The sequence below is a fragment of the Mesoplodon mirus genome, assembly GCF_964341445.2.
Source record: "Mesoplodon mirus genome assembly, chromosome: 7".
NCBI classification, from domain to species: Eukaryota; Metazoa; Chordata; class Mammalia; order Artiodactyla; family Ziphiidae; genus Mesoplodon; species Mesoplodon mirus.
This window is the reverse complement of record NC_138983.1, coordinates 78,739,060-78,883,238: the sequence shown is the minus strand read 5'-3', so window position 1 is coordinate 78,883,238 and position 144,179 is coordinate 78,739,060. Positions and strand designations below refer to the sequence as shown.

At 44.8% G+C, this 144,179-nt stretch overlaps 1 protein-coding gene across 1 annotated transcript; it reads right to left on the bottom strand.

The window, feature by feature from the left end:
• Window positions 1-33,429: 33,429 nt before the first annotated feature.
• LOC309808824 (forkhead-associated domain-containing protein 1-like) lies at window positions 33,430-133,580 on the bottom strand (the record flags this gene model as incomplete). Its single annotated transcript, XM_082629398.1, has 18 exons — window positions 33,430-33,546; window positions 41,667-41,832; window positions 42,370-42,590; window positions 43,014-43,109; window positions 46,031-46,147; window positions 57,411-57,611; window positions 58,464-58,616; window positions 59,655-59,738; window positions 62,474-62,581; window positions 66,317-66,421; window positions 67,436-67,525; window positions 69,806-69,936; window positions 73,600-73,723; window positions 85,832-86,068; window positions 89,172-89,281; window positions 98,115-98,385; window positions 114,017-114,223; window positions 133,488-133,580. The coding sequence occupies 18 exons, from the start codon at window positions 133,578-133,580 to the stop codon at window positions 33,430-33,432; spliced, it is 2,631 nt and encodes an 876-aa protein (XP_082485524.1).
• Window positions 133,581-144,179: the final 10,599 nt, after the last annotated feature.

Genomic DNA, 144,179 nt, shown 5'->3' with positions numbered 1-144,179 from the left:
ATCAGTTATACATATGTTCCCATATCTCTTCCCTCTTGCATCTCCCTCCCTGCCACCCTCCTTTTCCGACGCCTCTAGGTGGTTCCAAAGCACTGAGCTGATCTCCCTGTGCTATGCGGCTGCTTCCCACTAGCTTCTATTTTACGTTTGGTATATATGTCCATGCCACTCTCTCACTTTGTCACAGCTTACCCTTCTCCCTCTCCATATCCTCAAGGCCATTCTCTAGTAGGTCTGTGTCTTTATTCCCGTCTTACCCCTAAGTTCTTCATGACATTTTTTTTTTCTTAGATTCCATATATATGTGTTAGCATATGGTATTTGTCTTTCTCTTTCTGACTTACTGGTTGAGTGTCTTGAACTGCTCAAACTTTAAGGTCCATCACCTCTAATTTGCACCTTACCAAAACCTCAGACAAGAATCAGGAGAAAGGGTAGTGCCATCCATAATTCGTTCCCACCACACCTACAAAAATAGTCACAAGGAACTTGTGTAGAATACCAATTCTTTTGTATTAGGAAGGCAGTTTTCAAAATTAACTGGTATTGGTTCATTTGGTTGTTTAATAAATATCTTGAAAATGCCTATAATAAAGCCAAATACCAAACTGACCATTTAAGTTGCAGGAATTTTTACGGTCTTGATATTTTACTATTTTAAAGTAACAGTTTACATTTGAGTGCTCACCACAATATATAATACCAATGAGCTCCCGAGAAATCTAAACGTTTATAGAATACACCAAATGCTACTGTCTCATGCCTTGCTTTGCAATCCTGGAGTGCTTTCTCCTATGGAGATGACGTAAGAAATATAAGCTAGATATCTCTTCTACGGGATCATCAGCCATGTCTCAACTAACTTTTATCAGTGGAGACTCTCAGTATATACATATTTATTTATTATAAAACTCTTCGGTACTGATCATTAGGTAATTCTGGTAAATGTGGGCACGTAATAATAGTTAAGAATGTCAGCCCCATTTCATTTCAGCTTGATCCACTGCAGAAAAGCACAAATTAGATGAAAGCAATTTCCCCAAGAACAACTCACTTCCTTGAGATGAGAGATAGATAAACTTGGGTGAACAATGATTTGTCACAATTTATTTTTGAGGGTAGTGGTTTAAAAAAAGTGCTAATGTAATCTTTTCAGAATGAATTCTTTTAAAAATGCATTAATTCTCCAGTGAATATAGCTTATAATTAAAAAGCTAAACATATAATTTTACATTTCTAAATGTTTACATATGACCATATATAATAAATATTGAAATCTTAAAATCTTCGTTATCTTTAAAATTTGATGGCCTTTAAATCTGAATTTGGATTTGGTGAGTCTGACGGATTATTCTTAGTGACTCTATTGGGTACCACCAATTCAGATTCGACATATTTCTGCAAGTGTCAGAAGCATTAAGTTGTGTGAGTGGATAGAGGGTATTAGCATCCTGGTGGTCTTTCACTACCCTGAGATGACCAGAGAACCTGAGTGTGAAAGAGCATGGAGAGGAGTGTACGGAGTGGCCTAAAGGTATCACTGGCTTCTCTCTATACTCAGACTCCACAGTGCACAACAGAGGGAACAAAGCGGGTCGTGTTGCTGCCACTGTTGCAATGACCAAGCATCCTCAGTCTCATCGCCATTGCAGTCCGTTGTTTAAGATGTGAGCTTGTTGGTGCTTATTCGGCAAAAGTCAGAATGCTTATTTGTTTTATGTCTGTTTTTTAATGAGGGTTTGATGAGACAGCAATAAAGACAAAAGTAAATAGGAGAAATGTTTATTAATAGGTCCCTCCATCCCTATCAACCAAAGAAAAGGCCTACCTTAAAATATTGTTGTGAAATGTCGAGGGTGTGTCTGTCTGTGTTCTTGCCACCCTTCACCTTTAAGTAGCTTTGCAAAAATATGTTATAAACATGTTGCTTCATCCTTGCCCTTTTAGCCTGTTAATGTCTAATTTAAGTAAAGCAGGATGCAATCCCCAGCAAGTTATCTGTTTCTCCTTTCTTGGACCATGCTAATCAAAACAGTCTTCTTCTATGGAAGGCAGTGAAAAGTTGTGCCAATTGTGTTCATACTTCAGCTATTCCAACATTCTTTAGTTTAGCTTAAATGAGACATTCTCATCTTTGGGCTTTAATTATTCTGTTTAAAAATAAATTTTAAAAGATTCTCTAAAGAGAAACTAAGAAAAAAAAACAACAAGATAAAAGATTTACCATAATGCAGGTACATAAATATGAACTAAAAATAGTTTTAGATTAAAAATTAATCTTTTTTATTTTAAAAATTAATCTAATTAAAATTTCAGATTAGGCTGGATAGAAATGATCCATTGCTGAAGCTTAAAAAAAAACTAGCTATAAATGTTACTAGTTTTCTACACTGTTGTTACAAGACTTGACTGACATCCGTGATGTACTCCGTAATATTTTTGAAATGATGAAATGTGTGATCCAGAGACTGGAAATATTTCAATACTTGTGTATAGGAATTTTCTTCCATGAACTAGAAATGAAAAAAGTGAGAATGTTTCCTTGCTCAAATCACATGAAGTGGATTCCCTTATATTACTTGCATTCATTTTTAAGATGGTCATAAATGGTTACATAAATTACAGGAATATTATCTGTTGAAGAAGTTGATGGTTTTTATAGTAAATGTATGTATTCAAATGATAAATGTTTCTGCATAATCTCTGACCTAACAATACCATTCCATGCCACTCCAAGAATTCTTCCATCAAAAGTAAAAGCTCCAGCACATAAAGACATGAACCTCTCTGTCCATTACCACATTTCTTGAAATCATAAAACTGTTTGGAACTTAATAAATGTTTATCAATGGGTTTTGACTGAATGAAATTATGGCTCACTCATAGTACACATTACTGGGCATCTACTAAAGGTAATATGGTAGTGATATATGCTAGATATCATTAATATAATAGAAACACAATGTACTAAAAGTGTTTTGCAACTAAAAATCACTATACATTGTATGGCTTTAAAAAGGAATGAAATGCTGCTACATGCTATAACATGGATACACTTTGAAAACACTATGTTAAGTGAAAGAAGCCAGACACAAAAGGACAACTATTGTATGATTCCACTTATATGAGGTAGTTAGAATAGGCAAATTATAAACCCAGAAAACAGAATAGAGTTAACCAGAGGCTAAGGGGAGGGGAGAAATAAGGGGTTATTGTTTAGTGAGTACAGTTTCTGTTGGGGATAATAAGAAAGGTCTTAAAATGGATAATGGTCATGGTTGCTCAACATTGTGAATGTACTTAATACCAATAAATGATACACTTAAAAATGGTTAAAATGGTAAATTTTACATTATGGGACATTTTACCAAAATAAAAAATAAAAATATACTATAAAATAAAGTAAAAATTTACCTCCTACTAGGCATACTATGAAGTTTGCATAAAATTGCACTTATTTTAGGAGCTTATATGGTTATTATCATATCTGGGGACATGTAAAGAAAGCAACAGCTTAAGTAGTCCTCTTGAGTTCTTTCTCTCCATCTTTCCAACCCAGTTTCTTCCAGATTAATGGTTTTGTCACGCCTCTCTTTGAATACCAGAATCAGTAGAAATGCTAGCTAGTACTGGTTTCCTTAAGTATCAGCGAAAAATTTTAATGTATTTTTATGCTGGTAATTGTTTTAGAACCTGGGAGGGATGTCATTGTTTTCTTAACTTGGCAAAAGCAAATATATTACTGTAGACAGCATTACTAGAAAGAAATAGTAACTTTGAAGTAGACATATGTCCATCCTAAGAAAACTGAATATATTTCAAAGCAGACCACACCACTCAACTGCTGGCAATGTTCTTCCACGTACTTGGCAGTATACTACTCTAAGTCTGAGAACTGTTTCTTTTTTGTAAAAATGATTTTGATTGGAAAACCCTGAATAAATCCTTTGGAATGTGTAACGTTTAGAGCTCCTTCTGGGATTCCTTTTCCATGAATCAAGGTTCTTTGATTCACTATCCTCCTTGGCACTTGCTTCCTAGTCATCTCAGCAGCCTTTGTGCCAGTGCTAAGGAAGAGCTCCCATTTTAGGTCCTAAAGCAGGGAGAACAATAAAAGGAGAACCTCATTTCAAGTACCAGAAATGTCTGGGCTATAAAGAACACACATATTGTCAAGGTAAGCCCAGAGTGGGGTGACATCACCAAGGTCATTCCTGGCTCCGCGTCCCCGCCCCCAGGAGGAACAACTAACAATTATTTGGAAACAGGACACTATTTGAGAGAATCCTAGAACGTGGAGGTGAGGCTGAAGCACCCCCGTGCACCACAGAGACCAAGACAGACTGCATTCGAAGGGTGAGAGAAGGAGCTACACGTTGACCACGCTGCCCCTCCCCCAGGCCAGTGGAGCACCATGGGTGAGGCCTCCCGTGAACCTCTGGTTCCTCCAGTAGGAGAAGAGAACTGGGGGACGGCAAGCTCCACCACTAGCATCGGGGCTGCTTTGTGGGAGCCGCTGCTCTAACCTGCTCCACTGGGACTGCAGGGGAGTCTGCAGGGCTTGACCACTAAGAGTCGGGCTGTGATGAAGGGGGAAGGGGCATGCAGCAGCCAGCACGTGGATTGTGACCGATGGAATTCATACCTGCAGTGCCCAAGTGGGGATCACAACGGGCATCTTTGCTTATCTACAGAGCCAGGTCGGCGGGGCACTACAACCAGGGAACTCAGGCTACAGATCCACCTGATACGCATCTGGCCCTTGAACCTGGTTTGCCCATAGCCAGGGAAAGAGCAGAGTCACAGCCCACCCACTGTGGACAGTGTCTTCTGGCCATCTGACCAAAAGGGCTGGCAATAAATCCTGGAAGCTATTTGGCCCAGTCGTGCTCCAGCCAAGAGGCAGGCAGCCAGAGCTCATCACTGGCTCTGGTACAAAGCAGAGCCAGTATCAGGTGTGGAGGGATCCGGTACCATGCACAGGCACGGAGATTAATTCATATCCAAGGCTGAGAGGAGCTCCCAGCTCCTCCCAACTGGGGAGCCTGTTTGAGAAATTAAGAGTAGCCTAGAGCGGCCCCTCCTCATCCCACCCAGGCAAAGGAACTGGGACTAGCCCCATCCCATCTGCTGTGGAGAGTGTCTTCCTGGCCCATCTGACTAGAAGGATTGGTGACAACTCCTAGAAACTGTGCAGCCCAGCAGTGCTCAAGCCTAGAGAAGGGCAGGCAGAGCTGATAGTCTGCAAAGCAAAGCCAGTGGCCTTGTTCAGCCACAGAACGTGGAGTGTGGATCAGCTTGAGTTAAGACAACAAAGAGCTTTACTGGCTTTAGAGCTGCTTCTCCTGCTGCACCCAGGCAGGAAATCTAATTCATAGCCCTACTCATCACTGAATACAGCCTTCAGCATGTCCAACTGGGGAACCTAACCAGAGAACATGGGAAGCTGTACAGCCCATTAAACAGCCCTAGATACAGTGGCACTTGAACACACAGCACAGCCTGTGGCCTCCCCCATCTGCAGGGCAAAACCAGTGCCCTCACCTGGGCAGGGAATTAAGTGCACACTCTGGCCTGATTTGGGTTCCCAAACAATGAACTATACAGGCTCTGGGTCCTGTCCAGAGCCCGGTCCTATACAAGCTCTGATTCTCTGCCAGGAAACTACTTCATAGCCCCATCTACTACTACTACTGAATATAATACCCAGTAAAGTCTGGAGGAAGAGCCCAATTACTCAGATATGCAGATACCAAAGTAAGGAATCAAGGATCACAAAAATTAGGCAAATATGACACCACCAAAGGAAACTAATAAAACTCCAATAACTGACCTTAAAAAAATAAAGATCTGGGCTTCCCTGGTGGCGCAGTGGTTGAGAGTCTGCTTGCCGATGCAGGGGACGTGGGTTCGTGCCCCGGTCCGGGAGGATCCCACATGCCACAGAGCGGCTGGACCCGTGAGCCATGGCCGCTGAGCCTGCACGTCCGGAGCCTGTGCTCCGCAACGGGAGAGGCCACAACAGTGAGAGGCCCACACACCGCAAAAAAAAAAAAAAAAAAAAAAAAGAGTATCTATGAACTGTCAAAGAATTCAGAATAATCCTCCTAAGGAAGTTTAGTGAACTACAAGAAAGCACAGACAGCTAAGTGAAATTAGGAAAACAATGCATGAACAAGACAAGAAGTTTGACAAGGAAATAGCAACATCAAAAAAACAGGAGCACCAGATTTTAAAAATACAATAACTGAACTGAAGAATTCAATAGAAAGTTTCAAAGGTAGATTCGACCATGCAGAAGAAAGAATCAGCAAACTGGAGGATAGAACTTTAGAAATTACCCAGTGAAAGGAACAAAAAGGAAAAGAATAAAAAGACTGAAGAAAGCCTATGGAAATTATGGGACACAACAAAGTAAACAATGTTCATGTTATGGGAATTCCAGAAAAAGAAAAGAGACAGAGAAAGGGAAAAAAAGTATATTTAAAGCAATAATGGATGAAACCTTCCCAAACCTAGGATGAGAAATGGACATCCATATCCATGAAGCCCAAACAAGCCCAAACAGGTTGAACTCAAATAGGGCTACTCTGAGACACATTGCAATTAAATCACCAAAAGTCAAAAACAAAGAAAGAATTTTAAGACCAGCAAGAGAAAAGAGAGAAGTTACATACGAGGGAACCCTGGGATAATTGGATATTCACATGTAAAAGAATGAAATTGGACCAATATCTTATACCACTCACAAAACTAACTTGAATTGGATTAAAGACTCAAATGTAAGACCTGAAACTATGCAACTGCCAGAAGAAAACATAGGAATAAAGCTCATTACATGGGTTTGGTAATGACTTTTTGGATATGACACTGAAAACACAAACGACAAAATAAAAAATAAACAAATGGAACTACATCAAACTAAAAAGCTTCTGCACAGCAAGCAAAAACAAAAACAAATCAACAAACTGATTGAAAAGACAACCTATAGAATGGGAAAAACGTATTTGTAAACCATATATCTGATAATGGTTAATATCCAAAATAAATTAAAAATTCATACAAATCAATAGCAAAAAAAAAAAAAATTACCCAATTAAAAAAATGAGCAAAGGACCCGAATAGACATTCCTCCAAAGAAGACACACGAAAAGCCAACAGGTACATGAAAAGATGCTCAATACCACTAGTCATTAGGGAAATGCACATTAAAACCACATTGAGATATTACTTCACACCTGTTAGAACGGTCATCCTCAAAAATGTCAGGAGATAACAAATGCTCGTGAGGATGTGGAGAAAAGGGAAGCCTTGTGCTGTTGGTGGGATTGTAGATTGGGAAAGCCAGTATGGAAAACAGTATGGAGGAGCCTCAAAAATTAACACTAGAACTACATATATCTAGCAACTCCACTTCTAGGAATATATCCAAAGAAAATGAAAACACTAACTCAAAAAGATATCTGCACCCCCATGTTCATAGCAGCATTATTTATAATAGCCAAGACATGGAAACAATCTAAGTGCCCATTGATGGACAAGTGGGTAAAGAGGTTGTTTTATATATTTATAGGTATATACATATTATAGGTATACACACACACACACACACTGAAATATTATTCATCTGTAAGAAAACAAAGAAATGCTACCATTTGAGACAACAGAAATGGACCTTGAAGGCTTTATGCTAAGTTAAATAAGTCAGAGAAAGAAAGGCAAACACTATATGATCTCACTTATGTGTGGAACCTAAAAAAAAAGAAAACAATCATAGAAAAAGAGATCAGACCTGTGGTTACAGGAGACAGAGGGTCAGGGGAGGGGAAGTTGGAGGAAGACGGTCAAAGGTACAAGCTTCCAATTGTAAGATAAATACATACTATGGACATAATGTACAACATGATGACTATAGCTAACACTGACGTGTGATATATAGAAAAATCGTTAAGAATAAATTCTAAGCATTCTCTTCACAGAAAAGTATTATTTGATCTCATTTATATAAATGTGTGTGTTTGTGTGAGAGAGGACAGAATACAAAAATGCAAAAAGAAAAGTTGTAAAGTACGAAGCTGCTTAGGTTTATACCTCAACTATAACAGATAATAATTTGTTTAATTTTAATAGGTACAAAAATAAATGTTAAGCATAGAACAAGCAAAAAGAAAAACTGAGCCCAGCGTAGATGTCCTTAAAGCATTTGCAAAGGAGGGCTTTATTAGGTCCGCAAACACCTGCAATTACAGGCGAAATTCTGTGTATGTGTGTTGTGTATGTACTTGGGGAGTGGATGCATAGCCTTTATTGAATTATTAAAGGGGATGTTAAGACCCAAAAGTTTAAAAAGCACTGGAAAGCCTGATCACAAAACCATTTTAAACTACCCTGATTATGTTTTATAGTTTTCCTTCACTCGTTAACACTTCAAAGAACAGCATGTGAATGTGGAAAGAATCTCTGCCATTTAGGTAAGATCTCTGAGTCTCAGCGTAAAATTAGCATATAGTAGCAGGATGAAATTATACACCATAGATGAAAGTACCTAGCAGAGCGCTTTAAGACTAGTACTTACTTATGCAAGACATCTTCCCCTGCTTACTTGTTTTCAGTAGAATGAAAGCATACTGAAAGCTGGTACAATGTCTTCTTTGAAGTTTTCTTTTGTAATGCTTACTATGCTTTTTGATACGGATGAGCCAATATCCACTTAAGGGCATGTAAGCTCACAATAACTTTTGTTGAATATAACTGTTTGAATGTACTTTCACTATATTATTATATAGGGATTTTAAACTAAAATGTACTTGCACACATTATTTAGAGCCTAACTTGGATATCAGAGTAGGTGGATATACACCCCTGGAAAATAATAGCTAATTTCTTCACTAACATCAAACTGCTGAACATCTACTTTGCATATACATAGCTAGGCACTGTATTATGAGTTGCAGGTAATAAAAAGTCGTTACTCAAAGACTCTGCTCTCTAGGGTTATTTTACAACAGCAAATCATGTTCAAACTAAAGGATAGACCAAAATAGGAAGTGCCATAGGAATTTAGACAAGGGAGAAACACATCTGAAATGAGAAGGAAGGTGGATATGGGGAAGGGTTCATGGAAGAGGCAGTGTATGCTGTGAGCAAGGTTTCAACGTGTAGCAGGGTGAGTGAAAGGAACAAATGAAGACATATAGTCCTGATATCATGAGGCACAAACTAGAAATAAACAGCACTTGTTTTAGGCTGGTCATGAGGTAATTTAAGGGGATTAGTGAGAAACTAGATAAAGAGATATCTCTTTATATATTACTTATTAACAATACTTTTGAACACAAGTATTTAATTTAAAAAAAAGAACAATATAGGGATAGGAGATTAGGAGGTACAAACTATTACTATAAAATGAGCTATAAGGATATATTGCATAGCACAGAAAATATAGCCAATATTTTAGAATAACTATAAATGGAGTATAACCTTTAAACATTGTGAGTCACTATATTTTACACCTGTAACTTATATAATATTACACATCAACTCTACTTCAATTTAAAATGCTATTTTAGTGAATAAAACATTAAGCAGTAAAATTTTTAAAAAAGAACTTAGAAGAGAACTTAAAAATAAAGACATAAAGAGCAGGTTGAAACAGCGCAGAAATCTGGCAATTAAGAGGCCATTGATAACTTTCAAAATAGCACTTTTTCTACCCATTCTCAGTGGAGGCAAAGCCTTATTAATCCTACTATTTCTTTTTCTGTTTTTCAAAATCTCAGGATAAGTCTATTTCAATTGTAGCTAATGGCAGTAATGCAGCACCAGAAAATGCCTTTTGTAAGGAGAAGCAACTTTGAATCCTAAATCGGTACTCAAGTCTTAAATTACTGATAACACTGACCACCCACCAGACTAAATGTTTTTTTTTTTACGTGATTGGAAAGCAACAGATTGATTTCAATTCTATCTTGTCAAATCTACAAAAAAGTTCCCACAGTTCATTTAGCAACTAATAGCGTACATCCTTCTATTTGGTATTACTCCTCCTCCTTAACACCGGGCAATTAATTTTGCCTTTCTCTGGGAAACGTTTTTAACAAAGGAAATAGAGTCATAAATCAGTTTCGGATAGGAAATCATACAACTATTTCTACCTAGGGCTTTGAATTTAGAAACTTTCCTCAGAAATTGTTGAAATATAACAAAGTCCAAACTCAGAAATAACTTAAATTTAATTATCTTAGTTGCACTAAAATAACAAATTCTATTTTCTATCTTGTTTTCTTTCTTCCCCAGAAGGCTTCTCCAACCCTAATCCATAACTTAATGCATTCATCTCACCTATAAAATCACTGGCAGGTATGATGCCGGCTTTGGCGGCTCCAGTCCCCTAATCCTGACCCATTTCTTGCCAAAGAATTCAGTTTCTTCAGAAACCAAGTAACAGACATTTCAATTTCTAACCATCATTAGCATATTTTCATGTACTAATACTCAACATAAAAACACCTTTTAAAATTACAGAAATTTTTACTGTACTTAAGATCAATTGCACTAACCTGTATTTCATAAACCTTGGGCTACTTTCTTAAAAATGAATTATTATTTTAATATGTTTTTCACTTATTATTCAGAATAATTATTCATATAATTAAATATTTTACAATTAGGTAAGAAAGGTGGAAAATAGTTTTGCTATTCTTGTTCTTTGTTCTCTCTTCTACTTGGTGTGCCTGAGTCAAAATTTTAGAATATTGAAAATTTAATCTTTCAAACCCAAACCAAATTTAAAGATAATAATAACAACCAGCCAAAACAATTTCGGTCCAGAGCTTTGCATGGTCCGGGGAACAGTTCTCTGAGTGGGCCATTTGGAGTGGGATTTGCCCACCCGCCTCCACTCCTTCTGCCTCATATACTGAAGATAGAGACAAAGAAACCAACTCAAGTCTTTCCAAAGTGTATTTATAAATAGAGAATTTGTAATCAGAAAAACAATAACGATATATAATAGAAGTAACATGATTCTTCAGAACCAGTATCTTGTTCTAAAGCAATATTTAAAAAAGAAGGTAAGGGGCTTCCCTGGTGGCGTAGTGGTTGAGAGTCTGTCTGCCGATGCAGGGGACACGGGTTCGTGCCCCAGTCCGGGGAAATCCCACATGCCGCGGAGCGACTGGGCCCGTGAGCCATGGCCGCTGAGCCTGCGCGTCCGGAGCCTGTGCTCCGCAACGGGAGAGGCCACAACAGGGAGAGGCCCGCATACCGCAAAACAAAACAAAACAAAAAAACAAAAACAAAAAACCTAAGAAGGTTAGCTATAAACCCTGGCCCTCTTTTTTATTGATCTCCTATTTTAATTTGTTAAAATAAAATCCATGGCCTTTTGAGTCAAACTGTCTCTTTAATTTCAGATTTAAAGATAACAAGCCTCTTTTTAAATGGAATATTGGCACACAGACACCACACAGTCTGGCTTATTACAACTGTTCTCTGTTGGTGAAGTGGCACATTTGCAATCCCCACCATAGCAATCTTCACCATTTCACAGAATATCATTCAATTGTACATCCCTAGGTGAGCAACAAGAATGGGCACTTGAGCTCAGGAGCAAAGCGTTTGTGGGGAAATCCTAGGTCAGAACCCCTAAAAGGGGAGACTAACTTGAGGATGCCCAAATAACCTGAGGTTTACCTTGGCCACCTCCCCTGGCTTTCTGACTGCCTGGGGGAAAAGTCTCTCTGGAAACTCTTTTGAGGTTATTGGGGGAATCCTAGGACAAACACACTGCTTGCTTTTGCAGGAGGACTTGCCCCATACCCTACCCAGCTAGCTGTCTCACAACCTAGCTGGACTAAAAAACCTTCAAGAAAAACGGGATAGACTGACATTTGCATTCCTACTTCCACCTATTCTTATGCACATGGAGCAAAATATGTAGGTAGAGCCCTCTTTCTCACACCCCAATAGATTCTGCTGTCCTTGAAACCCATCTGGTAGCTGCAGTGACTACAATGAAGGGGGTTATCGGAAACCATATTGGTACTGGGCTTAAAGGATTTTTCATGCCATGCATTTTGGGGAAGGACACAGATAACAGTCCAAACGTGGTATAAGGCAATGCCCTTTCTGGGTCCTTGAAAAATCAGTCACGGAACACAGGTGGTGGACAGGAGCTGACAAGAGCTGGTTTGTTAATGAGCACAGCATCCCCGGGGTGTGGGGGGGAATCAATGAAATGATTGACAAGAGAAGATGGTAAATGAAGGGAGAAGTGGGGACAAGTGCTGCTCAACCCAAGCTGAACTCCAGGAGGTAAATTTCTCCTCTAATTTGAGATTCTTTCTAAAGGTTCAGTATTGAAGTGGATGTTTGACGTTGAAATGTGCAGACCCATTCTGATAACTGGAAAGGGAGGAGGCTGAGGAACGCAAAAGGAGAAGGAAGATTTCCGATTACTTCTCCAGGCTGCTGACAAGAACCTGCTGCTCGCAAACCACAAATTAACCAAGCGAAGGTTGAAGGTAGCAACGTAAAAGTGCAACTCAAATTATTTTACATTCGGAATCCTCTTCAATATCTAAGCGAGTGTAGCACAGCAATGGTTGATTATCTTAAGATTACAGAGGCTGACCGCCTTCTTTGTTTGCCCAGTAACACCGCTCCTCCAATAATCTCAAGCACTTGGCTGATTAACATTTCAATTTCAGTTGTTGCTCCTTTTCCCATTGCAGAAGGCGGCAGGGATATTCCCCTTCTTCCCTCTGTATTACAAACCCCATTACTAACCAAGCAGAAAGCACCGCGCAGTGTGGCCGAGGCTAATAATAGCCGGGCTGCTTACCTTCTCCGGAGGGATCGAATCAGCGCATGTCCCCGGCGCCGGCTGCCCCGGGGCCGCAGTGCCGCCGCGCCGGGTCTGTGTGTGGTCAGCTCTGCCGGCCCCCACCCCACCTGCCACCTGCAGCAGCTGCTCCCGGCGCTGAGCTCCGGCCGCCGGAAGTCATCCCCCGCCCCTGGCCGGATCGCCACATTCCGCGCCAGCCGCGGGGGGAGAGGGGCCTCTCCCGGCTGCGGGCACCGGCTCCTGGAAACTGCGCTCAACGATCGCTACCCTTCCCGGTTGTAGGGTTATTTTCTAGGAATGCTTTTACAGAAGAAGCGTCGCCGGCTGGTGGACCGAGAGAGAAGAGCCAGAGTGACTTTCCCTGCAGAGCGCCTTTCCTCTGAGCGCTCCCCTGTCACTCCCGCGGCATGGACGGCTCCATTCCACTGTGTGGGTTTTCCACCCTCTTCATCTTCCTTATCTGTATTGTTCATTTCGCTGAATTTGAGAGTGGGATTAGCTCTTAAGATATCATTCAAACACTCCGAAAATATTTTAAATTGGCGACTAGTTTTTCTAAGCCCCTTGTAGCGAGCTCCACTTCCCCCCACACATACACAGTTACTCGCACGTACACACCCAGCCAAACCACTCACAATTAGGAAAGCTGGGACCTCTCGCCCTCTTGCCTACGTAATGGAACACGAAACTCCCAAAGGAGTGGGGAAGTAGGACCGGCTAGCGAAAGCACTCGAGGAAAGAGAGAGGGGTCGCCCCAAGATTTTGTTGCTGTTTAGTGGTGTCCTTAGTGGACAGATGTTCCCCCTCTAACCCCCTGGCCTCGCCCCAAGTGGAATGGCTGGTCTGGTGACAGCTGTAACATTTGAAAACAAAGAAGCTGAAGCCACATTAAGAGATGGCTGCATCTCTTTCTTTCCCGAAGGATTGATCAGAATTGGCTTTAAGAATCATATTAGCATATACGTATATAATAAGCCCTTTCCTTCTCTCTTTAAATTGGCACCAGCTATTAACAGGTTTCTCTCTCTCTCTCATCTTCCTCCCTCCCTCCTTCCCTCCCTCCCTCTCCTAAGCTGACCAGATCATCAGTTTCCAGATTTAAGGGGGAAAAAAGGCCAAGGATGTGCTCTCTTTACAGCTGAACCAGGGTTTATTTTCCCAGTGTTGAGCCATTCCCAAGTAGAGAGGCTCTTTGACACTAGGGTTCTCTGTGAGTGAACTTCTCACATTCAGCTTGCTTTGGGAATTGCCCATCACTAGGTCCAGGCCAGTTTTATCCTTGGATTTCTCCAGCAACCTAAACAGTATAATTGCACAAGGCCAAGGCAGTACTTTTACTCTAGGAAGCCTTCCCAACTCTCTGTTTAGCAGTTCCAAAATTAGGAGGTAGTGTAGCAAACAGTTTCAACAAGGCTCAGTAAGAATTCTTGACCCTAGAATGCGGGCTTTTTAAAAGCTGGAACAACCTAATTCATCTCTCTGTTTCACTTTCATAAAATTAGACCTCACCAAAGAGCAGGGGATTCTTAATATGTATCAAAGTGTATGTGGAATCTGGATGGGAATATTACATCTTTAATTTCACTAACCTCTAACTGCAATTTAGTATTTAGCATGTCCTTTAAATCTAAATGCAGACAACAAACCACAATAATATTAGGAGTACCTGTGCCTATATCCCCAGCAGATATCACAGACAATTTCCTAAGGCAGTTTTATAGATATCTCAAAGTATCACTACTCTGATGTCACAATCAAATCATCATTACCTTTTTTGTTTTATCTAATAGACTATATCTATTTTAGAATGGTTTTAGATATACAGAAAAATTAAGGGGATAATACAGAGTTCTTATATATCTCATTCCCAATTTCCTCTATTATTGACACCGTACACTAGTGTGGTACCTTTTTTACAATTAATGAGCCAATATTAATACAATAATATTAACCAGAGTCTGTACTTTATTCAGATTCCCTTGGCTTTTGCCTAGTGTCCTTAATTCCATTTCAGGCTTCCATCCAGGACACCACATTACATTTAGTTATCAAGCCCCCTTAGGCTCCTCTGGGCTGTGGTAGTTTCTCAGGCTTTTCTTGGTTTTGATAACCTTGACAGTTTTTATTTATTTATTTATTTATTTATTTATTTTTGGCTGTGTTGGGTGTTCGTTGCTGCGTGCGGGCTTTCTCTAGTTGCGGAGAGCGGGGGTTACTCTTCGTTGCAGTGCGCCGGCCTCTCACTGAAGTGGCCTCTCTCGTTGTGGAGCACGGGCTGTAGGCGCATGGGCCTCCATAGTTGCAGCACATGGGCTCAGTAGTTGTGGCTCACGGGCTTAGTTGCTCCCTGGCATGTGGGATCTTCCCAGGCCAGTGCTCGAACCCGTGTCCCCTGCATTGGCAGGTGGACTCTCAACCACCGCACCACCAGGGAAGCCCCAACCTTGACGGTTTTGAGGAGCAGTGATCAAGTGTTTTGTAGCATACCTCACTAATGTAAACTGTCCAATGCTTTTCTCATGGTAAGATTGGGATTATGGTTTATTGGGAAGACAACCAGATAAAGTGCCTTTCTTATAACATCTTATCAAGGGTACATGCTACCAACGTGATTTGACTGTTGATGTTGACCTTGATAACCTGGCTGAGGTCGTGTCTCAGATTTCTCCACTGGAAAGTCACTCCTCCACCCCTTCCACACTACACTTGTTGGAAGGAAGTCACTATGTGAAGCACAAACCCAAAGAGTGGAGAGTTATGATCCACCTCCTTGAGGACAGAGTATGTACATAAAATATTTGGAATTCTTCCACACAGAGTTGTCTATTTCCCCCCAAATATTAATTTATTCAATTATTGATATTTATTTATATCAGTATAGACTCGTGGATATCTATTTTATCCTTTGGGTTATAATCCAATACTACTTTATTTTGTTGTTTGAATTGTTCCAGCTTTGGCCATTGGGAGCTTTTGCTTTTGGCGCCTGTGCTCCTTTGACATACTCCCTTTGGGGTGTGTGAGTTTGTGTGTGTCTGTGTATCTGTGTGTATATGTGTTTAGCATGCATGTGTGTGTGTGTGTTTAACACTTCCTGACTTTCTGGTACCACAAGGTGCTCCAGGCTCATTTTGTGTATTTCCTGCCCCAGTCCTAGAATCAGTCATTTCTCTGAGGAGCCCTGATTCCTTCTATTGGAGAGTAGTAACAGAAACCAAGAGCTGGGCTCTAGATGTGCTGTTGCTAATGGGGTATTATTTGATTAGGCTCTCTTAACTGAGAGAACAAAGAAATAGATATGTATAGTAACCCATGTATATACACATATCAGTAAACATTTCTATATATAACTATCTATATCTATATTGAGCTGAGTGTATACTGATGTCTGCAACTATAATCCATTAATGCTGAGATTAGTTTAGCTTTCTCCTCTTGTTTATCTGTAAATTCATACTTCAATATTAAGAAATGTGGCTACCACCATCCACCATCTATTTATTTAATTGTTCAATTTCAGTACACATGTATCAGAATTGTTAACCCATCACCCCAACATCACTATTTTTAAGTATAGTAGTTAGTAGAGTCTCTGTTATATCTTGCTATTTAATGAGTTTAAATACCCATTCGTTTCTATATCACAAATTTGGTTTTTAAAATATTCTAATGACTGCATTTAAAACATAGTAACTAGTTTCTTTTGAGATTCTATGTATTATATTTTATGAAGTTAAAAGTGTTATTTTAAGACGATTTAAATGGGCTACTCCATATTGTCAAAGGATCCACAGTAAAAAGAAGGTGAGGATCTCAACCTCACAAAGATTATTGTCAGTTTATAAGGAGATGATGTGAAATTGTCTGGTGCAAATGTTGGGAGCTCATGCGTGATAAGTGTTAGCTTTGTCCACTTGGGTGGGCTTCTTTCTCCTTTAAAGTTCTAAATACCTTGGAAGAGAGAACATGCTAAACCTTATGGTTAATAATTTATAATGTAGTGGAAGGATTTGCTAGGTATCAGTGTTGGAGGTAAAGGTCCATATAAGGTTGACAGAGGATGAGAAGAAGACAAGGATGACCCTGAAGGTCAGGGGTTTTGTAGTTGAACAGACTGAGGATTGGATCCTTCCATTCACAGCCTGACTTTGTCTCATTTTTGAAATAAGGAGAACAATGGCTATTACATAGGCTTGTCCTTAAGAGTGAAAGTAGAGGTTTAATCTTTTCTTTCAATTTGTTTGAGACAGTGGGGATTAAGTGTGGCGATTTGGGACAGTTACATAACATATTGGATTGTCCTTCCTTGTATAGTTTTCACTCTGTGAAGCCAGACTCACTGGAGGTATAGACAGTTTCTCATGATAATTCAGGCTCCTTCATCCATGAAAATACTCTTGCCAGGTGCTTTTTACTCATAGAAGACAATCAATGTTGATGGTGCTTGGGATAAAACAAAAATTAAAGATATTAAATGGCAGGAATTAACTGCTTCAGATGCTATACCATGGCGAGAGACATAGGGGAAAGAGAAAGAAAAAAAATGAAATGAGAAATGTCTTACGTCAACATGTACGGTTTGAATCTATCTGCTTGGAACTTGACATACACCAGTATGCCAGATAATTTAATTGAATGAATAGTGGCTAGGGTGAGGTGAAATAGATCAGTTTTTTAATCTATGACTTTTCATTGAAGAACCCTTTTTTAAAAAACAATCTTCGGATCATGACTTTGAGGTCTGCAGTAATTCCTTTCTGATATTCTGGAATTACAGATCAAATGGCCTCATGATATCATGGGTCTCCGCAAAGGACAATATGAAAACCTGAGCCAGAGGCCCTGGGTGCCTGAAGCTGTCAGCATTAGAACCACTCCTTTGGTTTAAGGAGTCCTTCCAGAAAGGACTCATTTAAATGTAAATATACTATCAAGAGGGGTAACCATGCATCCAGTATCTGATTAGCAGCCATTAACAATTTAGCAGAGATTAGCTTCTCAGATTTATTATGGAGAGGAGTTGTCAGGGTGATTCGGCCCAGGCAACTGTCATCCACTGACTGCCAGGTCTCCTGCCCTCTTCACTACATAGGGATCTGCCTAAAGCTGGGAATTTAGTTTACTAGGAAAGAATTGGGCACTCACTGCATGACAATCAATATTGTTTTACATAATTTTGACTTATGAGAAAGGGTAGGAGGAGAATTTCTATAATAATAGTACCTTTGTGTGTGTGTGTGTGTGCGTGTGTGTGGTAGCTGCTCAGCTTAGGTTGATTAATCATACTCTACAGAAATCTTAAAATTTTATGATAAACATCTACCCTTTCAATGAGGCCAGAAATTATATCATGTAAAATATGCACAAATGTAGTCTAGGGATGGCAAAACTATAGTAATAGAAATAGAATTGCGTTCAAGTAATTATAGCTGGACTAAAAATTTCCTGCATTAATATGAAAGCACGGATACAAGAGTACAAGAAAATGATCATTCATATGAAGATTGATATTTCATATTGAATATCTGTAACAGAAATAGGAAAATGGAAGAAGGGAAATGACTACAAACAGAACAGTAACTGTTTCTTTAGACATCACTAAGAATTCACCTTGTTTTTACTGGTAAGGAGTTCACATATAATACCAGACCTATATAATACAGGTAGTATTCTATAATTGGAAGCCTAGATTTAATTGAGAAATGTATGTGTACTTAAGTGAGATGCTTGGTAAATGGCATATGATACATTCAATAGTGTGGTGTAAGTAATTCTCAAATAAACCCTTTTAAAAATAAATCATCATGTAGAAGTCATGAAATAAAACAATGTACTTAGGCATTGCTCTTTAAATTTTTTAACCTTAAGTTTTTAAAGAATCTAAGAAAACCAAAAAATCCCTTCTGGAGAAAGGTATACTTTGAATAAAACTTTTGCATTGTAATGAATAGATTATTAAATAGTATTTATAAAGAATTATGTCTCTATAATTATTCATTTTTTAATAAAAAGGAATATTCAACTTTTCAAATCAAATTTAAGCTTATAAGAAGAGGAAATTGAAATCTGATTAAAAAGTAAGTTTCAATGAACTGTGTTTGGTCATCAGGCAAGTGGATGTTCATCCATTCAGCAGATATTGATGGAGTGTCTAATATGTGCCGCTGTTCTAGGCACTAGAGCAGTAGGCTCTAGGAGTGAACAAATAAATCTCGTCTTTATGGATCTTATGTTCCAGTGGAAGGAGACCACCATAAATACATAAATATAGCATGTTAGTTAGTGGAAGGACCATGAAGGAGCAGCGTAATGATGCAAGGTTTAAGGCAAGTATATAGGGTGGTCAGGGAACATTTGAGCAGAGATTTGAAAGAAGTATGGGAGCAAACCGTATGAATACACTGAAAGAGAGGCTTGGTGTATGCAGGTGGGTGGGCTTATACTTATGTGTTCCAAAGACTAGGAGGTTAGTTGGTTTGTAGTGAAATGATCAAAGGAGAAATTGTTAGAAGATAAGGTTAGAAAGCTAGGTTAGCGAAAAATCACTTAGGGTCTTTTAGGCGATGGTCAAGAGAGAACTTTAGAGGATTAAGAATTTGTTTTTGGACATACTAAATTTGCGATGGCATGTGTGGACATGTGAAGTAGACAACTGGATATACTAGTCTGAATTTCAGCAGCAAGAGATTATCATGGCTGTAGATGAAAATCGGTAAATCATCGTGGTATTTAAAGTCTCTAGATTTAAAGATGAAATCACTTTATAAGTAGGTGTACGCAGAGAATACATGATGTTGAAGGACTGAGCCAGGAGACACTCCATCCTCTAGAGGATTCGGCAAAGGATATAAGAAGTGAGCAGGGAGATAAGACGAACTGTCTCATGAGCCAACTGGTAGGTGTTAGAAGGAAGAGGGAGTTATTGTTAATCCTGCTGGTAGATGAAGATGAGAACTGATCATTTAATCTAGGACTTGGCAACATATAATAGATATCACGAATAACCTTAAGAAGAATAGTTTCTGTGTAGTGGAGAGGACAAAAATAGGTAAGTGGGAGATAAGGAAATGAAACGTTAAGTAGAGCTGTGTTGTTTGAGTCGTTTTGCTCTAAAGAGGAGCAGAGCAATGGGGCAATGGTTCGAATTGGACATGGGAAGAGAGAAAGAATTTTTTCCCTTTAAGATGAGAGGTATTAGACCTTTGCATGCTAATGAAAGCATCTGGTAGAGAGCAAATAATGGAAGATACAGGGAAGAGGAGACATAGTAGAAGAGAAATCCCTGATTCGGCCAGAAGGGAGGTATCCAGTGCAGAGTAGAGGGTTCGGCCTTAGAACAGAGGACAAACATTTCTTCTGCCAAAGGAAGAAGGAAGGCAGAACACGTGGTTTCAGATAGATCCAGGTAGGATGGTAGACTTGGTGTTTGGCGTTCACGGATATTCTATTTTGATCCCTCCTGTATTCTCAGTGAATTAGGAAGCAGCTGAGAATTTAGAGGAAGACATGTTATAGACGTAAAGAAAGAGGAGTTATGAAATTGTTCTCTAGGACAGAAGAAAAGAGAATTGATTCAGCAATCAGTTTTCCAGTAAGTACTAAGAGTTCACATGGGGTAAAATGATTATGAATTTAAATGAGGCAAATTAGAAAGGTTGCTCGTTTTTTTTTCCAGCCATGTTTAGTGGTTTGGCCCAGATGCTGAATTGGCATAAGTTCTATTTCACTAGGGCTGGCATTTTGCACTGCCAATATGACTAAGAGTGAGGGCCAAGGGACTTCACAGTGTCTCTGCAAAAGAGTGATTCTAATGACAGACCATGGGCTCTAATCAGGGTAAGCAGAGAACTGAGGAATTACGCCTTGAGCGCTACACTTGATTTTAACTGCAGGTTGGAACACAAAACTGAAAATCTTGACTGATAATGGTATGGTAAGGGCAAACACAGCTAGAACCTCCACATTTCACTCTGTTACACAGGAATTCTCCATGTTTCTTTCAGCTGAATTCCTGTCTCTCATTTCTTGATCCTTAATTCAGTGACATTATCTGAGGGGAGGTATGCATTTTTGATAAAGTCTTTCAGAAATGCATTTTACAAGACTACTTTTAATTTTAAAGTTGTTAGACTAGAAATAAGTTTAACAGAGCTTGCAATGTTTTCAAGTGCTTTTCTTTTCTCTAAAGAGACATTTGTTTGACTATTACACCAAGCACCATCCTTCAGGTGTTCTTCCTCTGGCATTGAAAATAGGAGTAAAATGTAACAATTAAACAAACATCTTATCTTCAAACAGATATGGATCACTGTTTTCTTTCTAATATGGGCCAAATCTTGCTATTGACACCATGTCCATTTTTTTCCCAGTGTAACTAGTTGATTACTCGTTTTCCCTTCATTGTGTGTATGAGACATGTTTGCCCCCTCATGGATGAATCTGGAACTGTCACCGTGAACTTTTTCTTGTTTTTATAGGGAAAAATAGACTGGAAGTATAGATATTGTGGTCAATGGGAATTATTTTTGAAGGAAATGTTGAGGCTGACCAAAAGAGGTTGAAATCACTAGATGTTTAACTTTCAATTAGTTTCAGAACTTGGGATTATGTTAAGAACCACACTTTAAGTGAATCTGGAAGAAGATGATAGACAAAAAAGTTTAAATTTTGACATCCTTTTAAAATATGAGAACACAGAATTGTGAAGAAAGCTAGTCTCACTCTTATTTAAATATTAAAATGCTTAATGTTTGTAACTTAACTCAGAAGGATGAGATGGCTTTTCTTAAATTAGTTTAAGATTATATAAATATAAATGAAGGAAAACCTGCCATTGATTAATCTTCACTTGCTACATATAGAATTATACAAGTTATGAGAAAGTCCATTCTTAGGACTGTGGGAACAACAATGAATCTGACTTTCCCTTAAGTGTTTTCCCTAACATTCTAGAAAAAATAACTTCAATGTGCCGATTTAGACATTTATGACTTATTTGCTTGTCACTGTTTCCGTTTCTAGGAATAAGACCCAGTTTCTTTCCTCAAAAGAGTTGCAAGTTGATATAGAGCCAAAAATTGCAATAAAGTGTAATCAATTCCACTGCAGAAGTTTGTACTTGATATAAATTAATAGAAGTGCAAACAATGTATTTTAAGTTCATTCTAGAGGAGGAGTTCAGAATAGCTTCATAGAGGAGAAGACCTGAGCTATCTTGGGAGATGTTTAAACAGATGAGGCGTGGAGCCGGAGTTGGGAAGGCAAAGGCAGTGTAGCCTTAGAATGCAAATGTTCACAGACATGATCTTGTGGCTTATTCACCATTCTTACCGACCTAAGAAGGACACCTGCTGGTAGCTTCATCATCATCATCATCACCATCATGTTAATAAAGAATGGATATTTTTGTCAGGTAGTCAAACAAGCTCTTTACATGTAGCACCTAGATGTTTTCTACGATCCACCTTATGAGTTCAATCATTGTAATTATTCTCATTTTTCACATACAAAAATGAAGACTTAGAGAGATTAAGTAATTTGTTCAAATCTTGGTGTGTGCCCTTTCAACTCCATGCTCTGTACCTCTGTGCTTAACAGGCTAGGATGATTTGCCCATATTAAGGGCTCAGATATTGGTTGATAAGTATAATAATCTCATAAAAGGTAAAGTGAAGTAATCTGCTTTGATGTTTATGATGCAGTTTGGTGAATGCACTTAAGTGCCAATAGATGAATAATAAAAGTTAGAAACACACAAAACATAGAGAATCAAAATTCATATATGTATGTCTGTTGGGAACAAAAAATCCTCCTGAATGTCTAACTTCTTAGTAAATATCAGGATATCACATACACATCATTAGGCAGCATCAATGGAGTATCCTCTGTACCCTGCAAGAGGGCACTGTTACAGATGCACAGAAAGAAAATTCATATTTCCTGCACATTATAAATAAGGACATACTATGATCACTCTTTAAGAATGAAGTAATTTGAATTTTTAACTTTTCCTTATCAATTGGTGTATATGAATCATGCTAGGTGAAGAATTATTGGTTGATTGGACATTTTATGTTTTAATTCTTTTCAGAAAACAGTAAACAAATCCCTTTAGGATCAAAATATCACATTCAGCAAATGAGCTATTATACTGAAGAAAGTGATGAATTCAGTAAAGTGTCTGGAATCTAAAATATTGTTATAGAAGAAGTAATTGAAGGAACTGGGAATAGATGACATGAAGCAAGACCAGGAGAGAAGTAGGTGGTCGCTCTAAACTATTTTAGGAGTTGTCCTATGAAAAAAGGTTTAGACTGTCCCACACTGAAGATTTTAGACCAAGTAGACAGGTTTAGGTTGATAAAAGGATGAATATTTTGACAAGTAGAACCTTTCAACTATAAAATGGACCGACTGCATTTTAAACTCAAGAACTCCCTGTTATTGAAGTGCTTTAACAGAGGATGAAGTTAAGCAGTTGGAAAAGGAAGAGCCTTTACAGTGAGAAAATTCTATGATTCTATGGTTTTCAACTCATAAATTTGTGTAGTTCATCCATTTTATTCATTGTATACACTTAAGTATATTGTTCCTTGAAATGGCCATTCAAAGTTGTTTCCTGTGCCACACACTATGAATGCTAGGGTTGGTCCTGTGTAAATCTTACCCCCATTGAATTAGTATTAACGCTAAACAAGCAGCTTTCTTCCATAAGGAAACAAGAAAAGAGGTTCAGAAATGTCCAAACTAAGTTTCTATAAAACGGTGTTATCAAATCTTATTTATCAAAAAACTTCAAACAGGGGCTTCCCTGGTGGCGCAGTGGTTGAAAGTCCACCTGCCGATGCAGGGGACACGGGTTCGTGCCCTGGTCCGGGAAGATGCCACATGCCGCGTAGCGGCTAGGCCCGTGAGCCATGGCCGCTGAGCCTGCACGTCCGGAGCTTGTGCTCCACAACGGAAGAGGCCACAACAGTGAGAGGCCTGCGTACCGCAAAAAAAAAAAAAAAAAAAAAAGGGAAGATGCAGACCTGTATGCTTCAGGATTTTCTCACCAAAACCCCACACAATTGCTTTACTATTCCAGCCAAGTATGGCCTAGCCCTACCCTCATCCCTGTTTTTCTTGGTTTAGTAATAAAGAAAGAGATGGAAATAAAGAAGAGATATTAGGTAGAAAGATATAAAATAGTGGGGAAAATAATATAAGTGAAGTCATGTACCACCACCATTTACTAGAAGTAAACTTTCAGCACCAACATTAATATATTTTTCCTGTTATATCTGTAAATGATAATAACTAATATGTGCATAACAATTTTCAATTTAATCAAATCTCATTTTTATAACTAACTACTTCGCAACAAGTAACACGCTAAGGCAACATCAATAGATGAAAAAAGGTAGCCCCTGGCCCCAAGGAATGTTGCCCAGGAGAACACAGATATATGTAAAAAATACAATCACAATACAGTGTAGCGAGTGCAACAACCAGGAATGAAGAAGTGCAAGGGTAGCAAAAAGGAGCGTGTGATCACAACACTCAAAAGAAGACTGCACAAAAGACATAATATGTAAACTGAGGTTTGAAAAATGAAGTGGGTTGCCCAGGTACCCCATAGGGAGAAAGGAATTCTTGGAGGAGGGAAAAGCATAAATGAAGACAGTGAATTGTTCATATAATCCAGAAGTGAAGTAGGCAGTGGCAGGAGAAATGATTGGACACAGGCGTCATGAATACTTGCAGGTCTGCATTTTAGCAAGTCCATTCTAAAGGAAACTATGAGGATCAACTCGGGGGTGGGGGGCCGCGGTGGGGACAGAACTAGTCATTCCTGCAAGAAACACTGGAACCAGTTTCTACCAACCCACCAAAATAACGACTTCAAAGGCAACATGGTATCACAGAAAGGGTTTGTTTTTTTGTTTGTTTGTTTTTAGTTCATTAGGCCTCACTTAAAATTCTGATTCCACAATGCGTTTGCTTTGGGATCTTGAACAACACTCATAACCTCTGCAAGTCTCAGTGTAGTAAGTTTATGTGATTACCTTCATCTGTAATATCTCTGCGATGCAATTTTAATGGAAACTCAAGTTCAGGTCAAAGACAAGTTTCTCTGTAACTTCTCCTCCGAATTGATTCAAAAGCCGTCTCTCCCGTCCTCATTTGGCTTCTCTTATGGAATCTCATAAAAACTTATATGACCTCTTTCGGGTTTTTTTTTTTGTTGTTGTCTGTTTGTTTTTTAATTTAAGTATAGTTGATTTACAATGTTGTGTTACTTTCAGGTGTACAGCACAGTGATTCCTTTTTCACATTCTTTTCCCTTATAAGTTATTACAAAATATTGAGTAGAGTTCCCTGTGCCATAGAGGAGATCCTTGTTGTATCTATTCTACGCCTTCTTTGAATGACCACAGCACTTGTTGTCTGTATCAGTTTTATGTCTCTGGTTGCTTTGTGACTGAAAATGAAAAATTTCTATTTGTTCATGTCCTGGCCCTTCCTTAAAAATCTGTTCATTTATGTATTTCATATTTATTGACTACATCTTAGACACCGTGTTAACTGCTCGTTCTAGATGTTAGTAAAATATAGACCTTCCTGCTCAAAAGGTCACAGTATTTGTGGGAAAACAAAAAAATGAACAACCTATGTCTCAAAGAGCTTTGTACTTCCCAAAGAGAACACACCTAGTAGGTACAATAAATACATGTATCATACATAAATGTATAAATAGTTAATGGGATTGAAAACTAGAGATAACTGCTTTTCGATTCTGAGGAAATGATGATTATATTTCACCAGGAGCTCAACACCACTCTGAGAATGAGGGCTTAACCCCCGTCCTGACTCACTGCATCGCTTTTCTGTATAAAAACACACAAGTTTGTACATACGCTCTAGAAAAAGGCTTATCTGGCATGAATTTCAGATAGCAAGAAGAAAACTTCAAGAGGTTCAGAGAAGCATCCGGAAGCTCACGTGATTATCTGGCACTAATACAACTTGCTTGACAGGAAAATAGAGCTGTAAATCTCACAAAATTAGATGATCTTTGAAGAATTTCAAAACCTCCTGCTATTAATTGGAAATCCTAGAAGAACCGCTTCTTTTAAAGCATACTGATAATATGCTTTACAGCTTAATATTCAGAAGCCTATGTTTTGGCTAAGTGAGCTTCAGGAAAGAAGGAAACTTGAGGTTCAGTTCCGTCTACTCTGGAACCTCTGGTCAAGACATCTACTTCTGTGCTCAGCCATCTTATCACCTGTAAAATGGAGGCAACTCTAAGAACACATAGTTACACAGATGCTGCACAGTTTCACGTGTCATTGTCCTCATTTGTTTCAGAAAAACCAGTAACATCTAAGCTACGACTGCAAAGAGTGCAGTGTTCCTTGGGGTCATCTAGTGCAGCTCTGTCAAAGGAAAGAAAAGGAAAGGGGCCTAGAATAACTATAATTTTCCCAAGAGGACACTATTATTTTACGGTAAATCTGAGTCAAGAACGCTGATCTCTTTGATGACATTCCATTGTTCTTTCGTTGGGTTCTGAACAACCCAGAGAAAGAAAGAGAAATAAAACTCCTATGTGCTGTGTCACTGGTACAGGACGTGACAAGATTGGAATTGGAGAACTATATATTAACAGGTATTTGGGAAATTCTTCAAACTAATTAAGATATATACCAGGTCCATAAAAAACAGTATGTTTTCTCAAGATGATTCTGTAGAATGAACAGAACTGGTAACTGAAGGTGTCTGTGTGCTGCAGTTCCAAACAGGATGGGTGAATGCTTGTTTTCTGGCACCTTGAAGACTCCACCCCAACATACACATTAAAATAAAATTAACATTTCAACTGGGTCATATTTAATTCTGCATGTTCTTGTAAGTCAGCAAAATATTTCATATATCATTTAAGTTGTCACTCAGTTTTTTTTTTTGTGGTACGCAGGCCTCTCAGTGTTGTGGCCTCTCCCGCTGTGGAGCACAGGCTCCGGACATGCAGGCTCAGTGGCCATGGCTCACTGGCCTAGCCGCTCCGTGGCATGTGGGATCTTCCCGGACCGGGGCACGAACCCATGTCCCCTGCATCGGCAGGCGGACTGTCAACCACTGCGCCACCAGGGAAGCCCCTATCCATTCATCTCTTGATGACACTTAGGTTGCTTCCATATCTGGGTAATTGTAAATAATGACGCTCTGAACATTGGGGTGCATGTATCTTTTCAAATACATGTTTTTGAAAACACGTGTTTTTGTTTTTTTCGGATTTATACCCAGGAGTTGAGTTTCGAGGTCATATGGTAGTTCTATTTTTAGTTTTCTGAGAACCCTCCATACTGTTTTCCACAGTGGCTGTGCCAGTTTACATTCCTACCAACACTGTACCAGGGTTCCATTTTCTCTAAAAATTGTAAATTTTCTTCCTAGGTGTAATTGAGATGGTAGTTCAATAATAACATAAGATCAGGTGATGTCTAAAGAAATTTTAGAAAACCTGGATAAAGTAAGAAAACATCTGTTCGCTGGCATCTGAATGTTAGAGAGACACCAAGACATGTGGGCCAAGTTCTGGAGAGAAGGGAAACACAGACGCAAGCTTGACATTTGGTGCAGCTTTTCTCCTTGGGGCATTTGCAGATTCAAATCTTACAGCCTAGGAGCTGAAAAGCCAAGGAGTTCAAAAGACTCTAACCACAGAAGCTGCTGGCATCCCTTGACTTGTAGGTGCAGCACTCTAGTCCTGCCTCTGTGGTCACTGCCTCCGCCTCTTCTTTGTATATAATCTCCTCCTGTCTCTCACTTATAAGTACACTTACAGATGGCACTTAGGGCGAGGATAGTCTCAACTCAAAATCCTTATATCCGCAAAACTTTACCTTGTAAGGTAACATTCTCAGGTCCCAGGGATTAGAGCCTGAGATCTTTGGGGCCACCAGTCAGCCCACTGTAAGCCCTAAACGTCTTCTCTCCTGAGGAGGGTCTAGGCTGGGCAGTAACCCCGACAGACATCTACCACAGGCCAGATTGAGAGCCCTTTTAGAAGGTCATTTCTCAGCTCATTTGGAACCTTGCTATTGCCCTTTTTTTTTTTCTTTTCTTTTCGGTACGTGGGTCTCTCACTGTTGCGGCCTCTACCGCTGCGGAGCACAGGCTCTGGACGCACAGGCTCAGCAGCCATGGCTCACGGGCCCAGCCGCTCGGTGGCATGTGGGATCCTCCCGGACTGGAGCACGAACCCGTGTCCCCTGCACTGGCAGGCGGACTCTCAACCACTGCGCCACCAAGGAAGCCCTGCCCTTTCTTTTTTCCTCCTGTTTGTCCTCAACAGGGGGAAGCATTAAGAGTAAATGAGGGGCTTCCCTGGTGGTGCAGTGGTTAAGAATCCGCCTGCCAATGCAGGGGACACAGGCTCGAGCCCTGGTCCAGGAAGATCCCACATGCCGCGGAGCAACTAAGCCCGTGCGCCACAACTACTGAGCCTGCGTTCTTGAGCCTGCGAGCCACAACTACTGAAGCCTCCATGCCTAGAGCCTGTGCTCCGCAACAAGAGAAGGCCATGGAATGAGAAGCCCGCGCAACGCAACAAACAGTAGCCCCTGCTCGACACAACTAGAGAAAGCCCGGGTGCAGCAACGAAGACCCAATGCAGCCATAAATTTAAAAAAAAATAATAATAATAATAAAATAAATGCATTAGCAGATTTTGGGTTTCCTCTCATTGTTAGTGTATTGCTTTCATTCCTAAGACGCTAAAAAATTGGAAACCACTCCACTTACCAGGAACACACTTTGCAACACGGATCCAGGGGAAGCTGTTTTCTTCCGTAGACACTTCATGACCCCGGTTTCCACAACAGCAGGCACTGCTGGCTCTGCCAAGTTGCTGGAGAAGGGCACCTTATCTGCAAAGCCACGAATCCAAATGGGCCCCCATTGGCAAGGGTGGAAGGAAGTTGTTTGGCTTAGCTTCTTGGGGGATCAGAAGATTGGGAGTTCTGGTGGGGGGACTGCAGGTACCCTGCTGTCCCTTGGTACAACGTCAGGGGAAAGAAAGGTCGCTGGTAGCTTCTCAGAGCTACCAGTTGGGGCTGTGCAGAGCGTCTTAGTAAATGCCATTTTGGTTGCAAATAACAGAAACTCAAACCGGCTGAAGCAAAAAAGGGGACATCTACGGGGAAGAAAAGATGGCTCCTGCCTGTCCAGACTCCTCAGCTTTGCTTGCCCGTTGATTCTCTAACCTTCCGCATTTCCTTTCAGTAAACTCCTTTTCTGTTTAAGTTAGCCACAGGAGATTTCTGTTGGTTGCAACCAGAGAATCTTGAGTGATACAAAAAGTCCTAGAGGAACCCAAGGGCAGGCATTAGAATGGGCCTTTCCAAGGAAAGAAACCAAGAACCAGAAAGTCATCAGGAATCAGGGCAACTTTCTGCATCAGTTGGAATGCCTTCAGCTTTTTTTTTTTTTTTTTTCCTTCATGGAGCTCATAATCCATTCATTTATTCAATAAGCAATTATTGAGTGTCTATCCTGTGCCAGGCACCCTGCTAGGTCTTAGAGTTCCATACAGGTGTAAAATATGCCAAGACCCCTGCCCTCAAGTAGCTCACATTCTAGTGAAGATAAGACATGTGAGCACATAGAGTATATTCACAACACAGAATAAGAAGAGCTATGCCATGGACACATATACACCAGCAAACCTAAAATAGATAGCTAGTGGGAAGCAGCCGCACAGCACAGGGAGATCAGCTCGGCGCCCCGCGACCACCTAGAGGTTTGGGACAGGGAGGGCGGGAGGGAGGGAGACGCAAGAGGGAAGAGACATGGGAACACATGCACATGCATAACTGATTCACCCTGCCACAAAGCAGAAACCGACACACCATTGTAAAGCAACTACACTCCAACAAAGATGCAAAAAAAAAAAAAAAAACAAGAGCTATGCCAGAGGGATGAAGCATGACTATCTTCATAGACCTAGAAAGCACAGATGCAATTATCCTGGTAGAGAGGGCCTGGGCAGAGAATCGCAGGTAGGTGAACCTGTGTGCACAGAGAACATGGTGTGTATGAGAAGCTGCAAGTTTGCAACATCCGTGGAGCAAAAGAGTTCTTGCAAAAGTAGTGGGAGACATGGCTGAAGAAATTGGTTGAGGATGAAGCATAAAAAACCCACTGAAGTGTGATCTTTTTTTCCTGAGGAGGCATGGGGGAGCCATGGAAGACTTTTAAGCTGTTTGAGGACATGGTCCATTCTCTGGGTTTCAGAAAAGTCCCTCTGGAGTCTGGAATGTGGTGAAAGCTGGGCTGGACCTTTCACCACCGGTCATGCTCAGTCGCTCAGGAAAGGTTTTCACTCTGCCTTGGGAAATTTTTCACGCCGCTCTGGCAGCGGAGCTCGCCCCGCCCACGGCTTCTCCTCACTGGATTGGTTGAACTCAGGGAGGCTACCAGGAGGCCCAGTTGACCTCCCAACTCCACACCCCCGCCCCCGCCCGTTAACGCTCTGGGCGCGCGCTGCCTTCAGCTTTAAATAACAGAAACCTGGATGTGGGTAGATGGTAAAAATTTGGAGCCCCTCCCAAATGAACTCTAGCCATGTGGCTTGCTTTGTCTGATGAGATGTTGGCAAACACATGGCAGGTGGAGACTTGAAAAGTGTGCTTTGGGGCTTTCTCTCTCCTCTTGCTCTTGGAAACCTGTACCCACCACACGTGGCCTGGTCTGGCCTGCTGGGTGATGAGGGACCACACCAGGCAGAATCCGACGTCCCAGCTGAGGCCTTTCTAGACCAGGGTTTCTCATTCTCGGTACTATTGACATATTGGATCAAATAAGTCTTGGTTGTGGGCAGCTGTTCTGTGCACTGCAGGGTGTTTAGCAGCATCCCTGGCCTCTACCCCGAGATGATAGTATCACCCCCACCCCAGTTTAACAACCAAAGTGTGTCCAGACATTGCCAAATGCCCCCTGGGAGGCAAAATGCCCCCAGTTGAGAACCACTGTCCTAACCCAGCTTGCCTGGCAATGACCAGGCAGGCATGTACGAAGCCACCCTAAACGAGCCCCAGCCAAACCAACCAGACCAGTACAAGTGGCCAGCTTGACGCCTGGAATCATGAGAACTAATAGTCGCCATTTTAAGTCACTAACTTTTGAGTGATTTGCTCCACAGCACAAACAGGTACATCTGACTACAGTGGCTGAAACTGATAGGATTGATTTATTTCTACAACAGGATGTACAGAGGTAGGCAGTTCAGGTACAGTGCAGAGCACAGTGATGCCACTAGGCTCCCACCCAGGCTTTTCATGTCTTTCCACTCCACTGTCCTTTGAGGTGGGCTTTGGTCTCTGGCTTGTTACCTGGTGATCCCCAACATGGCTGCTCCAGCTCCAAGTCCAAGCTCCAGGAGAGGAAAAGGAGACAAGGCAAAGGGACAAAGAGAAAAACTTGCTCCTAGCAAAGCCTTGCCTTTAGTTCCAGAAGGGAAGCCCTGCCCAGGGCCTTCACCTGCATGTCACTGGCCAGAACTGAACAACACAGCCAGGTCTAGCTGCAAGGGAGGCTGGGAAATGAGGGCATTTCGCGTGCTGCTTATACAGTAGAGGGAGGCAATGACTAAGGGGCTTGTAGTGTCTGCTGCACTGTCTCACTGGGGGTCGTCTTGGTTTCTTCTTCTTTTTTTTTTTTTTTTGCCACACGGTGTGGCTTATGGGATCCTAGCTCCCTGACCAGGGATTGAGTCCGGGCTCTTGGCAGTGAAAGCGCAGGGTGGACTGCCAGGGAATTCCCTGGGTCTTGGTTTCTTGTCTCTACCTGTTGCTTATCTATCCTGGCCATCTCTTTCTAAGACTGGCTTTGTTTCTCCAAACACAGTGGGAGAAATGGCCACCCCAGCTGGGAACTGCATCAAGACTTTCAGCTCCGGGCCATTAATGACCTGTGTGGTAACTCCATGTCCCACTTCCAAATATCAAGGGCACAGGTGCTGATTGGCCCAGCTTGGGTTAGAAGAGAAACCTGATTGGTCTGGCTTGGGTAGACTATCTACTGATCAGCCAGTCAGGTGTGGCCAAGAGAGCAGCAGTAGGTAGGGTAAAGCTGGTTGGGGAATGTGCATTCTCAGAGAAAGGGGTGTGTGGCTGAGGAGACACCTAAAGAACCATCTAGTTCAAGGAGTGAAGAAAGGACATTGCCATTGTGGGTTGCAATGTTGATATGATAAAGATTAACACGTCCTTTGAAAGACCTCAAATACAGTGGAGCCACATAGGCATTACATTTAACTTATGCAAATTCAAATATTTGTATTCAACCAAAGTGTTTTTTTCCCACACAATTTGGCTTCCAAACATGAGCCAGCTACTTAACTACTGCCTGACCAAGTGATCTTTTCTGGTGCTGGAGATTGCTGTTTTGGATTTTGGGGATATGGTACAGTATAAGTAATATGTTCTTTATGGAAAACTGCTGGGATCTTCAAGATTATTTTTAAGGTCAGGTATGCTCCCCCTTCTCACTGTGTAAGAAGTACCTTTAGTGGAAGATCATGCCAATCATTTTTCCCATTTCCTTCTAGTTTTAATCAGTATAAAGAATGCATTTGGTTTTAAAATATCAAAATACTTTTATTGTGCCTTTTTAAAAATAAAAAATAAATGATATTCATGGCTTCTGGCTCTTCCTCCTGTTTTGTTTGGTGGTCTCTGGCCGTACAAGAAAGGCAGGGAGAGAACAGATGGCTGGAGAGAAGGCAAAAATGAGGGTCTCTTCAAACACCACGGGAAAGGGGTGTGTCCACCTGGGCAGTGTGTGTTCTTTGATGACTGGGTACTTGGTCTGTCCTGATGGCCTGGGACTTGACCTACTGGGCTGTCTTGGTGCGGCAGAATGGGCAGCGTGAGATGGAGTTAGAAACCTGGGTTCCAGCCCCAATTCTTCAATTTACTAGCTGTGTGACTTTAGACGGGCCATTTAACCTCTCTGGGCCTCAGCTTCCTCATTTGTAAAATGGGGAACATAATGCTATTTACCTCCCAGGGCTTGAGAGAGGATTAGACGAGAAGTGTTTTGAACACCGCAGAGCGCCATATAAACATGACTCACTGTTATGGAAGCGATAAAACTGGTTGCTGTTCACATTTATTATAATCAATTCAGATATAAATGCACTATACCATGGCCCCAACAGCCCTGAGGTTACCATTCTGTCCTGTGGCCCCAGTACACGCCCTGGGTTTTCTCCACTGCGGGCTTCTCAGAGCTCCTTGGAGGTGTGACATTTGGGTTTGTCACTACCCAAACACATAATTGCATCTACCAGGCCTAGGAGTCTGAATTTCAAACTTAGTCTTCATATGCCTGTGTATGTTTACATTCATAATATCTGTGAAAAGAACCCCTCTCCTCACACACTCCAAAATACAGTATTGTGCAAAATACCAGTCTAGGAAGCAACACACTAGGGTAGCAACCTTTAATGTCCTAAAAAAGCATCTTAGTAGTTGGACGCAGAAGAGTTACACTGACTCACGGAGGATCACGCGAGGCCCAGCGGGACGACGTTTCTAGTTCCTTCCACCAGGTTTAGAAAACAGAAGGCTCTGGCTGGATTTGCTGGACATTTCTCTCTTCAGCATCTCCCTTCCTTGGTCCATCTTTGGGGTGCCTTTTCTGGCTCCAACCTACAACAAGCAAGAGCAACAAATGCCCAAACTCTATAATTGTAGGGAGATCCCCAAATATTTCTGAAATGGCATTTTTTTTTACTCAAAATAAAATCTTTGTTGTAAAAAATATTTATATATACACATAGACGTGAGCAAAACGAAGGTAAAATGATCCACCATTATCACACTACCCACAGGTAACCTTATTCACATTTTGGTGTACACTCTTCCAGATACACAGATAACGTTTTCTTCTGACATTTGCATCTTTTTTTGAACCAGGAGTTTCTGATGATAGGCAATTTCATTGGGATGGACTTTCTCTCGAAAAGCTGTTTCTGAACTGAATGCCTTATGTCTCTGATGTCTTAGGAGGGTAAAATGCAGCATACTCTAGGGGGTCTGTCTAACCCTTTTCTGAGCACTACTCCTGGATCCAGGCAGCCATGTGTGTGACTCTGTCCCTGGTCATAGCTGATCGGGCACTTGGCACGGGCTGGGCTTTTAAGATGGTCACTCCCAGGATTTGGGGTTATGGGCTCTAAGATGCCACTTGCTTCCTGGGCTGGTCCTTTGAACTGGGGGACCATGAGGTCATTCCTTCCTGTCACATGACTGGAGAGAGCAGAGATCAGGGGAGCCACACAGAGACACAGAGAGGAGATACGGCCTATGTGTGCGTGTGCGCACGCTTGTGTGTGCATAAAAGAGATGATGCCTGAGATCTGATGGCTTACCAGTTCTATTTCGAGGCCAGTCTCTCTTTCAGCTCCCAGTTTTTATGAGGCACTCACCCCTATATCCTTAAAAAAGCCCCCTCCACCCCCTTTTTTTTTTTTGCGGTACACGGGCCTCTCAGTGTTGTGGCCTCTCCCGTTGCGGAGCACAGGCTCCGGACGCACAGGCTCAGAGGCCATGGCTCACAGGCCCAGCCGCTCCGCGGCATGTGGGATCTTCCCAGACCGGGGCATGAACCCGTGTCCCCTGCATCGGCAGGCGGACTCTCAAACACTGCGCCACCAGGGAAGCCCAAGGCCCACTCTTGGGGATGGAGTCGCCCAAGTTACACTTGGCAAGGAACCTGGAGGAAACCTTTCTGTACTGAGGAGATCCTAGACACCAAACTTCTAAGCTCAGGCTGGAGGGCAGGGAGAATGGGAAGCTGGCTCTTTGCTCTTAGCCGAAGCACTATCTGCCCCGCTTCTGTTAAAGCCAGAGGCAGCGTGAAGTTCCAGGGCGTCTCACATCTCAGAGAAGCACAATGTTCCCACAACATCCGGGGCCCATCCCAATATCTCCTCTGCCATTTCACATCCGCAGGTGGTCCTCAGACAAAACCTAGATGTAGGGCAGTTTCTGCCTCCTCCCAGCTCAGTCATATATGTGAGTGAATAAGTAACAAACTTCCAGTCGTTTCCACTTTGCAGGGTGGCAAACGTCTCAGATCAAGTGGGGCCCTCAGGATGCTCTCTATCCTCTTAACATCCTGCTCTGGGGAGTAACCACCTTCTGGTCTTTGCACAAGGATGCTGGTTGAGAAGCTTCTATTTTTCAAATATATCCCTCACCTAGAATATCTTCGTTTCTTCCCATGATAATTTGGTTGCCTCAGCATGACTGTGGCCTTTTATCAAACTTGAATGTCTCCTCTCTCATATTCAACCAAAATGTGTTTGGCTTTCTAGCTTCCTGAGAGCTCGCCTCTACTGTCTGCAAAGTGGGAACGTGGACTGGCTTAATTCCAGTTCCAGGGCTGATTTGTCAATGGCAATGTTTCAACATGTTCAAGATTTCATAGTCTTAATTCTCAACTTTGAAGAGAATTCTAGAGGATGCTTCCTTGAAATTTAAGAGAAATACCACTGGAAATGTATCAGGTTTATTACCTGGAGGTTTCTAACCTAAAGGAGGAAAAGCTAGCACTCACCTGGGTGTCAGATCTGCACTGATTCCCAGCTCTCCTACTGAGCTGTGAGGCTCTGGACAAAGAAAGTCTCTGAGCCTCAGACACCTCATCTGTAAATTGGGTATAATAACAACACCCACCCCATAGGGTTGTTGTGAAGCTTAAAAGAGATACTGCACGTCGAGTGTTTGGCTCTGTGCCCGGCACATGCCAAATGCTCAGTACATAATAGATGTGGGATAACTGTCCACTGGGCTTCCTGCTGACGTTCTAGGGTTTTCTCTCTTCTCTCTTCTGGCTCACCTGGAAATGTGAGTTCTGCATCTTTGAGTTCTTCATCAGCTCTCCAAACATTCGTCTCTTTAACACAGAAAGAATATTGACAAAATTTAGCTTATGTTCTTCTTTGCCTTTTGCATCAGAGAAAAATGGATTTTTCTCAACTTTCAGATGCTACCCATTTGGATGGAATGTTGAGCCTTCCTAGGTGAGGAGGTGAGGATAGAGGTCTGCAGAAGGGGGTGTGGCTTTGGGGCAACGCTACACTGTCCTGCTGCACCTTTTAGGGAATCTCTGTTCCAGATTCCAGCAGAGAAGGAGGTGGTCAACCAAGAAGGCTATGAAGGATACTGTATTCTTCTTGGAGGACAGATCTGCTTTAGCTGGAAGCAGAGCCTCCTAGATCAGTGGAAGAGGCTGTAGATGTCCAGTGGCTTTCCACCCAGTGGAAATGTTGAAAGCCCCAGTGGCTAACCTCCCTGGCAGGGACTACAGGGGCCTGTTGGGAAGCCAGCATCACTGAAAACCTGGAGCTTGCCGCTCCCCTGGGGTTTGATTACTATTGCTGACCCTGATCTGCTCAAGACCCTGCACCTCAGGGGCAGCTCATCAAAGAAAGAGCATCCCCTAGGCACTGGAGACACAAAAGTGAGAGGGAACTGGGGTCTCCCTTGCAGACTGACACTCCGCAGGTGAATGTGCAGTGGTGTCAGGAAGGAGACGTTCTCCTAGAGCCCTGAGCATCCACTGGGGTCGCCAACCTGATTCCTACAGCGGCCAGGAAAGGAAAAGAAGTGGGTGAAGTGAGCTGGGGTGGTGGTGGACAGCAGCAAACACACGAGCCCAGGGCCTTTCTAAGGGGCCTGGAAGATGGAGGCTTGTGATGGTGGCTTGTGGGTCTGTGGGCCTAGGGTCGCCAGATCTTCCAAGTTTCCCAGAGAAGCTGGAAATCCAGAGTATTCCAGGAAACTGCCCTATTTTGAAATGTAACTTGAAAAAAAATCCCATGAGCCAAATGGAATATATCTGTGGGCTGCCATCTTGCGACACCTGGTTCAGAACCTCCCTGCTTGGTGTCTAGTTGGTGCTCAGTAAATGTTGGAGGGGTTGCCAGATAAAATACAGGATGCCCAGTTAAATCTGAATTTCAGAATGAAGCCAACAAATTTGTGAGTGTGAATATGCCCCGTGTAATAGTTAGGACATTTATACTGAATAGCTTTTGTTGTTTATCTGAAATTAAAATTTAACTGGGCATCGTGTTTTTGGTTTGTTTGTTTTCCCCTAAATCTGGCAACCCTACCGGGTAGTCACAAAACTCAGGGAGGAAATAAGGCTGTCTTTTGGGACAGGGCATAGGTGCTTACAAGACTCTTCCATTCTCCCAGAAGGATGCTAACTCTACCCTCAGAGGACTGTCTGTGAAGGCTGATGGGCCCGTATTGAACTGACAGTTGCCCTCCAGGCATTTTCCGTGGAGAAGACCTCGAGCCTGCAGCCACTCAGTATTTATCACAAACTCAGTTGAGACAATCACTATCCAAATTCCCAGATATTATAAAGCAGGGGTTAGTTTTAAACCAACAGCCTTCTTCTCTCCCACCCCATTCCCCGCCTTTTTTTTGGCAGAACCGTATATCCAAGCAAAATCCCATGAGGAACTTGGGGTATAAGATAATGGAGAGCTTCTCTGGCGGGAGAAAGGTGTGTGTGCTTTGAGAGTCACACCTTTCCATGGCACCCAAAGGCTCCAGGGAACCCCAGTTTGAACATTGCTGCAAAATTCCTTCCTGGATTAAGTTCCGTCAGTGGGCAACTGGGCACTGAAGGGCAGAGCCTGGCCCCTGTGCACCTGCTTTTCCTGAACTTTACTGAACACACTGGGATGTGATGAAGGGGGTGCGGGAGGGTCTTTTTCTTTAGCCTTCTTCTATCCGTATGCTGCATAGGCCTGGCCACATGGTTCTACTTCATCATTGTGGGCGGAAGAGTACCACCCCAAGCCCCTCCCATCCCACGCTCCTCCTACACAACATCTACCAATTGTGGGGCTTCCCTGGTGGCGCAGAGGTTGAGAGTCCGCCTGCCGACGCAGGGCACACGGGTTCGTGTCCCGGTCAAGGAGGATCCCACATGCCGCGGAGCGGCTGGGCCCGTGAGCCATGGCCGCTGAGCCTGCGCGTCTGGAGCCTGTGCTCCACAACGGGAGAGGCCACAACAGTGAGAGGCCTGCGTACCGCAAAAACAAACAAACAAACAAACAAAACACACAAGTGGCACGGAGGAAGCCAGAATCTTGAGAATACCTGGGCCCAAGGAAATCTTGGAAGATAGTGAGTTAAAGAGAATAGTGAGGGTAATGACGATGGTAGGAGAGGGTGAATGCTTTGTGGTCCTATGTGCTAAGGCTTTTGTATACAAGCTCCAATTGGGAAGGCTACGAGCTAGGTGCCATTTTTATTCTCATCTTAAAGAAGAGGGATCTGAGCTAATTAAGCAGAGGGAAGGTTAGGGGCTTTTCCTGGCTGAGACCACAAGGCAAAGCGGTGGTCACGCCCCCTAGCCAGGACTTGATTGGCTGGAGATTTGATTGGCAGGAGAGCTGAGCGGCTTCTCCTGCCAGAAGCAGCCGGTGCCCTTCAGCCTTTCTTCCACTTCAAGCCCTAAGAAAGGGCTTGCGTGCTTCCCAAGTGGCAACTTCTGTGCATTTAAAAATTTCCTCTTGAAAATCCCAGCCTTAGCCCTTTCACAAAAGGTATCTGGGTCCTTTCTTGGCCGTGGCCCTAGTCGTATTCACCAAAGAGAAGAGCGCGTCCCATAAGAGCTGGCAGCTTTGGGAGGACCGGGGAAGGCGTCAGCTGGCAGGAAGCTCCCTGAAAGAAATAGAGGAATCCCCACCCATCCATGAGCTGCCTATTCTTCCCCCTTAGAAACGGGGCTTGTGATGTGCCAGGCACTGCAGGCATTTTGCCATTTAACCCTCCCACTCCCCCACGGAGTAGGCCCCTTGCTAACAGTTTTGGTTGCTTTTGTTGAGGAACCTGGGATACAGAGGTCAAGCCACTTACTCAGGGTCATTCGGGGCAGCGGTGGGGCTTGACCCCTATTTGTTTGACTCCAAATCTGGCCTCTGAACTCTGAGAGACACTGCCGGCTTCTTGAGTGATGTGGGAAGTGGATTCGAGTGAGCACGGCCTGGGCAGCGGTTCCCGTCCCTCTGCCACATGGACAGAGCCACAGACCCAGTTCGCTGTGAAGGCCCAGCATCTTATACCAAGTCTCATTTTCACAGCCAGAGATATTAGTGTGGAAATAGGACTTTTGATTCTTGAAAGGTCTGCTTGGTGAAGAGATGGTCAAAAATTAAAACTACAAACTCCATTTTTTTTTGGGGGGTGGGCAATTCTGAGGCTAAAGATGTGTAATTTCATCTCAGTGCTTCAACACTGCCACCTCTGTGAACGGGTGAAGAGTTTCAAAGTTTCATACAGGAGGCTAAAAAACTAAGGCTCCTTGTGAAAATACTAAGTGTAAAACTTAGAAAAGAGGAATTCTACTTTCTGTTCATTTCTGCTTAAAGACAACGAAGATATACTCCCTGGAAGGAACGGATGCCAAGACAGATATATACAAGTGCCCTTTAGGATCCAGCAAAACTTTAAGATGTATTATTGTTTTCTTCCTGACAAACAGGCTGGCCTGTCCCTTGCACTGTGTATGAATGAGGCAGCCCATGAATAATGCATGTGAAGCCTGATTATGTAAATCCTCAGGTTTTCAGTACATGACAATGGCTTTTTTTGGGCCCTTCTCTGTCCCATTCTGTGGTCTGGTGTCTCTGCTTTGGGACCCAGTCTGCCAAGCCCTGGGGGCGGGGGCGGCATTTCGGGGAGGGGTGAGCTCTCCAGAGGGCACATCAAAGGGAAAGTCACAACTCTGTCACTGGCCCAGCTCTCCCTGGCATTGCTTGGTGTGAAAGGAAACTGTCCTCTGCCTGAGGCAGCTCAATGACACATGCAGACTAAGGCCTGTGATGTTTAATTCACAGCAGTGAGCACTGGAAACACCGCAACCAGGCTCCCTCAGAGCAGGACAGCCACTTTTCATTTCTGGGGCTCTAAGCCAGAGAGCCTGCTGTCTGGAAACCTATTGCCTAGAAGGTTCTCAGGATGGAGGGCAGGCTTCTGCAAGGAACTATCTGACCATCACCTCCTGGTTGAGGAGAAGGGCACCCTTCTATGACCTTGGCCTCCTTAGAGCTCATGCAGGCAACAAACACACACATGCAAATACACACACATGCAAACACACAGCACATACTCACATGTACACACATACACGCAAGCATGCGTGTACAAATACACAGCCCCAAGTCAGAAAGACTGGAGTACTATTCTGGCTACTCAGAATAGCAAACCCAAATCTTTATTCTCAGAGAGCTTATTCCTCGGTGTATCCCTGGCACCTGGCAGAACAATGAAAATCAGAAGCGCCGCCTTTAAAAACACTCGGGCTGTTCACTCAACTGATTGTGGTCATCATTTCAGGAGGCAGGGAAGTCAGATCATGATGCTGGACACCCTTAAGCTCAGTACAGTGCTGTGTGTCAATTATGTCTCAATAAAACTGGTAGAAAAAATAGTTATCTGGATAGAAAAAACAAGATAAAATACACGAATTATCAAAAGTTAAAAAAATACAGACGAGCTAGACTATGAGTCTCAGAAAGCACTGTTCACAACAGCCAGGACATGGAAGCAGCGTAAATGTCGATGGAGGAGTGGATAAAGAAGATGTGGTACAAATATACAGTGGAATACTACTCAGCCATAAAAAAGAATGAAGTAATGCCATTTGCAGCAACGTGGATGGACCTAGAGACTATCATACTATGTGAAGTAAGTCAGACAAAGACAAATATCATATGATATCACTTATATGTGGAATCTAAAAAAAATGATACAAATGAGCTTAGTTACAAAACAGAAAGAGACTCACAGACTTTGAAAACAAACTTATGGTTACCAAAGTGGAAATGTGGTGGGGAGGGATAAATTAGGAGTTTGGGATTAACATATACACACTATTATATATAAAATATATAATCAACAAGGACCTACTGTATAGCACAGGGAACTCTACTCAATATTCTGTAATAACTTATATGGGAAAAGAATCTGAAAAAGAATAGATATATGTGTATGTATAACTGAATCACTTTGCTATACACCTGAAACTAACACAACTCTGTAAATCAACTATACTCCAATATAAAATAAAAATTAAATTAAAAAAAAAGAAAGTTAAAAAAAATAGAGGCAAGCTAGACTGAGTCTCAGAGAGGTTAAGCTAACACATATATATGGAATCTAAAAAAAAAAAAAAAAAAGAAGGTTCTGATGAACCTAGGGGCAGCCCGGAATAAAGACACAGATGTAGAGAATGGACTTGAGGAAATGGGGAGGGGGAAGGGTAAGCTGTGATGAAGTGAGAGAGTGGCATGGACATATATACACTACCAAATGTAAAATAGAAAGCTAGTGGGAAGCAGCTGCATAGCACAGGGAGATCAGCTCATTGCTTTGCGACCACCTAGAGGGGTGGGATAAGGAGGGTGGGAGGGAGACGCAAGAGGGAGGGATCTGAGGATATACATATGCATATAGCTGATTCACTTTGTTACACAGCAGAAATGAACACAACACTGTAAAGCAATTATACTCCAATAAAGATGTTAAAAAAATAAAAAGCTGCCTGAAGTCACACAGTAAATGGCAGAACAAGAGTCTAAACCTATGTCTGCCTAATGCTAAAGCTATTCTGCCACCTTCCTTTGCAATGAGCGAATGCATTCTGTGCTGCCTGGATCCCACTGGGACCTCAGTTGGCTGTTTCTAAAGGGAGCTGAGGGGCAGCCTCAGAGGCTCTGCTCCGAGCAGGGACCTCTCACCTTCTGCTGCCTGATCGCCCTGGTGACCCTCTTCTCCTGGTGCAGCCGCTCTTCCATGTGCGCCAGGGCCTCCTTCAGCAGCGCCTTTTCTTCGGCCTCTTTGGAGATGTCGTCCTTCAACTTTGCCACCTGTGACTGGTACATCTGAACCGACACTTTGCTCTGCCTGAGCACACAGGAGAGACAAAGTCTCTTTTCTCCTCAGCTTTCTCACTCACCACCAATGCTCCCGACCTGGGAGATCCTCAGAACACTTCCATATATGCCTGGCTTCGCGGTTTCCTTACAAGTGGGGGGAAGGCTGAAGATGTGGGGACTAGAGGGCAGAATAAATAGCCCATTGGCTGTGGACGTGCAGCATGAAGGGGGCAACGGTTATGCTACCAGCCCCTCCCAATTTTCCAGAGAGGGTGGGGGAACGGATACTACTGAAAATAGGATGGAATTATGAAAAGCACACACATGGTGAAACATCAGACACATTTATAAAAGGTGCACCTTATTCCTTAACAGTAGGGTACTTTAACTGCTGCTTTCTTGCCCAGAGACTTGGGTCCATCAGGCCCTGAGTCACCATCCCGCCTGCCCCCCTCCACACCCAGGCCTCTGTCCTCTTGTCCTGGTCCCTACGGGTCTGCAGCTGCACCGAGGTTTAGCCTGGAGAATGGAGGCCTGGGCCTTTTGCCGGGGACACGGGCCATACTTGAGCTGTTCAATGTCCTTCTCGTATCGTCTCAAAAGCTCCTCTTTTCTCTGCAGCTGGTTCTTGAGTAGGGTGATCTTATCAAACACCAGGTACAGGTCTCTTTGTCGAAGCTGGTAGACTCTCTCCCTCTCTTTTGGGGAGAGGTGTTTCATGGACACGTGACCTGACATACCTTTGATGTTCATCAAAGTCCCGAGGGTTTTGCTCATGTCCAAGTACTACGAGAAAGCGTTTCACAGGTAAGAGGCCTGGCCCAAGACCGCTGGTGGCCCCTTTGAGGAGGCAAACATCTAATTCTGTTTCATTCATTTTCTGCAGTTGCAGAGAAGAAACACATGCTTTGCAAATGAGTGCATTTGGGGTTTTTAGTACGACTTTCATTTTCCCCCGCATCCATTTACACTATGCCTTTTTGAGAACTGGGGGGAAGTGGGGAGGGGGAATGACAACAGACATAAACATTCATTCTTACTACCCAGTCTTGCAAGGAATTGGGCTCTGCAATTTCCAGCCCATGCTGGGATAGGAGATGGGTCTCGTGGAGCTACTGTAACAACTAAAATGTATGTGGCGTTGATGTTTAAACTATCTGCAGGGCACGCAGGTTTGGACAGGAGGGGACTGATGCTGGGTATACCTACCAGCTTTTCACTAAGATCTAAAGCGTCAGCCACATCCATTTTCCTTAACTTCTCAGAGACCATGATGGACCCTGGGCTGGAAAGGCCATTTTGAGGCTGAAATAAAAAAAAAGAAGAAAAACTCTCTTGGCATTCCATTATGATTTTCTACATCCAGAAGAATAACCCAAAGAATAATGGAAGAACTGGAAAGATACTAAAGAATAATTTGAGAGAGTTAATTTTTTTAACATCTTTATTGGAGTATAATTGCTTTACAATGGTGTGTTAGTTTCTGCTGTATCAAAAAGTGAATCAGCTATAGGTATGCATATATCCCCATATCCCCTGCCTCTTGCGTCTCCCTCCCACCCTCCCTATCCCACCCATCTAGGTAGACACACAGCACCGACCTGCTCTCCCTGTGCGATGCAGCTGCTTCCCACGAGCTATCTATTTTACCTTTGGTAGCGTGTGTGTGTATATATGTCCATGCCAAGAGAGTTGGTTTTAAATCCAGTCTGACTCTGTGAACTGCTTTCTATATGACTGTGTTCCTACCACTTCAGAGCACGACTGCCTTTGAAATGATGCATCACTTATGCCATTCTTTGGCCACCGTCTCGTCTGTCTTCCCTTTAGGCCAGTGGTTCTCAACCGGGGGTGACTCTGTCCACCCTACCCCCTCCAGGACATTTAGCAATGCCTGGACACATTTGTGGTTGTCATAATTGCTGCTGGCGTCTACTGGGTAGAGGACAAGGATGCTGCTAAACACCCCACGATGCATAGGGCAGTCTCCCAAACAAAGAGTTACCTGGCTCAAAAAATCAGTACCGCTGATGTTGAGAGGACAAGCTCCAGAAAAATGGGGACCATGCGGCTTTTGCTCACTATCTCCCTCCTTGTGCCCAGCATGGCACCTGGCACCGAGTGGTGCATAGTGGGCATGTTTGTGGAATGAACGAATGAAGGTTAAGTGGAAAATAGCCTCCCTCCTTTTTATTAAAGGAATCTCATTTCTGTGCAGCAGAAACCATACCCTCACAAAATTTGGCCCAACCTTCTCCTAGTTCTGGAACCTGGTGGGTGAGCATCACTTCAGACCCTTTCCAGAGACAATGCAGATAGTGTTTGCAGCTGCATCTCCCTAAGACCCCAACCAGCCAGCTGGCTGCTGGAAGCCCAAATGACTGCATGGAATGGCCACCAGTCTGAATAGGTTACCCGATCTGAACGACTACAAATAACCATAATAAGCCTCCTTAAAAAATAAATTGGCTTTTAATGCTTGCCATGAGCCTCTCTTAGCCCTAGCATTTGTTGGCACTACCCTGAAAACCTCTGAGCTTAAAAACAAAACAACTAAAAAACTATAATGGCCCCCAAAGTGACTGTGATAGATAAGAGTGGACATATTTGTCTATGTATCTATGGAGATGAGAATAAAAGAGGGTATCTGAAGATGACAATAAACCGGGCAGATCTGCTGCAAAAAGAACCTGAGATGCTGCTCAGTGTCTTCAGCTACCCTGAGCTGCATCCTCTGTACCTCTCCAGACGCCCCCTCTTTTCCTGAGGGGAGGGTCACTAAGGAAGAGCCTGGGCTACAGGATCCAAGCACGCAGTCCCCACCCGGTCTCTGCAGGCTAGCAGACACACCACCAGGGACACACCCCTTGTGTGTCTTCAATCATTATTCTGTGACCTTGGGTGAGGTACTTGACCTCCTGAAGCCTTACTTTTTCTTATCTGTTAAATGGGGACAATAATAGTAACTATGACACAAGGCTGCTATGATCGTTCAATGACATAAGGCATGGAGCCGGCTGAGCTCAACGCCTGGCACACAGTAAGCAGTTCACAGATGTCAGCTATTCTTCCTCCTGCTCTTTCGTTTAATTACTGCCAACCTTGGAGGATTGAGAGTTAGGAGGTTTCCTGCTCTGTGGTGTCAGTGGTGGGATGAGGGCTTGTTGCCAAGGGGAAGGTCAATCTTGGAAGCAGGACCATCAGGACGTGAGATCCAGCTGAGCTCCCCACCTGGAGACGGTCCCTCTACTCCCAACCTCAGAGAAGGAAGGTTCGATTTTATCAGGAAGACCAACACGTTTCTGAAGACTCACACCTCTAGACGTGTGAGCAAATGTCTAGAAAAATTGTAGGAGAAAATGCTGGTACAGATAGGATGGCTTTATTATGTTTTCCCAAACCTGGTTTAGACCAGCTGCCACAGCAAGCCACGTTGACCTGAGCTGTCCATTGTCATGTGTCAGTCAAACACCCAATCAAACATCCATTTAGGATACAGGGCACCTTCAACCTAACAATCAAATTACTTCTGAAAATCCTGGAAAACACAAACTATGCTCCCTAAGAAAGGAAGGTTTTCTTGGATAATACTCTTTAAATACTGTTTGACAATAATAACTATCATCTATTAAAGTGCTCGCTATGAGCTAGGCACTGGGATAAGCACTTTACATAATGATCTCCTTTAATTTTTCCATCATCATTTTACAGCTGGGAAATTGAAGTCCCAGAAAGGTTAGGAGGCTGCCCAAGGTCACAGAGCTTGCAGAGCTGGGATTAGGACACAGGTCTCTGATTCTAGAACTTGTGTCTTCTTAATCATCATGGCTCCCTTCTGCTGCCCTTTATGTGTTCATGTTTTTCAGTTTATAGCAAAAAGCAAATGTTAGGCAAGCTCATGACATACTGTTGTACATTAGCTTGTTGGATATTTTCTGCAGAATATAACATGTGATGTGAAAAGGAGGGCCCAGAGATTGACCTGGCCAGCATCAGTGCAATGCTATATCATGCTGTACATGATGGCAAGCCGCCTTTCTATTCAAACATTGGATTGCTGCTACGGCCAGGCACCGATCAGTCCATACAGGTGCCAGCCCATCAGGGAGGACCTGGCCTCGAACCAATGATGTATACAGTGGTGCCAGGGCACACGGCTCGTGTTTGTCCTCATGCCCACCCTCCCCACGTGTCAGTCAATGCAGAGACAAAGTTTCTTTGGTTACCGTTCCGATCTCTACTCTTGAAAAAGTTGGCAAGTCAGGTTTTACATCCAATATTTTCTGAACATTTTTTTCCATCCCGAGGGTCTTTAAGTCTAGAAATGATCCATCCATGTGGTCCTTGTGATCTATAAAAGAAATAATTTACACTCAAAACAAAGGCTCAGGAAGAAGTTACTGCATGTAAAAGTCACAGCTGCTATTTACTGGACACTTACCACAGGCCAGTACTAATGAGCTCACCATCCTCCCTTGGCAGGTGAGGCATCGAGGCCCAGAGAGGTGACATGACTTGTCCAAGGCCACACAGCTCATATGAGGCTGCAGCCTCCCAGGGCGGGGGCACTGAGGGGGAACCTTCGGCCACAGGTGTGAGGATGGACTTGAACCCAGGCTTCTGTGTCCTAGCCCAGGGCTCCACCCAGCAGCAAGCTTGGCTTCTTGAAAGCCCTATTCCCTCTAAACAGGGTATTTATCCTGGGAAGTTCCCCAAGGTTGGTCCTTGCACAGCATCCGTCTATGAAAAAGTCCCAGGGGAGGCGCCATCATTCACCTGGTGTGATCACTGCTTGGCTGAGGCCCCACTGGGCGTGGGCACGCATGGGTATGCAGTGTTGGAGGGGATGGCGTGTCAGAATGGAAGAGGTGGTTGGGTGAATGATGCCTCCCCCCAAAGATGTCTGGGTCCTAATCCTTAGAGCCTATGAACATTACCTGACAGGGCAGAAGGACCTTTGCAGATGTGATGAAGGTAAGGATCTTGAGATGTGGGCTTATCCTGGATTAGCTGGGGGGACCCAATATAGGTGCATGGGTTCTTACAAGAAGCAGACACAGGGAGTCTGACTACAGACAGACAGAGACGGTGATGTGACAGAAGCAGAGAGTTGAAGGTGCTCCTCTGCCGTGAGCCAAGGAAAGCGGGGAATTTTTATTTCCTCGCCTTTTCCAGTCTAGAGACTACAAAAGGCAAGGAAACGGATTCTTTCCTAGAACCTCCAGAAGGAACCAGCCCCTTGCCTTTACCTTAGCGAAACTGATTTTGGACCTTTGGCCTCCAGAACTGTAAAAGAATAAATATGAGTTGTGTTAAGCCCCTAAGTTTGTGGTAATATGTTAGAAGAGCCATAGGAAACTAATATGGGGGGTGAAGGCAGGAGGTAGGATGAGAGGTGGGGAAATGCAGTGCATGTTCTGGAAGAGCTTAATTGGGTTAGAGCAGATGATCGGGGAGGGGAGGAGTAGAGGGAAGAGTTGGGATGGAAAGCTGAGTTCAGTTTGTGGCCAGCCTAGAACAGTAGCCTAAAGAGTATAAACTTGATTTAAACATCACTGAAATGTCACGAGTGTGACCTGTGTGCCCGGCCCTCTGCCAAGCAATCAACGCATCACCCCACTGTATTGTCCCGCCATCGCCTCCTTTTACACATGAGGCGGTCGGGCTCTGAGACCTGTGGCTGCTGGACGCCACACAGCTGGCAAATGGCTGAGCCAGGGCTTGGGATCACAGTGGTGTGACTCCAGGGTCTGAGTCACTGCTATTTCAGCTTCTGATGGAGCAGTGAGTTGGCTTAATGAAGGGTGATTTTTTTTTTTCAGAAAAATAACCGGGATGTATCAGAGACGAAGGAGCCAGCAGCATTTCTCAGCTGCAGCATCTCGACGTGTTGGGCTGGACAGTCCTCGTCGTGGGAGCCGTCCTGGGCACCGTAGGACGTTTAGCAGCATCCCTGGCCTCCACCTACTGGCTGCCAGGAGCATCACCCACCCAAGCTGTAATTATCAAAGATGAGAGGGTTTCAAGAAAGCAAACCGAGAGGGTTGGGTAGGCCAGAGAGAACATGGCGGGGGGAGGAAGCTGGGGCTTCAGTGCGGGGGGGCCACGTCAGTTGCCAAAGAGGCAAAGACAATGTGGGAAGTTGGTGGTGAGCACACAGGGTGTAATGCACTTCAAGGTCTTAGTGGGACAGGAGTACAAGCAGTAGAAAAGGAGCTAAAGAAGCAGTGGTCCCAGTGAAGATGCACCAGCTTGAAGTGCATGTTTGATGACGAAGGAGAAAGATGGAGTGGGAGGCTGTAGACGCTGAAGAAGGAGGTCGTGATTCAGGAGCTTGTGCACAAGGTGGTCTGGGAGGGAGAGAGAAGGGGAGACTCAGGGAGGGAAGAGCTGCATTTGGAAAGAGAACGTAGTGAGGGAAGATGGAGGGAAAGGAGGAAAGGTGGGTGCGGAGAGAGACAGGAGGGGAGCTGAACAGGCTCGTGCCTGGGCCCTTGGCCTCTGACAATGCCACTTGCTGAGAATTTCCAGCTTGGAAGAGTGAGAATAATAATATTATAATAATAGCTATTCAGTATTAACCACTTGCCGTGTGCCAGGCACCATGCCAGAAGTTTACCACGTGATATTTTCTGATCATTACAAACAGCCCAGCAAGGAAATGCGTTTGCATTTATAGGTGAGACACAGACGCCCAGCAAGGTTAAGCTATGGAGCTGGTAAGCAGTAGGATCAGAATTCAGACCTAGGTCTCTCATTCTCTTTTCAGAGAGACTAGAGGCTGGAGAGTGAAGGGCTGGGCTGGCTTATGTGAAGGGTGCGTGAGGAGAGGGGCACTGGGTGGATCGCGAGATGGCAGAGATGGGTGATGCAGACTTGGGCTGTTGGAAAGAGGGATTTTCTTCTCTGGGAGAAGCAGCAATTCTTGATTATAGTTCTGGTTACAAAATTTACACATGCCTGTTACACAAATCCAAACAGGGCAGAAACCCATAAAGTGGAAAGTGTCCCCCCGCTGTATCCTCAGTGGCTGGCACACAGTAGGGCTGCAATAAATAGCTGTTGAACGACTGAGGGAAAGTCAAGGCTCACGCAGTCTTATCATGCTGGGATAATACTCTCAACACTTTTATGTCTTTTCCTCCAGATTTCTCCTGTGGTTGGATATTGGCATTTGAAAAAAAAAAAAAAAGAAAAAAAAGGGGAGAACACTGTGCATATTGTATTACAACTTTCTTTTTTTTCACATAAAAATACTGCATATCTTGGATATCTGAGAAAGAGCGATTTTCTATGTATGCAAGGAATCCTTTTATTTGCAACAAAGTCTTGCAGAAATAGACACAATCAACTGAGCTTGCAAAGATAAATGTAAAAAGTCCTTTCTTTCCCTTATCAAAAGAAGCTGAGAAACCAGGCAGGAGGAGAGGGGAGCTGACTTTTAAGGTCCTCCTTACATGTTTCCTGTCTTCCAGTGGGACCACACAGTAATCCTTCACCAATTAGATTTTTTTTTTTAGGTCGCAGCTTTTTTATTTTTTAATTGAGATATAGTCAATGTAAAATATTGTATGTTTCAGGTGTACAACATAGTGATTCACAATTTTTAAAGGTTATATTCCATTTATAGTTATTATAAAATATTGGCTATGGGCTTCCCTGGTGGCGCAGTGGTTGAGAGTCTGCCTGCTAATGCAGGGGACACGGGTTCGGGCCCTGGTCTGGGAGGATCCCACATGCCGCGGAGCGACTAGGACCGTGAGCCGCAACTACTGAGCCTGCGCGTCTGGAGCCTGTGTTCCACAACGAGAGAGGCCGCGATAGTGAGAGGCCAGCACACCACAATGAGTGGCGGCCCCCGCTTGCCACAACTAGAAAAAGCCCTCGCAGAGAAACGAAGACCCAAGACAGCCAAAAAAATAAATAAATAAACAAATGTGGGGTTTAAAAAAAAAAAAAGAAAAGAATTAAAAAAAATTAGGAAAAAGTGAAATTAAAAAAAATATATTGGCTATATTCCCTGTGCTGTAAAATATATCATTGTAGCTTATTTATTTTATACATAGTAGTTTGTACCTCTTTTTTTTAAATTGGAGTATAGCTGCTTTACGATGTTGTGTTAGTTTCAACTGTACAGCAACGTGAATCAGCTCTATGTATTCATATATCCCCTCTTTTTTGAATTTCCTTCCCATTCTGGTCACAAAAGGATGGAACGCTTCATGAATTTCCGTGTCATCCTTGCACAGGGGCCATGCTAATCTTCTCTGTATTGTTCCAATTTTAGTATATGTGCTGCTGAAGTGAGCACGGTAGTTTGTTCCTCTTATTTCCCTACCTCTAACTTGTCCCTCCCCCTTTCCCGCTCCCCACTGGTAACCACTAGTTTGTTTTCTATATCTGTGAGTCTATTTCTTTTTTTCTTATATTCACTAGTTTTATTTTTTAGATTCCACATAAAAGTCATATCATACAGTATTTGTCCTTTTCTGTCTGACTTATTTCACTAAGCATAGTACCCTCCAAGTCCATCCATGTTGCTGCAAATGGCAAAATTGCATTCTTTTTTATGGCTGTGTAGTATTCCACTGCATATATATATATATATATAGATATAGATATAGATATAGATATAGATATAGATATAGATATATCACATCTATTTTTGGGGGGTGGCCACACCATGCAGCTTGTGGGATCTTAGTTCCCCAACCAGGGACTGAACCTGGGCCGTAGCAGTGAAAGCGTCAACTCCTATCCACTGGACCGCCAGGGAATTCCCTACTGCATCTTCTTTATCCACTCATCTGTGGATGGGCACTTAGGTTGCTTTCATGTCTTGGCTATCGTAAATAATGCTGCTATGAACATTGGGGTGCATGTATCTTTTTGAATTAGTGGTTTCCATTTTAGGGGAATAAATACCCAGGAGTGGAATTGCTGGATCATGTGGTAGTTCTATTTTTAGTGTTTTGAGAAACCTTCAAACTGTTTTCCGTAGTGGCCACACCAATTTACATTTCCACCAACAGTGTACAAGGGTTCCCTTTTCTCCATATCCTCGCCAACAGTTGTTATTTGTGTTCTTTTTGGTGACGGCCATTGTGACAGGTGTTAGGTGATATCTTAACCAATCAGATCTTTAGTAGTGACCCCAATCTCCTGGGCTGCTCATGACATGATCCAACAATAGTTACTCAACCTGGATTTCCCTGAGGGATTTATTCCAGGATTTTACAGACCTAGCTTGTTACGTGCGTTTTATCCCTTAGGACAATATTTTAAAAGGCAGGTAGTATGGTGGTTCAGAGCAGGGGCTTTGAGGTCAGAGGGACCTGGATGGAGTCCCAGCTTTACCACTCGGCAGCTAGGAAATGCAGCCCATTGTCAAGAGCCGAGGAAGAAGGCCTGGGAAGAGAACTGAGTGCTCACGGCTAAGAAAATCTGACTAGCTGTCAAATAGAGATGCGGCAGGGGTCACAGGTAAAGGCGCCTCGGCGTGAGTAAATCAAGCTGCCCTGCCTGTGTGCATACCCATCTGCTTGCCATCCACATTTAGTTCACATTAAATCAACAAGTATTCAAGGCTGATGCGGATGGCAGCTACCGTTTCCTAAGGCTTATGTGTGACCCCATGATTTGGGTACCACGTCGTTTAATCCTCACAACTACCTGGTGAGATCTTAACCCCATTTTATAACCAAGTAAACAGAGGCACACAGAAGTCGAGATCTGCTCACACAATGAGTAAGCGCACACTTGAGAGTCACACCTTAGCAGCTGGTCTCCAAAGCCTGAACTCAGAATTATTCGCTCTAATGCAAATGGGGCTTTGCTGGGGCGAGGCCCGCGGTGCGCATCAGACACCCTTCACTCCAGGGAATGAAACTCTCAGGTTTGTCTCTGTTCAAGTTAACGACAGAACCTGTCCTCTAGGAACTGGGCATGTACCTGGTACCCCTCTGGATCTTCGGAGGGCACGTGGGGTCACAGAAAAAGCACAAGTGCCAGGATCACAACGACCTCAGTTTGAGTCCTGACCCTACCATGTACCAGCTGTGTGACTTTGAGCAAGTTCCTTAATGTTATTGATACTCAGTTTCCTTACTTGCAAAATAAAGACGACAATAGTACCTGGCTCATTGGGCTGTTGGAAGATGAAAGTACACAGTACATGTAAAACAACTAACACAGTGACAAGTACCCAGGAGGAGTTAAACAAACCATGGTTCCTACCCTCCTCTTAGGAACTGTGAACACACAAGGCTCTTAGGACTGCTTGCGTATGGTGATGAGTGACTGGGGGATCCCCTGCTGGCCTCAGTAATGGGAAGTACCTTGAATCACTTATCATGGTGGACTAACACATAAAAAGTTTTTGAGCCAGCTTCTTCTTTTTTTTTAGCGGTACGTGGGCCTCTCACTGTTGTGGCCTCTCCTGTTGCGGAGCACAGGCTCCGGACGCGCAGGCTCAGCGGCCATGGCTCACGGGCCCAGCTGCTCCGCGGCATGTGGGATCTTCCCGGACCGGGGCACGAACCCGTGTCCCCTGCATCGGCAGGTGGACTCTCAACCACTGCGCCACTAGGGAAGCCCCTGATGGCTTAATTTTGCAACCCATGTTTCTTTACGGGAATGTAAGACTAGATTTAGAGACAGAGGCTTCAGTGACTCCTGAAGCCTGGGGAGGGGACAGTGCACACATTGCTTGGCCCCGCTATTACTAGGATAGAGATCATGGTCTTTCCTTGTTTTAGTTCTGATTTTGAAGAACAGCTAGAACTGTGGGCCACATCTCTCTTGGTTTCACGCACACTCAGACTCTGCCATGATTACAACGACAGTAATACAGGGGTTGGGGAGGGGCTGGGTTGCCGGGAGCAATGCAGCGCCCCTGTTCTCTATGCTCTCGGTGAGGGGCAGGCACTTACAGAAAAGTGCATCTGGATTTTGCCTCTCTTTTTTTTCTTAAACCCCACATTTGTTTATTTATTTATTTTTTTGGCTGTCTTGGGTCTTCGTTTCTGTGAGAGGGCTTTCTCTAGTTGCGGCAAGCAGGGGCCACTCTTCATCCCGGTGCGCGGGCCTCTCACTATCGCGGCCTCTCGTTGTGGAGCACAGGCTCCAGACGCGCAGGCTCAGTAGTTGTGGCTCACGGGCCTAGCTGCTCCGCGGCATGTGGGATCCTCCCAGACCAGGGCTCGAACCCGTGTCCCCTGCATTAGCAGGCAGACTCCCAACCACTGTGCCACCAGGGAAGCCTTGCCTTTCTTTTTAAACACGTTTAAAAGAAATTCACACCACCTTCTGGATTACCTTAGACATATCCTGGCTGGGGTTGCTTAATCACCAGAGTTGAAAATCACTCCTCTATTCTCATTCATTATTGTAAGAATGTCAAATTTGCGCAGCCTCTCTGGAGAGCGCTTTGGCAAGTAGTATCAAGGATAAATGTTGGAGTTTCCCAGGTGTGGCCCTGGGCTCTCCCTTCTCATTCAATACTTTCTTCCTAGTGATACCATTCACACGTATGGCTTTAATCACCATCCATCCATCCACCCGTCCATCCATCCCATCTGACTAAGCACCCGCTATGTGGCGCATGTTCTTCTGGGTTACAGGGCCACATCACTGATACGGTTGGATATCCAGGGTGACAGCTGCGTCCTTGGCACCTCACTTTGGATGTCTACAGGCACCTCACACTCATCTTCCCTCTCAAACCTGGTCCTCCTGTGGCATTCTTTACTCTGGATTTTAGTGAAGGAACCACATCTGTACTTTTAACACAAGCCAGAAACCTGGAGATCTGTAGCCCCCTTTCTCTCCATCACTTCCCTTCTAGCCATATCTAACTCCATCACTGAGGCCTGTTGATTCATCTCTTAAATGCCCCTGGAATCTTCTCTCTTGCTCCGTCCCCTCCATTGCCACAGTGAGGGCCACCATCGTGTCTTGTGACAGCCTCCTAACTGCTCTCCCGGGGTTCTGTGCTGGCCACCTTCCTGTACATTTTCCACTCGTGGCCAAGATGACTGTCTCCAAATGCAAGCCTGTTCCATCAGTTCCTTACTTAAAACCTTTCGTGGGCTTCTCTCTGCTCTCAGGTTAAAGCAGAGCTTCTTACCAGCTCTCTGCAAGCCCCCGGCCACACCATGATACAGCCCCTGTGGACCTCCTTCACCAGTCCCTGCCCTCCGCCTCCATTTCTTTTAGTCCCGTGAGTTTTCCATGCTTCCTTCGATCCCACCACGCTGCTCCCTCCACCCAGAATGCCCTCCCCTCCCCTCTTTGGCAAATAACTCCTATGCACCCTGCAGTTGCCCTGCCGTCCCTGACCAGGTCAGAGCCCTGCACTTCTCCTTCAAAGCAACTGTCATGATTAAAGTTTTACATGTGAGTGATTTTTCAGTTAATGCCCCACCCCTATTCCTCCCTGAGACCCTAAGATCTACAAGCGCAGGGAGAGTGCCTGTTAGTTCCCCAATATTTTATTATGAAAGATTTCAAATGTACAGTGAAGAGGGAGGAATTTTACAGCCAACATCCATATACCCCATAACCTGAATTCTACCTGTTTCTGACCCCATTATATTTCCAACCTGCACTGTGCCTGGTATCTAGGAGGCCTGCGATAAATCTTTGTTGAATGAAAGTGGTTCATATCCTTCCACATCTAGGATGATAAAGATAAGATGAACAGGTATGTGTGAATAATATTTATGTCAGCCTCATCTATTAAGTGTGAAAAACTGGAAGCAACTTAAATGCCCATTATAGAGGACTGGCTAAATAAATTACGGTACACCCTTCAGAATGGGGTTCCTTGCCATCAGTGACAGCGATGATGTAGATCTGTGTGTATTGACATGGAAGGGTGCTCCAGATGTACTGTTAGGAATGAAACTAAAGGAAATTGGGTATAATATGACATTATTCTTTTGTAAAGTTAAAAAATCAATACACGTGGATAGGTAGTGCCTATTTTATGCCAGGTACTATTTTAAGTACTTTACATGTATCAATGCATTTTAATCCTCACAAAAATCCTAAGGGGTGAGTATTCCCTATTATCCCCATTTTACAGGTAAAGAAACAGGCACAGAGAGGGGAAGTAACTTGCCTAGAATCACACAGCTCTTTCCATGGGAAAATGCCCTGGAAGTTCCACACAAAATATGATCGTAGTGACGATACCAAACGCTAGCGAGGATGTGAAGCAACAGGAACTCTCATTCATTGTTGGCGGGAACGCAAAACAGCCACTTTGGAAAAGAGTTTTGTGGTTTTCTTAAAAACTAAACGTACTCTACGGACTTCCCTGGTGGCCTAGTGGTTAAGAATCCGCCTGCCAATGCAAGGGACACAGGTTCAAGCCCTGGTCTGGGAAGATCCCACATGCCACGGAGCAACTAAGCCTGTGTGCCACAACTACTGAGCCTGTGCTCTAGAGCCCGTGAGCCACAACTACTGAGACCGTGTGCCACAACTACTGAAGCCTGCGCACCTAGAGCCCATGCAACGCAACAAGAGAAGCCACTGCAATGAGAAGCCCGTGCACCACAAGGAAGAGTAGCCCCCGCTTGCCGTAACTAGAGAAAGCCCGTGCGCAGCAATGAAGACCCAATGCAGCCAAAAATAAATAAAATAAAATAAATTAATTAAAAAAAAAACTAAATGTACTCTAACCACACGATTCAGCAACCGCGCCCTTGGTATTTACTCAAAGAAGTTGAAAACATGTCCACACAAAACCCTGCATGTGGACGTTTATGGCAGCTTTATTCATAACTGCCAAAACTTGGAAGCCACCAGGATGTCCTTCAGTAGGTGAATGGATAATGGAATATTATTGGGCACTTAAAAAGAAAAAAAGAGCTATCAAGCCATGAAAAGACTTGGAGGAAACGAAAATGCATATTACTAAATAAAAGAAACTAATCTGAAAAGTTGTATGATTCCAACTACATGATATCCTGGAAAAGGCAAAAACTATGGCGACGGTAAAAAGATCTGTGGTTGCCAGGGGCTGCGGGGGGGCTGGGAGGGAGCACAGAAGATTTTCAGGGCAGTGAAACTATTCTTTTTTGGGGGGGGGATAGGTTCTTTTATTTGGAATAAAAATGTCCAGTTTTGAAAAGAAAAGACGTTATCTTAAAAACTTAAGTCCTCAAACCACAGGTTTCCCCATGACGAGTTGAATTCCTGAACACTGCAGAGGGATTACTGGAGATGTTGATTACTTAAGGCACTAATAGGAAGGCACTGAAGAACAGCAGGGCCAGGCTTCAATCAGACAAACATGCGCTGCCCTGGAGGAATTGCATAGGCTGGCTTTGAAGTTGGCTTCTCCTTTGCTTCTTTTTATTTTGTTAAACTTGTAGCTTTACTTTCCTCAATTTCTAGAATATCAGTTTCTAGATATTTGGGTTTATGGGTTATCATCATTTTGCTTTATTACCACGTCCCTGATCTGTAACTTCACCCACCCCACTTCCCCTCTATGGACTCCACAGGTGGCTTTTAATGAATTCTGCGTACTTTCTGTTACTGTGTAGTTACAGAGTGACCTGAGAAGTGAAACTCATAAATCGAGTTGACCTAATACCAGGGCTTTGTGCACAGAATCCACCAATCTGCTCAGAGATGGCCTGATCTGAACCACATCCCCCGCCGTGCTCCCTGGCTTCTGCTTAGGGCAGTAGATTTGGGATCAAAGGCACCTTCAGGACTGGACCATCTTCCCGGTGGAGCATCGTGATTTACAGGGCCTCTGGGTCCTCCCCGGGGTGGGCCTCATTATTGGTGGACCTGCTGGTCTCAGGACTTAATGAAGCTCAGGTTGTTGATGTCTCATCGCAGAAAGAATTCAGTGAGAGACAAAGTGATAGGTAAGACGTGGACTTATTTAGAGAGAAACACACTCCACAGACAGAGCGTGGGCCATCTCAGAAGGCGAGAAAGGCCAGGGCAGGGAAACGATTCTGTATGATATTATAATGGTGGATACATGTCATCACACATTTGTCCAAGTCCAAACCCATAGGATGTACAACACCAAGAGTGACCCCTACACAGCACTGTAAATCAACTACACTCCAATAAAATTAAAATGAAAAAGAGTGAACCCTAATATAAACCATGGACTTTGGGTGATTAGGACGTGTCAATGTAGGTTCATCAGTCCTGACAACTGTACCTCTCTGGTGCTGATGCTGATAAATGGGGGAGGCTGTGTATGAGTGGGGACAGGGGGTACCTGGGAAATCTCTGTATCATCCTCTCAATTTTGCCATGAACATAAAACTGCTCTAAAAAACGTCTCTACTCTATATATGTATATATATGGTTACTTCTGAGAGAGAAGATTTAGCATAATTTCGATTTTTCCTTTTGCCACTGTCACGTCTCATTTTTCTCCAGTAGTCACATCTCACTTGTGTACTTTTTTCCAGGAACACTGCTTCTCAAGTGGTGAAGCAAAGTGAAGTCTGGAGAAGGGAACACTTGGCCACATACCTAAGAAGCCTCCCTCAATAGATGTCCCATCGTGATCAGATTCAACGCAATATTTCAGTCATGTAACTATGTGAGAAAAGAGTTTCAATCACCTTTGTCGGAGCTGGAGAACTGGATCCCCACCTCGTGGAGGAGATGCTCCGTTTCCTCCAGCCAGGACAGTGACAGGCGCAAGATGTCCAGTGCCACCTTCTGGAGCCCTGAGACAGGTGGGCTCACCTGCAGGTGCTGCAGGAGGTCGACCTCCTTCTTCAGCTCATTGCTAGAGCAAGACATTGTCATGCACGCCTGGAAAGAGATGAGGTCGTGAGGAGCCCGGGCACCATCGCCAGAAATACCACCTGACGGTTGTGACCCATACAGAGCAGTGTTCTTGACGGGCCCGTGAAGCAGGCAGAGCCGTATGTTGGCCGCCCTGTGACGGCCCAGTTTTACTTCCCTTTTTCGGGGGGCGGAAGGAAGGAGGCAGCTTTTATTTCACGTGCACTCTAACTGGGACTCTGGATGGACAAATAGACCCTTTGTTTAGGTATAGGCAATTCCAAAGCCAAATTGCCAAGGACGATTTGGCTGAAAGGGGAAGCAAATTTGGTTACAGAATTCCTGCTGAGATCAACACACAAGCTGGTCATAAAGTGCGGTTTCCTGATTTGAAAGAGTGCTGACAAGCCAACATTTGCCCAGACTCCCCAAATAGTAGCTGCATATTTCCAGAGAAAGCAGAAGCAGCTGCCTGATGTGATAAGCTGGATCCCTGCGTGGGGGCCATGAAGTGGGGGCTCTGCCAGACCCTCTGGTCCAATAAGGGTAAGAGCAGCCTTCCACTGCTGGGACAGAAAAGAAAACTGCAAATAAAGAGCAGAAGGTTTCTTTGGTTTCTCTGGAAATAACACGGGGCTGTTTTTTTTCCCCCGGGGTCTGGGGCCTCCCAAAGGCAGTACTTGGAGTGTGTCGGGCAGCTTCTCCTTGGCCACACCAAGTTCACCTGGGAGGCATTTCTGGAGGTCCTTTGTTTTCTGATCTCAAACAGATTTCTCCAACAAGAGAAAAGGTGGACTAAAAGCAGAGCTGGACAATTTCCTGAACAAGGAGCACAAAAATGAGACACAGGGGACATTTGAGGAATGGAGAAGGGGGCACCTGGCAACTGTCTAAGGATGTCTTCAGCTTCTTGATGTTCTGGGTGATTTCCTCCTCTTTGCAGCTGCTGAGCTGGGTCTCCTTCTGCAGGGTCCGCTTTTGCTGCCAAACGTTGCTATTGTCCTCTGTGACCCTGCTGCTCTTTTCTGGTAACTGGTGAGAAAAAGAAAAAAAAAAAAGATTTAAAATGCAGGGTGGGGCTTCCCTGGTGGCGCGGTGGTTGGGAGTCTGCCTGCCGATGCAGGGGATGCGGGTTCAAGCCCTGGTCTGGGAAGATCCCACATGCCGCGGAGCAACTGGGCCTGTGAGCCACAACTACTGAGCCTGCGCGTCTGGAGCCTGTGCTCCGCAACAAGAGAGGCCGCGATAGTGAGAGGCCCGCGCACCGCGATGAAGGGTGGCCCCTGCTCGCCGCAACTGGAGAAAGCCCTCGCACAGAAACGAAGACCCAACCCAGCAAAAATTAATTAATTAATTAATTAATTAAAATGCAGGGTGGCTCTGGGGGGAGGGGACCTGGAGGGCTTCAGCTTAAGCTCGGAGGAGGGAGGTCCTGGTGTGTTTTGGGGTTGGCTCTGGAGCGTGGATATTGGCTCTGTTACCGGGGCATGTTTCCCAGGATCAGAGATGGTGTTTTAAGAGCCAAAGGCCTGTCATGTGGCCACGAGTGTGTTCTAGATTCTTCTGCATTCTGGGAGGGATTCATCACGCTGAGCCTGATGCTGTGGGCTCCTAAAAAGGAGGTCGTCCGAGAGAAGCCCGTGGTATGATCTTGTGACCCGCGCGCTGACACCCAGGATTGGAGAGGATAAACGGAAGGATAATAAGGCATCGTTACAGCCAGAGGCCCACCCTCACTGCCATCCGCCACTTCAGGAGGAACGAGCGAGCGAGGACGCACCGTCCATGCTGAGGCCGCCCCTTTCCTCGCGGGGCTAACGGAGGTTCACCGTGCGGGTCTGCCGACCAGACACAGTCCTGGGTGGTTTAATTTGATTTTCACAGAAACACTGCAAGGGAGTTTAACTGGCTTTTACTTGAAAAGCCAGGAAATCCCAGAAAATCAAAACAAATCTTTATGGTGTAGCAACAGTGTGAAAATTATGTGCCACCAACAAAAAACAGGAACATATGCTCCCAGTGTCTGGAGCCCCGGGTCCCTGAAGGAGAAAGTGGGGAAGAGAGACGAGCCTGCTGATTGGAGACGGGTTTGTCCTGGAACGGTTTCACGCGTCCGCAGGTGGCCTTGAGGACCTGACCTCTGAAGAGCTCCAGCTGCAGCACAAAGAAAGGGAAGGGGATGAGGTGAGGGGCGCAGCTGCAGCGGCACGGCTGGGGGAGGCGCCTCCGTCGCTGGGTCTGGGAGAAATCGGTGAGAAGGCTCTGCACGCCTTTAGTGGTCCTTATGGGTAATTAACACCTTCACCTCTCACCGGAAGGGGCAGTGCCCACACAGGAGAGGGGGACAGCAGGTTTTAATGACTTTTCAGGTGTGCCCGCCTAACCTAGCCGACGCACACGGTCAGCACACACACGTCTCGGGCTCTCGGAAGAGCCACTTGCTGCCAATTATCCAGTGGGAAGTCCAGGGCCGGGAGCGCTCTTCCGTAATTGCTACGTTGGCACCAGGCTGTGAGATAAACATTGAGGCTGTCAGCCCGGGTAACTCGTGTCATCAGCAAGGGCGCCTGGGGAGAGAAGGAGGAGCTGCCTGCTGCCGTTTTGTGCCTTAGACCTTGTGTCCTGAAGACGACGTCTCCTGTACTCCTCTCCAGGTCCCCGGAGCCTGGTGCAGCGCCTGCCACACAGCAGGCACTCAATAAACGTTCATCGAATGCTTAGAACAGAAACACCTGTCAAGTCAGATGTTCAAAGTCCTCTCCTTCAGTTCAGCCAGTTTTTACTGAGTGCCTCCCTGATGCTGGTGTCTTCATATTACGGATGATGAAACAACGCAGTTAAATTAAGTCAGGGCTTCTAGAATGACGAGTTCAAGATGCCCCAGGCTCATGAGACTTGAACGGCAAAGACCCAAGTTTCTCTGGAAATTTCCCAACGTGATGGCCCTTGGACTGGGTTTTTGGCTCACTGGCAAAATGTGGTCATGAAAGGCTCTAAAACAGAGCCCTGAAGGACCACAAGGGCCACAGAATCAATGAGAACGTGAACAGGTCCTAAGACACAGGAGTCTGCTGCACACCAGGGAGCTCTGGGAAGCCAAGTAGAGGAATTGTGACTCTCCTAAGGACACCTCTGCAGTCATCCTGCCAGAAGCCAGCTGGGTGATTGGAGGGACTCTGGGTCGTCTGCTGGTTTCATGGCCAAGGGAGGGTCCTAGGTCGCCCGAGGAAGAGGTTATGCAGAGGGCCCTGTGGGCAATGGCCCGTGTTATCACCAGAGGCGCCCTACAGGACTGCTTGGTGGGGGGTGGGGGTGGGGAGGGACAGGTCCTGCTGGATGGTGGGCTGAGTCCTGTGGTCACTGGCCTGGGGAAGGGCAGGACCTCAGGCCGGGAGCGGGCTGTGGAGACAAGGGGGTGAAGCAGCAAGGCCCAGGCAGCGCAGAGAAGCCTTGTTCGTCCTTTCTCTCTCGAGTCTAGACCTGGAGGAATCTCAGTGTCTCTGAGGGTCTTCCTGGATGACCCCTGGCCAGAGCCATGACCAGGCGCTCGGCAAGTGGCGCAGATCATGCCCTCAAGGCGGGTGTTCGCCGTGGGTGCAGAGTGCCAGCAAGGTGAGGGGTAGCCCAGGTGCACGGAGGGAAGCCCAGGCTGGCGGGCTCTCTGCCTTGCTAAGGGGTCGGCACCCTGCAGGAGAAAGGACACCGGGGGTGATGGTGTGGAAGTTGGTTGAAGAGGCTTTCAAACCTGCCTGAGGGTCAGCATCATCATTTAACTTGTGGGTGCCTCTGAAGTTCAGCGCGTGGGACAAATTCCGGTCACACTGATGGTTCAGGCTTGGATGCTACCAAACTCAAGGGCTTTGGGAGCTGGGCTGGGTGGGACGGAGGGCTCCTTTAAGGATCGTGGTTCTTAACCTTTTTTGGTGGTTTACAAATCCTTCTGAGCATCCAATGAGTGACGAGGTGGACTCACTCTCCCAGAAAAAGAAAAGCACAAACACATACACGCAAAACGTTCTTGGTCCCCCTGGAGCCGTGGCTGCCAGGAGAGGATGCCTTGTGGAGGGGCCCAAGATGGGCTGCCCTCGGTGGGCTGTGTTCTGGAGGGCCAGTGCCCCATCTTGGGTTCTCGTTTGCTCTCCCTTAGCCTTTGGTGAAGGCTCGTTTGCATGTTCTGGCCCTCATGTCTGTGCCACGTGTCAGAGGAAGGGCCACTGGGCCATCTTGGGTCAGAGGCCTGGGAAATGGCCCTCTCCCCACCCTGCCCACCTCCACCTGGCATAAGCTGTGGTATTCTGGGTTTTACTTTATTAAGAAAAGTGGCAGGACTTCCCTGGCGCTCCAGTGGTTAAGACTCCATGCAGCCACTGCAGGGGGCACGGGTTCCATCCCTGGTCGGGGAACTAAAATCCTGCAAGCCACGCGGTTCGGCCAAACAAAACAAACAAACAAACAAACAGAAATGTGGCAATTCCCTGGGGACACTGACTGTAGCATCTCTTTGGGGGCCCAGAGGAAGAAAGATCGCTCTAAATGTCAGGACAAAAAATGTGAAGGAGAAAGTGCTAGAAACACCACCGGGGTCAAGAGCTCAAACCCTTCCCAAGAGGGAACCGCACAGCTGGTTCACTGGGGTGGGCCTTGAGCTGGGACTGGCTGCTTGGTCAGGGTCTCAGGCAACAGCAAACACTGGAGTGGGCAGCTTCCCAGAAGGAAAAGCCTCTTTAGTGAAATCCACGGGGACGCGGAAGCTGCACAAAGCCCTGCCCCTGAGATAAGCGGGTGAACTAAGGCAGGCCGTCTTCCTCCTCATTCATCCCTGCCGGCCGCTTGGGTGCGGGATTCCGTGGAGAGCACGGGCCCGTGAAGGGGCTCTGCAGCACACCTACCTGACCTACTGCCCTTTCCAAATTGGCTTTAATGAGGTTTTCTCTGTTCCTCATTTCTTTCAGCTGAAGCAATTTCCTTCTGCAATCCTCCCGAAGCTTCTCTTCCACCTGAAAGGATGATGAAAGTGTGGGCTTGCTGCTAATGTGATCATCATGCCCTCTGGGGAAACTCTTCTGGGTGGGCTAATGGCAGTGGGGGAGTCCCTGAGGGGTAGGGACAGCTGCAGCCCAGCAGCAGGGGTCACAGGCATGCACAGGGTGGAGGCAAACTCACAGGGAGTTGCCCCCTACGGGAAAGGGCCGAGCTCTGCACCCGGGGCTCAACTATGTTCTACCGCACACTCCCATCCCAGGTTGGTCCCTAACAAGCCGTACGACACTCGGAAAGTTACTTCACTGCTCCGTGACTCAGTGTCCTCATCTGTCAAATGGGAATGATGATACTAGTATCACTGCATAGAGTCATTGTGGGGATTCAATGTTTGGAATAGTGCTTAAGGGCTCTGTGAGAGTGTTAAGTACCGTTGTAACCTATGAAAGGTGGACGGGAATGTCCGCCGTACAGTCTCGTTCTAATAACTCGTGATGGGTACTTGGAAATGTTATGATTGGGTTTATTATCATAACTGTTTGTCGTTACCACTTTGAGCACACTCACTGGTGGTAACCTCTCTGGAGGCTTGCCAAAGCAATGTCTATTAAGAATTGCAGCCTGCAAAGGAAGGCGTTTAAAGTGGAGAAGCTTGCCTACTTTTCCCCCCTTGCTTGGGTAACAGTCAACGCACGGTAAGCTTGGGAGTGCTCCACGCTACCCTTGGCTGGCCAGTGTAGGCCTCGCAGCTGCTCAATTCTTGGATGCACCTGCTGAGCCCTGGGCCCTGGCACTAACAGGAAATGAGGCAAACACTCGTAAATAAATGGAAAGTTTTTGTGCTGAAACAAATTCACAGGCTGTGTTTTTAGGGATCTGAAGAGGGGGATCACAGGGATGTTATAAAAGACCCAGAAAAGCCCTTAAGAGCTTTCTTCTGAGTAGTGTGGCCCAGTGGAAGAGCCTCTACCCAGCTCCGTTACCTTGGAAAAGTCATCTAAGCTCTCTGGGCCTTAGTTTTCTCCCAGGTCTAAACATGCTCTGACTTCTATTTCAGCAGCCTGTTTCATATGCTGCAAAAGCCAAGTCCAGCCTTGGACTCTGCCCCTGTTTGTGTTCTGCATGAACAGCCCCCGTTCCTGTCCCCAAGCCTCAGAGTCACCTTCAGCGGCCGCCCTGCTCCCTCTCTCACACTTGGGGGTCTCACGCCTGTCCTCCAACCCCTCTCAAATGCAAGCTGGACTGTGACAACTGGCCTCCTCGCCTCAAGTTTAGTTTCTTCCAGTGCAATCTTAACGGTACTGTGAGAGTTACCCTGCTATAAGGCAGCTCTGTCCACCAGAACTTTCTGCAACGGTACAGGTACTCTGAGCGAGGCTGTGTTGTCTAATACGGCAGCCACCAGCCACATCTGGGGATCGAGCACTCGAAATGGGGCTGGTGTGGCGGAGGAACTGAATTAAAATTTTATTTAATTTTCATTAATTTCAGTGTAAACAGTAGCATGTGGCTGTTTGCTATGCCAGGGTAACTGAAGTCAGACAAACCTGAAGTCAGACAAAACCGACTGTGCCATTGGGCTAGTTACTTTACTAGTAACTAGTAGCCTTGACTTTCTCATCTGTAAAATGGAGAGGATGATTTCTAGATCACAGCGCTGTTGTAAAGATTAAGAGGTGAAAAGTTCAGGGTAACGCCTAGTACGTGAGAAATTGTAACTCTCATTTTCACCCTAATTACTGTCCACGAATGTCATTGCATCAGTCACTTGTTCAGGAGGCTTAGTAGCTCCCCACTGCCTGTGTGGTACAGAGCCCAAGCGCCTGAACTAAGGCAAAACACCAAGCCAGAGATTCAAGAAGCCCCTACGAACTCTGTACGAGGTAAATAAAACTGGATCCACACCTAGATAAACCATAATAAAACTGCTGGAAATCAAGGAAAAAGACAATCTTAAAAGCAACCGGAGAAAAAGACAGATTATGCAAAGGTACAACAGTTAGGCTTACAGATGACTTCTAAATAGAAATAATAGGAGCCACAAGACAATAGTGACATATCTAATGCTGTATCTAATGTGCTGAAAGAAAAGAGTTGCCATTGTAGAATTCAATACGCAGTCAAATGTGTTTTAAGAATGAAGGTTAAATATACATCTCCAGACAGACACACAGGCACATTTGAGAATTTGTCATCAGCAGAGCCACAATGAGGGAAAACATTAAAGGGTATTCTTCAGACACAAGAAAAATGAACCCAGGTGGGTGATCAGAGATGCAGAAAAGACAAGCAACAGTAAGGGTAATGTGTGGATATGATACTGACTATAGAAAAACACTAATAATGTCTTGTGGGGTTTTAACTATCAAGAGGAGTTTAGAAAATGACACTAATGGCTTATAAATCTAGAGGGGGTAAGTGAAGTTAAGGTGTTTGAAACTCATTGCACTGTCAAGGAGAAGGGCATCATTATCAACTACTATTGCCTCTTGGTAAGTTAAGAATGCAGGGCTTCCCTGGTGGCGCAGCGGTTGAGAGTCTGCCTGCCGATGCAGGGGACATGGGTTCGTGTCCTGGTCCAGGAGGATCCCACATGCCGCAGAGCGGCTGGGCCTGTGAGCCATGGCCACTGAGCCTGTGCGTCCAGAGCCTGTGCTCCACAACGGAAGAGGCCATAACAGTGAGAGGCCCGCGTACCGAAAAAAAAAAAAAAGAATGCACTTTATAGTCTTCAGGATGACTACTAAGATAATAGTAGAAGAGTGAAAAACTTAATTAATGTGTGATTTTGGTGAGTCAAGGATGAATGCTATTGTCTTACTATGACTAAAAGAATAGTAAAAAAGTGAAATATTTCCAAGCTAATAGAGGGGGAAAGTGGAATAAGAGAAAACCATCCACTCAGAAGGAGGCAAGAAAGGAGAGAAAAAGGAACATACCACAGATGGTACATCTGGTATTGAGCAAGAAGGTAGATTTAAACCCCAGTACACGAGTAATTACATAATATAAATGGACTAAAAGTCAAAGATGGTCAAACTGTATTTTGTAAAAATGATACGCTATTTGAAGGCATATGTCTAAAACTTAAGACAAAAATTGACAGAGAACATATGAAAAAGATAAGGTATGAAAACTCTAACCAACAGAAAGCCAGTGGTGAAGCTAAATGACAAAGGAGACGTTAAGGGAGAAACACTACTAGAGATGAAAAGGGACATTTCATGATGATCTAAAGTTTTGCTCTACAGGAAGTATTAGGATCCTAAATTTATATGCACCTAGTAACACAGCCTCAAAATATATAAAGCAAACATCGTTCATATTAAAAGAAGAAACACACAAATTACAAACATGTTGAGATTTTTAAAAACATTCTCAATGATGGAACAAAAAGACAAAAAAAATCAATATGAGAATTTAAGTTGGAACAACATCATTGGCAAACTTGATTTAATGGATCAATTCTTTCTTAGATAATTTCACAATTAAGATCTGAAGGCAGTCTAGGGTAGTGGGTACACACAGGAGCTTTGGAGTCAGGCAGACCTGGATTCAAGTTCTGCCACAACTACTTTATGCAAGTGAACTTGGATAACTTCCTTCACCTCTGTGAGCCTCAGTTTTCCCAACTGTAAAGTGGGGATAATACCAGTATAGACCGCATGGGGTCATTGTGAGGATGAACAGAGATGATGCAGGTGGAGTGCTGGCCCCAGAGTGGTTCCCAGGCCGACCTGTCCCTGCCATACCTTGCTCTTTTCCCGCAGCGTCATAGAGATCAGGCTCTGCTCGGTACTGCTCCTTTTCAGCTCCACCCTGAGCTTCCTCATTTCTTTTTCCATGTCATGGATTTGCTGAAAGAGTTCCAACAACAGGGAAGTCAACTTCACAACTCATTTCATCCGGTTCATTAAGGCAGAAACCTAGTCTGGGATTCGCTTCATTCCTTCCCTTGGGGGACAATTCCACATCTTTGAGGCAAAGTAGACTTTCTTTCAACGGATGCAATGAAAGGGCTGGGTGAGGGAAAATTTGAGTTTCTTTTGAAGATCAGCATGGATCCTGGATTAAACAGTACAAGATACCTATCCACTCATTAGAATCTCTTTCCTTGGGGTATATTTTTGAGTTCAATCTAAATAAGGGCTGTTTGGAAGACACAATGGGCACAGTTTGGAAGAAAAGAACAATGACATTTTTCTTTTTTCTCATTTGAGGCAGAGAAGTGTGCTCCTGACAGAGAGAAGAACACACGTCTCCTCCCCCTGTCCCAGGCACCGGGCTTCCCAACGGATGGAAAACGTATGCCTGGTGATGTGCACGAGGGTTCGGGCCGGTACAGGGGGTGAACATTTACATTGAGTGGTCATCTTTTCATTGTATTCATTTTTATGTTCACCTTCCATACAAGGCCAGTGATACATTTGCTTTTTATTTTGTTTTTATGAATTGTTGTAAAATTGAATGTATTTAAGTAAAAATACTTCAAGAAGAGTTGTGTTAATAACAGTGCTCAGGGCTGTGATAAAACTTGTGACAGTGGATCATGAAAGTCTGGGCATCACAAGTCCAGGGGTAGGGACCACGGTGAATTTCTAGCAGCATATGGTGGCCACCTCCCGTCCCTTTCCCCAGGGGAAACCTGATGAGGGGCCTTGAGCCAACTGCCCAGAAAATCTGGGGAGAGTGTGTTTTCCATGGTCTTTTCACCCATCTCTTTGAGGCTAGCAAATCAAAGCATTAACAGACAAACACCCAGAAAGCCCCAGAGCTTGTGCTAGCTAATGGGCCAAGGAACCCCTCCAAAACCCTGAAGGCCCCAATCTAGGCTTTCAGTGGACACCTAGGGGTCAGGAGGTTCAACGCACGGTTTTGCAGAGTTTTAACTCTTTCTCTTGGGCTTCCCACTTCTCCTTCTGGGCATCTTCCTTCTGTAACTCTTCTTTCAGCACTGAGCACTGTGGAGAAAAAGGACAAGGCCACGGGGGCTTGGCTGGGGGTCCCAAGTAATTGTGTTCACGCCCAGGAGTGTTTCCTGCTGTATAACGCAATCACACCTCTGAATTCTGAGAGGCGAGACCATTTGTGTCATGGGAGCACGGGATCCTGCAGTCGTTCCCAGTTCACCCCTCTCATGAGTTCTGAGGAATAGAGCGTCTAAATTCCTCTTCAAAAGCCAGCAAACTTCACTGCAGGGGAAATCCAGCTTTGTAGAGTCTGGGGACTTAGGGTGCAGGAATTGGGATGTTTTCACGCTGTGAACGGTGAGGGTGGAGGGGGCAGAGCCAGTGAGCTCCGGTCCATCTTAGGGCTTTTGTGCAGGTTGCATCTCAAAGAAACAACAGCCCCGACTGGTGTGGAGGGGTAAACGGAGCTGTCTTGCCTGAGGGCGGCTTGGCAACAGGCATTAAGGGCGTAAGCATGGATGTGCCTTCTTTTGACCCAGCAATTCCCACTTTAGGAATGTACCTTAAGGACAATGACTGGAGAAATAAGTAAATCTGTAGTTTCAAGGATGCTCTTCACAGAATTGTCAGTAACAGTGGAAGAAAAAAAAAAAAGAGGAAACAACCCAAGTGTTGTTTAGAACAGCAGACCACTTTATAACACTGGGTACATCCAGGAGAAAGTATGTAGCTTTTAAGACGAATGATAAGAGCGTTGATTTATTAGAATGGAAAAATAATAAGTATTTAAAAATTTAAAAAATGTGCATAGTATAAATTCACTATAAAATGATTGATTGATTGATTTCTAGGCAATATATAGAAACAAGACTGGAAGAACATACATGAAAATATTAACACTGATTTCTCAAGGTAGCATTTCCTCTCCTCTCTTTTTATTTTTTCTTCTCAATGTCATCTACTTATTTTTCTAAAATTAACATACATGATATATGTCATTAAAAAAAAGGCATCTCAAATGTTCACAAGAGCAGTATCCTTGGTGGTGACGAGCCCTTGTGCTATTGGCCAGCACAGTCTAGAGGAGAAGGGACCTCATTCCAAGGTCAACGAGGAAGGGGAAATGGGGACATAAATCATCCAAATGCATTTCAGGAGGTAGAAGAGCCAAGCAGGTGCTGTCTTTGCAGATTCCTTCTACTTAGCACCAGCTCTGCATCCCCTTCCCGTCCCCAACACACACACACACACACACACACACACACACACACACACACACACACACACACACACACACACACCACATTAAACAGCTATAGCACATGCCTGGGAAGACACTCTGCTTGGGAGAAACGAATGCAGAGGGCTTGGCCAGGCAGCCGACCTCAGGCAGAGGCAGAAGAGCACAACTAAAACCAGCCTCCCACTTCTTGGAAAACGATTTTGTCATCCCCATTTCACACATGGGGAAATGGAGGCCAAATAAGTTACAATAAAAGAAAGCTCTGGGATGGGACCCTGGTCTGTCTGATCCCAAAGCTCATGCAGTGCCTTTCACCAGCTCCAAACTGGGTATGGTACTACGTACCAGGTATTACTTACTGTGCCTTTTCCTTGGAACCTCAAGATCTGTTTTCACCCCAGCCCCATGAAGACCTAGCTATCGGGTAGCCTCTGGGAATCTCTGAGTTGCCACATGAGATGAAAGCTTTGAGGTTCTACCTTGACTCACAGAAACAGGCACATCATGCAAATACTGAGAAATCTTATCCTATAGGGGCAGGATTCTAAAGTTAGCATTGAAGGCAAGATATGCAAAGAGTCAAAGTTACATGTAAAAAGCTCTTTGCTTGCCTACCACGTTCATCTTCCCTAGAGACATTCCACACACTAAAGTCTAAGGAAGAAATGAGCGTCTGCGTGTTTGCATCTGGATCTTCAGACGTTCTGCTGTGAAGACAGTTATGAGAACCAGCGGTGCTGGGACCACGATGCAGCCGTGTGGTCATCCGTGCTCACAGGGAGATCGTATTCTGTTTAATATTAAACTTTGCAATGGCAGTATATGCTCATAGGTGGGTTTGTTGCTGGGATTAAACAAACTCATTTATAATAGGGGTTAGAAAATGTTTGCTGGATTTGAAAATCTATTATGCTTCTTCTGAGCCACATACATGCTGTCCTTTGAAAGGCTTCAGAGAAGTTGGCCACCTGCCCAGCAGCTACCCTCCCTGTGTCCTTGGGCACTGGCCTCATCTCACCACCGTGTGTCATGTGACTCCACTGTGTCTGCTTTTCGCAGCTACAATTTGCTGATGACCCGACACTCACTCTGGAGCTGAGGGCTTCAAGCTGGTGATCCTTTTCTTTGTTCTCACTTTTCAGTTGATTCACCTCCTGTTGTAATTGTTGAACTTGACCATCCTTTACTAACGCGTCTCTTTGCAAAGATGACACCATCTCTGTAAAAGAACCAAACCAAACCAAAACAAAAGACTCATGGAGGTCAAAGAGGCAGGAAGGATTATTGGCAACACCATGGCTGTCAGCCAATATTCGGAAAAGACCTTCCAAGCCCAGGCCACCACCGCTGCCCGCCTACAATTGGGGAGGCTTTTTCCAAGGGTCCCAGAGCAGGAATGGGAATGAGAGCGAAGTCCATGGAACAGGGTTTGAGGCTTCAGTGAGAATGAGGGGCAGTCAGCACCAGAGAGAGGAGAAGCCTTTGGGGGCCTCTTGTGGGCACAGGCCAGGCAAAGCTGGGAGGAGAGGCCACACCATGGGCCTGGGGAACAAAGGCCCAGCACAGGGAAGGTCCAGGAATTCTTCTCCAGAGGCCAGGAGACGGGCGTGTGGCAGAGGGCACTGCTGGACACTATTGATGGGGTGGGTGGTTGGTTTCTCAGTCCTCTGAGTTTGGACCCCTCTCTACCACTTATTAGCTTCGTGGTCTTGGACAAGCTATTTCACCTCCCACTGTCTGTCCCACACAGTTATTGTAAGGGTCAAATGAGACGGTATGCCCCAAGAACACAAAGTGGCTAAATTATGTTTGTTACATGGCGCCTATTATTTTTCTCAGCAGCCAGCTTCCAAAATGGCCCCAATGATCCCTACCACCTAGAATTCATGCCCTGTGTAGCCCCTCCCACCGTGAATAGGGCTGCCATGTGTCACCAATATGATACTGTGGAAATGACGGACTGTTTCCTCTCAGGCTGGGTCATAAAAGACACTGTGGCCTCCTCTTTGCTCTCTCTCCAATCACTCACTCTGGGGGAAGCCAACTGCTGTGTCGTGACGACACTCAAGCAGCCCTAGAGAGAAGCATGTGTGCTGAGGGACTAAGGCCTCCAGCCAATAGCCACATGAGCAGCCATTCTGAAGGGGGATCCTCCGGCTCCCCCCGAGGCTTTAGATGACATGACTGATGCCCCAGCCGACATCTTGCCTGCAACTCATGAGAACTAAGTCACCCCCCGCTCAAATTCCTGAACTACAGAAACTGGAGGAGATAATAAATATTGGTTGGGGTTTTATCCATTACATTTTGGGGTAACTTGTTATGCAGCAATAGATAACTACTCCATTACTGTAGTATCATTTTTTTTAACATCTTTATTGGAGTATAATTGCTTTACAATGGTGTGTTAGTTTCTGCTTTATAACCAAGTGAATCAGTTATGCATATACATATCTCCCCATATCTCTTCCCTCTTGCATTGTAGTATCATTTTGAATAAAAGTGGGAAGAAGGGTGCATAAATGCAGTGGTATTGGGTTATCTCCTACGGTTCTTTTCTTGAAAGAACATCAGGCCCAGTTTTAGTGGTAGGTATCAATCAAGAATGTCTATGAAATAAAGCACAAAATGCTCCAGAATTTCATTTTTAAAATGAGCTTTGCCTCCAGGACACAGTTCAGTTACTTGGAAATCCCTCTGGGGCTTGCCACACTTTGAGTGGGTCCAGCCCATCTCAAGCATTATCCCAACCCAGGTCTGTCCGACTCCCTGATCGGAGAAGGTGGGATCTGAGACAGGCTTGATGCTTGGATGAGGTTTCACTGGCCGACATACGGGAGGAAGGTGAGGACCAGCGAGTTCATCCTTCCATTCCTGGTGCCCAGAACAGCACCTAGCCTGGGGGAGGGGCTCAGAAAATATCTGAGGACATCCCAAGTGAGGGAGGAGCATAAGCAGAGACCTGGGGGCAGCAAGGGGTGGGTGTGGGTGTGATTAAGTTGAAGAGTGAGGCAGAAGAAAAGCACAGACTCATACAGAGATGGGGATTCACGTGCGACTCAATGCTATGCCTGGCTTCTACAGCTGTGGGCATGTTTCCTGCTACGCACTGGCTGCTTTCAGAGTGATGTGCCCCTGCGAGGCTCACTGCCTCCTCCCTGTCACCTGCTTCTCTCTCTCCCCTCGTCTGTGAGTGGCCCCAACCTCTTCAGGTCTCTAGACATGTCAGTTTCTGCTTAAAAACCTCCACCGGATTCCCAACACCCTTGGAATAAAAACCCAGACCCCCCCGACCCTGCCCAGCCCCACAATCCCCTGTTCACTCCACGCAGGCTCGCTTGCCCTTGGCTTGTCCTTGCCCACCTGAAACAGGTCCTCTCTAAAAGAAGGACATAGCGGTGGAGGATACAACATGAACTGGTTAGAATCGGCTAGGTCCAAGGGGGCGTAAGATTCGAGTTCCAGGGGAACTGGAGCCCCATTACAGGCTCATTGTAACACATGAGCGAAATGACACACCCATCAGCACCAGGACTGTTCCGAGGCTGACCATAAAGGTCAAAAAGTGGGTGGTGGGGCTTCCCTGGTGGCGCGGTGGTTGAGAGTCCGCCTGCCGATGCAGGGTACACGGGTTCGTGCCCCGGTCCGGGAAGATCCCACATGCTGCGTAGCGGCTGGGCCCGTGAGCCATGGCTGCTGAGCCTGCACGTCCGGAGCCTGTGCTCCGCAATGGGAGAGGCCACAACTGTGAGAGGCCCGCGTACAGGAAAAAAAAAAAAAAAAGTGGGTGTTGGCCCAATTCCTGGAAATCCCCGCCCCTTCCCCAAAATATTAGAGTTGTCCCAATCCTCCCACTCTTTAGCCTATAAAATTACCCAGCCCATAAAAACTAACTGCCCCATATTTGGGGGTCTCTAGCCTTCTGAAATGGCCCACACTCTGTCTGTGGAGTGTGTTTCTCTCTAAAGAAATCCACTTCTTACTTTGTCTCTCACTGAATTCTTTCTGCATGAGACATAAAGAACCTGAGCTTTATTAAGTCCCGAGACCAGATGCATGATCTCGATTAAAAGATAGTGGGTTCTGAGTGGGTTCGAGTCCCAGCCCACGGGTTCAAGTCCCCCCTGAGTTCCATGGTTGCACACCCACTAAGCTGGTCCCCCTTGGCCTCCCCCCTTGAAGCGCTGGCCACCACGACACACAGTTTATTTTCTCCACAGCACCACTGCTCTCTGAAGTGGGCTTGTTTATTCATCCGTTTACTTTTATTGTCTGTCACCCCCTCCCAAATCTGTGAGTACAGGAATCTGACTGTCTTTTTTGGCTCTCCCTCCCCGGAGCCTGGAACGGGGCCTGACACCTAGTAGGAGCTCAAGAAACATGTGGAAGCAATGAAGGAATCCAGGGAATCAAAGCTCAGCCACAGCTGTGCGTTGGCTGCCCCTCTCCCAACCCAAGCCCTTTATCAGGGAACCACCTCTGATCAAATTAGAAAATGGTTTCCCTTGGGCCCAAGTGCACTCGGCTGAAATGGGTGAGACCATGGGTGCCTTAAAGGAGTGACCCCATTTTGTCCATGCTCTAGTTTGCACTCAGGCTGCTTTGTGGAACCACCCAAGCCACAAGGCGACCTGTGTTCTCCCTGGTGGGGCCAGTGCTCAGGAGACCTTGTAGCCAAGAGATACCATTCTCTCAAATATTTACCAGGCCCTGCCCTCGGAACTGGGTGGCAAGAAACCTCCACTGAGGGAGAACTCTAATGCACCGACACGGGTGATCCCTGAGGCTGCACCCATGTCACGGGCACAGGTGCGCTGGTTGACTGGTGATGTCTGCAGGGGGAGGGCAGAAGCTCTGGGGCCTGAATGCAGAAGGGCCTCACCTGACGTGATGGCGGCGTCCCTCCTTAAGTTCTCGGCCTCGTGCTTCAGGGAGGTGATTTCTAAGTTTCTCTCAGACAGGGTCTGGCTCAGCACCTGGTTGTAGCCTTGCTGTAGGGCACTGATCTGTGGAAGGAGGCAACACACAGTCAGAGGGGGCCAGCCAGGCCTGCAGGACACGCCGGTACTTCTCCAACGTTGGGCAAAGAGTCGGGTTGATCTTGGATCGGGGTGTTGGGGAAACCAAGGTTTTCCGTTGTCACTAGTGGAAGGGGCAGGAGGGGGCCTGTTCCTTCAGTGACCACCATGTCATCGGTCCTCGAGACACGGACCTTATCTTTGTGGCCACCCAGGGGCTCCAGTGCTGCTGTCTTCCTATGACCTGTGGGTTTTCAGCCATAAATAGACCAGCTGTTGGTTCCAGATCATCCAGCACTGACTGGATGCACAGCAAAGTTCAAAAGCCAGGAGCAGGTTATGAAATGAATTCCCTCTAATGAGAATAGAGGGTAGTTTATACCTCACAGAACACTCCAGAGTTTACAGAGCCCGTTCACACATGCTACACTGATACTCGTCACAGCGTTGCTGAAGGCTGACGTTCCCATTAATGTGCCCATTTTGCAAGGGAGCCAGGTTGAGACTCAGAGAGGCGAGGCCCCCTGCTCGGGATCACGCGGCTGGTCAGACGTGGAGTCTGATTCAAACCCAGTCTTTAGTTGCCTGGTTCCTCCTTCCCAGGTGGCTCTAGGAATGAGCGTGAGAAGTTGGAGGCTGTAAAGCATGGCATGGACTCGGGAGCCGGACTGTGGCCTTCAAGTCCTGCCTCTGCCAGTTAACGGGCTTTGTGAACACAAGGAGGACACCATGTACTGTTTCCGTTTGTTCAGTCTGTATGCGGGGTGATGGTAGTCCCAACCTGATAGGATTGTGAGAAGTATTTTAATAAGTTAACATGTGTACAAGTGCTCAGATCATGCCTGGCACACGGCACAGGGGGATGAGCTGTGACGGTCCTCTCCTCTACCTACCACGGGGTGTTTTTTTTGTTTTCTTTTTTTTTTTTTTTTTTTTTTTTGCGGCACGCGGGCCTCTCACTGTTGTGGCCTCTCCCTTTGTGGAGCACAGGCTCCGGACGCGCAGGCTCAGCGGCCATGGCTCACGGGCCCAGCCGCTCCATGGCATGTGGGATCTTCCCGGACCGGGGCACGAACGCATGTCCCCTGCATCGGCAGGCGGACTCTCAACCACTGCGCCACCAGGTAAGCCCTCACGGGGTGTTTTAGCTTCAGCTTCCCTCGTGCGTCTCTGGGGAAGATAGTTGGTAATCTTTATGTGTGCATTTGTAAGCCTTGCCAGGCTCACTTAAACGCCAGTGTGGTTGTTATTAAGAGGAAATACAAGGGCTTCCTTGGTGGCGCAGTGGTTGAGAGTCTGCCTGCTGATGCAGGGGACACGTGTTCATGTCCCGGTCTGGGAAGATCCCACACGCCGCGGAGCGGCTGGGCCCGTAGCCATGGCCCCTGAGCCTGCGCGTCCGGAGCCTGTGCTCCGCACTGGGAGAGACCACAACAGTGAGAGGCATGCGTACCACAAAAAAAAAAAAAAAAAAAGAGGAAATACAGGAATCGTGGGTGGGAGCACCACAGGCCGGCTCTATCTATGGCTGCTGTGAGCACCCTCTAAATCCATGGATCAGAGCCCCCTCAAGGGCCGGTCCCTCTCCAGGGGTCTAGGTCTACACGTGGGGTGCGGAAGGCTCTCCATCAAATGCAACGTTGGTAAGGGCCCGAAAGTAGCTGCCAGGCCTCGGCCTCCACAGAGCAGGTACCCGAGAGGCCGGGAAAGAGAGCTGGGCCCAGAACCCCCTCCCTCTCGGTCTGATGTGGCCAGACTGCTTGTTCTGAGTGGCCCGGACTTTCCCACCTCAAGGTGCACTGTGGGCCTTTGCCCTGTGATTTTTCAGATGTCAGGCCTCAGTACTCCCACAGGGACCCGTTTACTGGGGCATAAATGCCACGCAATCCGTAGACAGGACAAGAGCTAGCTTGTTTTGCTTTTCTTTTTTTTTTTTTTGCTGTACGCGGGCCTCTCACTGTTGTGGCCTCTCCCGTTGTGGGGCACAGGCTCAGCGGCCATGGCCCACGGGCCCAGCCGCTCTGCGGCATGTGGGATCTTCCCGAACCGGGGCACGAACCTGCGTCCCCTGCATCGGCAAGTGGACTCTCAACCACTGCACCACAAGGGAAGCCCCACTAGCTTATTCTGATAGATCAAAATGGAAGTGACAAGGAGAAGGGTGCAATTTCTTTTCTTTTTTTAAAAATAAATTTATTTATTTTTGGTTGCGTTGGGTCTTTGTTGCGGTGCATAGGCTTATTGCGGCACCTTCTCTTGTTGCGGAGCCTGGGCTCTAAGCACACGGGCTTCAGTAGTTGTGGCACGAGGGACTCAGTAGTTGTGGCGCACGGGCTTAGATGCTCCGCGGCATGTGGGATCTTCCCGGACCAGGGCTCGAGCCCGTGTCCCCTGCACTGGCAGGCGGATTCCTAACCACTGTGCCACCAGGGAAGTCCTGGGTGCAATTTCTTTGTTCTCCTAAGGTAAGGTTGCCAGATTTAGGGGAGGAAAAAAGGATGTTCACTTAAAATAGGATTTCAGATAATGAATAATATTTTAGTGCAAATGTGTCCCATGCAATATTTGGGACACACACTAAAACGAAATTCTAAAATTCAAATTTAACTGGGTGCCCTTACTTTATCTAGCAACCCCACCCGAAGAGAGTTTCTAAACTTCAGTCATTCATATACCACTTTCACTATTTTTCCCATGTCTCTTGGCTAGCCCCACTATAATTTCTTAGCATTTTTCGTAGAAGCAGCTCCCTTTTTAAACTTAAAAACGTGCATTAAATTAAAAATAACTGTTATAAGAGTAAATAGAGATTCAGTATCTTAAATAAAAATAATCCCTCCAAAAGAAGAAATACAGGAATTTCCCTGTTTACCATCAGACCAGGTTGCGGGCATCACGCTAAAAAAAAAAAAAAAAAAAAAAAAGATTGGGGGGAGGTGCTGGGCATGCCCAGGTAATGGAGTTCGGGCGTGCTGATATGGCCACCAGATGGCGCTCACAGCCTTTGGTCTTGGTTTGTGTCCTTGGAAATTTTGTCATTATTACTCTGGTAGAATTAACAGATACGTCAAGGTCTCACAAGTTTTCTGACTCGTTTCATGCACCATCATGGTTCAGAGTCTAGGACATTTGGGGCAGTTACACTTACTTTTTCCCTGGGGCACCTGAGACATTATTGGGGGGGGTCTATGCTAGAAGTTGCGGGGACACAGGTCACTCTGACCCCCACTCTCCCCAAGGCTATACTTTTGCATGTTTGTGCTTTGGAAACTTTGAGTGAAAAAATTCTTTCACATCTTACTTTTCTCTGTTGGGGGGAACTACAACTTTTCCATAAAAGGTCCTTGGAACACTGAAAGTGTTTGTAAGCTCTTCTCAGCTTAATGCTTTTATTTGCATGATACCAGAGATAGAACACACAGAGACAAACTTCCAGAAGGGAAAACATACGTTCCCCTCTAAGACTCCAGTGGTTTTGACAGATTGAAAATATTTCAATCTGAGTGTCAGAGTTTTAGGATTTCGGATTGCTGGAAAACTCCAAAGAGTCTTCAAACCTCTTTGATACTTTTACTATCAAAGTAAATATCCATATTGTTTGTAATGGCATAAATTCCAAGATGTTTAATGTCTGTTAAGCTGTGTAATAAAATGGGCACTGAATCATAAGAAAGTTAAGAGTGCTAGGAGGAGTGATTGTTTCAGGATGATAATTTGGCTTCTAATTAGCACAGGCGTATAAGAGCACATGGAGGTAAGAATTTTCTAGTGATATTGTAGCGGATCGAAGATCTCTGAGAGCAAATCATTATGCACACACCTTCGGGGACCAGGGAAAACACATAAAGTAATCAGAACCATAAATCAACCTGCCATGTGGCTTACACTTCTGGTGGAATGCTCTGCAGGCAGTAGAATAGTTAAGAAACTAAAATGTCAGTGGATGAAACTTGATTTGAGTTCAAACCAATGGAGCCTCTGGTTCATATATGCCTTGCTATAAAATATTCTTCAGTTATAAGTGAAGCTCCAGTGGTAGGGGAGGCAAGAGCATGATGCATCAGTGTAATTATTTCTAGATAATTTCTTTGTAAAAAAACATTTTTTCCCCCAGATTTCGGCAGCCACTTTAAATAATACTCAAATTGGGACTGGCTGATATTCAAAGCTATGTGGAAATTATATAATATTCTATGTCAAATATATTTCAATTATTTAAAAAAAGGTATGTGGGGAATTCCCTGGCAGTCCAGTGGTTAGGACTCTGTGCTTCCACTGCTGGAGGCCTGGGTTTGATCCCTGGTCAGGGAACTAAGATCCTGCAAGGTGCGTGGTACGGCCAAAAAAAAAAAAAAAGGTATGTGGGAATAATTCAGCCTCGTACATGTACCTGAAAAAGACATGTCATTTTCTCAGGAAAGCTCTGAAATGGGAGAATAACTGAAAGGAATATTTCAGCAAAATTGGGTTCAGTTCAAGAAAAAGATGCTCATTAATGTGTCAGCTACATGTCAAGGTAGCTGTTTGCACTAATAATTCCTACAGGACCTGTTACTTTCATTGTTTTTTGAAAACCAGGTTTGAAGGAGAGTCATTAGTTCATTTAAATATTAGAGCATGTATTTGTTGACTTGTTTATTCTGTCTCCCTCACTAGAGCATAACAGGGGGAAGGATCATGTCTGTCCTGTTCTCTGCTGAATTCTCAGAGCCTGGAAGAGGGCATGGCACGGGATAGGCCCCCCAAAATATTTCTTTGGATTAATGGACGGATGGATGGATGGATGAATAAAGAACAAACAAACAGCCACAGTCCTAACAGAGTTCTAGAAGGTTACTGCGCCCAACCTTTGCCTTCATGGAGCTTACAGTTTCCTGCTAGAATCTCCTAGGTTCACCATACACAATCTGTGTCCTTTCTAGAGCACCATTTCTAGGACTGAAACTGTGTACCTAGAATCGGTTACAGAAGGGAAAGACAGTAAACAGAGCACAAGAGAACAAAGGCCCCCAAGCACTGACTACGGTTTTTTTTTTTTCTCTCTCTCTTTTTTTAAAATGTTTATTTATTTATTTATATTTTTCTTATTAGTCACCCATTTTATACACATCAGTGTATACATGTAAATCCCAATCTCTCAATTCATCATACCACCATCCCCACCCCCTGCCGTTTTCCCCCCTTGGTGTCCATACGTTTGTTCTCTACATGTGTGTCTCCATTTCTGCTCTGCAAACTGGTTCATCTTTACCATTTTTCTAGGTTCCAAATATATGTGTTAATATATGATATTTGTTCTTCTCTTTCTGACTTACTTCACTCTGTATGGCAGTCTCTAGATGCATCCACGTCTCTACAAATAACCCAATTTTGTTCCTTTTTATGGCTGAGTAATATTCCATTGTACATATGTACCATTTCCTCTTTAACCATTCGTCTGTTGATGGGCATTTAGGTTGCTTCCATGATCTGGCTATTGTAAATAGTACTGCAATGAACATTGGGGTGCATGTGGCTTTTTGAATTATGGTTTTCACTGGGTATATGCCCAGTAGTGGGATTGCTGGGTCCTATGGTAATTCTATTTTTAGTTTTGTAAGGAACCTCCATACTGTTCTCCATAGTGGCTGTATCAATTTACATTCCCACCAACAGTGCAAGACGGTCCCCTTTTCTCCACACCGTCTCCAGCATTTGTTGTTTGTAGATTTTCTGATGATGCCCATTCTAACTGGTGTGAGGTGATACCTCATTGTAGTTTTGATTTGCATTTCTCTAATAATTAATGATGTTGAGCAGCTTTTCATGTGCTTCTTGGCCAGCGGTATATCTTCTTTGGAGAAATGTCTATTTAGGTTTTCTGCCCATTTTTGGATTGGGTGGTTTGTTTTTTTAATATTGAGCTGCATGAGCTGTTTATATATTTTGGAAATTAATCATTTGTCAGTTGCTTCCTTTGCAAATATTTTCTCCCATTCTGAGGGTTGTCTTTTCATCTTGTTTATGGTTTCCTTTGCTGTGCAAAAGCTTTGAAGTTTCATTAGGTCCCATTTATTTATTTTGGTATTTATTTCCATTACTCTAGGAAGTGGATCAAAAAATATCTTGCTGTGATTTATGTCGAAGAGTGTTCTTCCTATGTTTTCCTCTAAGAATTTTAGAGTGTCTGGTCTTACATTTAGGTCTCTAATCCATTTTGAGTTTATTTTTGTGTATGGCATTAGGGAGTGTTCTAATTTCATTCTTTTACATGTAGCTGTCCAGTTTTCCCATCACCACTTATTGAAGAGACTGTCTTTTCTCCACTGTATATCCTTGACTCCTTTGTCATAGATTAGTTGACCATAGGTGTGTGGGTTTATCTCTGGGCTTTCTATCCAGTTCCATTGACCTATATTTCTGTTTTTGTGCCAGTACCATATTGTCTTGATTACTGTGGCTTTGTAGTATAGGCTGAATTTAGGGAGTCTGATTCCTCCATCTCCGTTTTTTCCCCTCAAGACTGATTTGGCTATTCAGGGTCTTTTGTGTCTCCACACAAATTTTAAGCTTTTTTGTGCCAGTTCTGTAAAAAATGCCATTGGTAATTTGATAGGGATTGCATTGAATCTGTAGATTGCTTTGGGTAGTATAGCCATTTTCACAATATTGATTCTTCCAATCCAAGAACATGGTATATCTCTCCATCTGTTGCTATCATCTTTAATTTCTTTCATCAGTGTCTTACAGTTTTCTGCATACAGGTCTTTGTCTCCCTAGGTAGGTTTATTCCTAGCTATTGTATTTTTTGGTTGCAGTGGTACATGGGAGTGTTTCCTTAATTTCTCTTTCAGATTTTTCATCATTAGTGTATAGGAATGCAAGAGATTTCTGTGCATTCATTTTGTGTCCTGCAACTTGACCAAGTTCACTGATTAGCTCTAGTAGTTTTCTGGTGCCATCTTTAGGATTCTCTCTGTAGAGTATCCTGTCATCTGCAAACAGTGACAGTTTTACTTCTTCTTTTTCAATTTGGATTCCTTTTATTGCTTTTTCTTCACTGATTGCTGTGGCTAGGACTTCCAAAACTATGTTGAAGAATAGTAGTGAGAGTGGACATCCTTGTCTTGTTCCTGATCTTAGAGGAAATGCTTTCAGTTTTTCACCATTGAGAATGATGTTTGCTGTGGCTTTGTCATATATGGCCTTTAGAATGTTGAAGTAGGCCCTCTATGCCCACTTTCTGGAGAGTTTTTATCATAAATCAGTGTTGAATTTTGTCAAAACTGTTTTCTGCATCCATTGAGATGATCATATGGTTTTTCTTTTTCAATTTGTTAATATGGTGTATCACATTGATTGATTTGCATATATTGAAGAATCCTTGCCTCTCTGGGGTAAATCCCACTTGATCATGGTGTATGATCCTTTTCATGTGTTGTTGGATTCTGTTTGCTAGTATTTTGTTGAAGATTTTTGCATCTATATTCATCAGTGATATTGGTCTGTAATTTTCTTTTTTTGTAGTATCTTTGTCTGGTTTTGGTATCAGGGTGATGGTGGCCTCAGAGAATGAGTTTGGGAGTGTTCCTTCCTCTGCAATTTTTTGGAAGAGTTTGAGAAGGATGGGTGTTAGCTCGTCTCTAAATGTTTGATAGAATTCACCTGTGAAGCCTTCTGGTCCTGGACTTCTGTTTGTTGGAAGATTTTTAATCACAGTTTCAATTCCATTACTTGTGATTGGTCTGTTCATATTTTCTATTTCTTCCTGGTTCAGTCTTGAAAGGTTATAACTTTCTAAGAATTTGTTCATGTCTTCTAGGTTGTCCATTTTATTGGCATAGAGTTGCTTGTAGTTGTCTCTTAGGATGCTTTGTATTTCTGCGGTGTCTGTTGTAACTTCTTTTTCCTTTCTAATTTTATTGATTTGAGTCCTCTCCCTCTTTTTCTTGATGAGTCTGGATAATGGTTTATCAATTTTGTTTAACTTCTCAAAGAACCAGCTTTTAGTTTTATTGATCTTTGCTATTGTCTTCTTTGTTTCTATTTCATTTATTTCTGCTCTGATCTTTATGATTTCTTTCCTTCTGCTCACTTTGGGTTTTGTTTGTTCTTCTTTCTCTAGTTCCTTTAGGTGTAACGTTAGATTGTTTATTTGAGATTTTTCTTGTTTCTTGAGGTGGGCTTCTATAGCTATAAACTTCCCTCTAAAACTATGGGATGCTTTTGCTGCATCCCATAGGTTTTGGATCATCATGTTTTAATTGTCATTTGTCTCAAGGTATTTTTTGATTTCCTCTTTGATTTCTTCAGTGATCTCTTGGTTATTTAGTAACGTACTGTTTAGCCTCCGTGTGTTTGTGTTTTTTACAGGTTTTTCCCTGTAATTCATTTCTAATCTCATAGCGTTGTGGTCAGAAAAGATGCTTGATATGATTTTAATTTTCTTAAATTTCCTGAGGCTTGATTTTTGACCCAAGACGTGATCTATCCTGGAAAATGTTCCATGCGCACTTGAGAAGAAAGTGCAATCCGCTGTTTTTGGACGGAATGTCCTACAAATATCAATTAAATCTATCTGGTCTATTGTGTCATTTAAAGCTTGTGTTTCCTTATTAATTTTCTCTTTGGATGATCTGTCCATTGGTGTAAGTGAGGTGTTCAAGTCCCCCACTATTATTGTGTTACTGTTGATTTCCTCTTTTAGAGCTGTTAGCAGTTGCCTTATGTATTGAGGTGCTCCTATGCTGGGTGCATATATATTTATAATTGTTATATCTTCTTCTTGGATTGATCCCTTGATCATTACGTAGTGTCCTTCCTTGTCTCTTGTAACATTCTTTATTTTAAAGTCTAATTTATCTGATATGAGTATTGCTACTCCAGCTTTCCTTTGATTTCCATTTGCATGGAATATCTTTTTCCATCCCCTCACTTTCAGTCTGTATGTGTCCCTAGGTCTGAAGTGGGTCTCCTGTAGACAGCATATAGATGGTTCTTGTTTTTGTATCCTTTCAGCAACCCTGTGTCTTTTGGTTGGAGCATTTAATCCATTCGCGTTTAAGGTAATTATCGATATGTATGTTCCTATGACCATTTTCTTAATTGTTTTGGGTTTGTTTTTGTAGGTCCTTTTCTTCTCTTGTGTTTCCCACTTACAGAAGTTCCTTTAACATTTGTTGTAGAGCTGGTTTGGTGGTGCTCAATTCTCTTATCTTTTGCTTGTCTGTCAAGCTTTTGATTTCTCCATCGAATCTCAATGAGATCCTTGCTGGGTAGAGTAATCTTGGTTGTACGTTCTTCCCTTTCATCACTTTAAGTATATCATGCCACTCCCTTCTGGCTTGTAGACTTTCTGCTGAGAAATCAGCTGGTAACCTTCTGGGAGTTCCCTTGTATGTTATTTGTCATTTTTCCCTTGCTGCTGTCAATAATTTTTCTTTAATTTTTGCCAAGTTGATTACTATGTGTCTCGGTGTGTTTCTCCTTGGGTTTCTCCTGTATGGGACTCTCTGTGCTTCCTGGACTTGGGTGGCTATTTCCTTTCCGATGTTAGGGAAGTTTTTGACTATAATCTCTTCAATATCTTCTCGGGTCCTTTCTCTCTCTCTTCTCCTTCTGGGACCCGTATAATGTGAACGTTGTTGTGTTTAATGTTGTCCCCGAGGTCTCTTAAGCTGTCTTCATTTCTTTTCATTCTTTTATCTTTATTCTGTTCCGCAGCAGTGAATTCCACCATTCTGTATTCCAGGTCACTTATCCGTTCTTTTGCCCCAGTTATTCTATTGATTCCTTCTAGTGTATTTTTTTTTCAGTTATTGTATTCTTCATCTCTGTTTGTTTGTTCTTGAATTCTTCTAGATCTTTGTTAAACGTTTCTTGCATCTTCTGGATCTTTGCCTCCATTCTTTTTCTGAGGTCCAGGATCATCTTCACTATCATTATTCTGAATTCTTTTTCTGGAAGATTGCCTCTCTCCATTTCATTTAGTTGTTTTTCTGGGGTTTTATCTTGTTCCTTCATCTGTTACACAGCCCTCTGCCTTTTCATCTTCGCTGTCTTTCTGTGGATATGGTTTTTGTTCCACAGGCTGCAGGATTGTAGTTCTTCTTGCTGCTGCTGTCTGCCCTCTGGTGGATGAGGCTATCTAAGAGGCTTGTGGAAGCTTCCTGATGGGAGGGACTGGTGCTGGGTAGAGCTGGTTCTTGCAATGGTGGGCAGAGCTCAGTAAAACTTTAATCTGCTTGTCTGCTGATGGGTGGGTTGGTTTCCCTCCCTGTTAGTTGTTTGGCCTGAGGTGACCCAACACTGGAGCCTACCCGGGCTCTTTGGTGGGGTTAATGGCATACTCTGGGAGGGCTCATGCCAAGGAATACTTCCCAGAACTTCTGCTGCCAGTGTCCTTGTCCCTTGGTGAGCCACAGCTGCCCCCCGCCTCTGCAGGAGACCCTCCAACACTAGCAGGTAGGTCTGGTTCAGTCTCCTATGGGGGTCACTGCTCCTTCCCCTGGGTCCCAATGCACACACTACTTTGTGTGTGCCCTCCAAGAGTGGAATCTCTCTTTCCCCCAGTCCTGCCAAAGTCCTGCAATCAAATCCCACTAGCCTTCAAAGTCTGAGTCTCTAGGAATTCCTCCTCCCATTGCCAGACCCCCAGGTTGGGAAGCCCGATGTTGAGCTCAGAACCTTCACTCCAGTGGGTGGACTTCTGTGGTATAAGTGTTCTCCAGTTTGTGAGTCACCCACCCAGCAGTTATGGGATTTGATTTTATGGGGATTGCGCCCCTCCTACTGTCTCTTTGCGCCTTCTCCTTTGTCTTTGCATGTGGGGTATCTTTTTGGTGAGCTCCAGTGTCTTCCTGTCGATGATTGTTCAGCAGTTAGTTGTGATTCCAGTGTTCTCGAAAGAGGGAGTGAGAACATGTCCTTCTACTCCACCATGTTGAACCAAATCTGACTACGGTTTTAAGCAGAATTATGCACTGAGGCCAAAATTCATCAATGACCAATTGCTTTTTTATCAACTTTGTTGAGATATAATTTATGAACAAGATCAGTGGCCAATTTTAAAGTAGTTCTTTAAAACTTAAATTTTTTTTTTTTTTAGATTTAGTTTCAGGAGGAAGGAAGTTGACTGGTAAATCCAAACATTCTGGGTGGAGAATTTTTGGTGAAATTCCCTATAAATGAACCAGCAGCTGCCTTCAGGGTTTGATAAAGGCCTCAGTGTTTGGAACACTGTGGGGTTCCTTCTCCCCATCTCCAGCTCTTTCTGGCTGGGTCCGGGTGGGTGTGAGAAGTGGTCACTGAAGCGACACGAGTTGGGTGGAAATGCAAAGTGGGTGTGAAAGCATGAGGTGTACAAGGTGGCAGAGCTGAGCCCAAATCACATCACTGCCTCTCACTTGCTGTGCAAGCTGTAACAAGCTCCTGGGCATCTCTGAGCGTGCCTCAGTCTCCTCATCTGTAGAATGGCATCTGCCAGAAGACTGAGGTTTAAATAGCTAATGAGGGGACTTCCCTCATGGTGCAGTGGTTAAGAATCTGCCTGCCAATGCAGGGGACACGAGTTCGAGCCCTGGTCCAGGAAGATCCCACATGCTGTGGAGAAACTATGCCCGTGGGCCACAACTACTGAGCCTGCACTCTAGAGTCCGTGAGCCACAGCTACTGAAGCCCTCATGCTGCAACTACTGAAGCCCACGTGCCTAGAGCCCATGCTCTGCAGCAAGAGAAGCCACTGAAATGAGAAGCCCACGCACCGCAGTGAAGAGTAGCCCCTACTCACTGCAACTAGAGAAAGCCCGTGCACAGCAACGAAGACCCAATGCAGCCATAAATAAATACATTAAATAAGTAAATAAATAAATAAATAAGCTAATGCACCCAAAGCACCTGCACCGGGGCCTGAACATGGTAGGCACTTAATCAAATCTAATATTGTTCTTACAAGGCTAGAAACTTGCCAACCCTCCACTCCCTGGATCTGCACTCTTCACCATGCTGTGCTGACTGCCCATTTCTAACTACCCGGGTGGCTCCCCCCAGGCTCTACCTGAGAGCTGTCACCCTGTGTTGTGACCCCAAGGCCCCGACCCACTTGTCTCTGAGCCCTACCTGGTTTTTCAAGCTCTGGATCTCTCTCTGTTGGGCATCGTCCTCTTCATGCAGAACCTGAAACTTGGGCGGGATCACCCTCTCCTTCTGCCTGGAGGTGGCTGTTTCCAACAGCTTCTGCCTCAGGTTGGCCACTTGGTTCTGCAGGCTTGCTATCACGGTGTCTTTGTATTTAGATTCAAGTTCAAAATCGGAGAGACGGCTGACTTCTTTTCCCAGCAGCAGAATTATTTCATCCTGGGTGGAGGACAGATGGGAAATTTACTAGGTGTGGGTCTGGATGTAAGGCTGAGCCCATTTAAAGAAAGACAGGAAAAATATGGTATCATTCTTTGGGAAGGTGAGGGCAGGCAGGGAGGGAAAAAGCAGACTTTCAAGGCTATCTCTGTCACTTCGAAAATCTCATAGAGACAAGAATTGGGTTAAAATGATGTACTTGTATATAGACTCCTGTAATGGATGTCTGTACCTCACAGGTACGGAAACTTTCCTTTCCCCAAGAATTAGACTTTCATATTAAGAACAACCATCCCACTTGGGAACATTTGTTGCTAGAAAGTTTACTTAGAATGATTTCATTTATAATATACAGCCTAGCACACTGGGGACCTAGGAAAGGTACTTAGGAAAACAACATTCTGTTTGACCACTTTCTGCCTATAATGAGGGTTATTTGTTTTAACTTAAAACATTCTGAACTATTTGTTTTCCCTTTCCTCTCTTCTAATATTTCCTGCCTCTTTTGGCTATTCATGTATGAATTTTTTCCAGGTAACTCAATCTGGAAAGTAAATGAGACAGGAATAGTGATTTATTTGCATGGGCTCATGTAAACTTTCGGCTGGAAAAACAAAATTGCTGGTAGACTGTACCCACAGGTATAATTAACCCTGTCCTCCATCTCTCCAGTGAAAAAGCTCTGCAGCCAAAGAATTGGTTAGGTTTTCCAAAAAAGGAAAAAAAAATTCCCCCAAACTTCTCACCAGACGTTATCAATAAAATGTCAGAAAAACTGAAGAAGAAGAAGAAGAAGAAAAAATTCCCCAGAGGCCTTTTCCAAAGCAGTCACAGGAGGAGGTAAACGGGCAATTTCTGGGCCAGCTCATTCCCAGGAGAGCCGTCCAGTCAGCCTCACGACCTGCTAGCTCCGTGACCGGGGGAAGGACAGGGTCTCGCTCATGAGAAAGCCTGTCTGACATTGCCAGCTGCTGCCAGGGGCCTTCCTTTGGGTCCTTGTGAAAGTTGGTGGCAAAACTTCAAGAGAGAGCATCAGACATATTCCCTACTCCTGGGCAGTTTCCCCTGTTTCACCCTGTTATGATCAGCCAGGTGCTTATTCATTTTTCATGCAACAAACATTCATAGGGCAGCAACTAAGTGCCAGGCCCCGTGACAGTGCTGGAATATAAGAAGTTTGCAGAGGGCAGTGGACAGCTGTGGGTTCTGCTTTCCTGCTGAGGGTCCCTTTGCCCTTCTGGAGGGAGCGTTCCTCCTTCCATGGGGTCTGGGTAGGATTATCAGTCATGTGCCCTGCTCCTTCCTGTCCCACCTCCCCATGTGCATGTGGCCCAAGCTGGTCAATCAGAGATTTCACACATCGATTACAGAGGGAGAGGATCTTGCCTTCTTTTGGATCATAAACTTTAAATATGTAGGCTTGTTTGCCTGAGTTTGTCTTTTCTGACGCACAAAGCCAGCCTTATGTAGAAAGCCAGACTCTGAGGGAAACAGAGGGGAGAGGTTGGTAGTGGGGAGGTGTTCTGATGACATTATTCAAGCTCCTGGATCTAGCCATACCTGAAGCTAGTGGCCCTTTAAATTTTCCAATAAGTTGAGCTAATCAATGCTCCCCCTCAAGCTAATTTGTTTATTGTCACTTGAAGGAGTCCTGGCAAGTCAGGGTATAAACGACTTATAAAGAGAAAGAATTCTTTCTATTATAAATAAAAAAAATGATAAATGGCTTATAAACATTTTCTATAAATAGAAAAAATTATAGTGGTTGCACTATATTTCCGAGTTAAAATTGAGGCAGGTTGAAAAATGGCAACAAATACTTTGCAGTTTTGCCATCCAGTCTATTTCCCCACCCTCTAGTCTGGGCTGGCCCCGTGACTTGCTTTAACCAATGGAATGGAGTGGAAGTGATGCTGCATGATCTCCAGGCAAGTTCTTACAGGCTGTGCAGCTTCTGCTCTGGCCCCCTGGGAACCCCGAGACCACCGTGCTGTGATGAAAAACCACATGCACAAAGGGGCGCACCAGTCCAGGCGTCCTGGCTGAGGCCCTAGATGTGGGAAGGAGGCCAATGGAGACCGACCACCAAACTGGCCAAGCCAGCGGCTGACTGAGGCCGCATGAGTGAGGCCAGGGGACGCGAGCAAAGGAACCTTCCAGGTCAACCCATAGATTCTGGGGAATAATGAATTGCTGTTTGAAGCCGCTAAGTTTTGGGATGGCTTGTTACACAGTGATAAATACAGAATCTGAGTGTGGCTTCTCGCCTTTCTGCAACATTTTTCAGAGTCTGGTCCCAGGATGCCTGGTTGGAACCCCCTGCCTCCTGAAGGTTTGGATTTCCGTGTCTGACAAGAACCCCAGGTAGGTCTGCTCCTCACAAACTCTGAGAATTGCTGCAGGAGCAGGCCCTGGCCCTGAAGGAAAGCGAGATATTATAGACTGCTTCTTTTAGAGTAACTTTCAGGTCGTGTCTAAGTGGGGAGAAATTGACCTGGGCCCTTCCCAGGATGGCTTGACTTGAATCCACCTGTTCTGCTCGCATCCCTGCTTTAAACCTCTCTGGTTCTTTAACGAGTCTCTTGGCCCAGGCCTCCCTGACTTCAGGGCTCAATTCCTCCTGCTAGGAACGTGTTTTTGCGTCACTGTTCCATCACTGAAGGTTGACCAAGTGATTACTGTGTGGGAGTTAGAAGTACCCGCTGAGAAGCTAACCAGACCTCGCTTTGAATCCTAACACTGCTCCTTGCATTGGGCAGCCGTGAACACATCACTGAACCTCTCTGAGCTTCAGTTTCCTCATCTGCAAAGTGAGGCTGATAAAATCTATTTTGAAGATGGTGAAGATTAACGAGCTAATAAATGTCAAGTGCACAGGACATGGCCCAGCACACAGTAGGTGCTCAGTACCTTGTAGTTGTAGATGTTATTTGGGATAAAATGAGCAGTGGCCAAACCTGGCTGAATGTCTTGGGAGGAAGAGGTGGTTTCTTGGAAGTAGGAAAAAGGGACAGTCCTTGAGACACAGAGAACAAGAGGCAGTGGCAATCTCTCCATGGTCCCTCTTGCTGCTGTAGCTCTGTGCTTCCCTGAGACCCCTTACCTTATCGTACTGGGCCAGGTCCTGGTCCACAAAAATTTCTCTGTAGGGCTCTGCCCCAGGAATTTCCTCGGCCACTGATTGTTCCGACAGTTCCGCCGCGTTGGTCCACACTAACACACAAGATCAACAGAGAATGCAGAGGAGACTGTGAGTTTCCCCAAAGTCTTAAAGAATATTTTCAGATTAACCTTCACATTCATGAGACTTATGCACTGAAAGCATTACAGGAGGACAGGAAAGGGTAAGAGCTGCCTCATTTCTCTTCCCCAGCATTAACTGCACTGATGCACTGTGGGGTGTCTCTTTCCAGACTTTTTTCTATGCCGCATAAGAGCTGATGACCTTGGGCAAGTCATTTGCTCTCTCTAAGCCTTAGTTTCCACATACATAATTTAGGATCACTGATAGTCTCTGCTATAAAGGGCTATCTGGAGATTAAATAGAATAATGATATAGAGCAGGGGTTGGCAAACTATGGCCCTGCGGCCAAATCTGGCCTTCTGCCTATTTTTGTAAATAAAGTTTTATTGCAACACAGCCACAGTGATTGATTTACATATTATTTATGGCTGCTTCCCAGCTACAAAGGCAGAGCTGACTAGTTGCAGCACAGACCATGTGACCCACAAATCCTAAAGTATTTACTATCTGGCTCTTTACAGGAAAAGTTTGCTGACCACTCATGTAGAGCATTTAGCACTAAACATTAGCTATATATTTTTTTATTACAGTCATATCTTTTCAAAAAACAAAAATGCATTTACATGACAGAGATTCTTATCCAGCTTACTTTTCAGCTAACAATATCAAAAACATCTTCCCATGTCAGTATTTGTAGCTGTACTTGGTTCTTTTCCAGGGTAGCATTGTGGTCCATTGTACAAGTGTGCCAAACGTGTTTAACTAGGATCCACTTGATAGCCATTTAAGCTTTCCTACATTTTTTCTTATTTACCCCAGTATTACAAGGCCTTTTTATATGACTTTCAGGGATTATGGCATTGTGTTTGGGGACCCCACTCTGTATCACATCAGACAGCTCACAATTCACTCACATCAACACTGAATACATTTCTTTTTATTGGTGTAGAAACGTTTGTAAAGATTTCTATAATTCTACGTGTGAGATCACTTGGGCCCAAGCAGCGTATTTTAAATTTCCAAGTGACTATGGTTTCTGGACAGTCACTGAACATTCTTATCTTCCTGTGAAGTGAGAAGCTGAACAAATTGTTTTCAGTGGTGATGAAACTTTAATGAGTATTAACATTAATGATGAATGAAGCATGCACTATCATGTTTGTGGACATTCATCATTTATTCATTTTGCTTCTGCCTTTTTTATTTATGCATTTTAGAATCAAAGATTCCTGCCCCCCAGCCAGGTCTCAAACCTCTTTGTGGACCCCAGAACCTCTAGTGGACATAGCTGATGGCCTGTGGTGCCCAGAGAATGCACAGCCTTGCGTGTTGAATGAGCAGCCCTGGCCACAGTGTTTCCTGGGGCACGAGGAACAGAAGGGCCTGGAACTTCAGCAGCTGCCCATTTTCTCTCCCTCCACCTCCCCAACTAGGTCCATGATTAGAAAACTTTTATTTGAAGCTCACTGCCCCCATCTGACTCTCTTGGATCCTGAGCAGCTAAGTCCTAACTGACTATAGCAGCAGTGCCTGATAGAGAAATAAAGGGAGCTACAGAATGCAATTTTCAATTTTCTAGTAGTCGCATTAAAAAGGTAAAAAGGAGAGATGAATTTTTTAATGATCAATTTGATTTAACCCAATACATTAAAAAAACATCATTTCAACACGTAATCGACAAAAAATATGGAGATATTTTATATTCTTTTTTTTCGAGGCATGAAGCCTTTGAAATCTGGGGTTTATTTTACACTGATTGTGTATCTCAATTTGGAAACTGAATTTTCAGGAGGAAGATTTCATCTGTTTTCAGATTCCTCAAGAAATCGGCTCCCACTGGAGGAAGGTACTGCCTGGCCTGTGTCCCCAGGGAGGGCCTCGGGGTCTGACCCTAAATGGGCCCCTGTCCAGTCTCAGCTTAGAGTTCTGGCATCTGATGCCATCTCTAGGGGTGACTCCGGCTGCCTCTGCAACCCTGTCGTGGCTGTCTTGAGGGACCCTTCCCCGCAAGATGATGGCCGGAGGGGGGACTTCATAAAACTTACAGAACAGGCTGATCGATGAGGTCCCTTTATTAGGGAAGGTGTGTTTACCGAAAGTCTTTGTGGGGCTAGAATTTGCTCTGAGACTCGCTTTCCTTACACCCAGGCAGGGAGGTGCTGGAGCAGTTACCCCTCACCTGCCCCAAACTTCTTTACCGGCTACTGTTATTTATCAGAAAGAACCTAAGGGCCATGTATGACCAAACCGGCTTAACTCTAGCTGCCGGATCCTTCGGAGGTCCCAGTGGGGAGAAGCCCCAGGGAGGGTCGGGAGGGCTGGGGCGGTGGCAAGGCGGATATGGGGACGCAGGCACTTTAAGAATTTTCGGGCATGAGCTGTTGGCCAAAAGGCAGGGGAGTTTCTTTAATATTTTAACAACCCCCAGCTGTCCTGGTGCGCTCCAATAATCACCAGTCTGCAGCAGGGGCAGTATGTGTGCACCTTAACTGTGTCTTTCAGACATTGTAAGTTGTAGATAAAAGTTAAATAACAATCATGGTTAGGTAATAACTTAATTTTTAAATTTTAATATTTAAAATTTAAATATTAAAATTATTAAAATATTAAAATTTAAATATTAAAATATTAAATATTTTAATATTTACTGAATGTTCGCTATGCACCTGGCGCTGCGCTCAGCACTTACACGCAGGATACGATTTCGTCTTCATAACAACCCAGTGAGATAGGCATTATTATTCCCATCTCCATTTTATACGTGAGAGGTATGAGGCACAGAGACGTCAAGTCATCTGCTCAAGGACACACAGCTGGTAAGTGGTAGAGTCAAGGGATGAACCTAAGTTTGTTGGATTCAGAGCCTATGCTTTTAACGACTATGTAGTCAATGTATTGAAGTGGGAAGATGTTTATGACATATTATTGAATTTTAAAAATCAGGTAGGGAATTCCTTGGCAGTCCAGTGGTTAGGATTCTGTGCTTCCACTGCAGGGGGCACAGGTTCCATCCCTGGCTGGGGAACAAAGATCCTGCAAGCTGAGTGGCACAGCCAAAAAAGGAAAAAAAAAGAAGGTTACCTATGTTAGGTTCATATGATCCCATTATTGTGAAAAAAATATATATATATATGAATCAAGATGCTATTTTAATAAGTCACTCCACATATTTTCTTTTCTCAGTAATTCTTCCCCACCTCCCATGAGCTCTTGCCATTAAGATTTGGCCTTGGAGCTGACGTTTTATTGCCTTGTGGTACAGGAAGGATGAGTATTAACTAGAACAGGGTGAGTTTTCCCCCAGGCAAAACGATGTTCTGACTTTTGACAACGTCTGGAGACATTTTTGAGAACCACAGTTAGGGGTGGTGGTGGTGGTGTTGCTACTGGTATCTCTGGTGGGTAGGAGTCAGGGATGCTGCTAAACACCCTACAGTGGACAGGACAGATCCTACAACAAGGAGTTATGCGACCCACCTGTCACTGTGCCAAGATTGAGAAACCCTGACCTGATCTGCAGTAAATAAATCCTTGGCTTTGGGTTTTCAAATAGAATTTTTCAAGTCTAAAGCAAGGTGACAGTCTAACAGTAAACCAATTTAATTGGAAGGGCCCAGCTTTGCTAAGAGAGGAAAGAGCTTTCTCAGAACCCTTAAAAAGAGGTGTTTTCTGTCAAGAGACAGCATGGAGGACTGGAGCACAGAGTTTTCTCTGAAGCGTGGAGTAGAGAGGCCCAGACAGAAAGGAACTCCCCATGACACGGGAAGATGAAAGTCCCTTTCTGAGGATGGGGAGAGAGTCAGGGGAATGAGGGCAAACGTTTGGAAACATGAGACCTGGCTGAGAGGCTGAGGAGATAGAGCCCAGGTAGATGTGAGGGACTCTAAGCCATACGACTCTTCCTTCATTTCTCCAGGGGGAATCCAAGTCCTTTAGAGAAGCCCCAAGTTCAACATGGCACTGGAGAAACCGGTGATTACAGTGGAAAAATTTAAATGGCGGAGTGAAAAAAAGAAAAGAAACAGCCCATGTGCCATGTGTCCAAAGGACGCATTAAAAAAAACCCCCAAAAACCCTGTATATATGTTCATAAGACAGAACATGATGCATACAACAAAATGAATGAATCTCAGAAACACTATGCTGAGTGAAAAAAGCCTTCCACAAAGGAACATGTACTACATGGTTCTGTGTACTTGAGATTCTAGAACAGGAATATCTAATCCATGGCGGGAAAAGAATTCAGAAGAGTGGGTGCCTCTGGGGCCTGGGGCTGGGAATTGACTGGGGAGGGACATGAGGGAACTTTCTGGGGTGATGGTAATGTTCTATATCTTGATAGGAATTCGGGTTACATAGGTGTGCACGACTGGCAAAACTCAGTGAACACATTCAAGATCTACACCTTTCAGGGTGTGGTAGGCAGTCTCCAAGATGGCCCCACTGCTTCTTGTCTCTTGGTATTCAGACCCCTGCATCATCCTCTGCAATACTGGATGGACTTTATGTTAGTTAGCTTGGGCTGCCATAACAAAACACCACAGGAGGTCTTAACAAAAGAAATTCATTTTCTCACAGTTCTGGAGGCTGGCAGTCCAAGATCAAGGTGTGGGCAGGGTTAGGCCTCTCTCCTTGGCTTGCAGACGGCCACCTTCCTGCTGTGTCCTCACATGCCCTTTTCTCTGTGCACGTGCATCCCTGGCGTCTCTCTCTCTCTTCTTACAAGGACACCAGCCCTTGGATTAGGGCCCACCCAATCATCTCATTTGAACTTACTCATCTATTTCAATACACTATCTCCAAATATGGTCACATTCTGCGATATTGGGATTGAGGCCTCAGCATATGAATTTTGGGGGAATGCAATTCAGTCCGTAACAAAGCTTCTCTATGGAACCAAGGATATTGCAGAAATGACACAGTTTGATTCCTGAGGTTAGATCATAAAAGGCATTGCAGCTTCTTCCTCACTCTCTAGGACCACTTGTCTGGAGGAGCTGGCAGCTTGAGGATACTCAAGCAACGTATGGAGAGGTGCACTTAGTGAAGAACTGAGGCCTCTTACCAAAAGCCATGTGAGTGAACCATTCTAGAGGTGGGTCCTCCAGCCCCAGACAAGCCTCCGGAGGACCACAGCCCCAGCCAACACCATTACTGCAACTTCATGAAAAATCCTGAGCAAGAATCCCCCAGCTAAGCCATTCCCAACTTCCTGACGCAGAGAAACTATGAGATAATAAATGTTTACTGTTGTTTTAGGCCATTACATCCTGCAGTAATTTGTTATGCAACAATAAGTAGCAAATACAGGTTTGGGCACCAGGAGTGGTGGAAACTTTAACAAAAACCCTACAATGTGGAGTGGTTTGGGATGGAACAGTGGCCAGAAGCTGGAGGACTTTGGCCAAGGGTCTTTGAGAAAGCGTGAATAGTCTTAGTAGAAGCCCGATGGCCTTTGAGGAGGCAGTGAGGGAAGGGTTCCAGGAAAGTGAGGAAAATGTTACTGGGGTTAAGGGATCCTTGTCAGGTGGTGGCAGAAGGGTTCCTAACACGTTGCCTGTGGTCATGAGGAAGGTAGAAAATGTTTGTGATGAGGCTGAATGGTCTAGCTAGAGAGAGTCCCAGACAGAGTCTTGGAAGGTGCTGCCTGGTTACTTCTTGCTACTTATAGTGAAATGTGAGGGGGAGAGACAGTTAAAGGAAGGGCTGTTAAACCAGGGCAATGTTCTGGGCTTGAAAATTCCCTGCCTCTCCAGGTGGCAAATGAAATGTAAGAAACAGGTTCTGGGCAAAGATCAAATCAAGGGCACTCTCAAGAAAACACAGTCTAGGGAAGAAGCTGAGGGTGTGGTTGTAAAATCCTTTGTTAAGAATACAGATCCAGGGCAGTGTCCAGAAGAACCCTTCGGTCAAAGAACTGGGCTTCTAAGAAGCTTCTGTCCTTTGTCAGTCTTTGAAGAAGTCCATGGTGGAAGGGCTTGGGTCCAAAAAAGTCTGTGGGCGTGGTTTTTGCCTAATAGGATGAACCCCAATAAGAAGCACTGCCAACTCAGACTGACAGAGACCCACAAAAGTCAAAGAAGCGTCTGGACAACCAAGCTTCTACAGGCAGGAAGCAGGCTATAAAACTATGCAGCCACATCCATGGGACACCTTTCATAGGAAAGGGAGGACGACTCCGAAGGCGGAACTCAGGGACCAGCGGGCAGACCCAAGAGCCCTGGAAAGTCATTTCTGGACAAGAGTTGGACTGAAGCCCAATCAAGGAACTGCCGATATTTTCCCAGCTGGACTTCAGAACTGCTTTGGGCCAGTGACTCCTGTGTGTTTCCTGTTTTTCTTCTTTTGGAACAAGAGGAGTGTATGTAGCAGTTATGCTATGTCTGTCCCACCAATATATGCTGGGTGTATGAGGGACAGACCCTTTGTTCAGAGGTCTTCAGATTTCTGGAAGTAGTACTTGATGAGCTGAATGTAAGGTACTACACCCATGAGCCCCATCTGTACCTGGACTTGATTTAGATGAGATTCTGGAATTTGAGCCGATGCTGTTACTGGGGTGAGATTTTGGGGGGCCTCGGGAGAGAGGAGGAGGAGTGTGAATCATTGAGGACCCGAGGGCAGGCTGTGGTAGCCGGCCTCCAAGATGACTGCTGATAATCCCCACCTCCTGGTCTTCAGGCCCATGTGTAGTCTTCTCCCACACTGGAGGGTGACGCCCTGTGTAACCAGCAGGATATTGCAGCAATGACAGAGCATGACTTCTGAGGCTTAGTCACAAGAGATGTTGCCACTTCCATCTTGTCCTCCAGGATCACTTGCTCAGGAGGAGCAGCTGCCGTGTCATGGGAATGCTCGAGCCACTCTCTGGGGAGGCCCATGTGGTGAGGAGCCAGGGCCTCCTGCTGACAGCCATGTGAGCACGCCATCTTGGAAGTGGATCCTGCGGCCCAGGTCAAGCCTTCAGATGACTGCAGCCTTACGAGGGACCCTGAGCCACAGCCGTCCTGCTAAGCTGCTGCCAAATTCCTGACCCACAGAAACCGTATAGATGATAACACATGTTTGATTTTTGCTTTAGGCTGCTACGTTTGGGGAGAATTTGTTATGCAATCATGATAACTAATACACATTGTGTGTTCATTTTACATGAAGGAGACAAAAATGTTGAATTCTAGTTAATGGTATATGTGCTAAAGCATTTAGGGGGAGGACTACAGATGTGTGCTATTTATTTTGAAATGCATCCAAAAAATAAGATGGATTAATGCAGGACAAGAAGGATGGGTAGACAGAAATGTAATAAAGAGTACAGCAAAGTGTTAGCGGTAGAATTAGGAGGAGAGCTGTCTCTGTAAAATTCTTTTTGCTTTGCTGTATGTTTGAAAGTTTTCACATTAAAATGCTGGGGGGAAATGGCTGAGTAATTTCTTAACTTGGGTCGTAGGTACATGAGCATTCCTTAGATGATGATGATGATTATGTAAACTGCAGAGATACCTTTCATTTGCCCCTTAGTCTGTATATTTCAGAATAATAACTATTATTTGAATGGCTGAGGGAAGTGACTAGGTGAGTGGTCCTGAGTGAGACCAGGGAAGGGTGTGGAGGCATCGAGAGACCTGGGGACTCAGAGGGGTCTGGGGCTGGGATGCAGAAAACAGAGAATGGGACCTTCACACCAGTGGCCACAGAAGAAACCTGCAAATCATGCCAGGGACTAAGTCGAGCCAGCTACTCTGCCAGTAAGGCTGGCAAGGCCGAGAGGATGGTGACAGACAGGAAGTCTCCTCCCCAAATGCCATGAGGCCTTCTCGGGGGGAGGGGGGAGAAGGAAACCCTGATGGCTGTGTGTTCCCAAAGTGACCAGGCTGTGAGTGACAGTCACTGAGATAACCAGCCTTAAATTTGACTGAAAAGCGTTAGATTAGATTAGATTGAATACATAACCTCCGGAGAAGTAATTTTCTCCATAAGCCTCAGTCTCCTCTTACCTGTAAAATGGTAATAAGATATTTAAAAACCTCTTAAGGCAAGAGGGATTTCAGTTACCAATATGTCTGTACATCTGAGTCGAAGTATATAAATTTAGATTCTGATACACATTCATATATATTCATATATATGTACAAACACACACACACACACACACACACTCACCACAGAGGTACTGATGTGTGCAGATGGGCAGACCACAGTCTTGGAGGAGTTTGTACCAAAAAGTCAACAGGGAGAATTCTGGTGATAAGGGTGACAGCTTATCTTTTACTGTTTTCTAACTTTCTGCTTATCCCAATTTTTTCACATTTGATTATGTTCTACTTCAGAACCAGAGAACATAAGCAAAGGCCAGAGAAAGACAAATATCATACCATATTGCTTATATGTGGAATCTAAAAAAAGGTACAAATGAACTTATCTACAAAACAGAGATAGAGTTACAGATGTAGAAAATAAACTTATCGTTACCGGGAATAAGAGGGGGGAGGGATAAATTGGAAGAGAGGGATTGACATACACAATACTATAAATAAAGGAGATAACTAAGGACGACCTACTGGATAGCACAGGGAACTCTCCTCAATACTCTGTAATGGTCTATATGGGAAAAGAATCTAAAAAAGAGTGGATACATGTATATGTTGAACAGATTCAGTGTGCTGCATACCTGAAACTAACACAACACTGTAAATCAACTGCACCTCAATAAAAATTTTAAAAAAAAGGGGAAAGCAGAAACTGAGACCCATCCTCCTAGCAAAAGCCCCTCCCCTAAGCCACCAAGGAAGCGCCCATGAGTACCTTGCCTGATGATGGGAACGCTGTGGGCGGCTCTGTCCACCACGAAGGAGAACATCTTCTTGCTGGCACTCATGGGCTGCCTGTGGGAGGCTGGTGGGACCATGGGGGGCTTGGGGGACCCCTGCGACCAGCTCCTCTGCACTGGCGCTGGCCAGATGCCCGGGTAGAAGGGGGTCTGTGTTGGTGAGGGTGACTGGTTCAGTTGCTGGGTGGCCCAAGGTGGCTGTGGCCTTGGCCAAGGTGCTGGGCCCCTCACCCATGGGAAGGAGACCTGCAGGGGCAGACAAGAGGGTCAGGGGAGGTTACGAGCAGCTGGGGTGGTCTTCACCTTTCTGTCCCGGCGACATAATTGCTGCCCTAGATTTCGGCGTATAAGTCACTTCTCCCAGGAAGCCCTCCCAGACTCCCCAAATTTGGGATGTTGGTCCCCACCATAGGTCACCTTGCACACTATCGCACCACCATTTATTGGGTGCAGCCTTCGTGCCAGGCACCCAGTCAAGAGATTCACATGCATTACCTCATTTAATACCCCTGATGCTCTGTGACGAGCCCGAGGCTGAGCAAGACCTAGTGACTTTCCCAGGATCACAGATTTGGCAGTGAGCTTCTGAGCTGGTACAACGCCACCTCTGAGCTCTGAGAGGCTGACAGCTTTTTGTCTACCTTGCTCAGCACCGTATCCTCAGCTCCTAGAATAAACCCTTGGCACATACACAGTAGGTCCTTAAATACTGGTTGAAAGAATGAATGAACACATCTCCGAGATTCAAGCCCAGCTCTCCAGGACACACACGTCCACACTGTGTGTCTCCCTGGCACTCCCATTCCACCTGTTCCCCGAAGCCGAGAGCTCTGGGGTGGCAGGCACCCCAACTGGCTCGCACCCCAACTGGCTCATTAACCTGTGATCCTCAACATCTGCCACATCTGATTCTTGGCAGACGCTCCATAAATATCTATTGAGGGAACCTTTTTTCATCTGATCCAGCGGAAGATGTCTGTAGCTACTTTCATTAGAGAGCACATCAAAATCCATCTATACCGGGAGAAGCAAATGCTGAGAGGTGCTGACACCTGGCTTTGTCTTGGTTAATGCTGTTGTGGCCGTCCCTCCCCGAGCCTAGTGGTTAAACCGTGACATCGTGAATGCTACCATTTACTGTAATTACTCACCGATTTCTCGCGATAGCCCTGAAGGGGAGGAGCTCTCCTTATTCCTAGCTTACAAATGAGGCTTGGAGAGGTTAAGGACTTCACCAAGCTCAGGTGGTGGTGGAGAGGGTGGTGGGACTGGGGTTCTGGAAAGCTCTTTCCCTCTCTGTCTCTCTCTCCCTTCTCTGCCCCGCCCCCAGTCTCTTGGCAGAAAAAAACACACTTTTCAAGGAAGAAGCTAAGTTCAAAGGTTTGCCGCCTGTGGCGGTCACGTTTCTCTTTCTGCAGACTGCAGACACGTAATGAGAAACAGGACAGAATGCTTCCGAAATAGGAGCACTGGCAGACAGAACTTCCTATAGCTCCAGCTGGATTGTATTCAAGAGGAAGGTTCTCCACTCACTCAGGTTCCCAAACCAGTCTTTTAGCTACAGTCTTTCCCAGCCAAGTCAAGAATCCGGTGAATTCCCCTGAAGACTTTTTTGGAGTCAGGGAGAACACTGTTCGGGAAAATCAAACTCCAATTGCCTGGTGACACCTGGCCCAGCATTTATGATGACACTGGCCCCGTTGAAACCTGTTTCAGGAACGGACTTGGCAGTGTTCCAGAACTCTGTTACCTTATGTGAAGATTCGAATTTCTCTCCACTGTGGGCACCTCGGTCTCCACCTAAGCTTTCTTCCTTTGTCTCCTTTCAGAAGCTGAGGTGTCCTGCTCCTGCCTTGCACTCACTTCTCCATCCATCCGATCCCTTCCCGTCCTCTCCTCTGGGGCTGTCTTGCCTCAATCATTCCTACAACCTTTCCTCATCGATTTAATAAAGATTTATCGAATGAAAGGGCTGAAGGTGGGAAGGGGGAAATTTGAATATGTTTTACCCCCGCCTGAGAGAAAACAAATCGAGAGACCACGGGTAGTGTGGAGGAATTCCCTTTTGTGCTGGGATGCTCAGGTAGATGTGCCTCACTGCCCACTAACTGCCAGGGTGCTGAAGGGAGTGGTCATATCTCATGCCTCAAGTGGTTCACTGCCGTAGTGGACAGGCCGCAACCCACCTGGCTCTTCTGGAATTCCAGGAATCTCCCTCCCAATCTGTTGGCCCATTGCTGTGGGCGGGGCTAAGCAATCAACCAATCACACTCCCTGGACATACTGATTGGTTCAGTGGTGGGGCAAGTGATCCAATCAGAGCCAAGGAGACCCAAGAAGACTTGGCTGGACACCAGGATCTGGAGTGACCTGGTGGACTTCAGAATGCAGCCAGCATGAGGGAGTGGAGTCCAGGCATGGAGAGAGGGAAGCTGTTTATTTATTTTTCAAATTGTGGTAAATAACCTGCAACATAAAATTTATCATCTTAGCCATTTTAAAGTAAATAGTTCAGTGGTGTTAAGTATTTTCACATTTCTGTGAGATGGATCTCCAGAACTTTTTCGTCTTGCAAAACGTAAACTCTATTAACCATTAGACAACAACTCCCCATTCCCCCCGCCACCCAGCCGTGGTGACCAACATTCTGTCTCTATGAATTGGACTACTCTAAGTACCAAGTACCTCAAATAAGTGAAATCACATGGTACTTGTCTTTTTGTGACTGGCGTATTTCACTTAGCATAATGTCCTCAAGGTTCATCCATGTCAGAATTTCCTTCATTTTTAAGGCTAAACAATATTCCATCATACAGTTTAGAGTGTATTTTGTTTATCCATTAAGCGTCACGGACATTTGGATGGTTTCTACCTCTTGGCTATTGTAACTATGCTGCTGTGAACATGGTGGGGAAAATAAGGAAGCTGGTTTTGAGCCTTGGCTCGGGTGCTACCCTGAAGTGCTCCATCCCTGAGGCCAGCTAGAGCTGGTTTCTGTCGCTTGCAGCACACAGAGCCCGAACGATAGGGCCCCTATGGGGAAGGAGCCAAAGATGTGTAAATGCAGCAGACTCCAAGCTCTTCGGGTTTAAAAATTAAAAAATAAAGTGTTTTTTTTTTCTCTGAAGCGTGTTGGTTGAGGGTAGCTTTAGTTGGATGGTTAAAGTGGGTTTTCTCTAGTTTGCCGGCTTGCTCTATCACAGGGACGGTCAAGGTTTTCTCAGAAATTGCTGATGGTAACTACAATGAAACAGGCAGGGAGAAAAGCAAACATAAGAAAAAGACTCACATTTAAAAGCCAGCTCTGGGCTGTACAGGAAGCATGGGGTCAATGTCAGTTATCAACAAGTCTGTTCTTATTATTTTTTTAGTTTAGATTTAAATTTATTTATTTTTGGCAGTGTTGGGTTTTCGTTGCTATGTGCAGGCTTTCTTTAGTTGCGGCGAGCAGGGGCTACTCCTCGTTGTGGTGCATGGGCTTCTCCTTGCGGTGGCTTCTCTTGTTTCGGAGTGTGGGCTCTAGGCACATGGGCTGCAGTAGCTGGGGCACATGGGCTCAGTAGTTGTGGCTCGTGGGCTCTAGAGCGCAGGCTCAGTAGTTGTGGTGCACGGGCTGTTACTCTGCAACATGTGGGATCTTCCCGGACCAGGGCTCGAACCTGTGTCCCCTGCATTGGCAGGTGGGTTCTTATCCACTGTGTCACCGGGGAAGTCCCCAAGTCTGTTTTTAGAAACTTTAGTTTAAAAATACACACTAATGCTTTTTCTCTTTCTTTGTGTCTGTTCTCTGACCATATGGTATGTTGCCATGGTTGGTTTTTTTGTTTTGTTTTTGAGATAGCATATGTGATACTCCTGATTTCTTTTCCATACTACCTTTAAAATAGCAAGTTGTCAACCACCTGGATTAACCACGACCACACCACGACTGAATTTATATTAGCTTTAAAAAACACGGGTCAATGATTTACTCAAGAAGTCACTATCCATTTTCTTTCAAATTATCTACTTGTTCTTTGTGTTATTTCTCAAATATCTGCTTCTAACCCTGTAAAGAGTATAAGTTGAACGGGACACCCTAAAAAACATTCGAAGTAGTTTGCACATCGAGTGCCTACAGTACACATGAATTCTGCCAGGAAGCCCTGGAGCCTGCAGAGAAGGTGGAAACTTAGACCTTGCCCTTGGAGAGCTTGTTATGTGCTCTGCCATTTGTAAGTAATTGTGGACAATACAACGGCTATGAGCCACTGTGTAGAGAAGCCACAGATGTGCCACAGACTGTGCTGGGCACTTAATGCATGTGGTCTCATCTGATCTCCAGAATAATCTTGCAGGAGGCATTTTACCCCTCATTGTGTGGATTAAGAAACTGAAGCTCAGAGAGGTTAAATGACTTGCCCAAGGTCTCACAGCCAGGAAGTGGTGACACTATTGGACTCCAATACCTGTGCTCTTAGGACTTCTAGGTTACTCGAAGTCATGATTTATTACCTGCCTTCCATACTCACAAACGGATCTTAGACGATTGGTTAGTGAATGATAGGATATTTTCCGAGTTAAAAAAAGGAAATGAACATTAGATGGTGTGAAAAACCACAAGACATCACATGGGCTACTTAGAAATGGGATTTTCTAGGAACACTGACAACTGTCTTATGGAAGTGTTATTCATCTGGTACATGCCACGCCCTGGAAGCAGCTCAGAGGACCCCAGCCTCAATCTGGGAAGACCTGTGGTATGTTTACTGCTGTACCAGAGGAGTCCTGGGGTCAGCTGGTACCCGCCCACGAGAACCGATTGTTAAATGTCCAGGAATTTTGCCAACTGGTTGATAAACATAGCCATTAATAAGAATTAACTTACATAAATTTACAATTAAATTATATCAGAAACAAAGGTGATACAAACTTAAAACTCACCCCTTCCTAATTATTTTACTCTAGTTTATTATTACCTATGCTCTTGAGGTTATTTCACTCTACTATATGTGTCTGTTGGAAATGCTACACAGTGATGTGTTACCACACCTCTCTTTCCATCTCTGTATTCAGGGATGTGTCATTGGGAGCTTGAAATTGACCGTGGAGGGCATATTACACGATAGAAATCAGGAAATGCTATAAATCAGGGCTTGATTTTTAAAAATTATATAAATAGGTTTAATAATGTTGGTTCATGTAGAGTTTGATTTTGTTTCTTTGTTTGTTTTGTTGATTGCCTAGACTTAAGATGGTAATGGAGAAAATGTTAACAATGCAGATTATACAAAAGCATGTTGTGTCTTAGCCATTATGTTATGAATAGAAAAAAAATTGAGGAAACGTTCTTCGAGTATTTGAAAATTATTATCTGATGCAGCAACAAAGTCACTCATGTCACTGATGAACATGTGAAGTTCTAACGTCTTTCTTTTTTCACTTGTATTATTCATAAATCCAAAATATCCAAAAATACCCACGAGTGCTCAGGTTGGGAACTCTCTCATTCGTCAACTGCAATGAGAAATTGGCTATGGATACAAGAGTTCGGCTAAAGTCAATGAAAGCATTCTGTGAGACTCAGCTGGCTATATAGAATTTACAAGAAAGAGTACTGCATTTCTTGTTACATGGAAAGACTGTGCTACACATTCTTTATATCAGTAAACCTTATGCTATGCATCCATGTACTTTACTTTTTCCAGAGAGCTGGTCATTAAATATTTACCAGCCAATCGCTGGCTGTGCTGGCACCCAGCAGAGTGCCTACTACTCATGGTAGGTGTTCGCTGACTGAGCTGAACAGTTGGCAAATATAGTGTAAATAAAAAGCACTTTGATTCTGGGGCTGGGATGGGGAAAATACATGATAAGCCTGGCACATCTTGTAACAGCAGAGAGTAAGGAAGTGCCCAAAATGAAAAGGTGGGGAGATGCTCAAGGACACAGCAACCAACCTGAAAGAGCCCCCAGTGGCCAAGGCTGGAAGAATTTGAGCAAAGTAATAGTTAATGAGTATTGGATTATAACTCAAAGTGTAAAATCAGTATACATGGGTCCATACTGACATAGATACATTAGTGAGTAAATACATAAAGGAGGGAGAAGAGACCGGCTTCCTTACAGAAGAATTTAACATACATAGATGTGGAGCTTAATTCCCACAGTCTGGAAGGGCCTGGGGGGTAGGGGTGATGGTGGCGAGCAGGCACACTGACCGCAGCATGGAGGAGCCATGGACCTGGAAAGGCAGAATGGAGACTAGAAAACATGGCCAGTAGAACTCAGAAGCCAGGAGAGGGGGCTACATGGTGCCAGGACAAATGGCCTTTATCTCAACAAGTCCCGGGATGTCACCGTAACTCAGAGACGGATAATAATTCTATGTCCCCAAGAAAAGGGTAAATCATGTACGGGGTTTCAGTGTGAGAAATCAGGGTTATACATTTAGAACACAGAACCGCCAAGTTATACATTATTTTTAGGTTTTGGAACTTAAAAGAATTAAGTCCCTTTGAGCTGTTCAGAAAAGCCATTCGTTTGGGGTTTTCCCAGCTGTGTTAAAGGAGATCTGGCCCATCTAATTTTCCCATTTTCTTGTAAATCTTCAATCTTATGGTTTTTCCTTTCCTTTCAAGTTCTAATCAGCTTCCTGGTCAGTCCATAAAATGGGAAATAGAATCTAATGAGAAAACAGCCGGATTTTTGCAAATAGCTTTTGCTACCCGTAGACTTGGCCTGCTTCAATTCGGTCTTGCCAGATAGAGAGACGGAATGAATGAATGAATGAATGAATGATCATCAACTAAGTTCAGAGAAGAAGCAACGTGGTTCTGATTTGGTAACAAAGGGTGTGGTCTGCCAGAGGAAGCAGGAAGCGGCCCGGTTCCTGGCCGGGTCCGGGTTCTGTCTCAGCAGGATGCTAAGGGTTCAGCCCGCGCTCCCGTCTCCACCTCCCCCGATGTCATCTGCATCGCCTGTAGACATCTGGTGACAACACAGCCTCAGGGGTCCTTTTGTGTGAGTTTTTGCTGCGGAGGCCGAGCCTGAGGCTGCCTGCTGCCCCGTGCCCTCCACTTCACTGGTCTCGGGAAATCGCCTTTAATATAAAACACCCAGCCTCAGGAGTTCTCATCACATCAGTAAGTCCCCACAGGACCTGTAAGAGCACAGGGTAGAGGAAATCCTATAAGGTCAGGTAGGAGATGACAAAGCTTGACAAGAAACAGGTTTTGTTCTGAAGGGCACCATGCTCTCTGGTCATTCACTCCGTTGCCGGCTCCTCAAACCCCAGTACAGTAAAGCCACATCCTCCTCAACAACGGGCCCTATTCAGAGGTCCCAGGAATGTGGAAACACCACCCTTCTTGGGGATGGACAACTAAGGCCCCGACTCTGAGCTTCTCATCACACCTGTTCACCACAGGAGAGAAATGAGCAACTCTGCTTCCTTGGAGACTGGCCTGGGACTTTTCCAATGGAAAAGTGGATTATTCGTCATTTTCCTCCCCCCCACATCCCTAGTAGCAAATCCCGTTCGGAAGGCTCCACTTAGGCAATAGGAATGCTTCCTAATGTCATGGACATCTTCTTTGTTTTTGCCTCCCCCGCATCCATTTCTTCCATCTTTTGGATGGGCACCTTAATTTTTTTGCAGGCAAGACACCCTTTCCCTGACAATCCTGAGTCCATAGAATTCTGACCCTTCCACCCCAGGGGTGAGACCATAAACCAGGCCTGGCCAATCAGAGCATTCCTGGCCCCTGGCCTCAGTGATTGGTTCAGGGGAAGCCACGTGATCCAAGCCACTGCCAATGAAGATGCTGGCTCTTTCCCTGGAACTGCTACTTTGTAGGATGCTGGGGCTGCTGGTGGCTACTTTCCTACAGGTGAGGCAAGAGTCTGTCTGAGATTGGGAAGCTAACAGGGAAGAAAGAGTCAGATTCCTGACCATGATTTGGGCGCCTGGATCCAGCTGGGCCTAAGCTGCAGCTTTTGCCCTTTTCAGTTCCATGAGCTTTTTTTTTTTTTTTTTTTTTGCCTAGGCTAGTTTTAGTTGGTTTTCTGATACTTGCAAACAATCAAATTTCCTGGACAGTATGCTTACTGAGACTTTAGCATAAGCATCACTATGTACTCAGAGTGAAAGTTGTTTTAAAGGTTATGACATGCTCAAATAAAACCCACCAGACTGTCATCATGCACCAAATTTACCTTTCAACTTATAAAAGTAAAGCAGCATCTCCAGAGAAGAATGATTTAAGACCAAGGAATCAATCATAAGACAAGTAGTAAAACGCTGCTTAGAGAAACTTTGATAGATAAATAGTTCTCTAGCTACAGCAGGCTTCAGACTACAAATCCCAAATTTCTGCTTCAAAAGTGACTCAGGGAAGACATTCCATAGTTTTATTTATTTAGCTTTTTGGCCTCGCCGTGCACTTGTGGGATCTTAGTTACCTGACCAGAAATTGAACCCAGGCCCTCAGCAGTGAGAGCACTGAGTCCTAACCACTGGACCACCAGGGAATTCCCAACAGTCCACAGTTTTAAAAGAAAACTTTCCAGTTGAAGAAACAGGCAAAATTTGTAATATGCATCCGTTGTATATATAATATGTTAATGTCTAGTATATTTATCAGATCCATGTCAATGTAATTATATTATTACTATATTTGCAAATGCATATATATGTGTATGTATATTTAGAACCACATATTTCCAGCTCTTTTTTAAAGAGGTATTGAAAAGACTGTTCAAAGTTTAGTTTTCCAGCTTGTCTGTTTCTTCTTATTCCTCAGTAAACTTAAGCAATTAACCAGCACATTTCCTGGCACACAGTAAGGCTCAATCTGAGTGAGTTCTTTCTCCCCAGCTCCCCCCTCTATTGTAAGTCCTTCTTTTAGAAACCAAGTCAAATGAAAGAGGCAGTACTGCATAATGTTACAAGCAGAGGCTGGTAAACGTTTTGTGTAGAGCCAGACAGTAAGCATTTCCAGCCCTGTGGGCCATAGGATCTGCCCAGCTTACTCTGCCGTTGTAGCCGACAACACAGGCAATACTGAAATGAATGGGATGGCTGTGTTCCCAGGAAACTTTACAAAAGCAGGCGATGGCCCTCATTGGCCTTGGGCCATAACGTGCCGACCTCGGGTTAAGACCTTGGGATCCGGCGTCACACAGACTCTGGTCCGGCTCCCGGCTCTGCTCCGTCTCTGGGACCCTGACGAGTGTGTCATTTCTGTGCCTTGTCTGTAAGACACAGGGATACCAACAACCATTTCTTAGTCTGTGAGAAGTGGGTGAGATAGTGCATGTGAAATGCTGGGAACACTTCCTGGTCCATAATAAATGAGCATAAAACATTAGCCACCAGGTGTGATCACCATCGTCAAAAAAGGAGAAGAAAGGGCGCAACTGAATTTGTCCAGGAACGGCAGCAATATCCCTGGTAAAGAGTTAGTGGGTGGACTTCCCTGGGGGCGCAGTGGTTAAGAATCCGCCTGCCAATGCAGGGGACAGGGATTCGAGCCCTGGTCCAGGAAGATCCCACATGCCGCGGAGCAACTAAGCCCATGGGCCACAACTACTGAGCCTGTGCTCTAGAGCCCGCGAGCCACAACTACTGAGCCCGCGTGCCACAACTACTGAAGCCCACGCACCTAGAGCCCATGCTCCGCAACAAGAGAAGCCACCGCAAAGAGAAACTCGCGCACTGCAAAGAAGGGTAGCCCCCGCTCGCCGCAACTAGAGAAAGCCCGTGCGCATCAACGAAGACCCAACGCAGCCAAAAATAAATAAATAAAATAAAGAAAATAATTAAAGAAAAAAAGTTAGTGGAGCCAGGGACTTCCCTGGCCGTCCAGTGGTTAAGACTCCACGCTTCCAATGCAGGGGGTGCAGGTTTGATCCCCGGTTGAGGAACTAAGATCCTGCATTGGTATAGCCAAAAAAAAAGTTAGTGGAGCCAAACAAGCAAGGAAGCCAGATAACTGAAAATGCAGTTTCTCCTATTATCAGTGGCTTTCGTTTTTACCCACATAATGAATCATCCCCTGTCAGCGTGTGAAATTGCAGGTTGGACTGGGAATTGCAAGACCTTCATTAACCGCTGGGCAGTGAAGGACCTGCCTGGGCTCTCACGGCCCCACGATGCTTCGTGCTATTAGGAAAAGGCTCCAAGGGACTCAGGAGAGCCGGCTTTTAATCCTGCCTCTGGATCTATATGATTGATGCCTAACCTTGGGGAAGTCACTGAAACTCTCTGAAGCCTCAGTTTATGCCATGATAGGGGTGGTCCCAGGGACCTCTATAAAAACAACTGAAGGGGGAAAGGGGACCTGGGATTAATGAGTAGCTCCTTGGCAGAAATTGGAAATTGAAGCTCAGAAAGGTAAAGCCAGTTGCAGCTGGCATTTCAACTTGGGTCCATCCAACTCCAAAGCCCTTGCTTTCTCGATTGTGTTCTGCAGAGCTTCCCCATTAAAGCAGCAAGGAATATTGGCCGACAGAGGGCGCTCTTCTCGCAAGACAGGACGTCATGACATTGCAGGGACAGAAGACAGTATCCAGGAGCCACGTGGGAGAGTCTGGCTGGACTGGGAACAGGGCAGAGCAGGCTACAGGGAAGGCCAGACACAGGCAGTCATGGGGATGGGGGCTGCCGACAAGGAGCTGTCAACCCCCTCATGGAACAACTCGGCACGTCATTTGTGGCGCCTGGCTTCCTTTTTCATTCTGGCCATTTCCATCCGTTTTGCCGTATTTCAGAACAGAGAAAGACATGATTGATACATACGGGTGACGTGGGTTTCCTTACTCAGCTGCCTTGTAAGAACGGCGCCACTGTGACTAGCACAGCTTGTTTCCACACCTCCTTTCCCAGAGCTCAGAAAGCACGAGTAAAGGCAACAACCAACAAAACCCACAACACGGCAGCACACCTGACTCTGGGACTTCAATTTCCCACGCCTGGTGCCAAGACTCTATGGGATTAATCAACGGTTGCTTCAGGGCATTGCAGATGGCCCTGCGGGTTATGTCCTGCACAGTTTCAGTGGGCGCCATCCACATGGACTACGTTGTGAATGGTGACCCTGGAGTTGTGCAACATGGCAGCCCTAGGTAATACTTTGATGAGAGAGCTATAATTTACAAAGTATGGTCCTGGGGGCTTCCCTGGTAGTGCAGTGGTTGAGAGTCCACTAGCCGATACAGGGGACACGGGTTTGTGCCCCAGTCCCAGATGATCCCACATGCCGCAGAGCGGCTGGACCTGTGAGCCATGGCCGCTGAGCCTGCACGTGCAGAGCCTGTGCTCTGCAACGGGAGAGGCCACAACAGTGAGACGCCCGCGACCGCAAAAAAAAAAAAAAAAAAAAAAGAATGGTCCTAGGCACAACCTGACTGCCAATGCACTTTGTCAAACAAAAGTTTTTCTTTATATTTTTCCATCTTGTATTTTATTCTAAGGGTAATTTATCTGCAAATGTATTTATCTGCTAGCGGGGGCAGGTCTTGGGAGGTTTCCCTGTCCAAAAGGACACTTACAAAGGAGGCATCTTGGCTGCTCCATGCTGGTTTGCTTGACTCTAAAGCTGAGGGTTATCATGTGCTTATTAGGTGCCAGACGCTGGACTAAGCAATTTACGCACTTTGCCCACTTAATACCACAGTCACTCAAGGTGGTAGGAACTATTGTTACAGGAGTGGGGACCGAGGCCCTGAGAGGTAGATGATTTGTGCACGTCCAGTATAAAAGCCGGTCAAGAGCAGGGCTGGGACGGCGCTGGAGTCAGCCTGACCTCAGGGCACGTGCTCTAACCACTGTGACATCTGCACACACATCTGGATTCCTAAGCGCCCCGCACCTCACCCCCATCCCCCAGTAAAATGCTGTCACACCCTCCTCTATTGGTTAGGGTCACCACAAAACCTGAACTAAATGCTTTCATTTGGGAACTCTTTGTCGGGAGAAGAACAGTTCTCATCATACTTAATCTGTATGATATCAGGGCAGTCCTCCGTGGAAACTCCATCCAAGGAGGAAACACAGCGCCCTCACCAGGGACCCCAAAATCAATTGGAAACAAGAATATGCCGGAAGCAAGATGGCCACGAATTTTTTAGAAAAACTGGGCTTCAAAATATTTGATGAGAGATGCTCTTCAATACCTCTCCCTTTTTCCCCTCTTCCTTTCTCTTCTTTTAAACAGCCAGCAGGTTGGAGTCATCAGGAAGTGGAATTTGTAGGAAGGTGTCAGGCAGTCCACAGGCTGCCCTCACACGGACGCTGCAAAGGACCCCTCCATGAATATGAGCGTCATGGATGGAAGCTTCTCAAGCTGGGGACGCCCCGGCAGACAGCGCTTTTGAGAAGATGGGGCTGTGGAGAGTCCTGTAAAGTGCCCTGGGCACAGGCCAGGGGAACACTTGTGCAGCTGCCTGCAGTCAACCGAGGAATGAAGCAAGGTGCAAGTGCGTGTAGGAATAAGAATTGAAAAAATCCGTGCATATTCGAGTGACCGTGAGAGTATGCTTTCCTCGGTGTGAAAACCAGTCAAGGCTACTGCTCCAGCTAGCATCAGACTAAATGGTTTTCTCCCCTCCTTTTTCCGCAAGTGGGGATAGTGTTTAATTTGCACTGACAAGCTGTGTGGCCCTGGGGAAATTACTTAACCTCTCTAAGTTTCGGATTCCTTGTCTGTCAAATGGGGATCATGGGAGAACCCATCTCATAGGTTGCTATGAGCGTGAAATAAGGGAGAGCAGGTGAATTGCTTAGCACAGTGCTGTTCACGTCAGTGATTCCTCCTGCTGCTCTCCTGGTTTCTCTTCTTATAAAGCATCTTCTTCCGTCTTATCTACTCAAGGTTAGAGGTCGTCATCACTTTTTCCCACAATTATATAAGAAGCACCTTGTAAAATAAAGTCCCCATTCCATAGTTGTACACCCGTGTGCATAACAAACTTACTCAAAATGGCCAAAAAGTGGAAGCAACCCAAGTGGCCATGGATGGATGAACAGGTAAACAAAATGTGGTGAATCCATACAATGAAATATTCAACTGGAATGAACCATGAGGATATCATACTAAGTGAAATAAGATGGTCACAAAAGGACAAACAATGTAAGGTTCCATTTATATGAGGAACCTAGAATAGTCCAATTCACAGACACAGAAAGCATGGTGGGAGGGGAGGAAGGAAGCAGGGGGTTTGATGTGCTGGGCTTAGAGTTTCAGTTTGGGAAGATGAACAAAGTTCTGAAGATGGATGGGGGTGATGGCTGCACAACAGTGTGAATAGATTTAATGCCACTGTGAACTGTACACTGAAACATGGTTAAGATGGTAAATTTTATGTGTATTTTACCATAATTTTGAAAATTAAAAGTTAAAAACAAACCCCAAAATGAAATACCTCCAAGGTTTCTCCGAGGTTTGGGGTGATAGAAATGGAGGAAAATGTTCTGAGAGCAGGTTGTGGTGATGGCTGCACAACTCCATCAATATATTCAAATTGATTGAATTGGACACTTAAAATGGGTTAAGTTTCTGTTATGTAAATTGTACTTCAGTGAAGCTGTTAAGAGCAAGCAAGCAAACAAACACATGCTGTGATCCGGAGGAAACTTTGGAGGATGAAGGAGCTGTTCACTGTCTTGATTGTGGCTATGGTTTCACAGGTGTACCCATATGTCAAAGCCCATCCACTTACAGACTTTAAACATGTGCTGTTTATTGCATGTCAATTATATCTTAATAAAGCTGTGTTTTAAAAAGGCAGAAGAGTATTCCATATATAACAAACTCCTTATAATATATTAAACTCCTTAGAATATATTAAACAATATAATTTATTAAACAATGCCCCCTTTGGATGGAAATTTAGGTTTCAAATTTTATGCCCCTATCAATAATATTTCAATAAATATCTTTGTAGGAAAAAAGAAGAAAAAAATGCAGATATTGTTTGCTGCTCCCCCTCTTCTTCTCCCCACGGGCAAGCCACAAAGTCAGAATTTCCCAGGGAGGGGGCCTGGGAACCTGTAATTTTACTGAACATTCCTGAAAAATTCTTGGAATCAGACATGTTGGGGCACATTGAATCAAACTTCATGAACTTGGATTTTCAGGCTTGGGAGTGTGAAATCCCCTTTTCTTTGATCCCTAAAAAATTCTGTAAGTGTTCCATACAAATGATTCTAAATTTCAGTTTCCTTCCTATTGGCGGTGCATCAGAATCATCAGGGAGCTTGTGAGAATGCATATTCCCAGGCCCTACTCCCAGGGAGGATGTGTATGGTTGCCAGATTTCGCATAAATAAAGAAATGAATAAATCAATATATAATAAACTATAGGGTGTCCGTTAAATCTGAAGTTCAGATAAACACCAAATAATTATTTTAGCATAAGTGGTTCCTTGCAATAGTTGGGCCACACCTGTACATAACAATGATTTGTTGCTTCTCTGAAATTCAGATTTAACTGCGTGTCCTGTATTTCATCTGGGAATCCTAAGTATGAGTCCTCAGGCCTGGGGTGAAGCCCAGATCTGCACTGTGGGTCTGCTCCCCACGTGCTTCTGACGAGGGGGATCCTTAGAACCCATGTTGAGAACCCCTGATCAGGTCAACACCTTCTATGTCAGGAGCCCCTCCTCAGGGCGGCCAGTGGATCCCAGTGCATCCCACAAGTGAGCACACTTTAATGTTGGTCCAAGGAGGAAAAGGGGGCTGAGAAGCAGCAGGACAAAACTGCCCCAGGTTTTCAAAGCCAAACGTGGTGGATGCGGTGTCACGGGCCCTGCAGCCTGAGGGACGGTGCTCATCTTCTCTGAGTGAGTATTTAGGGCTGCCTAGGGGACCCACACCCCAGAGTTCTGTCTAGATTCTCTAAACTTTATTTATTTATACCCAGCCTCGTCCCAGAAAGGACTTTAAGCCTCGGAGGTCTCAGTCCATGCAGGGTTCTTGGTGCTGGGGAGTGAGGTTAACACGCCGTCTCTCTGGGACACACACGACAGGTATTAATTGTGTGCTCACCACGAATGGGCATTATTCTGGGAGTTTTACAATGATAACCATCTCATTTAGCCCTCGAGATAAGCCTGCAAGGTCATTGCTGTCGTTGGCCCCATTTTGTAGATGAGGAAACCGAGGTTCAGAGGGGTCCAATGGCTTGTGCAAGAGCGCACCGAGTAGGCCAGTGGCAGAGCTGGGGTTCTGACCCAGGACTGTGTTGCTAACCAGCCCCCATCCTGCCTCCCTACTGAACCAGATACTTCTGGTCACTGAGCTTTGCTGGGCGAATTTTGGGTTACGTTCCGCTTAACCTGGGGCCATACTTTAGGTCCTGATCCCGGGAACATTTCTGATCCGGTGTGATAATAGCTGGCAGGCCTTGAGCGTCTACTCTGGCCAGAGACTTTGACTTTTTATACATAGATACTCTCTCAACGCCCTGCACCGCTGAGAAGACCCAGACCCAGGCATACAGAGAAGCCTGGCCGAGGTCACAAAGCTAGGAAGTTGCAGAGCACTGATCTGCCTAAAAAGGAAGCATCCATCTCTGCATCTTCAAAAGCACACACCTGCTTTCCACCTCCCCTCGCCAAGCTTCACTTTTCAGGAAAACGCTCTCGCTCTGGGCTGGTCGCTAGGCAACCCTTGCATGTAATTCCACGAAATGCCCAGAAGAGGGCGCGAGGACTCGCTCTCCCCGGGCACCCACGCGATGGGGCTGAACTTCGCAGACTCGCGAAAGGAAGAGTGACGCGCTCCAGACGAACTCCACCTGTGGCCGTACCCGAGCCCTAGGCTGCACGGAAGGTGACACAACACGGCACCTCTGCACCCCACCCCACCCCACCCCCGCAGGGGCCTGGACTCACCGAGGCTGGGTTTTCGATGACCAGTTCGTAGGTCAGCCCTCCGGACCCAAACCTCAGGATGTCTCCGGGTAGGAGCTTCACAGCCACGTTCTGAATGTGGCACTCATTGACGAACGTGCCGTTGCAGGAATTGAAGTCGTGGAGAACAAAGCTGCTTTCGGCCTCATTATATTCAATGAGTGCGTGATGGTTGTCGACGTCTGCAGACTGAAATGCAGAAGGGGGACAGTCAGAGCCAGGAATAACAGGAATAACAAGGAATAACTAGTGCCACTGACACTGGGGGCCCCAATGTGCTAATCACTTCATCTGGCTGGACGGTCACTGCAATCCTCATTTTAAGAGGAGGATGCTGAGGGTCAGAGAGGTTAAGTGACTTGCCTAAGGCCACACAGCTAGTGAGTGGAGGGTCACCAGACCCTGACAGCAGACCCAGAATAGATGCCCAGTTTTGGGGTAGGGCGTCAGGCAACACAGAGGCAAGAGGGAACTCGGGGGGAATTGGCCAGGAATTGGCCACTTGATAGTTCTCTGATCCCATGCAAGTATCCTTTTGGTTGTCCCGAGTGGCAAGACAGCAGAAATGGCCCAACACAAACCAGAAAGGTCAGTTGGCAAGTGACAACTGTCCATTTACTGCAAGTGTTAAAGTGAAGGGGAGGTTTTGTAATAATTGTTGTTTGTTCTATTCATTTTTAAAATAACATGTTTTTTGTAATAATGCAGAAAATGAGAACTAGAGAAAAACACAAAGAAGACATTAAAATCACTTAGACTCCCGTCCCCCAGAGGCAGGCACCGAGAACACGGTGGTTCACATCCTTCCAGTCTTTTCTCTATGCTTACAATCTTTTTAAAAAGTTTAAACACAATTGAGCTCACACCACAAAACATAGTTTTATAACTACCTTTTAAAAGCCTTGGTGTACAATGAAGGTTTTTCCCATGTGCTTAATTATTACTGTTGCTTCTTAAAAGCTAATCAGAATTTATCTAACCAAAGATGATCTATTTTTCAATAGGGGCCCTGGTGTGACCACATTTCCCTCAAAAGAGAGAGACCCCAGACAGTGATTTGTCAGTGGCGTCAGAAACCTCCCGTGTAACCACTTTAATAAGAAGAATGAGCAAAACTCGGCACCAAGGAGGAAATATCACATCCCCCCCTGGCCCCAGCGCCCTGGACTATGGGCTGCAGGGCACATGCGAAGTCCTCTGTCTTCTCGGAACACTGCCTATGAGCCATCCACTCCAGCCTGAGACTTTGCAAATATTTTCTAAGTCACTCTTCTCAGAGTGCCTCATCCAACTTTCATAGAGAGTACTTGGACTTAGAAATCTATACTAATGTCCCACAATATAATTATAACCAATAGCTTATATTAATAATAGCTTATAGTATATGAATAGATAATAATATAACTGCATATATTAGTAGAATATATTAATGACACATTATGTGTAATTACACAAATGCCAGGAAATTTGCTAAGTGCTTTACTGCATTATCCCGTTTCATCTTCACAATAATTCAAAGGGATACTTCCTCATTTAAAAAAAAATTTAATTTTTTATTGAAGTCTAGTTGATTTACAATGTTGTGTTAGTTTCAGGTGTACAGCAAAGTGATTCAGTTATACATATATATAATATCTATTCTTTTTCAGATTCTTTTCTATCACAGGTTACTGCAAGATATTGAATATAGTTCCCTGTGCTGTACAGTAGGTCCGATAGTTACTCATTTCTTAGATGAGGAAACTGAGGCATAGAACGATTAAGTGTGCCCACAGTCAGCCACTTTGACTCGCTTGGCTTGTTCCCAGGTTTGCCTGATTCAAATGACTGTGCCTTTACCCACTTTTCAAATTCCTACCAAACACTTTGGCACTTAAAATACTGAAACACAAGAAGAAAGCAGGAGTAGCTCTATTAATTTCAGGCAGAGCCAACTTCAGAGGAAGGAAAGTTATCAGGGATAAAGAGAGGCGATACATAGTGATAAAGGGGTCGATTCTCCAAGCAGACATAACAGTCCTTCATTGTATGTACCCAACAATAGAGCATCAAAGTATGGAAGGCAAAAACTGATAGGACTGCAAGGAGAAGCAGATGAATCCATCATGGTAGCTGGAGACCTCAACAGCCCTCTGTCAGTGACGGGCAGACCCACCAGGCAGAAAATTAGTAAGAATGAAGTTGAACTGAACAGCACTACCATCATCTGGATCTAACTGGCAATCACACAGCTTCATCCCACAGCAACAAAACACACATCCTTCTCAAGCTCCCATGGAACGTTCATGAAGCAGACCACATTCCAGGCCACAAAATATACCTCAACAAATGTAAAAGAATAGAAATTATGCAAAGTACGTTTTCAGAACACAATGGAATTAGGCTAGAAACCAATACCAGAAAGACAGCTGGAAAATACCCAAATATTTGGAGATTAAACAACACACCTCTAAATAACAGATGGGTCAAGGAGGGAGTCTCATGGGAAATAAAAATTTATCTTGAGCTAAATGAAAATGAAAATACAACCTATGAAAATTTGCAAGATGCAGTGAAAGCAGTGCTTGGAGGGAAGTTTATGGCATTGAAGGCATACATTTGAAAAGATCTAAGCTTCCACCTTATGAAACTAGAGAAAGAAGAGCAATATAAGCCTACCACAAGCACAAGACAAGAAGCAATGAATGAAATAAAAAGCAGGAAAACAATAGAGAAAAGTCAGCAAAATAAAGAGCTGTTTGGTTTTTTTTTTTTTTTTTTTTTGTAAATATCAATAAAATTGACAAACCTCTAGCAGGATAACCAAGAAAAAAAGAGAGAAGATACAAATTACTCAAATCAGAAATGAAAGCGATGGCATCACTAGTGATCTCATGGACACTGAAGGGATAATAAAGGAATATTATGAATAATTCTATGCCCACAGATTTTATAACTTAATGAAGTGGACCATTTCCTTGAAAGACACAATCTACTGAAACTCACACAAGGAGAAATAAATACTCTGAATAGACTCATATCTAGTAAAGAATTTGAATCAATAATGAATAACCTTCCAAAATGGAAAGCACCAGGCCTGGATGGGTTCACTGGTCAATTCTATCAAACATTAAGGAAAGAATGATATCAGTTCTAAATAATCTCTTCCAGAAAACAGAAGAAGAGAGAACACTTCCCAGCTCATTCTGTGAGGCCAAGCTTATTCTAATAGCAAAACCAGATAAAGATATTGCAAAACAGGAAAATTGCAGACCAATACCTCCCATGAACATAGATGCAAAATCCTCAACAAAATATTAGCAAATTGAATCCAGTGATGTATAAAAAGACTTCTACACCACAGTCAAGTGGGATTTATTCCAGGTATGCAAGGCTGGTTCAACATTTGGAAATCAATTAATGTAATCCATCACATCAACAGCGTAGAGAAGAGAAATCGCATTATCATAACAGTAGATGCAAAAAGAGCATTTGACAAAATTAAACACCATCCATGATAAACTAACAAACCACCGAACCACCACAACAACTCTTGGCAAATTAGGGATGGAGGGGAACTTCCTCAACCTGATAAAGTACATCTATAAAAACCCTAAAGCTAACGTCATATTTAATGGTGAGAAACTAGAAACTTTCCAATTAAGATCAGGAATAAGGTGAAGATGTCCCCTTTCACCACTCATTTTCAACATTGTACTGTATGTCCTAGCTAATGCAACAAGGCAAGAAAAGAGAATAAAAGATAGATTGGGAAGGAAAAAGAAATCTTCTTTGGTGAGGTGTTTGTTCAGATCTTTTGCCCATTTTGCAGATGGCATGATTGTCTATGCAGAAAATCCCAAAGAACCGACAGAAAGCCCTCCTGGAACTAATGAGCAATTGTACCCAGGTTGCAGAATACATGATTAATATACAAAAGTCAATTGCTTTCCTATATACCAACAATGAACAAGTGGAATATGAAATTAAAAACACAACACCATTTACATTAGCACCAAAAAAAAAAAATGAAGTACTTAGGAATAAATCTAACAAAATACTTAGCTATATGAAGAGGTATATGAAGAAAACTACAAAATGTTGATGAAAGAAATCAAAGTAGTCTAAATAAATGAAGAGATATTTCATGTTTATTTGAAATTCCTTAATGATATATGATGTTTAACATCTTTTCATATGCTTATTTGACATCTGTAGATTTTCTTTGGTGAGGTGTCTGTTGAGCTCTTTTGCCCATTTTTAAGTTGGGTTGTTTGGTTTCTTATTGTTGATTTTTAAGACTCATTTATATTGTTTATTTATTTATTTTATTGAAATGTAGTCGATTTACAATGTTGTATTAATTTCTGCTGTACAGCAAAGTGATTCAGTTATACATATATATACATTCTTTTTAAAATATTCTTTTCCATTATGGTTTATCACAGGATATTGAATATAGTTCCCTGTGCTCTACAGTAGGACCTTGTTGTTTCTCCATCCTGGATGTAACAGCTCACATCTGCTAACCTCAACCCCCCACTCCATCTCTCCCTCAACCCCCTCCCCCTTGGCAACCACAGTCTGTTCTCTATATCCATGAAGACTCATTGATTTTGGATACATGCTTACAGCATCTTTCTTCATAACTGCCAAAAACTGGAAGCAACCAAGATGTCCTTTAAAAGGTAAATGGATAGACAAATTGTGGTACATCCATACAATGAAATACTAGTGATAAAAATAAATGAGTTATCAAATAACAAAAAAGACATGGAGGAATCTTAAATGCATATTGCTTAGTGAAAGAACCTAGTCTGAAAAGGTTACATACCGTATGATTCCAACTGTATGAAATTCTGGAAAAAGTAAAACTATAAGGAGAGTAAAAGATCAGTGCTTGCCAGGGGCACAGGGGCTCTGGGGCTCAGAATGAAGAGGAGGGGCACAGGGGATTTCAGGGCAGTGAAAATATTTTTTATGATACTGTAATGGTGGATACTTGTCACTATACATTTGTCAAAAGGAAAGAACGTACAACGCAAAGAGTGAACCCTAATGTAAACTATGGACTTAGTTAATAATAGCATATCAATATTGGTTCATCAGTTGTAACAAATGTACCGCACTAATGCATGATGTTAATAATAGGGGAAACTGTGTGTATTGGAGGGGTGGATATATGGGAACTCTCTGTATTCTCTGCTCAATTTCCTGTAAACCTAAAACTGTTCAAAAAATAAAGTATTTAAAAAAATGAAAACACATTAGTTCTTTGGAAAATGTCACCCACATCATCTTCATCATCATTGCCATTGATCTTTGTGTCCTTTGAACCTTTGATAACCCATGAATGAGAGAAATTCTGTGTTACATTTTGTTTCTCTCTTGCCAGGCTTCACTGCTTTCAGTTCCTCAAAAACTGTCAAGCCATTATTAAGAAATCAAAGCAAGCAGGAAGTTTTAAATGACTCCACAAATTCGGGTGAGCCTCTACCACATGTTAGGCCAGGAGACAGCTTCCTAGTTTGGCCCTATAATATCACTCGCTCCCTTTACTTGGAAAATTGCTAAATGCTGCTACTGGACAGACGCCCTGCTGCTAATACAGACTGACTCTATAAGCCCCAGCCTACTGAGCTGTCCAACTATGAGATGAACTGTTATTTATATATTATTATTTTTATTATTATCCTTATCATCCTCTAACATATTTTGAGGGCTTCCTGTGAACTGGGCCCTGCTGAAGCATTTTGTGTGCATTTTTATCATTTAATCTGCATGACAGCCCTAAACAGGGACTCTATTATTATCTCCATCTTAGAGATGAAGAAGCTGAGACTCAAAAGGCGAAGTGAGAGGACAGCATTACCTTGATACCAAACCCAGACAAAGACACTACAAGAAAACTACAGACCAATATCTCTTATGAACACTGATACCACAATCCTCAACAAAATAGGAGGAAACCGAATTCAACAGCACATTAAAAGGATCATACACTATGACCAAGTGGGATTTACTCTTGGAATGCAGACTTGATGGTTCAACATATGAAAATTTATCCATGTAATACATCACATTAACAGAAAGAAGGAAAAAAATGATCATCTCGATTGATGTACAAAAAGCATTTGACAAAATGCAACACTCTTTCATGATAAAAGCACTCAACAAATAGGGAATAGTGGGAAATTACCTCAACATAATAAAGGTCAAATATGAAAGGCCCACAGGTAGCATCATACTCAAAGGTGAAAGACTGAAAGCTTTTCCTCTAATTTCAAGAATAAGATAAGGATACCTGCTTTTGCCACTTCTATTCAACAAAGTGCTGGAAGTCCTAGCCAGAGCAATTAGGCAAGAAAAAGAAATAAAGGCATCCAAATTCGAAAGGAAGAAGTAAAATTATCTCTGTTCACAGGCAACATGATCTTACCTGTACAAAATCCTAAAGAGTCCATGAAAAACCACAACCCTCTTAGAACTAAAAAATAACATTCACTAGCAAAATCATAGGACACAAAATCAACACACAAACATCAGTTGTGTTTCTATATGCTCACAATGAACAATCTGAAAAGGAAGTTAAGAAAATAATTTCATTTACAATAGCATCAAAATGAATAACATATTTTGGGATAAATTTAACCAAGGTGGTAAAAGATGTGTACACTGAAAACTACAAAGTGCTGCTGAAAGAAATTAAAGACACAAATAAATGGAAAGACACCCTGTATTCGTGGGTTGGAAGACTTAATATTGTTAAGATGTCATTACTACACAGCAGGATCTACAGATTCAAAATCCCAACAGCAGTTTTGGCAGAAATAGAAAAATCCATCCTAAAATTCATATGGAATCTCAGTGGACCCCAAATAGCCAAAATACTATTGAGAAAGAAAAGCAAAGTTGGAGGTCTCACACTTCCTGATTTCAAAACTTACTGCATACAAAGGTACAGTAATCAAAACAGTGTGATACTGACATAAGGTCAGGCACATAGGCCAATAGAATAGAATAGAGAGCACAGAAATAAAACTTTGCATATATGGTCCAATGATTTTTGACAAGGGTGCCAAGATTATTCAATGGGGAAAGAGCAGTATTTTCAACAAATGATGCTGGGAAAGACTGCAAAAGAATTAAGTTGAACTCTTACCTTACACCATGTATAAAAATTAACTCAAAGTGGATCAAAGACTTAAACAGAGTCTAAAACTATAAAACTTTTAGAGGAAAGCACAGGAGGAAAGCTTTATGACATTGGATTTGGCAATGCATTATTGGATATGATACCAAAAGCATAGGCAGCAAAAGTAAAAATAGATAAATTCAACTATATCAAAAATTAAAACTTCTGTGAATCAAAGGACACAATAAACAGGGTGAAAGGCCATCTAGAGAATGGGAGAAAATAGTTGCAAAACACAAATCTGAAAAAGGGTTAATATGAAGAATATATAGAGAACTATAACTCAACAACAACAACAAAAAAGAACCCCCAAATAACCTGATCAAATATGGGCAAAGAACTGGAATAGACATTTCTCCAAAGAAGATATATAAATGTCCAACAAGCATATAAAAAGATGCTCAACATTACTAGTCATTAGGGAAATGCAAATCAAAACCACAGTGAGATACCACCTCATACCCATTAGGATGGCTACTATCAAAAACAAACAAACAGCAACAGAAAATAACAAGTGTTGGCAAGGATGTAGAGTAGGGGAACACTTATGCACTGCTGAGAATGTAAAATGGTGCAGCTGATATGGAAAACAGTAGAGCGGCTTCTCAAACAATTTAGAATAAAATTATCATATGATCCAGCAAGTCCACTTCTGGGTATATACCCCAAAGAATTGAAAGCAGGAACTTAAAGAGTTATTTGTACACTCATGTTTATAGTAGCATTATTCACAATTGCCAAAAGGTGGAAGCCACCCAAGTGCCCACTGACCGATGATTGGATAAGCAAAATGTGGTCCATCCATACAGTGGAATATTATTCAGTGTAGGAGGAAGGAAATTCTGACACATGCTACAACATGGATGAACCGTGAGGACATTATGTGAAGTAAGTGTCACAAAAAAGCAAATTTTGTATGATTCCACTGTGTGAGGTACATAAAGTAGTCAAGTTCATAGAAACAAAATAGAACGGGGGTTGCCAGGAGCTGGGGAAGGGGAAACGGGGAATTGTTCTTTAATGGGTACAGTTTCAGTTTTGCAAGATGAAAAATTCTGAGGCTGGTTGCACAACAATGTGAATAACTTACAACTACTGATCTGTACACTTAAAAGTGGTTAAGACGGTAAACTTTATAGGTATTTTACCACGATTTAAAAAATGGCTAAGATGAAGGGACTCACTCAACATCAGGATGCTGGCCCAGGGCAATGTCAGGGTTTGAACCCAAGTCTAATTCCAAAACTTGTACCTTTGATTTGTACCCTGTGATTTTCAGAGTAGAGAGTGATTTAATAATGAGAGAGGAGACAGGCAGGACCTAATATACAAAACAAGTGCATTTTTTAAGGCTCCTGCATTGAAAATGTCTTTAAAAAGTATATAGTGAGTCCATAAAATATTGAGACGTTTAAACTTCTATTAACAATGACCATCTGCTCTGACGACCCCTGTGCTTTAAGGAAGCCTCCTCGGGAAGCTGACTTAGTTATGACATTGCCCTGAGGTTCACTGACATTGTCGCTGAGGTTCGACGTGTACCTGGAACCGTCCTTTGGAGCTAGGTTTCAACCTTGCATCACCTGGCACTGGGAAGCCCCATCTCAGACCATAACCTCCCACTCCCGGCCTTCCTTATCCTCTGTCTCGTCCTCTCCTTGAGTCACGTAGCCTTTGCTCCCTGTTTGCTCCCTATGGGTAATGCCCTATGCTCACCCAGCCTGGGCCCTGCTCAAGCTCACCAGCTCCTTCAAGTCCATCCTGGCCCCCAAACCCTCCTGCCACCCTCACACTTCTGTCCTGAGGCTGGCCCAGTGCCCTTTGGGCCCCCCAGCCAGCAGGTCCCTGCTCTCAGGCTTTTCATTCTACTTTGACAACAGCCTCCTAGGTCTTCACCTCCTGCACCTGCCTGCATCCTCCGTCTGCTTCTCCCGACCCTCCTCCATCCCTTTACACGGCGCCCTCTGCCCAGCAGGCCCACCTGTGCGGCTACATCCATGGGCTGATGGGCTCCTTGTGTCTGGTTTCTGGTTGGGTTTGGCCAATGGGGGGGTTAGAGATCAGAGCAGGGAGGAGAGAGCTTGGGGTACTTACTCCCCTGGCTTCCATTCTCTGGGGCCACACAGCTTCCCTCAGAGGACTCTACCCAGCCCTCGGGGTCTCCGGGTCCCAGGAAATGCCCCTGCCCCTCACCCCTCAGCTCTGGGGGTGGGAACAGTCCTCACTCATACTAGCTCTGGGCCCTGCACTATCCTTTGTGGTTTCTCTGAGCCCTGCCCACTCCCTATGGAGTCCCTTCAGGAAACTCCCCTCCATCACTCCACACCCCTGTGAATGTGCCTTCAGCTCCCTGCCAGGACCTGGACTTCCCAGGCATGGAGAAGCTCCTAGATGGGACCTTCAAGACTTCTCCTAGCTGCCAAGGGCCTCCGGGTGGTCCTGCCTTCATCCCACCCTGGTCTGGTCCCTCTCCTCAACCATCTCCTCTTCTGCATCCTCACCTTGACAGTGTAACTTCCGTCTAACCTGTGAACGTGCTCACCACCCCCTCGGCCTGGAAACACCGCCCCTTCCCCCTTCCTTTCCTTTATTGTCAAATGGCTTCAAGAGGTTCCTCTCCCGCTGGGTCCTCAACCCACTGCCATTGCCCTCGGGGGCCTCCTCGGGCTGTCGGCCTCCCTGTGACATGTGACACAGTTGTCAGAGAGAGGCACGTGGCCTGGTGGTTCAGGGGTTGGGGGAGCAGGGCAACGTGGTGGTTATTAGACTGGGCTCGAGTCCAGCTCTCCTACTTCCTAGCAGGGTGACCTTGGGCAAGTGATACCTCAGCTTCCTCATCTGTAAGGTAACAAAAGGACAGTCTTATAAGCTACTGGTGACGTATAAATGATATAATACATACTAAAGCACTTAGAAGAGAACATAGGGCAAATGGGAAATGTTCTCTATTATGAGCAAGAGGATGGGCTCTGGAGTTAGAAAGCCTTGAGTTCAAGTCTCACCTCTGCTACCTTCCAGCTGTGCAGCCTGGGGCATGGTTCTTTGCTTCTCTTTGGTTGCTCCCTGAGCAGCAAAAATGAGTTTGATAAGCTGGGCTTCGTAGGATTGACAAAAGGTACTGCTTGGTGACATGTTCAAAGGAGTGGGATAACATTTTTGAAATTAACTTGTGTGTGTGTGTTTGTGTGTGTGTGTGTGTGTGTTTTATCTATTTCTTTTAACCTTTTGGTTCTAGGCTATCCCATCCCCCAGCCCCATCCCCCCACTGCCTCCAGAAAGGGATGTAGTGCAGAAATAGTAAAAAAAAAAAAAAATGGGGTTTTCAAAAGAATAAAGATATGAGGAAACGGCCAGGCGCTGGTGAGACGACGGGTCTGGGATTGGAAGGAAAGAAGAAGCTTCTCTGCTTCCCCGTCAGCTGGATCCTTCCTCCCCGGTCTCCCCGGGAGAGCCCTGTGGACCGGCAAGGCCTCAGGAGAGGCTGGTCCTGAAATCAGACTGCCTGAGCGTGGTGCCCAGTGCCCCAGCCTCCCTCTGTGACCTCAGGCAGGATAATCAGCCTATCTGTGCCTCAACGCCCTCATCTGTAAAGTGGGGCAAACAACACTAACCTCCTAAGGATGAAATGAGTTAATACACTCGAAAGTGCCCAGAACAGTACCTGGCACAAAGCAAGCTGTCTCTGTGATGAATACCCTCAGCCTGGCAGCAGCTCTCTGGCTCCCTCACCTCTCTGACTGCTTCCAGGTCTCCACGCCGGGCTCCTCTCCCCTCAGATGTCCGTTTCCTCCTCACTCTGTCCATGGGCTGGGGCCACTGTGCCACCCCCTCGATTCGCAGGTGTGTATTTCCAACCCCTGGTTCATCTCCAGGCCCCAAACTGCCTGGCCGCTTCCGGGATGTTCAGGTGCTCACTCAACCAGTCCTGCTTCCTGCCCTCTTGGTAACGGGATTATCACCTGCCAGCTCATCCAGCCATCTTTCTCCGTGGCCTGTGGCATTGATCCTACTGATTCTTCCAGAAAGCTCTCAGACCAGTCCCAAAGCAACGGTCCAGTCAAGTGGTAGTATTAATGTGCTGGGCAGAATGGTCTCCCAAAGATGCCCATGCCCTGATCCCCAGAACCTGGGAATATGCTCCATGACGTGGCCAAAGGGACTGTGATGATGTCAAGGTTACTAATCAGTGCTCTTAAAAGAGGGAGACTAAGGACTTTCCTGGTGTTGCAGTGGTTAAGAATCCGCCTGCCAATGCAAGAGACACGGGTTCGAGCCCTGGTCCGGGAAGATCCCACATGCCATGGAGCAACAAAGCCCGTGTGCCACAACTACCGAGCCTGCGCTCCAGAGCCCACGAGCCACAACTACTGAATCTGCGTGCCTAGAGCCCGTGCTCCACAACAAGAGAAGCCACTGCAATGAGAAGCCCGTGCACCGCAACAAAGAGTAACCCTCGCTCGCTGCAACTAGAGAAAGCCTGTGCTCAGCAACGAAGACCAAACCCAGCCAAAAACTTTTAAAAAAATTTTTAAAAAGTGGGAGACTATCCTGGGTTATCCAGGTGGGACTAATTGAACTCCACCAGTCCTTATAAGCAGAGGACTTACTCTGGCTGTATTGGAGAGATAAGTGGTGTTTCTTGCTGGGCCCCCATTTAACAGCCCCAATGCTCCTCTTCCTGGGAAAGCACCAGGTCAACGTTTCCTCTTTACCCAAATCCCCCCCTAGATGGCAACACCTCAGTCTGTTGCATGAATGAGGATCACAAGAACATTCATCTCACATTTCACTGACAACCCCCATTCTCGATTCCACAGAGTGGAATTTCCCTAGCTTAGTCAATTATCTTGTTATCTCAGTTAACTGAGAATTTCCAATTTAGATATTAGATGTTCCCAAAGCTAAATTTACACTCAAAAAGTGAAGCTTCTGTTTTTAGAAGCTTGAGTCAGCTCAGTCTGAAACTCAGCCCCACCTCCACCGTCTAGCTGTGTGATTTGGGCCAGTTCCTTAACCTTTCTGAGTCCCATGTCCATGTCATCAAATGAGGACAATAATGATAATAGTAGTTCTCACCTTCACAGGATTTGTTTTGTGGATATAATTCTATAAATATATATACAGAACATACATAGATGATGTATAAAGCCATGTGAGATACAGTAAGTAGTCCATAAATGTATGCTGTAGCTGTTTGTATTATGTATGCTATTCAAAAGATTATGATCTTTCTTTCATATCACATCCATCAGAATGGCTACTATTAAAAAAAAAAGGGAAATAACAAGTGTTGGTGAGGACGCAGGGAAAGTGGAACCCTTGTGCCCTGTTGTGAGAATGTAACTTGGTGCAGCCACTATGGAAAACAGCATGGCAGTTCCTCAAACAATTAAAAATAAAATTATCATATGATCCAGCAAGTCTACTTTTGGGTATATATCCCAAAGAACTGAAAGCAGGGCCTTGAAGAGATATTTATACACCCATGTTCATAGCATTGTTTGCAACAGCCAAAAGGTGGAAACAACCCAAGTGTCCATCAGTAGATGAATGAATTAACAAAATGTGGTGAATCCACACAATGGAATATTATTCAGCCTTAAAAAAGGAAGGAAATTCGGACACATGATACAGCCTGGATGAACATGGACATTATACTCAGTGAAAGGATATTATACTCAGTGAAAGAAGCCAGTCATGAAAAGACAAATACTGTTATGATTCTACTTATATGAGATACCCAGAGTAGCCAAGGTCATAGAGACAGAAAGCAGAACGGTGGTTGCTGGGGGCTGGGATTGGGGGATAAGGGGAGTTGTTGTTTCATGGGTGCAGTTTCAGTTCTGCAAGATTCAAACAGTTCTGGAGATGGATGGGGGTGATGGCTGCACAACAGTGTGAATATATTTAATGCCACTGAACTGCACACTTAATAAAAGTGGTTAAGATGGTAAATTTTATGTTATGCATATCTTACCACAATAAAAAAAAAAAAGAAAAATGAGATCACGATCTAGCCCTTTCCTCTGAACGTTTCCTCTTGGAAGCCCTCCATCTGCTGGTGAGAAACTAGTCCCATCAATTGCTGTGGTGGGTACTGACCAATGAAATCAGCCGCCAGTTCCCAAACAGGGGACAAAACATTCCCTGAGGACTGGTGAGACCAAACAGGTGAACCCCCAGAGCAAGGAGCACTTGGGGAGAAGCCAGGGGTGAGGTGGGGGTGAGGGGGGAGGATGGGAGCACGACCCAGGCAGGAGGACAAGCGTGATGCAGATGGGGAGCCAGCAAGTGCACCCTCCCAGGCCTGTTTCATTCCGTGGATTTCCCCACAGAGAGTCCACCTGTCACCTTATGTCCCAAAATGCAGGTGTTCGCTTAGAATAACAGAAATGTGAATTACACAGGTACCATACTTCACCCCGTAGATCAGTGAACATCCAATGGGGGGTCAGCACCCTAGGCTGGGGAGGGAGTGGGAGACGGGCGTCCACTGCTGGCAGGACACCACATCCGGAAACCTCTGGTGGACAATTTGGCTATGCCCATCAGAGTTACAGCTGTATGTGTCCTTTGACAGAGCAGACATACCTGCACGTCCGTGAAATGATGCAAATAATAGGAGAATCCCAGCAGCCTTGTTTAATAATAATAAACAAGATTATGGTGTAGGCTCTGGTTCTTTTCTGAGAGGGAGCCCAGAACTGGCAGGGGCCAGGAAAAGGGACGAGAGTCATCCGGCTGGATGGGATCTGGGGTGTGTGTATGAGATCAGTCTGGCTTCACGACCCTCAGATACCACGCTAGAAGGGCTGACACAGGCTGGAGAGATGGCTCCACCCATGAGAAAGGAGATGGCTGGCAGGACACTGATCACCGAGGGTGAGGGGTGGACACCAGCATTTCATCCCCCTGTCATGTCTGTTCTTTCTTTTTCTCTTCCATCTCCACCCTCGTAGCTGCAGCCCTGCGCTGACTTGGGCTGTCCTAGAGCTCAGTCTTCTAGGGATCCTGGGACTTCCCCAGGGTGGGACTGGGGGAGTCCCTGGGGAGGGGTAGGGTCAGTCAGCCCTTCATTGTTTACCCTTCGCTTCTCTTTTCCTCAAAACAAAGTTTATTGAAAGAATACACACACACACACACACACACACACACACACACACACACAAGCAGGAGTTCTGCTGATCAAGAACGGAGAGGGAGGGAGCACTGATGGTGGGGTTCTCAAAGTGTGGTCCTGGAGCCAACTCCAGGGGACTCCATTCCCCCCACCTGAACCTGGGGAGCATATAAATGTGAAGATTCCTGGGCCTTACCCCAAACCCACTGGGTCAGAATGCCTAGGAGTTCATGTTGAACAACCACTCTTAAACATGCGGAAAATCCAACAACCACTGGCTTTGGTGTTTCTTCATTCTGGAAGAACTGAGTCCCTTTCTCAGCAGAGTTTAAATAACAGCCACATCCAACTCTAAAGATTACAGTTTACAAGGCACATCAAATCATATAAATTATAACTTGCAAGGTTTAGCTGTGAAATGAGCAAGGCTGAGGCTTTTGAGCCATGTAAAATGGGAGAGGGGAGATTGTGAATAGAGCTCCTGATGGCTCGCCTGCACACAGCAGCTGGGATGTTCACTGGCAGGTCTCCCCCTTGTTTACAATCCTTCAAGCCTTCTTCCCACTGCTTTCAGATAAAGATCAAAACCCTTATGGTGACATGAAGGAGGCCGACTTGTCCCTTAGCCCTCCTCCTTCCCACTCTGACTTCTGGACGCCCTGGTTTTCTCTCAGTCCCTTGGGTTCACAATATGCTCTTCCACCCCAGGGCCCTTGCACATGCCATTCCCTTCTCCTATTGTCTAGTTAAGTCCTCCTTGTCTTCCATATTCCTTTCCTTTACAGCCCCAATGTTGGAATGGAATTAGTCACACCTTTGTGGGATCATTTGACTTATTTCTCTCTCTCCTGGCAGCTTCCTGATGGCAGGGACCATGTCCAGTTCTGCCATCACTGTACCCCTAGACTAGGCTCGGTGCTGAGGCTCTGGGTAAATACTGGGCAATGAATGAGTGATAGCAACAGTTATCACTGTTGACTATAAACAGTTCTCACTAGCCTGGCTATAAACAGGCTTCCTATTGCCTTAGGGAACCAAACTCCTTACAGGATATAGAAAAAAGTCTGGAGGGTAAAACCCTGCAAATATCAATATTGATATTTCCTTGAGCCAAATGATTACAAGTGACCTTTATTTTCTTCCTTATATTTTCCTTTCTCCCAATTTTTAAAAACAAGAAGCATGTAACTACCTTCCATTATCGGAAAGAGTAAATGATGTCGAAATACTATGATACCAATAGTCAAACAACATGTCAGCCTTGCTGATGAGTAGAAATCTTTAGAAGCATGACTGCCTATTCTTTAGGATTGATCCAAGCAAATAAACAATCTTTTTTATTTGCTAGATGTAACCTCTGGGTAAATGCAATGATGACTTTTTAGTAATATAAATCCCTGAATTTTTTTTTTTTTTTTTTTTTTTTTTTGCGGTACGCGGGCCTCTCACTGTTGTGGCCTCTCCCGTTGCAGAGCTCAGGCTCCGGACACGCTGGCTCAGCGGCCATGGCTCACGGGCCCAGCCGCTCCGCGGCATGTGGGATATTCCCGGACCAGGCACGAACCCGTGTCCCTTGCATCGGCAGGCGGACTCTCAACCACTTCGCCACCAGGGAAGCCTAGTGACGTATTTCTTAAGCTAAGTCCGAGGAGCAGTAAGCAGTCAATTATTTATATACAATGAATGCAACTCAATTTCTGTCTAGTTAATAACTGTCCTCATTAGTTCCCTTTTCCAAATGGCTTATTAATGTCAGTGGATCCTCATCTCAACCCTGTGCACCTCTGAGGATTCTTCTCAGTCTCTGTTTTAGGAGACCATAATAATGATCATTGTGTCATTCACTGAGCACCACATGCCAGGCTCTTTATATGCATTTCTCACTTAATCCTCAGAATAAACCTGTGAGGTAAGAGGTTTACAGACAGGGAAAAGGAACTCAGAGTGATTAAGTAATTTGGTTGAAGTCACTCAGCCACAAAGTAGCCTAATGAGATTCAAACCCAGCTCTGTCTATCTCCAAAGCCTGTGCTTTTAAAAATTACTACAGTTTTCTAATATCATAGTCAGGTTCAAAACAGAGATCTCTGTCTCTACTTTAGCCAGACAGGAAATAAAACTACCCCAAATCTATGCCTTGTTAGGATAAAGAAGAAACTACAGTTCTTCTTCTTCTTCTTTTTCCTCCCACTTTGCACACTGAACAGATGTTCTGTGTCCTTGAAGGGAGACCATATCATGGAGGAGAATCTCACGGGGACGTTCATGGAGTTATCTTTAAATCTGTTGCGTTTACAATAAACATTCTCAGAAAACTAGGAATAAAGGGGGAAATTTCTCACTTGGTAAGAACATGTATAAATACCCTACAGCTAACCTCGTACTTAACGGTTAAAGACTGACTTTTTTCCCCTAAGGTCAGGAACAAGTGAATATAAGGATTTATACACTGCTCTTGTTCAGCAGAGTCCTGGAAGTCTTAACCAGGGAAATAAAGCAAGGAAAAGAAGATTCAAGGCATTCACATCTCCTTTTCTGAAAGGAGAAATAAAATTGTTCTTATTTGCAGATGACATGATTGTTTATGTATAAAATCCCAAGAAATCTACAAAAGCCCTTATATAAGAAAGTACAGTTAAGGTTCCAAGATACCAAGAAGCATACAAAAATCAACTGTATATCTATATACTGTCAATGAACATGTGGACACCAAAATTAAAAATATAATACCATTTACAATCACTCAAAAAAAAAAAGAGAGAGATATACTTAAGTGTAAATCTAACAAAACATGTTCAGGACTCGTATGCTGAAAACTACAAAACACTCATGAGAGACACTGAATAAATGGAGAAATATACCATGTTCATGAATTGGAAGACAATGTAGGAGTATATCAATTATTCTCACATTGTTATATAGGATTAAACACAATTCCAATCAAAATTACAGCATGATATTTTGTATATACAGACAGGCTTACACTAAAATGTAAATGGAAAGGCAAAGGAACTAGAATAGGTTAAAAATTTTTTTTAAAGAAAAGTGGGAGGAATCACTCTACCTGATTTAAGACTTACATAGCGACAGTAATCAAGGCTATCTCATAATGGTAGATCCATTATGACAAATAGATCCATGAAACATAATAGGGAACTAAGAAGTAGCCCCCATAGAAAGTATGGCCAGATTATTTTTGACAAACTTGCAAAAGCAATTCAATGGAGAAAGGATAGTCTGTTCAACAAATGCTTCTGGAACAACTAAATATCCACATGCAAGAAAAATGAACTTTGACCTAAATCTCACATCATAAACGACAGTGAACCCAAAATGGTTCATAGATTTAAACATAAAACTATAAAACACTTAGAAGAAAGCATAAGAGAAAATCCTCAGGGTCAGGGACCTGGTGGCATGTTCTTAGACATGACACTAAAAGCATGATCTATAAAAGAAAAAATAACTACCTGGACTTCATCAAAAGTTAAAGCTTTTGCTCTGTGAAATACTCTGCTAAGAGAATGAAAAGACAAGCTATGGATGGGAGAAAATATTTGCAAACCATCTATCTGACAAGGGACTCATATCTAAAATACATAAAGAATTCTCAAAACTCAATGGTAAAAAAATTAACAATTCGATTAGAGACACTTAAAAGATATGAAGAGATATTTCACTGAAGAGGATATGCAGAAGGCAAACACGTACATGAAAAGACATTTAACATCACTATCGATTTGGGAAATGCAAGTTAAGACTATGATGAGATACCACTACACACTTACTAAAACAGCTAAAATGAAAAACAGTGTTTATGCTAATTGCTGGTGAGGATGTGTCTCATACATTGCTGGTGGAAATGAAAAATGGTACAGCCATGCTGGATAAGTCTGGCAGTTTCTTTACAAACCGAATCTATATAAACACATATGTTAATCCATGCAATCATACTCCTGAGCATTTATCACAGAGAAATAAAAACTTATGTTCACACAAAAACCTGTATACAAATGTTTATAGTACATTTATTTGTAATAGCCCCAAATGGAAACAAAATGTCCTTCAAAAAGTGAATGGTTAAACATAGGTGATACGTCCATACCGTGGACTATTACTCAGCAATAAAAGAACAAGCTAATAACCTAAATGGATGTCAAGGGCATTACAATGACTAAAAAAAAAAAAAAAACAATCGCAAAGGTCATAGATAAATGATGAAAATTATAGAGACGGAGAACACATTAGTGCTTTTCGGAGCGTGGGGACGATGGTGGGAGGAGGAATTGTGACTATAAAAGGAGCATCACAAGGGACATCTCTGATGATGGAATACTCCTATATCCTGAGGGCCACACCCAAATCCACACGTGGTAAAATGGCACAGGACTCCACACATGCTTCGTGCCATTCTCTCTACCATTTGTGCATCTATAATTATTTCAAAATAAAGTTTAAAAAACTCTGTTGAGTGAAGTCTGACAGTGGTCTGCCTTTCACAGTCCTAAAGGGATTCCATTGCATTTCTCTTTCTGCTTCAATATTTTAATCCCTTTCAAAATGTTAAAAGGCTCAAAGCCACTGTTTTTATAATTCCTTACTTACAATTTCTTCCAACTTCCTTGGCTGTCAATGAGCTGGGACTGTGGACCAAGCCACAGCTAATTCAGAGAATGGAATGAAATGAAGTGAGAGAGCACTGAGGCCATGCCCAGGGCTTACCCTGATTTACTACTTGGAGGTACGGGGGCGGGGGAGGCCTCTGAGGGGCCCGTAGTCTCCAGAAGCTCTGGAAAGGGCGAGAGGCCATTGCTCAAGCTGGGCACTTCAGGTGGCCGTGGCTGCCAGACGCGGAGCAGGTGAAGGTCAAGCATCAGCTCTACGCCCACCTTCCAAACCGCGCCATCAGGGTGGGACACTGCACACACAGTCAGCAAAGGACACAGGGCCCATCGCACTTTGCACTGTGCTCATTCTTACCACATGTGCCAGGGAGACCCAGCACATGTGGGGAATGGTTATTGGTGGCACACCGAGGAAGGCTGGGACTGTTAGCCAGAGGCTGTGCTTTACCAGAGACTGGAGTCCACAGAACAGCCAGGACTTTTGGTGGTGTGAGGGGTAGGGAGGGTCGGGGACTGGCTAGGAAGAGGTCTTACCTCTAAAACAAGGTCTGAATTTTCATGCCTTCCAATCGTAGTGCTTTTATTCAGGACAAAATAGCCTTCTGCACTCTTTAGATAGGCTTTCATATTCTCTGCTTTCCCTATAAAAGGTTTTCAGAAAACAATTTTGTTAGAAAAATACAGTCCTCTAATTATTCAATGTCATATTTAGAATGAAGGGAATACACCATAATGTCCACAGGAGAAGTCAGCAGAGGTAGGAGTGGATAGCTGGATTTAACAATGATCACAATGATAATTCCGCACATTTTTAAGACTGTCCTTTTAACAGTGATAGCCGGCATAGATGAGCTTGCTTCTGATCACAAGAGGACATCCTTTATGTAATTCAGAGCACAAACAAGCAATAGCAAAAAAAAAAAAAAACAAACAAACAAATCCGAATTCCACTGATAACCGCTCTCCACCTCCCATTAAGCTTAGTTTGGGGTTAGTTATCTGACAGAATCAAATACTCAGTGTTACTAACCCACCACTTACTAGCTCTGTGACTCTGGGTGATTTACTTATTCTCTCTCTATGCCTCTGTTTCCTCATCTGTAAAATGGGGCTAATAATACTCTGTATCCCAAAGAGTTTTGTGAGGATTAAATGTGAAGCATCTAGAATGGTGATTGCTACACTAAACACCCATTTGTCCTACTGTGATTGTGACTGTTATTAATCTTGGGCTTCTGAACTTTGACTCAAGAAACCCCAACTTCTACAGAGCTTCTTAAAGTGTGGAAGAGTCAGTCATCAAGGAAATGGGCATTAGAAGATACTTTCTTTTTAAGTCACCGCATTCCTTCATATATTTAGGTTGAAAAAAATGATTTCCAAAGACAAAATATCAAGATCATAGCTTGGCTGTACGGTCAAGACTCTGTACGTATCTTTTGCTGGCATTTTATTATGAAAATGTCAAACACACAGAAAAGTTGAAAGAAGTGGATGGTGAACTTCTATAGAACCACCACCCAGATTCTACAATCAACATTTTGTTCTATTTGCTTTATCACATATCTACCCATCTATACATTTTATATTTTAATGCATTTCAAAGTAAATCCTATACATGGTTTTAAAATTTATTTATTAATTTTTGGCTGTGTTGGGTCTTCGTTTCTGCGCGAGGGCTTTCTCTAGTTGTGGCAAGCGGGGGCCACTCTTCATCGCGGTGTGCGGGCCTCTCACTATCGCGGCCTCTCTTGTTGTGGAGCACAGGCTCCACATGCGCAAGCTCAGTAGTTGTGGCTCGCGGGCCTAGTTGCTCCGCGGCACGTGGGATCTTCCCAGACCAGGGCTCGAACCCATGTGCCCTGTATTAGCAGGCAGATTCTCAACCACTGCGCCACCAGGGAAGCCCTATACATGTTTTTTATTATTTATTTATTTATTTATTTATTTATTTATTTTAATTTTTTTTTTTTTTTTTTTTTGCGTTACGCGGGCCTCTCACTGTTGTGGCCTCTCCCGTTGCGGAGCACAGGCTCCGGACGCACAGGCTCAGCGGCCATGGCTCACGGGCCCAGCCGCTCCGCAGCATGTGGGATCCTCCAAGACCGGGGCACGAACCCGTGTCCCCTGCATCGGCAGGTGGACTCTCAACCACTGTGCCACCAGGGAAGCCCATATATACATGTTTTTTAAAACATAAAAATTTCAGTGACTTCAGCTGGTTCCAAGATGTTGATGATAATTCACATGATATTGGAATTCTGATCCATCTCAATGCCATGTCAAACATAGTCTCTTTTCTTTTTTTTCCTTTTTTTTTTTTTTTTGGCTGTGTTGGGTGTTCGTTGCTCCATGCGGGCTTTCTCTAGTTGCGGCGAGCGGAGGCTACTCTTCCTCACGGTGCGCAGGCTTCTCACTGCGGTGGCTTCTCCTGTTGTGGAGCACGGGCTCTAGGTGTGCAGGCTTCAGTAGTTGGAGCACGTGGGCTCAGTAGTTGCGGCACTAGGGCCCTAGCTGTGGCTCGCTGGCTCTAGAGTGCAGGCTCAGTAGTTGTGGTGCACTGGCTTAGTTGCTCCGAGGCATGTGGGATCTTCCTGGACCAGGGCTCGAACCCGAGTCCCCTGCATTGGCAGGTGGATTCTTAACTGCTGAGCCACCAGGAAAGTCCCCAAAGTCTCTTTTCAACTGAAAGGTCACTGAAGTGTGAAGTTGTTAAACTGTGGATAAAAACTAAAATCTCTAGGTCTGACCGTAGAGGGTCTCCTGTCTGGCTCTGCTTTCCATCAACATCTCCATCATCATTCCATCACTGAATCCCTACTAAGTGCCAGGCACTGGGCTATCCTTTTACACACATGGCCTCTTTTCATCCTCAGAACCACCCTGCGAGGCAGGTGTCAGTATTGTCCCGCTTTACAAATGAGGAAACTGAGACTCAGAGAAGTTAAGGTCACACAGTAGTAAGTGTGTGACAACTCTGGGCCTTTGCATGTAACCAGTGTACAAACCTCCATTGCTGCTGGTGGGGCAGAGTAGGGGTGGGGGAATTGCACTGTCTGCTGACACTTGGCACATGTAATAAAAGAAAGTCCTTGAAACCAGCATTCTATCCTCTGAAAGGAAGACGAGACCCTACCTGGGGGTAAGAGAAATAAAAATAAGCTGGATAGTTTATATTTGTAAACTTTGAGGCCTGTGGATGTCCCACAAATATTGATGCTTTCATATAATGAGAAATAGATTTGATTAAGTTCGCTGTCATGTATACAGGGGAAAAGACATTTCCTCTTCCCAAAGAACCATGCTCTGCTGCCTTCAGTTATTAATCTTCAATTGCAGAGGACCATGTTAGCACGCAACACATTCAAGTCTAATTAAGCTAAAATGGAAACTTCCAAGAAATGTCTCTTCTGCAGGAAAACCACAGGAAACGCCACTAATCGAAAACTTAAACTTGGATTATGCACATATTTGTTGTTTAGCTCTCACCCCAGACGTCCCCAAGGCTGGGGTCTTCTCTCTGCTCAGACGTCCCCCTTCGGGGCAACCACCTGACCACTCTGGCTAAAGGCACCCTCAGTCATGTTATTCCCCTGCTAGTTTTCCCCTGCTGTGTTTCCTTCCTTGTACTTATCATTCTCTGACATGTTCTTGTTCCTTTCTTTAGTTATGCTTGCTGTTGGTTTCTCTTTCACTAACATATATGTTCCTGGAAAACCAGGACTGTGTTCATTTTGTTCAGAAGTGATTCTTCAAGGGTATTTTGTGTTTGTACCCATCTTCAGAGCAAAGGCATTGAAAGATTTTGTCCTGCACTCACTTTCTGAGGATGCTTGTATGGCAAACAGCCTGGGAGGATAGAGGTAATGTTTCTAATAAAGATAACGGCTCCTTCTGGGGCAAAAGTTGGGCAGGTTTGCTAGCAGCCCCTTTCAAAGATTGCAGTTTCCTGAGTTTGGAGTTCCTTACCTGGGACACAGACCCACTGTGCGCACAGCATCCACACTGGCTGCTCTGCACCACCCCGAGGGACTTTCAGGGCAACAGGAACCAATGTGCATATGCAGCTCTGCTGCCTGTTATGTCGGCTGTGCTGTGAGTCATCAAGTTCTTTGTTTCTGGCCCAGGAGTCTCTTGTCTTCTGCCAGGAACTATAAGCTGGGCAGGCTAACTTACTAACTTTCAAACAGGGTCAAATGTCAGACCCTTTGCAGTTCCTGCCAGTTCTGTGCATTACCCCTTCTCCAGGGTAGGGGGCGGCGGGGGGGCAGAACCTGACACATAGTAGGTGCTTGGGAAACACTTGCTGAGTGAATGAAAATACAAAGGACACCTCAAAGCAAGTCAGTACAGCCAGCTGGCTAGGAAGCTTTGATAGTAACTACCTTTCATTTTTCCTGTCAGTATCTAGCTTAGATGACGCCTTGGAAAACCTAAATTCTATCTCTTTAGCTTTTGGATTGGACAATATTTCTCCACCTTCATTTTGCCCTGTGCATCACTTCCTTGCGTGAAAACACTGTCAAAGTAATTTGAATGTGTGGAGCTCTGTGAATTCGTTCTTACTCAGTGCCATGGAGCACCAGCCACAGGAAAGAGCAAAAGGGCTTCAGTCATCTGCGTTCCCCCGACCACTTTGGATGGCTCAGAATTGGGCTATAGGAGCAAACTTTCTTTTGAGGTTTACAGTGGCCTCAAAGTTCCTTAAAGAAGGGGAGTTCAGGTAAGGGGCGGGTGTGTGTGTGTGTGTGTCTCTGACCATTGGGTGGGTGTTGTCCATAAATCAGGGGAAACAGGGGTTCCTCTCTTAATCCCAGCTATACCCACAGGACATCCAAGAGCTGGTGCCCAGGAGAGGCTTAAAGCTCCCGTGCCGCCTCCCTTGGGGGGCGAGGTAGGGGCTGCACTTAGGAAGGAACGGCTGGTGTTGGGGCACCTTTTCTGGGGTGCTCCTGGCGACCCGAGCCTGGATCAGAGAGTTCGGACTCGGCTGGCGCCGGGTCCCCTGCCTATCCCAACACCCTTGACCTCGCAGGGCTGGCCTCCTCCGGCCCAGGTTTCCGCCCGCCGCCTCCTCGCGCGCCGCTCTCACCTGGCCTGAGGAAGAAGCCCACGCCTCGTCCTCTGCCAAGAAGCCCTGACCTCCGCCCTGCCGCCCTCCCGCGGAGTCTCCAGGCGACAGCCCGCAGCCCGTGCGCACGCCCGGCCTTTGTACGAACGTCGCCACGGCAACGCCATTATGACGGCCGAGCTGGGGAGGGGCGTGGCGTGCGCGGCGCCCGAGGATGAGGGGGAGGTGCGCTGGCAGCACCCGGCCAATTACAGCCCGCTGCAGCGCTGCGAGCCCTCCCCGACCTGCCCCCTAGAGGTCCCCAGCCCCGTTTCCAGGATGGGGAAACAGGCTCAGTGTTCACAGAAGTAGCTCCAAGTCTTACAGCGGGGAAGGAGCAGACTCGAGAATCCTTCCTACTGACCTTAGCTCTAGGCTCGGTGCGTTGAGGAGGGGGTGGTCAGGCGTGGGAGGGTAATGGAGCTGAACCACGAGAAGCCTGGAGGTTGGTCCCCCCCGTCCCACCCGAATCTCTAGTTCTCTCTGTTGTGGAGGAGAAAACAGAGTAAGCTGGGGGACCATCACTTCTGGGGATGGGGGTGGAGATGGGAGATGGGTGCGGTGGAGGGAACACTTCTGAAAGAATGGAAGATTCTCCCACGTGCTAGGGAAGGGGTATTTACAAGCCCACAGCCTTACTGTTCCTGTCCTTCCCTGTCAAAACTCGCGTTTATTCATTCATGTGTTCTTTACTTCTACAAACATCACCTGAGTCCCTACAAGGTCAGACGGTGGCCCCAGTGTTGACCTGGATCAGATCCTTAAGAAATCCCCCCGCACCCCCCATGGGCACGGGGCTGGGGGGATGGAGCGTGTGGAGAAGACATGCAAATGCCAACTATCTCCCCTCACCCCATGTCACCTCTTTTCAGATCAGCCCCTTCTGTCTGGGAGCAGAACAGACCTGCTGACTACCTACAGAATGCCTCATTTCCCTGCCAGGAAATGACTGACAAGGTGCCCCAAGACAAACTCAAAATATTCATCTGAGAAAGATGAAAGATGGCAGACTCCACTCTAGTCAATTAGAAGAAGATATAAGAGAGAAAAATCATGGAAATCGATATGGGATGGAATATATGGTAAAGATGCTCCCACATGCCTAGAGGCTCTTAGAAATGCACATTTCCTGGCACAGACCTCAGAGATTCTGATTAAGCAGCTCTGGAGCATGGTCCAGGAATGAATTTGTTGCATTCTTGCAAATTCCTTGTGCATTTGTTAAAAGCTTGGCAAAACCTCAGGACTTATTCAACCCTGCAGTTGAATGGCAGAGCCCTCCCAGAACTTTTCCCTAGAAATCTCTTCCAGGCCCTCAGTCAGCCTGGAAGGTTCTGCCATTCGACCAGAAAGACCTTAGGAATGTATGAGGAGTGACCACAGAGGCCGGGGCCCTGAGTGGTAACTTCAGAGGAACAGAGAGGGTCAGGCTCAACTCTCCAGGCACATTTCTGCCTCAGGGCCTTTGCAGTTACTGTTTCTTCTCCCTACCAGGCACTTCCCCCAGGGATCTCCTTCAGCTCCTTTAGATTTTTACTCAAGTATCACCCTATTTAAAAGGGTCTTGGAATTCCCTGGCGATCCAGTGTTTAGGACTCGGTGCTTTCACTGCCCGGTTCGATCCCTGGTCAATCCTGCAAGCCCCATGATGCCACCCAAAAAAACAAAACAAAACAAAAAACACCCCCCCAAAAACATGAATAACAAAACAAACACCTCACTCTATTGCTCTTCCCTTCATCTTACCACTCCTCTAACATGCTATTTATTTAGTTTTCTTCTCTTATTTGTTGTCAGTCTCCCCACTCCCAACTCCCCCCTGCCCCCAACTTAAGCTCCATGAGGGCAGGGATTTTTTTCTCTTTTGTTCACTGCTGTATCACCAGTACCTAGAACAGTGCCTGAATGAACGAATGAGTGAATGAACAGGGGCAGCCCTTGCCACCTGCCCACAGCCTTGCCTCCTACTCTTGAGCTGCTGAGCTGAACTGTCCTTACCCCAGGACCTAGGCTTCTGTAGCCTTGGCCCTCCCCAGCCCCACCCCCATCTCCATGCTTGTCTTAAGTCTCATCAACATGAGCACAGAACAGCAACCCTGCTCACTGCCAGCCAGACCCTATGGAGCCCATTCAGGCCAGCCTGGAGCCGGAGCCGCTCATGGCCCCCTGATAGGCTTGGGAGAGCATATGTTGCCATTAGTCCATCTCTCGATGAGGAAATACTAAACGCAGAACAAAGCTGACATTCAGGCTCACTGGAGCAGAAATTGCCAAATCTTGATTGGATCCTGCCGCTCCCCACAGGATGCCACAGTCATCTCAAAGGGTGTGTGAAAGTCTAAAAACCCAGTTCCATGTCATCCACTTAAATTTCAAAAACAGAAACTAAAATACCCCAATAACTCATGGCTTTATCATAGCATGTCCTGGGCTGAGTGAGAGTTGTACTTTGCAATGATAGGGTGATCAAAATACTGCACCTGGGGAATTCCCTGGCGGTCCACTGGTTCGGACTTGGTGCTTTCACTGCCATGGCCCGGGTTCAATCCCTGGTGGGGAAATTAAGATCCCGCAAGCCACACGGCATGGCCAAAAAAAAAAAAGAGGTTTCTAGCTTATATGGGCTCCTTGGTGATGCCTGTAATCAATCAATCTTATTGAGCTCTGGGTGGCTACCAAGGCTGTACTGTATCTCAATCAACATCAGGATGCTGGTGTCTGAAAGGCCTGGGTCCATGTCCCAGCTTTGTCATTCCCAGCTGTCCTCCTAATACTGGAGCGAGTGATGTTAACTCCGGGCTTTCCACCCGCAGGGCACTGTCCCAGTCCTTCCTGTGGATCATCTCATTTAATCCTCACCATAACCTGGGGCAGTAGGTGTGTATGAAACACCTGGAACAGGGAGCTCTGCAGAGAAATGCTCAAAAATGTCGTGATGGGTATTATTTCTATCACATCACTCCCACTTGAACAGGAAAATAAGGCTCAAGAGACATGGAGGTATGTGACCAAGGTGACACAGCCAGAAAAGGATTTGAATCTAGATGACTGTGATGGGAAGGTATTTTCCCCGGGGACCACAGGTGACAGGTGTCACAGCCACGAGACACCCATGCTCACCACCTGCTTTCCCTCAGCCCTGAACAATCTGGGCTTCTGGCTGTCCTGAAGTTTGGGCAGTGCCTGCAGCAAGAGGGGGAGGGAGCTGAGGCCAAGAGGGCGTAGCTGGAGCTTGCCAGGGACCTCTCCTGCCACCCACTGGGCTTCTTTCCTGCAGGACCTCTGCCCCATAAAATCTCATTGGGCCACAGTTACCTTCCCTGGGCTGTCCTTGACTGGGAGAGCCCATCCACTGTGCCCCCTCCCGAGATCTGCTTGTTGTCCCCTGCATTCCAACAAGAAATGAATGCTGGCCTCCCGCCTGGAAGAGGTAGGGAGCTTGCCCAGCCTTTAAGGGGTAAGAGAGAGCCAGGGAAAGAGCTGGAACAGGAGAAAGGGAGTGTAAAAGAGAGAGAGAGCTCTCGAAGATCAGGAAGTAGCTAAGCTGTTGAGTAGGTGTCAGATGGGAGAGCAAAGGGCCATTGGAGGCTCCACAGTCCATTCATAACCTGACGCTATGGGCTAAGGAAATGCAGGTTTTTATACACACACACACACACAGGTTCACAAAAATAAATTCAAACCACAAAATCACAGCTGGTCACTGAGGCCTTCTGCAGCCGTGCTCACCCCCTTCCCCTGTCAGAAAATGAGAAATCACCCAGGTGTTTTCTCAGATAGAGACAAGGCTGGTTGGGACATTCATCTCTTGCAAATCAGAGCTTTACCGGGGGCTTCCCTGGTGGCGCAGTGGTTGAGAATCTGCCTGCCAATGCAGGGGACGTGGGTTCGAGCCCTTGTCCGGGAGGATCCCACATGCCGTGGAGCATCTAGGCCCGTGAGCCACAACTACTGAGCCTGCGCGTCTGGAGCTTGTGCTCTGCAACAAGAGAGGCCGCGATAGTGAGAGGCCTGTGCACCGTGATGAAGAGTGACCCCCGCTTGCCACAACTGGAGAAAGCCCTCGCACAGAAACGAAGACCCAACACAGCCAAAAATAAATAAATTAATTAATTTTAAAAAATTAAAACAAAAACAAAAAACTACTCTCTCTAAAAAAAAACAACAACACAGAAAAAAAGCTTTGCCAGGGAGGTCAGTCTGTATGTTCTGTTTGAAAGCTGCAGATGAAGGGTGCTGATCCCACCTCTGATCGGCCTGGTTTCGTTTGTTTGTTTGTTTTATTCTGTCTGTACCTCACTTCTCTCACCTGTAAAATGGAGGTAATAACAGCATTGACTGTAAAGACCAAATGGGTTAATATGTGTGAAGTAGTAAACTGTGCCCGGTACCACACACTCCTTCTGTGAATGTCCGCGTTGCTGTCTGTCTCTTTGCTTGTTTTTGTTGTTTTCTTGATGATGTGGGAGGACAGCACCATCTCAACCCGATCACGGCCATCCTGGGGAGAACTTTGATTTGCATCGTCTCAGTCCCAACCCAGAGCAAACTTGACCTCAGAACACTCGCATATCATCTTGCTTGTTGCCCAGGGACCTTTCTGGGTGTGGGTGTCAGAGGCAGGCTGAGCTCCCCTGATCGCTGCTAGAGGGATTCTGAGAATCCAGCTGGTCTCTGTGGGGTGGCACCTGCAGGACAACTCCATAAATTCGACTTGCAGGCATCCAGGCAAATCAACCTCCACTACTTCTTTTTTTGAGATTAACAATGAACCATTATGAATGAGGTGAACCAAACTAGCTAATATTTATTGAGGCTTGTTAGGTACCAGCCACTATGCCATGCACTGTTTTATTTAATTCTTAGCCCAACCCATTTTACAGAGGCGGGCTCAGAAAAGTCAAGTAACTTACCCAGTTACAAATCTTGTAAGTGATAGGTCCAAGATTCGAACCCTAGCTGTTGGACTCCAGCATATTGTCATTTTTGTAAACTTTTGTTTTCAAAACATAATCTACATCTCGAAAAGAGCACAACTGATAAGTGTACGCTTGAAGAATTTTCACAAAGTGTATGCACCCACCCTAACCAGAACCCAGAACAAGAAGCAGAACATTACCACCCGCCCCCACCCCTCCGAGAAGACTCCCTGTGCTCACTTCTGGTTAGCCCCTCCCGCTTGTCTGACTTCCAATCATAGATTAGTTCTGCTTGTTTTTGAACTTCATGGAAATGGAATCTTACAGATTCCATTCGCTGCCTGGTTTCTTTCACTCAACTATGTGAGGTTCGACCATGTTGTCTGATGTAGCTGTGGTTCATTCATTCTCACTGCTGCATTGCTTTACACTCTGTTATCTATTCCTGCAGAACAAATTATGGCAAACTTAACGGATCCAAAAAACACACACTTATGTCACAGTTTGTGTGGGTCAGGAATCCGGGCACTGCTTAGCTGGGTTCTCTGCTCATGGTCTCTCCCAGGCTGCAATGAGGGAGGTGGCCAGGGCTGGGGTCTCATCTGAGGCTCAGCTGGGGAAGGACCCTCTTTCCAGTTCATGTGGTGGTTGGCAGGATACAGTTTCCTGAGGGTTGTTAGTTAGTCTGAGGGCCTCACCTCCTTGCTGGCTGTTAGCCAGAGATCCTGCACTGTTTCTTGCCATGTGGGCCTCTCCATAAGGTGGCTTGCTTCATCAAAGCCAGTGAGAGTCCTTAGAGAGAGTCTCCAGGCAAGATGGAAGTTACAATCTTCTGTAACATAATCACAGAAATGACATGCCCATCACCTTTGCAGCATCTACTGATTAGAAATAAGGTACAGTCCTGCCTACTCGCAAGGGGAGGGGACACAGAGGTGTGAACACCAGGGATAATTGGGGGCCGTTGTGTATGCCTTTTGGTCTGCACATGTGCACATATCTCTTGGGTATATATCTAGGAGTAGAATTTCTGGGTCCCACATACGTCCCGCTTTACGAGATTCTGCCAAACATTTTTCCAAAGTGCAGGTACCCTCTACACTCCCTCAGCAGGCTATGAGCTTCCCAGTTAGAGCACATGCTTTCAATACACTCCTCCCCTCTCTCCTTACAGAAGGGGTGTTTGAGCTGGGGCTC